Source organism: Grus americana, chromosome 2, assembly GCF_028858705.1.
Source record: "Grus americana isolate bGruAme1 chromosome 2, bGruAme1.mat, whole genome shotgun sequence".
Taxonomy (NCBI): domain Eukaryota; kingdom Metazoa; phylum Chordata; class Aves; order Gruiformes; family Gruidae; genus Grus; species Grus americana.
The window spans coordinates 30,061,797-30,205,125 of record NC_072853.1 but is presented as its reverse complement, the minus strand read 5'-3'; the positions used below and the strand labels follow the sequence as shown (position 1 = coordinate 30,205,125).

At 40.5% G+C, this 143,329-nt stretch overlaps 5 protein-coding genes across 8 annotated transcripts; 3 read left to right on the top strand and 2 right to left on the bottom strand.

Annotated features, from left to right (window-relative positions):
* Nucleotides 1-52,007: 52,007 nt before the first annotated feature.
* Nucleotides 52,008-59,149, bottom strand: SLC7A13 (solute carrier family 7 member 13). 2 transcript variants are annotated; one of them, XM_054816677.1, is made up of 4 exons: nucleotides 58,300-59,149; nucleotides 55,677-55,808; nucleotides 53,637-54,001; nucleotides 52,008-52,890 (listed from the first exon to the last, which is right to left on the bottom strand). In XM_054816677.1, exons 1-4 carry the CDS (start codon nucleotides 59,021-59,023, stop codon nucleotides 52,645-52,647), a joined length of 1,467 nt encoding a protein of 488 aa, XP_054672652.1. In that variant the 5' UTR covers nucleotides 59,024-59,149; the 3' UTR covers nucleotides 52,008-52,644. The 2 variants fall into 2 exon arrangements, with proteins under 2 accessions (XP_054672652.1, XP_054672653.1); XM_054816678.1 differs by lacking the exon at nucleotides 55,677-55,808.
* Nucleotides 59,150-64,093: 4,944 nt separating this feature from the next.
* LRRCC1 (leucine rich repeat and coiled-coil centrosomal protein 1) lies at nucleotides 64,094-86,935 on the top strand. Its single transcript, XM_054817205.1, has 19 exons — nucleotides 64,094-64,288; nucleotides 64,453-64,658; nucleotides 64,988-65,053; nucleotides 65,912-66,079; nucleotides 67,694-67,863; nucleotides 67,964-68,173; nucleotides 68,642-68,844; nucleotides 69,847-70,033; nucleotides 70,369-70,517; nucleotides 71,641-71,845; nucleotides 77,548-77,687; nucleotides 79,006-79,207; nucleotides 80,245-80,430; nucleotides 81,643-81,817; nucleotides 82,549-82,712; nucleotides 83,567-83,775; nucleotides 83,973-84,110; nucleotides 85,944-86,079; nucleotides 86,648-86,935. The coding sequence occupies exons 1-19, from the start codon at nucleotides 64,230-64,232 to the stop codon at nucleotides 86,768-86,770; spliced, it is 3,096 nt and encodes a 1,031-aa protein (XP_054673180.1). The 5' UTR covers nucleotides 64,094-64,229; the 3' UTR covers nucleotides 86,771-86,935.
* A 3,253-nt stretch (nucleotides 86,936-90,188) lies between these two features.
* Nucleotides 90,189-105,833, top strand: E2F5 (E2F transcription factor 5). The gene is made up of 9 exons (XM_054817456.1): nucleotides 90,189-90,431; nucleotides 96,566-96,675; nucleotides 97,331-97,494; nucleotides 98,754-98,795; nucleotides 100,252-100,316; nucleotides 102,743-103,010; nucleotides 103,704-103,904; nucleotides 104,335-104,379; nucleotides 105,695-105,833. The coding sequence occupies exons 1-9, from the start codon at nucleotides 90,303-90,305 to the stop codon at nucleotides 105,802-105,804; spliced, it is 1,134 nt and encodes a 377-aa protein (XP_054673431.1). The 5' UTR covers nucleotides 90,189-90,302; the 3' UTR covers nucleotides 105,805-105,833.
* RBIS (ribosomal biogenesis factor) lies at nucleotides 103,923-111,360 on the bottom strand. 2 transcript variants are annotated; one of them, XM_054817457.1, is made up of 4 exons: nucleotides 111,089-111,249; nucleotides 107,917-108,033; nucleotides 106,450-106,548; nucleotides 103,923-105,286 (listed from the first exon to the last, which is right to left on the bottom strand). In XM_054817457.1, the coding sequence occupies exons 1-3, from the start codon at nucleotides 111,206-111,208 to the stop codon at nucleotides 106,480-106,482; spliced, it is 306 nt and encodes a 101-aa protein (XP_054673432.1). In that variant the 5' UTR covers nucleotides 111,209-111,249; the 3' UTR covers nucleotides 103,923-105,286; nucleotides 106,450-106,479. The 2 variants fall into 2 exon arrangements, with proteins under 2 accessions (XP_054673432.1, XP_054673433.1); XM_054817458.1 differs by having other exon boundaries at nucleotides 103,923-106,548; nucleotides 111,089-111,360.
* A 557-nt stretch (nucleotides 111,361-111,917) lies between these two features.
* Nucleotides 111,918-131,958, top strand: LOC129203253 (carbonic anhydrase 13-like). 2 transcript variants are annotated; one of them, XM_054817454.1, is made up of 9 exons: nucleotides 111,961-112,128; nucleotides 118,177-118,374; nucleotides 118,737-118,785; nucleotides 119,486-119,511; nucleotides 121,812-121,930; nucleotides 125,235-125,330; nucleotides 126,473-126,535; nucleotides 127,255-127,410; nucleotides 129,736-131,958. In XM_054817454.1, the coding sequence occupies exons 1-9, from the start codon at nucleotides 112,098-112,100 to the stop codon at nucleotides 129,847-129,849; spliced, it is 852 nt and encodes a 283-aa protein (XP_054673429.1). In that variant the 5' UTR covers nucleotides 111,961-112,097; the 3' UTR covers nucleotides 129,850-131,958. The 2 variants fall into 2 exon arrangements, with proteins under 2 accessions (XP_054673430.1, XP_054673429.1); XM_054817455.1 differs by lacking the exons at nucleotides 118,737-118,785; nucleotides 119,486-119,511 and having other exon boundaries at nucleotides 111,918-112,128.
* Nucleotides 131,959-143,329: the final 11,371 nt, after the last annotated feature.

Here is a 143,329-nt window from a genome sequence, read left to right as displayed (position 1 = left end):
TGAACTACTTGTACCTGCATAAACTCCTTTGCTCCTGTACATTAGCACAGATCCTTTAAGTTCAGTGGCCTTGCTTCAATTATCAAGAGAAGAAGAACAGGGTTTTTTACTTACTAGGCATTGCCCAGAGGCCATATGAGAGGCACTTCTCAGATAAAAACAAATAAATAAAGGGGCTTCTCAGTCAGGAGGCTGAGTGAACAAATTGATCTTGAGTTCCCAGTCAGACAGAAACTCCAGGGTTTCTCTTCTACTGCTGTGTTATTCCTTCGCAGAGTACTTAAGCTGTAGAAACTGAACTTCAACCACACAAATCAAAAGATGGTGAGAACTGACTCATTCTGTATTTATACTTGAGCATTGTCTCCACTACCAGCATTCTGACGAGCCTTGAAAAGACAGAAAAATACTCCTAGAGCTTAGCTGTATGAAGTAAATGCGTGGCGCTGTTCTCCTCTTATCTCAGAGGAAGTGAACTTGCACTTCCAATATTGACAAGTCCATTTTAAGCAAACATTTCCAAGAGCGTTATATCAGCTGGTGTGATGTATGGAGGAGCAAAGGATTCAAAACAAAGATAATGCTGAATCCTCATATACTGTTGCAAAGCTGGATCTGCAAATACAGAGGCAGACCAGCAGCCTGTTTATTTAGCATCTGGTTTCTGTGAGTAGACAGTGCTGGGTATTTCAGAAAAGCTGCTTGTGGATTCAGCTTTTCCTTTTGCCTAGGTAGAGGTATCATTGCTGTGAGTGGGCAAGCTGCCTGTACAGACGCGATGAGATCTATGAATAGTCTTTGACACAGAATATTATTCTTAAAGTTCGATATAAAATCTGGGGGTGGGGAAGTTGGTAAACACATTAGAAATGAGGATAAATTGTTAGATTTTGCAAAAGTTTTATAGTGATACTGAGTAATAAGTGATGTCTGGTACCTAAAACCAACACAGCTACCAATTTTTGACAATGTCACATGGTACTGAGAAACAGGTCTGGGAATATTTTCATCTTGCTTTAAGAACCTGCAAATAGTGAAGCATTTTAAACTCTGAACAGAATACAGAGAGTATCTTTCTGTAGCAAAACCAGACCATATCAGAGTATAAAGTAATCAGAGCCTTTCAATGTATTTGTCTCCCATAATAATTAAGATTTTTTTAAAAAAAATATAAGGAAGACAAAAATGAAAATGTGATTATTTAAAAAAAAGGATAGGTGGCCATATTTTAAAATTAACTGTCTGGTTGAACTATTACTACCTAATTATTAATATCACAACTCTTGACCTTCAGAAGATGCTCAATTTCATCTCAATCCACTTTTTACTTGTACTGCGTTTTGCTTCTTTAAAAAACAATGAAGCTTTCTTATTAAAATCTTTGGGAGTGCATTTGCATCTGCTAAAGGTATTTATAGCATACACTGAAGTACAGATACTAATTTACTTATTTTGAATTATTTGGTCATAGTACTTGATTTTCTCTGAGGAAGGTTAACTATACATCATAAAAACAATCTTCTCTTAAGACCCATCAAGCCCAAATTTCTGTGTGAGGGATATAGCATAGAATGAAAATTATTTAGCCTTACTGCAATTTATGACTTGAACAAGACAAAAAATAAGAGGATAATGGGGATGGTGGGGGTGGATAGGAGTAAATTACCAGTCTCTAATAAATTTTGGAAGTGAAACCTGATTGATTTTCATTAATTTTTTGTCTCAGTATACACTCAGGGAATTCTAGAGAGTTGATCTTTCCTGTGAAAGAAGGGCCAAGCACTGAGTTGACAGAGATACTGCAGAATTGACACAGTTGCTGAAATACAATAGTTGGTGCTACCTTGAGCGATTTGCACTCTACTGTATTCTACAATGCAGTCTTCAGTCTGAAAAATGTTTATGCAGATCTTGTGCCAGTTAGGAAATCACTTTCAGTCAGTGCTGGAAGTGCGCTGTGCAGTGCAGTGCAGAAAAATACTTCCAAATCTTGCTTGGCATGCTAGTTGGACTGCCACATATTTTAAACAGCCATGGAGACATTTGCTCTAGGAATGTATTTTTATCCATGGCATTGCTTCAGATGCTACATAGAGAGATTTTTGTTGAACTCATTTTTAGTCTTGGCTTTGAGCCCGATCCTTAGAAATATTGGTTCTCCTATTGCTTTACACTATCCTCACAGATCTCACAGGAAGAAAGAGACAGTGACTGAAGAGAAACCTCTACTATAAAACACTGATGTTTTACTTTGTCTTTGAGGGATTTAAGTGGAGTGACGCATCACACGAAAGATATACTTTGAAAAAAGAAAAAATTACAAATGTTTAAATTGATGTGAAATGAAGGGGTTGTTTTTCTTCGACCTGTGATCTTTTGGGGATAGACAATGAGTTCCAGAGACAGTGACTGGAAGGAATTGTTCTGATCTGGGCAAGGTTAATCATATGTGTTTACCTCCACCAATAGCAAATTGCTACCTACACACATATTTATAGAACCTAAATACCATTTCTGATTACCCACCTGAGAAAGCAGAGAATATAGAATCATAGAATCATAGAATCAGAATGGTTTGGGTTGGAAAGGCCATCTAGTTCCAACCCACTTGCCATGGACAGGGACACCCTCCACTAGACCATGTTGCCCAAAGCCCCATCCAACCTGGCCTTGAACACTTCCAGGCAGGGGGGCATCCACATCTTCTCTGGGCAACCTGTTCTGGTGTCTCACCACTCTAACAGCAAAGAATTTTTTCCTTATATCTAAATCTAACCTCTGTCAGCTTATAGACATTATCTCTTGTCCTATCACTACATGACCTTGTAAACAGTCCCTCTCCAGATTTCTTGTAGGCCCCTTCAGGTACTGGAAGACTGCTATAAGGTCTCCACACTTCTCTTCTCCAGGCTGAACAACCCCAGCTCTCTCAGCCTGTCTTCATAGGAGAGGCGCTCAAGCCCTCCGATCAGCTTCGTGGCCCTCCTCTGGACTCTCTCCAACAGCTCCATGTCTCTCCTGTACTGGGGCCCCCAGAGCTGGACGCAGTACTCCAGGTGGGGTCTCACAAGAATGGAGTAGAGGGGCAGGATCACCTCCCTCGACCTGCTGGTCACACCTCTTTTGATGCAGCCCAGGACACGGTTGGCTTTCTGGGCTGCAAGCGCACACTGCCGGCTCATGTTGAGCTTCCCATGAATCAATACCCCCAAGTCCTTCTCCTCAGGGCTGCTCTCAATCCATTTCCTGCCCAGCCTGTAGTTGTGCTTGGGATTGCCCTGACCCACGTGCAGGACCTTGCACTTGGCCTTGTTGAACTTCATGCAGTTCGCATAGGCCCACCTCTCCAGCCTGTCAGGGTCCCTCTGTATGGCATCCCTTCCTTCCAGTGTGTTGATTGTTCCCCACAGCTTAGTGTTGTTGGCAAAGTTGCTGAAGATGCATTCAATCTCACTTTCTATGTCACTGATGAAGATGTTACACTGCCAGTCCCAATACCAGCCCCTGAGGAACACCGCTCATCACTGATCTCCACTTGGACACTGGGCCATTGACCGCAACTCTTTGAGTGTAACAATCTAGCCAATTCCTTAACCGTTGAGTGGTCCATCTGTCAAATCCATGCTTCTCCAATTCAGAGACAAGGATGTCATATGGCACAGTGTTAAATGCTTTGCACAAGTCCAGGTAGATGACGTCAGCTGCCCTTCCCTTGTGCATGAACACTGTAACCCCATCATAGAAGGCCACCGAATTTGTCAGGCACTATTTGCCCTTAGTGAAGCCGTGCTGGCTGTCACCAGTCACCTCCTTATTTCCCATGTGCCTGAGCATAGTTTCCAGGAGGATCTGCTCCATGATCTTGCCGAGAACAGAGGTGAGACTGAGAAGCTCGTAGTTCCCTGGATCTTCCATGTTTCCCTTCTTAAAAATGAGGGTTATATGTTTCCCCTTTTCCAGTCAGTGGGAACTTCACAGGACTGCCATGACTTCTCAAATATGATGAAGAGTGGCTTAGTAACTTCATCTGCCAGTTCCTTCAGGACCCATGGATTCATCTCATTAGGTCCCATGGACCTGTGCACCTTCAGGTTCCTTAGATGGTCTCGAACCTGATCTTCTCTTACAGTGGGCAGTTCTTCATTCTCCCAGTCTCTGCCTTTGCCTTCTGTGACCTGGGCAGTGTGGCTCAAGCACTTGCCAGTGAAGACTGAGGCAAAACAGTCATTGAGTACCTCAGCCTTCTCCATATCCCGGGTAACCAGGTCTCTTGTTTCCTTCCGGAGGCGGCCCACATTTCCCCTAGTCTGCCTTTTATCACTGACGTACCTATAGAAGCTTTTCTTGTTGCCCTTGATGTCCCTGGCCAGATTTAATTCTATAGGGTTTTAGCTTTCCTAATGTGATCCCTGGCTGCTGGGACAGTTTCTCTGTATTCCTCCAAGGCGACCTTCCCTTGCTTCCATGCTCTGTAGGCTTCCTTTCTGTGTTTGACTTTGCCCAGGAGCTCCTTGTTCATCCATGCAGGCCTCCTGGAGTTTTTGCCTGACTTCCTCTCTGTTGGGATGCATTGCTCCTGAGCTTGGAGGAGGTCATCCTTTAATATTAACCAGTCTTCTTGGGCCCCTCTTCCTTCCAGGGCTTTATCCCATGCTACTCTATCAAGCAGATCCCTGAAGAGGCCAAAGTCTGTTCTCCTGAAGTTCAAAGTAGTGAGCTTGCTGTGTGCCCTCCTCACTGCCCTGAGGATCCTGAACTCCACCATTTCATGGTCACTGCAGCCAAGGCTGCCCTTGAGCTTCACATTCCCCACCAGCCCCTCCTTGTTGGTGAGAACAAGGTCCAGCATGGCACCTCTCCTCATTGGCTCCTCTATCACTTGGAGAAGGAAGTTATCATCACTGCATTCCAGGAACCTCCTGGATTGTTTATGCCCTGCTGTGTTGTCCCTCCAACAGATATGGGGGTGGTTGAAGTCCCCCATGAGGACCACGGCTTGTGAACATGAGGCTGCTCCTATCTGCCTATAGGGGGCCTCATCGGCTCATCTTCCTGGTTGGGTGGCCTGTAGTAGACCCCCGCTATAGTGTCACCTGTCCCTGGCCTCCCTTTAATCCTGACCCATAAGGTCTCGGTCAGCTCCTCATCCATTCCCAGGTGGAGCTCCATCCACTCCAGCTGGTCATTGACATAGAAGGCGACACCGCCTCCTCATCTTCCCTGCCTGTCCTTCCTAAAGAGTCTGTATCCCAACACTCCAGTCACAGGAGGCATCCCACCATGTCTCTGTGATGCCAATGAGACCATAGCTCTGTAGGCGTGTGCATGTCTCTCCTCTGTTAAACTCCTCTGTTTATTCCCCATGGTACATGCATTTGTATAGAGGCATTGAAGTTGGGCCCCTGATGAAGCTAACTTATCAGCTGGAATTCCTTTGTGCTGCACTTCAGGTGCTCTCCTGCTGATCTGTGATCCTTCCCCTGGCTCTGAACATCTGTTGCTGGCACTGGCATCAGACTCATAGGAATGGGACTGAAAGAGGTTCCCCTCCCCTGACAACTTTAGTTTAAAGCCCTCTTCACTAGCTTGGCAAGCCTATGACCAAAGATGCTCTTCCCCTTCTCTGATAGATGGACTACATCAGCCCCTAGCAGACCAGGTTTCTCATATAGCACAGGTAGTAGTTATTTTACTGCTACGTGACAACATGCCCGTTCCCAGAAAGGTACATTTGAAGGACACTGTTGACCCTATTCCAAAGTTCTTTTGCTACCATGATGTCATTTGATGCTGGATAACCTTATATCTATTTTTTTCTGAAGTAAATAAAATATGAAAAAATTAAGAGAAAAATAGGAATACAATTCAACCATAATGCTTGGTCTTGTAAAAGGCGTCATTTGATTCATGATCATTTGCCTAAAATTTAATTTAGTGGTAGGGATACATATCAAAATTACAAAATTTCCCTGAAATCTATTCCTTTAACTGTACACATGAATCCATGAACTTTACAACAAATGATTAGAAAAGCCTATTGCTCCTTTTTTTCTAATACGTATAATCAACATGTTGCTGTTACTGACCTAATTATACTGCAGGGTCTCCTTTTATAGAGAGGATATTTGGGTTATTTATACATTTCTCTGTGTGGTCAACACAATTATCTGATGGGCTGACTGAATTTACTGTTGTAGGCTACAGATACATCTGTACCTCAGCTCTGCAAGAATAAAAAGCTGTTGTTACAGAACTGAATAAGGTCTTTTGGGAAGTAAAGTTGTTCTGTTCCACATGAACACTTAAAAGGTAAGATGTTTTTTCAGTGTGAAGATAAATTTAATTCCAGTCTTCCAGGTGTATAAAACTGCATAAACCAAGCAGCATTATCATAGCTGGATAACTTATTCTACAATTAATATCAGCTAATGCTTTCCAGTGTACCTGGCTATGTAAATGAACATTTATTAACACCTGATATCTTCCATTATATTGCAGAACACCACATCGTTTGTTTCATCCAACAGATTCCAAGCATTCAAAGTGAAATAGTTTTAAGTGATATTGGAAGTGGACATCCTTGGTGAGAATACTACATCTTTAATTAAAAAACATCAGGACCCATATATTAAATCAGGCACAAAACCTACATGGTAGTATGTTTTAGATGACATGAGTGTAGCTGTTCTGCCAGCACATGCATAACTACACTCTCAGTTTTTGTCTTTCTGTTGTGGTGGACTCAGAACGTTAAAAATGTTGGCTGGAAGGACCTCTGGAGATCATCTAGTCCATCATCCTGCTCAGAGCAAGACTATTCCCACGACTACATCAGGTCAGCTGTGGCCATATCTGGGTCTTGAAAACAGCCAGGAATGGAGGTTTAGTAACCACTCTGGCAAACCTGTTTCAGTGCTGCACTGTTCTGGTGAAAAGATTTTTCCTAGTGTCCAGTCTAAAACCCAAAAGAAGCAATCTCTGGTTACTGCCCCTTTTATATGACTTGTCACTACTGGTTCTGTTACCTTTCTAACCGCGATTCAAGCAGTTGTAGGCCACTATCCTGCTGCCCCTTAGCTCTTCTTTGCCAGACTAAATAAAACCAGATGCTTCATCCTCTCCTTGTAGACTACATGTTCTATGTCTCTGGCCAGTGGTAGTCCCCTTGTTCCTCTCCAGTTTCTCAACATCCCTTTTCAACAGAGAACACTGGACTGCTATCTGGGTTGAAAATTTCTCATTTATCCAGCCTGGATTTCATCAGCTTTACAGTGAGAATGCTGTACTTCTCCTCCTCCTTGCCTGTCTCAAAGAACGGTGTAGTGTTGGCTTTTTTTCCAGTCAGCAAGAACCTCCTCTGATCAACATGAATTTTCTTAGATGATAGATGAGTTTCACCATCCAACTCCATCAGTAGCCTCAGGTGTATCCCATCCAGTCCCATGGATCTGAAGACATTCAGCTACTCTAAATAGTCCCCTAAAGCTTTTGCTCCTCAGCTGTCATCTACATGACTCGTCCCCAACTGTGGTGATAGAAGCAGAGGTCCCAGGAGAGGGCTTTGCCTGTAAGGACTGAGACAAAAAAACATGTTGAGTATTTCAGCTTCCTGATTTGCTCAATGCCATGGTGGCCTCCCTCCAGATGTATGAAAGCCTCCCATGAGGGCAAGAAATGTCTATTTAAGGCTTGTCCACCACCTCCTCTGCCCCAGGTGATGTTACAGACCTCCTCTACAACATACCAAAATGAGTCCCATCTCACCCTGACTTCTCATTTCTTACCAGAGTTTTTCAACATTCAATGGTCCCCGTAACAGAAGGTGCAAGTATCCCTCCTTTTCCTGCCCTCCTGTCTGTGCTGAACAGCCCATCTCATCCATGCCTGTACTCCATTTGTTCATCTCATCCCTATTCCACCTGCGCTCATCCCTTTATAGCACTCATCCTAATTGTAAAAGCTGACATATCTGGCCAACAGATTTCCCCAACAGTACTTATTTCTCCTCTGTTGCCAGGGAATTTGTGCTATATTTTAGGTTAAATAGCTGCCATAAGTCATGAGCTTCCACCCTGGGTGAGTGTCCTCTTGCTGCTCCTGCATTGCCTTCCCACCCTCAAGGTGGCTCCTGCCTCAGCAGAGTCTCTTGAAGATCCATCCTATCAGTGTCTCATCTGCCATCCTTGATACAACAAGGTCTGCTCATTTCTTGGCTAGTATTGTTTTGCTTGTTTTAATGAACTCAAGGACAGCACAAGGCAGCAGACATCTCTGACTTTGGGTTCCCTTGTTTCATTTTTAAGTCTGAACTCCAGCCCTCAGGAACACCTATATCCAGTGTTGATAAAATTTCCTGGCTTGCTTACACAGATGGGAAGTCAGACTAGATGACTTCACAGTTATCTATGTACTTAAAATCTATGGTCTACAATAGTTTCTCCTTCTCTTTAATTATTTGTGAAGCAGAATCCTCTTCCAGCTGTGAAGAACACAGAAGAAGGAGGTGCGCAGGAGGAAATGTCGTTGAAATTCTCCAGTGTAAGTCTAACCTTGTAGAGGAAGAGGGAGCATCACATGTGTAGAGCCCATTTTTTGGAGCTGAAATGCTATCCAGCTGTGCCTGCAAGAGAGGAAAAGCTAATGAGCTGGTGTCCTACTGTGGGAGGGTGTGCTGGGGATCTCTGAAATCTAGCACAGCAGAAGAGATTCTTCTCTCTATTTTGGTGTGAATCATACCTCACAGTGCATGTTTCTCATTTTTAATGTGTTCCAGTGGAGAAACTAAACCGTGTGTATTTGCTGCTGTGAAAGAGTTTCTCTGCTCTAACAGAAATAAATCTTGTGACAAACTGACACACTTCTTCCTCAAAGGCTGCAGAACAGACATGTCTTTTTAAGAACAGAGGCACCTTCAAGTGATCCTTCAGTGTTTCAAGGCAGCCACAAGCTGCTTCAGGGTAGGCTGCTCTGGAATAAAATCCTGATGGAGGCAGTCCATCTGGAGTCTTACCTGCCAATGACTGGTTCACACTTAGAAATATTAGAAAAATTAGAAATATATTTCTAATTCCTCTGCTGTAAGTCTCTAATCTTTTGGAGAGATCTTGCTAAGCTTCCCAATAATGTAAGTTATTGAAGTTAATAATTATTACACAATAACGTAAGTCATGAAAGTTAATAAGTGAAGTTACTGAAGTCTTTCATTAGTTTCTCCTATACAGATTAAATACCTCAAGCATTATCTGTCTTTTCTGGAACAAAACAAAGATTAGCAGCTTATGCTCATTCACTGAGATGAGTACTCCCTGTGTATTTAAAATGTTAGAGGTACATGTGACTCTGAAAGCATTAACAATAAATCATGCTGCTTCTTGGACAGTACAAGAAGTTGATAGAGACTCTTGAATTTTATGGAGCTTCAGACGTCATTCAAACAGTAAACTAGTAAAGCTTACCTTTGTTCTTTAACATATGTATATAGTCCCATGAGTGGGGAATGGAACCAGATCATCCCCAACAGATGTAGGTTGCCCTGGAATCACTGGAATCAAGATGTATGTTGATTTACATCAGCTGAAGTTACAGCCCACAATATTTAAATTGCGTGTAAGTGGCCTATGGCTTGGATTTTTGCATATCCTGATGTAAAATAGTCTGCTTTATCAAGAAACCAAGATACTGATTCATAAAGCACTCTTCTCAAGAGCCATCGACTTGAACATTTAACTAAAAAGAGACAGAGCGATACAGGCTTATTGAATAGTGTACTTTAAAGGAAAAAACCTCTCTATTATAATTCTTCTTTCTCTAAATCCTCCACAGTCTTAACTGTGGCTGAGAGATTTAAAATAGGATTATATCAGGCTTTACCCAGCAAGGCTTCCAATTAGTTTTTAAGGCAATACTCATATTTTTACTGTATGAGGAGAAGCAGCAAAATTTATGGATCATTAGGCCAGTAAAGCTGAGAGGAAAGTAGTTGCAGTTACTTTAGACAAGAAATGAATGCACCTATTTTTCTTAGATTTTTATGTTCTGAGTTTATACTATATGTCACTGCCTCCATAATTCTGAAAACTGCTACTTTTTTATAATTTTATCTTTTTCCAGTGTTAAATCTCTAGCACTGCTTGAAGAGAAGGATTGTTACAAGAGAGATAACAAATAAATTATTATCAAGTTACCTGTCTGGACTGTCTTATTTTGGGATTTATTTGAGGCTTTCTGAAAGCTGCTACTACCTTTTAGGGAAAATTATTATAACACATGCTTTGAAAATGTCTATATGTCTATTACCATAAAGTAATCCCATTTTGTTCAGCATAACATGAAGCTAGAAATCATAACATCAGCTTTGACAGAAATCATTACAATAGCTTAATTAATTTAAAATAGATTAGGAACATTGATTAGTCAAATAAAGGTTCCTAATTATAAATTATTCTGCTTAATATTCTAAAATTATATATATGCTGTATGAAATGCCCCTAGGCTGCTCTACCCCAGATCAATGCCCCACGACCCCCGTATATGCTTCTCCTGGGCCCACCTCTGAGGTCAACACCATTATCCTGAGTAGTCACGTTGCCATCAAGGATGTCAGGCTGAATATGTATACATATGCTTGCACATGTACGCAAGAGTTTTGCAAAACTAAGGCCCTGCTTAGTAATCCCTCGAGACTATCCATTTTCACATGTAGTCTCTCATCTTTCAATTAATAAGAAACTTAGTAAGACATTTTCTAACGAGGTTCATGTACATTCACAAGCCTCCATGAGTAAAGCAGATTGAGGTAGCTACTTAAAAAATCAGATTTCAAATGCCATGATTTCACATTTCCAAATTTTGCATTTTTTTGCATTTAGAACATCAAAATCATATAATTCTTCCTTTTTTTTCAGTCTGACCTTCAGAAGAAGTCAATTTTATTTAAGTCTCTTTCTCTCTTTCTCTGCAGTACTATTTTGACAGCCAGTTTGATCCCTTCAGTGCCAATGCTGCTACCTCCTTCTTTTATCTCAGCAAGTGTTGTCGCCAGTTTTGTAAAGGAATTTCACTTTCACCTCATGGACCCCGACATGAATAATATGAAACACCCCAGACACAATGCTGACAACTGAAACCTCTAGCAATTATTCCAATTACTGAAGAAAGAGAACCAAAAAAACCCCAGCACTTCACTCTGATTATCTATCATTTTGTTGAAATTATATGCATTATAATGACACTTTCAACATAGCGTGTGCATGCCTAATAATTCAGAAGAATTTATTCCCAGAGACCTGACCCATGATTTATCAGGACTGCACGCATTTCCACATAAAAGATTCAAGAGTTTAATTTTAAAACATGCTTTGTATGCGAACCCTGAGCGTGTTACCATTTTCGTTCAAGTGCTTTACTAGATATCCATAAAAAGACCACCCTGCAGATAGCTTCCAGGCAAGCGGCGGTGTGGTGGTACTGCAGCAAGTCTACAAGTAATTTGACTCACCTACAAGTAGTTTGACCCATAGAATTGTAATTTCTCTAGGAAATGCCCTTGGAAGGGAGCAAATTAAGCCAGGTTACAACATACACTCTTCAGTTTACCGACATTTCCCACTCTGTGGGAAACTGAGAAACAAACAGCAAAGCCAAGATCTTTCTCTCTTCTGCCAGCACACACAGGAAAGAGAGTTAGTGAAGTGTCAGATACTGTAGGCCAAAACACTGCTTTCAGAAATGCAGTCTGGTGCAGGGGAAAATGGTTCCTTATGCTTATTTACTCCCTTGCAAATCACGGCCATTGTTTAAATTCTTCATGCTTCTGCCGTCCTTTGATCGCTCTCCCTCTAGTTTGTCATGAATCAGAGAAAAATATATTTTTCTGAGACTTCCCCCTTAGCTTCTCAGAGCACGGGTTAAATAGCAGTTTATTTGTAACCAGGATTAGCATGGCAGCAAAGGTGTCCAGCTGCGTCCAGAGGCATTATGTGACACAGTAAAACTCCAAGAGTCTTATTTCACTGGTGCTCCAGGGAGGGAGCAAATTAAGCCAAGCTACAACTTACACTCTTCAGTAAAACAGCCATAAATAGGCTGCTGGTTCATTTAGGGGTTTTAATATGCTGTTTGACATAGTTCTTCAGTGAATGGCTTAAAATATCAAAAGAAAGCCTACGTGCTGCTGTGTGGATTAGCTGTTCTGTCTTATTGGCTGCTCACTCTTTAAAAGTTGCATAACCGTACAACCTTATTTCCATGACCTGGAGGGATTTCTGAGTTTATCTTTTTGTTCATAAATTACACAGGTAAAAGCAAAAACCAGCTTTACAGCAGAGAACTGTAGTGGCTTTCTATGCACGACACCGCTCACAGCGATACTTCTTACTTTGACTGAATGGTCTTGTAAGTAAAGTTTAAAATACCAGACCCCCCTACGAAGCACACCCACAAGCTGCACTCTCAAGTTCTTCTGAATCTTTTATATCCATATTTTTGCTGGAGTGATTATAGATCATATTCAGAATGAGATATGGGAGAAATAAGTTAGCTTTCACGATGAACTGCACTATGCTGACCACTGGTGAAGCGGTGACGCCCAGCCTCCCTTCTTTGCTGCCCACTTGTTCCCTTAATTATCACGAGACATCTTGTGGGGGCAGTAAAAATCCATTTCAAGATGCATTTGATTCAGTTCTTTTTTCTTATACACTCGCCTCCCCAATTAATTTTGGCAAATAGCAGCAATCATCATTTAGTTTCCTATAAGACTCCAGCTAATTTCATCTCTAATTTATTTTCAAACATTTTTAACCAGCACTGAGGTAGTATAGTCAAATGAACTAAACATACATAAATGTCAAACCATGAAAATAACAGCCCATATATCAATGGCCTTTAATTTCCTATGATAACGAGTTTTTTCTTCTTCCCTGAAATGGGACTGATAGCCTTCTTTGAGAACAGCCAAAAATTTAATTGGATTAAGCTGCATTTTAACATTTATTTTTCTCATTAGTGGATATCCGTAAAACCACTGCTGCATTCAGCAGCAAGTTTTCCTTCACAAGTTGAGATGAATAAGATGTTGAATTTCAAGCTATTTTTGCTTTGAGATAAAATTAGACCATCTAAGCCTTGGTAAATCTGTGAAAATAGTGAGGTGGTTTCTTTTTTTACTTTCCAGCAGATCCAAGAAAACATTTCAAAATTATGGTAAATATAAAGCAACATTTGGGGGAAAGAGAATACTTCTGACTAACTGAAATAATTCTGAACTGATATGTTAGTAGTCATGACATGATCTCTCTAGTTTCCATTTCAGGCTCTTAAAAAGGTTAGTCTAACAAAAACAATGAAAATGCAGAAAGAAAAAGAGGTTTCAGGGGCAAGTGAGTCCCAGGCAGCACTCACAAAAGCAAAGCAACTTTCTACTCTAAACATAGTGGCGTTAATTTTTCACAGAGGGAGACCTGCTCTTCTCCTTCAGGACATGGACCAAGGATCCCAATGCTCAGGAGAGTGCCCGGATTCCTGAGCTCTAGGACTTTTGGAAATGAGGTTCAAGCTCAGGTTCCCCCAGATGCAGAGGACAGAAACAGATTTGTAAGGCACCAGCTGGAGGGTCTTGGTCCATTTTTCCCACAGCCCACAAGAAGGGTATTAATTATTGGGCTGTAAGGTACGAGGCTTCGCATCGTGCTCCAAAGAGCCTCTGCTGAATCACAGTCCTGATAAGTGCAGTGAGCCAGCAAAGGCATTTCAAGCCGGGGGACGGGAAAAAAAAAAAAAAAAAAAAGCTAAGCATCTATTTTAAGCTGCTACATGTAGAAATCTTCTATCTCACATTCATTGGAAATACATCAGGTATTTCTTTGGTCAGTGAGAAGGAAAGGTGTATATATAAATTTATCTTGTATACTTTCAAAGTTCTGATGCTGCAGGAAATGATGCCAGTTATTGAAGGTGAAGGGCAAATAAGGAAGCACCAGCGGTCTGGGAAATTTTACTACCTTGGCCTTTTCAAAGACAGAAAAGAAATAAGGAAGGTGGTTTTTTAAGCAAACTGGAGGCGTAGCAACTTCTAACTAAAATAGGGCACGGGAAGGACTAACTAAAACTGTTTTGTGGCAAAGTCCAAGACTAAAAACCAAAATATTAGAGAAATTAAACCAACGTTCTCATTTAGACAAAGACTATGTTTATGAAACTGGAACTTGAAGACAATTAAAAAGAAGGAGCAGAGATTTGGTGTTTGGGAGTATTCTTTTTATTTGATATAAACTCCTTTCAACTTAGGGTAACACTAAATTTCCTCTTGGTTGATATGTGGGGCTTTTTGCAATTAATCTTTTCAAATGTCTTTTTCCTTACAGATATCAGGTAAAAACCTGTGCAGTCATAGTATCATAATAAAAACTGGTTTATTTTCTTGCAGTTTCGGAAAGATTATGTAATGGCTTCTATTGGCTTTAAAATTATAATAATAAATTTAGGGTGTAATATTTCCTCTTTGGTCATAAAGGAAAAAAGTCTTTGTAACACTGACTACTTTGGCCTTGAAACTTTGATGTCACTCTTCTTAAATATGTGCATTTTAATCATACCATCCAAGGAAACTTCAGCTAGAGTACCTGTACTTGGCAAGACTGCCAGACAGCTTTTTCTGGGTGTAGTGCCACTGACTGCAGTTCAAGGAACCATTCCATGTTGGTAGAATGACTCAAATTAATTTTCAAAAAGTCTATGCATTTTCTAGCTCCATTTACAACTGTTATCACACCCTTTCTCAGATTTCTTCACAAGCTCGTCGGGGGCACAATGTGGCTTTTTGCAGTTCAGCAAGCCCTGCCACCTTTCAGGTCACTTACCTGCTCTTGAAAAGTGAATCGTATATTTTATCAGCTGAAATCTCTGTTGCCCATCACCAAAGTATTCTCCCCCCTGCTCTAAGATGTTAGAAAATATAAGCAAATAATAATAAAATATACTATACACACTGAAGTACAATATACCCCTCGGATCTCATACGTATTTAATCAGAGAATAGCCTCCAAATAAATGATTTATTCATGAAGCCAGTGTATTGACTGCCATCATGCAGGTATTGTAAAATGCAAACATTGAAATGATACAGAAATGGTGATGCAGAAAAGAACATATTTAACTGCGGACAAATCCCAAGACAACACTCTGATAGTTTTAAAGGTATTTGAAGTATTTTATACCACCATAAAAACTGCTGCAGAGCATAAGGTATTTCTCTGGCTACAGTGAACCATGAATAATATTGCAGAAATGCTTAATTTCATTTAATAGCATTGAGATGTGCATTTCATATAGGAGATAGCCTGACTGCTTAGAAAATTTGATTCACAGCAGTCCCCAGTGAAACTAGTCAAATAATCTATTGTGAATAAAACCTATTGTAAATTTGGCCATTTCTCATAGAATAATTACCCATGAATAACTTTTTTCATTATTCAGCCAGCTCTAGACCACAGTATATTTATTTCTGAGGAAGGTACTAAATGATTTGGGAAACTTTTGAGTGGAGAGTTATACAGCTTCACTTAAACTTTGCACTTATTTAGGCATGCTGCTGTGACTGAATATTGAATTGTATCATATATGGTACATATATAAAGTAGAGAAAATCCCGAAAATTTCATCAGACCATTAAAAATAATTATGAAAAGACTTGTGTTTGAAAAATTAACAATAATTAAGTGAATGATATTATAAGTGAAAAGAAATTTTGGGCCAAACTCTATGATGGCAGCTGATAGCCTTCTGTCTACAGCATTGTGTAAACTGTCCAGCCATTAGATGTTGTGCCGTGTCTTTCCCTGTACACTGCTTTTCAAGTTTCATGTATACTTAGTGGTGTAAACAAAAAAGAAGTATTGCGGGAGTAAAAAGTGTTTTCATTCCACATTCAAACGAAATCAAGAAATGCTTTTTGCAGAAGACTGTGAGAGTGGCAGGCACCTTCATCTCTGCTTTCTCTGAGAATAAGCAAAGCTTTACTGCATTCAGAGTAGGAATTATCTAGGTTGACTGGACATGAAGGTTTGACACGATTGCTTATCTGTTTCTCTATCCTGGCATGAAAAAGGGATCTGAGCTTCAGCACTGGATCCTTTGTCAAAGCATATAACCCACTGCAAAGGATATGTCCAGACTTCTATAGCCAACAAAGGCAAATAGGTACATCCAGGAGATGATTCACCCAAGACAGTTATCAGGAAACATTTTTCTCTGTTTAGTAAAGTAGCTGCCTAAATGAAGATTTTATACTTCATTCTTGACTTCTAGTTGGCTGAAAGTAGGTGAGACAACTGCTGTCCCTGGTTTGTATCTTCCCTTTGGGAAAGTGAGCAGAGCAGTGCCCTACTCACCACGATACTGGAGAGGTACTTTTCTCAGCCTCACGTGTTAGAGCTATCCTCTGTTAGAAGAAAGTGCCCGGTAAAGCAGTAAGTAAGTTGAATCTGTGTCTCCTACACCCACACTGAGTGCCATAGCCACCAGACCACCAGGCATTTAGGGACGGTGTCATTTTTGGTGTGTTTAATTTTTTCAGGTTTGTTCCTTTGAAAAACTCGAGCCCACCAAATAGATATTTTCTGACAATCATCAAAAGTAAGAAAGAAATCTGACTCTGGTTACTACTAAATGTCTGGATTTAATTAATAAACTGTGCTTACTAATGCATCCAGTCTTGAATCCCAATTGTCTTTACTGCTTTTTACTAGCAGTATCTTTCCTTTTCATTTGGATCCTCCTGACCACTTGCCATTGCAGTCTCAGGTAAGACCAATCCATCTATACGCCTCTGATTTATACTTCACTGTCTTCTCTTTAGATTACAGATAATGTTCTTAAAATTAGCACAGGGCCAGTACACATAGAAAACCCGGTACTTTTCTGACCTGTGTCCAGATGACTGCCAAGCACCCCTGCACCATATTTCCCTGTCTCTGGAAGCAGCCTTCATAATTCAGGGAATGCCTTTACATATTTTCTTTATTTTTCAGAGCTTCAGAGATAAGTTTACCTTTAAGCAACTTTTACCTCCTTCCAAAGCCATGAAAACCTTTGGGTGCCCTATTTCTAAGAAGCATGGACTACTGGTGCAACGCACTTACCCACAGATTACTGTAAGCACACTTCTTTCATTTGACAAAGGTGTTCGTTTTTTCCCAAGTAAGTCAGCAGCTAGAGCAAAAAGTGATTAGACATGAAAAGAATAAGCAAAAAAACCACATGTATTGATGTCTTAATCTTTTCAAACTACAGTACCAGAGAGCTGGTGATAAATGATAGTTTTCAAACCATAATAAAATTAACATGAATTTCACTTCATAGTAGGTGAACATTCCCCCTGCTGATTTCATAGCAGGAAAACTGGAAAGTCAAATTATTTAGAAACTAAGTGTTTCTAATATAGCAAGAAATAAGCACATTCATATTTATAGAGATAATATTGTTCCTTCAAATGAGGGTGTCAGTTCTCGTCTCTTGATGACAAATGTATTTTATCACAACACTTACAACCGCCACTGAATATTTATTGACATGTTTTATTCCCTTAATTATGTCCACAAGGCACACGTTTATAGGAACAGAAGAATTGGAGAAAACATTTCTTCCTGCATTTATGGGCTTGCAGTTGACACTTTAATTTCTGTAGAATGTTGTCAATACCACACAATGCAACAGGGATCATTAGGACAAAGAAGATGAGATGAACTGACAGAGGGTGGCAAACTGTCCGAAATTTTAACTGAATGCTGCCTAAGCCTATTTGCCAAGTTCACTGAAGCTGTGGGGCTGTCTGCTTTTTTGCACACCACCACATTGCATTGTGTGCACTAAAAAAATTCCGTTCTTCACTAGATAAAACTACTTATATGATCTTTGATGTAATTGATAAAAGGAAACTAATGGTGTGTTGCTTAACTGTGAATTAGGGAATGTAGCTGTTAAATTAACAAGTGTTCACAGACGTGCTGCAGTTTCTCTGGGAAAATGTCACAGGGGTTCCTCCTTTATTCAATAATTTGGTTGCAATATAAACTCCGTTTGAGTATCTGCGTGTATGATGTACTCAACACTTTCTGTGCCCATTAGAAAAAGCTGAAGGAACCTGGGGTTTACTGAAGGAATACAGTCATGCCATGATTCCCCATAAAATACATATGAATAATCTATTTATGCATTTAGTACTTCACGCATACATAGGCTTAATGGAAGGACGCGCTCACTGAGGTGTCTTTGCTCTGTTGTACCTCATACATTGTCAAAAGTTTTTTGGACTTTCTCTGAAATTTGCCTTCAGTTTTTGCAATAGTTTATAATAACTGTGTTCATAAGATTGTTAGTCTTTGGGTTCTTGTGTTTCTTTTTAATGTTTTTTCCTACACAATAATAGAACAAAAAGTTGTTGCTTGGGGTTTGGATTTTCATGTTCCTTTTTTTCTGCTTTTTCTAGATAATGTTTTTCTCCACAACCAGAGAAGAAAAAGTTATTTTATGCTTCATTAGGCTGGGTGACATATTCTTCCAAGATTCAATGGTCAGCAGTATTTTCAGCAAATTCTGTGTTGCACTTCACTGCAGTTTACAGGAAATTATAGAACAAGTAGCTGTAGAATATGACAGGTCTAATTATGAATATATTGATGACCTTTCTCTTCTGTTCACATGCCAGTCATAAACAGACTTGATTTCTGTGTATGTATTGATATTCATAGGTATTCGCCAAATACATCGGATAAATGATATACTGATTTGTCAGTATCTATTTGTCCTGCATGTTTATGATCGATCACCTAAGCCAGAGTATATTATTTCCACTTCCCACTTTGAGAAATGTTTTAACCGATGAACAAAAGCCAGTGCTAGTTCTTGCTCTTGAGTATCTAGTATGTTTTCAAATGGAGTATATATTGTGTATCAAAAAAAAATTTCTCTCTTTTTAATTTTATTGCTGAGCCCATTTCTTACAGCACTTCTCATGTCACCCTACAGTGCAGAATCCTGCTACTAAAACTTTAAATAACAATAAATTATGTCCAATGAGGTAGTAAATATGACAATTTATTAACATCTCTTTCTGAATTTCAAATAAGCTTTTGCATGGCAAAGATGCTTGGTACAATGATTTGCTTTCTAAAAAACAAACTATAACTCTATATAGAGCTCTTTCTTAATTACCGTTTACAATTCTCCTCAGTATGCCTCATAACTGCAAGGAACACTTCTGGTTTGAATGTTTCAAGGAACATTGTCTGGGCGAAAGGCATTAGCTTTATACACCACTCTGTCAGCAAATGTCATTTGCCTTATAGAAATGTTAAAACAATAGCGCCAAAAAGTTTGTGGCAGTTTGGAAAGATTTTGGTTCAATATTGTGATAAATCACCCATGTCCAATTTAAAGAAATTACACTACTGGTTCAGACCAGCTAACTGGCTGGTAGCTGGCAATGATGCAAAGTAGTTTCACTTGTAAGCCTATAAAGCTAGCCCAAGACACTAATGTCTCCAGCCTTCACTGAAATAGTTTAATCTGTCATTTCGAGAAGTCAGTGCTAGAGTTTTCCCTAACATTTTTGCCAAGGCTGTTTCCTCTTTAAGGGTAGTGAAAGCTTTATATTGAAATACAGTTTAAAAACAGGCTGTAAAATGTTCTCAAGTTCTGAACATGGATGAGGCACTTGCAATTTGGCAGATTCATTTTTCCCTCAAGATGAGTGTGCTACATCATTGAGATTAAATATAGTTAAGCTGTCATGGTTCTTAGCTTATTGCTTTGTTTCTCTAAGTTCTCACTTCTACAGGTAGTCTTTAAAAATGAGTTAGCACAGAGGGTCAGTAAGAAATCTGAGTCTACTGGAATCCGTTTTAAAAGATCAGCTCTGACTACTTTCAATTTCATCATCACAACTTAATGATCCATAAAGTGATAAAGAAATAGATTACTCAAATCACAAAAATGCACATAAATAGTCTCCGCTTAGCAAGGATAAAGAAAGCTCTTCTCTGCACCAGAAACAAAACTGATCCCCAGATAAAATTTTTGAAAGTCATCAGAATGCTTACTCTATAGCAGAAAAGCCCAAATAGAAGAGAAATTGTCATCCACCATTAAAGACAAAAGGATTACTTTGACTAAAATGCTCTATATCCTTACTTTAACTTTGAAGACTGACTTTGAAAAAATGACTCTGCAGTTTGCTCATATGTTGGCATAGATGCCTGATTCTGTGTCATGTGCGCATGGATTCTGCAGTTCTGAACAAGCAAATGTTCCTAGTTAGCATGAGACGTGGCTGACTTCTAAAACCTAAAGGCCAATGGACAGCAACCTCTTAAGAAGTAATTTGAGCTCCACAAAATAATTCCACTACTGGACAACTATATTTTTTTCATTTCAAAATTCTTCATTCTTTTTATTGACCTGTAAAGCCTGTTCTGACTTGGTTTTATGTGTGTTTTTCCTTGGGCATCCACAGTTGCCCCGTTTCTGACATAAGCATGGCCCCTGAGCTGTGGGGAGTGTGAGCAACCACTCAAGGCTCTCACCAGCACAGGCAATCAGCCAAGACGCCGGCTGTGAGCTTTGCGTCCACCTGGTTCTCGCTGCACAGTTGTGAGACATCTCTGTTCATCTCTGTTGAGATCTCCAAGCTGAAGACCTGCACAGTGGTTAGCAGACAGTGAAGTATTCAGCTGTGTTGATGCCACAGTGTGCATTACGAAGCTGTGGTCAACTGCTGGCTCTGGGAAGGAACAAAAGGGACAGGGACCTTCCTAGCCAAGAGTGGCACATTTCTGGAGGAACCAGCTCAGATTCATGGCCAAGCGTTGGGTGAGTTCTGCTCCCTTCAGGATCTGTGCAGTCCCTCAGTGATCAACCTCATGCCCAGTGTGGACCCCCATGTGAGGGGGATCATGCCACTGTGGACCCCTGTGTGAGAGACCTCAGCATGAAAATCAGAAAACTAAGTTCTGTTCTTTATAAAGCTTCTCCTAATCACACTAATCTCCATGACATGTGAGCAGCTCTCAGAAGAAGACTAGGCAATCTGTTTCTCACCTTTTACATGTCTGCTCTGTAATCTTCCTGGGTGAAAAGTGCAGCCAAGAGTAGAAGATGGGATGATTTTGATAAGCCTTAATTCATGGCCTTTGGGTAGACACTGAGCAAGGAAAGTCCTGGTTATCTGAGAATGTGACATGGGATAGCGTGAGATGCAGTAAGACACAAAAGCAGAGGGGTGAGGGAGATACTCTTTTGAGCAGTTAATAATAATGCAGTTAAGCAGTTAAAAATGTCTACATTTGAATGGACATGGGAAGAGAAAGAAGTTATTATGAGATGCAAGAAGAGGTCAACCTTAAATATTCATAAGCAGGCCTGCTGCTTAATACTCATGAAAAATAAATGCATGTGGACATGCATGTGAACACTGCATTTTGTTTTCTATTTGGGGTTGTTCAGAGATTTTTGATGTGTACTCTGGTCACAAATTTCAAGTGTTGCTCTATAACCTTGACAGTTAGAGGTATGTCTTAAAAAAGGGAAGGAAAAATGAGCAAAGGCAGGAAGAGAAGGGGAGAGAGAGGGGAGAGATGAGCAGGGGGAGAGGGAAGATTCCTTTTCTCTGGAAACTGGGGCTTTCCATCAAACATTAAGTAATAGTTTCAGTAAAACCTTAAGTCTTCATGACACTTTATGAGTGAAAGCAATAACATAAAAATAGCTGCATTAAACTGACAAAAGTCTTGTTTCAGTATTTTATATTACAGATACTCAAGCATTCAGTTGTAGCCATAATGATTAAACAGTCTTGTTGGATGGAGACTCAAAAAGAATAATCTCTAACAGGATGAATCAGTTTTCTTCAAGAAAATCACAGTGAAGTTTGCTTCCCAGTGCTTACAAAGCTTTATTTTTAACAGAACTTCATTTTAGTAATTAGTGTCAAAAGTGCCCATCAGCTGTTGAGTGATTCTGTTTAATTGTCATTCTCTATAATCCAGTTCTGGATAAAGCAGTATTTGCTAGAAGTATTTTAACGAGGACTTTTGAAACTGTTGTTCAAATAAACGCTTGTGTTAACAACAAAAGAATAGAATAAAACAAACATGAAATACAAGCTAGTGAGACTAATATTTTACCCTAAAATGTCCTCTTTAAAAATAAACACTGATATTGCTGTATTCCTGCTTCACTCAGCAGTGGCTAAAGCTTTCTGGAGAAGTCTTATTTTGTTGAAAGTAACGTAATGCCGCAGGCCTAGGTTCTAGTCTGGTTTATTCACAAAAATATTTAATCCATGTTTACTTGAGCAATAAAATAAAACAGATATGAGGCATCTGTGGGGTAAAATCCTGGACACACTGAAGTCAGTGTTGCCCCATTGTTTACTGGCATTTACAAACCTACAATATTTTGCTAAAAGTGTGCAACTTTTATTAAATATTGAATATCTATATTCTGATTTATGATAAAATAGACACAAGTCATTATCAACTAGTTTATCATATGTCTGGCTAATAATATCAGATTATCAATGCTTTTAAAAATTAAACAGTAAATCCCACTAAGAATACCTAGGAAGTTTTGAGAAAGCAAATCGATCATTTTCTTTAAAGTCATATTGGCTGTTTACTCCTAAGAGACTTGAGGAGTTATTCAGTGGTCTGTAGGCTTCTAAAGGAAACCAAAAGTTGATAAAACTACTTCTGCCAGAGTAAATCACATACTGTATTCATTCCCCATACATGAAAGACCATTTATCCAAATGAAGAATCCTTCTGTATCCAAGGGAATAAAGTAGTGAATGTACATAACGTTAGAGCTGAATCTTGTCAAAATTTGAATGCCAAAAGAGTTCTTGTAATTAGGTAATTTTACAAGTCTTTTCTGCTACCATAAGGACTCTTATTGTATATCCTAAAATAGGCCAGTACATTCATCCAGATGCCTAGCTGTTTTGTGAAAGCCATAAAGCACCAGCTAGTGCGCATATCGTGTGTGCCTTTGGGACCAAAGCTTCTGGTCTCTGGCATGGGACAGCATGAGGCCTGATGCTCACCAGGGTCTGGCCTTGACACCGAGTCAGGATTGGGCCAGTATGTGCACTTGGATATAGGCGCTCCGAATTCCCTTATGATCTGCCAGCTGGGATGTAGCCAAAGAACGCCAGGAAGGAAATGGCTAATGAAATGCCCTGCTTGATTCAAAAGAAGAAACCTTACCTTCACCACTATTTTTATAATGATGTAAAAATCCTTGGCTACTACTCCCAGGATTTCCAAAGGTCTCCCAGGATAATAACTTAAGTACATGATGTGGATGTTTCAACTGAGTAGCACCTTACTCCACAAGGGATACCACTGAAGTCAACAGATAATCATGGAGTAAGATGCTACTGTGAGAAACAGCTGTCAGCATCTGGCCTCTGGTCAATATCAACATGTTTTCAAAAATACTTTCATGAGAAGGGGGCTGGTGGGAGAGAATGCTTTAAGTAGAAGATCTGCATTCCTTCCTCAAAAGCTTTGCTCTCAGGGAACAGTGGAGATAGGTGGACAGAGTACGATGTTTCTGCCTCCTTGCAGAGCAGGGAACCAAGGCAAAGAGTCTCCACAATTCCTCCCAAGTGCTCACACAGCCTTTGGAGATGAGGGAGAGGTAACTGAATGTCAAGAGCGATGCAGAGCACCTTAGCCATCCCGTCTAACCAAGGCCACTGTGAGTAATGAAACTTTCAGCTTGCTGTCTTCTGCTTGGCTCTCAAATTCCTGTGACATTCACAGACAGGAATGTAAATTCCCTTTTCTTCCCCCACTTCTACCTGTTTTCTGGTCTGTTATGGAACACAGAGGAAAAACGATATCCTCACTTTGGATTTGTGCCAAAGCTATTGAGATCCAGGAAGAAACAAGTGACCTACTGCTTATGCCAGAAAGAAGAAAACGTAGTTCTTACAATGCCATCAAAAGGCCTCCAACAAAAATCTAAGGCTAGTGTAGAGTGGAAAATGAGCAATGCTTTTTGGACACAACACTAGTGATACCTCTGGGCCCTAAATTTGTCATGTTCACCATAAAATGTGTTGGTTTATGTTTAGAGAATATGACAGCCAGTTTAGGAAGGTTGGAATGATGAATAAATCATTGAATGAAAGAAATACACCTTTCATGTAAGTGGCAGATTGAGTACTTTATTTTCAATTTTTTGATGGAAAAGAGTATTGATGATTTAATACCAAGAATTGGTGATTTAATATTGATGATTTAATACCTGGTATTAAAAACATATGTATCCATAGTAATAAGAGGAAAGCCTTGTGCAGTCATTACCTTGAGCATTGAGTTTTTACACAAACTCTCATCATGGAGCCATAACATTACTGCCAATTATAATTCTTTTTCATTCATTACTCACAGGAAAGTAAAACATGATGTGGACATTTTTAGATTTGTGGAATTATTTGGGAAACAAGAGTCAACAGAGAATCACCCTCCTCAGTGGCTTCATCTGAAGCCAGTTAATTAAGCAAGCAAGCATTGGCTTGATAACTGAATAAGACAAAAGGCTACATGTGCCATAATGGTCTTAGAATTTTGAAAGGAACATTTTAGTGTATTTTTTCTAACTTTTTTTCAGAGGTAACTTGTAGTGCAACTATCTTATTATTTTTTCCTTTATAACTGTTCTGTGGCACAAATATTTTGGAACACTGTACACATTTCAATTGTTATTAACTTCTACTTTCCACAGGTACTTTAACTCATCTAGTCTATTGTGACCAAAGTTGCCCAAACTTGACCGAGTTATAACAGCTAGAACCTTTGAAACTATAATCCTTTGCCGCTCTGTAACATGAAGGTCATTCTGGGCATGTCTCCCACAACTTCAGGTTCCATTCATCCGGTCTTTCCCCATGGTGGCCACTCAGCTGGATTTGAAGGACAGGACCCTGTGCTGTTAGCAATGAATGCTCCATATTGCTGCAAGTCATGTCATAGGCATGGGGAAAATGTGGGCTGTGTGACTTGATGAGCATGCCTGCAGAGAAGCCAGAAAGGGTAGGGACAGCATTTTTCCAAGGGGGTTTCCATTCACCCAGCAAGAGGGCTGAGGGAAGCTGTAGCTCCTTTATTGAAGACTGGGAATGGGAACTTCAGAAAGAACAAGACAATTCTTGGCAAAAGGAGCCCTTAAATGGCAAAAATCAAATCAAGTTTAGGAGAAAAGGAGATGGGCAAAAGTGCAGAAGAGTGGATATGAAGTTCTTTTACCAAAGAGCAACTGAAGTTAAAATCCTGAAGAGCACAACTAAGGCTGAAAGCAATGATGTCCAGAGGGCTGAACTTGGCCTGCAAGAACACTGCATGCAGAGCAGGATTAGAAATGTAAGCTGCATGATGCTTTTGCAAACTGAGCTCATGAAAAAAATATAACAGTACTAAATACAAATCCTGCCAGTCATTGGGAGGTTTGCCATTCATTGCAAAAGCTGATTACACTTCATTATCTCTTCTTTATCAAGTGATGTGGCATACTTTTCAGTCATGAATGCGTGGCTAGATGGGAGCCAAGCTTGGTAATGCAAAACCCCCAGATTTTCCATGCACCAAAATGACAGGATGTAGAGGATCTTTGAAAGCTGTAAAATAGCATTAGTCAGAGATAATAAATACAAATTTTCCTCTGTGTTCATTAATGACATATGGGCATTGGGAATAGTGCTGGCTTTTTCAGAGATGGAGATGGTAAATATAAATCAGATGAATCAAACTACCTTAAAATGCAAAATCTCTTGCCAGATTCCAGAGCTCTTGTGATATCAGGAGAAGAAAACTGACAGACAAGATACCAAGGCACATTTTCATTGCATATTCATTAACCCATGTCATAGATGCACTTCAGTGAATTTTTAATGAATTAATATAAGTTATTCTACATAGCTATTTTGATAATGTAAAAGAAGAGGTAATTATTTAACTGGTAAATTTTTTTGGCAGGCTTTTTTTGTAGCTTTGAGCAACAGTTGACAATAATGGATTTTCAATTTAAAAGAGCAAGAGGGTGTCATGAAACACAGGATCTACAAGGAAGATTTCAGCAGACTGGATATGAGTGAGGAACTCTAGTATAAAGAGCTAAAATTAAAAAAAATTAAAAGAGGAACACTTTAAAAAAACCTCATAACCCAAGCTTATTAAGGCTGCTAATGATATGATTTTCTGCCAACTGTTTCCTGTTTGTTCCTCCACTGAGAAATCTAGAAATAATAATGACAAAGAAACAATTATCTCTCAAAAGCAAATTTTAGAAAAGAACATGCATTTTATTCTACCAAATTAAATTCAGATGTCAATGAAAAATTCTCATTTGCCTTTCAGCAGAAAGATATAATTTTGTACTTTTACAAGAAAGCCATCATCCTTCTCAAAAACAAAGGAAGAATATACCTGAAAGATGGTTCTATATCCAAAAGCTTGTTTGTTATTTTATTGGTTTGATTAAAGGTATTACTCCTCACCTCAGATCCTTCCTCATTTACATGCGTAGAATACCATGGTAGCAAAAACTTAGTCACTAAGAATACACCACACATCTTGAAGACCACTTTTTTCCATGCACAGTTATAATTGACAGCTGTGACATTTTTTTGTAGAAGAAAACTTTATGCCTGGATACATGCCTGGATTTGGCTTTTATTGTAGAGCATAGCTTAAATGGATTTTTCTATCTATAAATTATTTCTATTACAAAAAAAAATCCAATTATTTAGTGCATTTTGTCCATAGCCACTACTGTGCTACTACTGTGTTGATGCAAACCATTCCCAGGTCCTTTAAGTCATGGCCCCAGAGCTAAAACTTTTTGTGACAGAGTGTGAATAGTGAGATTGCGAAGAGACTTGAAGCTTGTGTGACACTGGTATGGGTGCACCTTACTGAAAACTTACTGCTTAGAGTCATGTAACAACATAGAGACATAGCGTTGGCCAATTCTCAAGATCCAACCCCTAAACAGTTATCACCATGTGCCTCCTTCTCCACATCAATCACTTACAGTCAAACATAAACAGCCAGCTGCAAGGCAGGTGTCTGATTTAAACCCAGTACCTAGCCCATCTCCAAGAGAGACCTTGACTTATCCCACAGGTCCTAGTCCCCTGCTTTTGGTGCTCCTGCGTAGGCATCTCTTCTGGAGGAGTGTATTACTCACCACCATTACACAAAGGGCCTACCAATGTATCTCACACTGCCCAGTGATATTTGCCATGTAAAAGTCAGGTGAAATGAACACCACCCCTAGACAGCTGCATACGCTAGGCACACACCACCTGGGGAATCCTGGCAGCAGCTCATCTGGTTTTAGTCACTGTTCACAGAATGAAAAAAGAAAAAAAAAAACCAAAAAACTAACAAACAAACAAAAATCCTATTGGGATCTGTTAGCAAGGGAAGCTTGGCATACACACAGCAAAGTAAATTCTAATAAAGAAAAGGGATGGAAAATACTAGGTGCTTATCTCAAATAGGTGACAAAATTTATTGAATTATTTGAAAACTTTAGGCAAGCTATTTCGGTCATCTCTATTACCACATAAATTACATAAAAAAGAATGCAAATAACCAGCCGGTGCTGCATAGCTGTTAGATTAGTAGAGCAGCTGGATGCAACATTAAAGTCCTCATAAACGAGAAGAATTATTTTTGTTATGCTACAGTATGAGACTTGAATAAGAGTTTAAAAGTAGCTTTCATTTTTTGATTAAAGATTAACAAGGTCAAGTGTTTAATTGGTATCTTAACTGAATAGCAAGGAGAGAAATTCTGCAGTTGGGAGTTGAATGGATTTTATTGAACATGAGAACACAGTTCTTTGTCTAACTTAAAATTAAATAGCTAACTCAAATTGCATTTGTTTAGGAACATACTGGTCTAGATTTAGGGAAATGAGGGGCTCTGATAAAAGTGTATTTAGATTCCTAGGCTTTGTTTCTGTCTCAACTGTTTTTCTGCTTCATAGACAGTAAATCTTGTGTAACTAATCTTAGAAGTTTAATGACCTTTCAAGTTTGGCTCAAAAAGTTAATGATGCTGATATAACATTACGACATCCATGCAATGGTGTCCTCTTAAGAACCCTAAAATATCTCTTTACCTGCCAACACAAGACCTTCTCTCAATGCAGCAACACATTTCTGGACCTACATTTTTCTTCATATAATTTCAAGAATTTCCTTCTCCTGTCTATGATATAGGTTTTATCCCTTTCCACAGACTGCTGCTCCTTTTGTATCTTTTTTTTTAAATAAGGGTTTTTTTCTTCTTTAGCTGTAGTTTCCTCTTCATTTAGGTGTTTCATTTTGCCTTATATCATTTAAAAAAAAAAAAAAACCAAAACAAACAAACCCAACCACAAAAACCACCAAACCCCAAACCTTGTAAAACCTTGTCTATCTCTAAACTGGATGCCTCGCTTCTGGCTTCATTGTTCAGTCTCTTCTAATTTTGCCCTGTTCCATAGTTCAGTTTGTTCATTGTCCTAAGCTGTTTCTGTCACCACCTTTGCTCTTTATATTGGAATGAGACATGAAAGAATTTCTGGTTACATGAGTGGAAAATACAATGGCAGACAGTGATTTTTGAGGAGCAGTTTTTATAACAGCAATGTAAGCATTTCCCTAATTTCACGAATAATTCACACTTTGTATGAATTCATACTTTGTATGAATTATTCCAGATAATTGTCCAGATTGTCATTCCTGTTATCCAAGTAAGATTAGATGAACACAGCTGTTTTCTTCTGACTTAAACAGTTTGTGACTATTTAAACCTGTGAAACATGCTAATATTTAGTATTTGTCAAGAGGCTATTTAATGCTACTGGTTAATAATGTCACTATGTTTGGAGAGGTTGCTGGATTTTAAAACTTTATTGCATAATAAGACTTATTTGAAAGATGAAGCTATGTGATACATGTCATAGTGTATAGCGACTGGATAAAATTCAGCTGTTGCTCTAAAGATGAGCCAAACAAAACTCACTGGCAGCAGTAAGAACCTTCCACTTTTAGCATCAGCATCTGCAGTAGCAGATGTTGAGCAAACAACATCTTAATAACTTGACCATGAAACGTCGTTGGATTCAGACCAGATTCTCTCTCTCAAATCTGTTTAAGGTAGATCCTGCTTGGTGAGCTCAGAGCTCACTTTCAGTAATAATTGGAGCAGAGAGGGCTACTTTCCTTGGGAGAGGTGAATCCAGATCACATTCCCACACTATTTTTGTATATTCAGAGATACCCAGCACAATGCAGACTTTTTCCAGACAAGTCAGGAAAAGACAGTCAAGGGACTTTCTTTATTGAATATATGTATCTCCTTCTGAAGGTTTTTTAGAAGTCCTCAGATTTGCAACAGTAGTACCATCAGCTCCTCTTTAAACAAAATAAAACTATAGGAAGGCAGAGGGAGTAGAATTGTTCAACTTGGGTTTTGACATTGTAGTAGTTTTCAAATGAGTAAGCCTTAGAAAAGTCATTTTAGCAATAGAGAGTGATGACGTACAGAGCAGCGGGAGCTGTGGTGGCGTGCTGACCAGAGCCCCCCTGGGTTGTGAACCCATGCACCAGAGGAAAGGAAATGTCTTTCTACAAAGGGAAATGCGTTACTCCACGTGCTGTGTGTGAGGCACTTCTGTCACATGTGCATAACTGTCATACCTATTCAGACCGGTACACAGGGGGACCAACAGATATAGATAGAGAATCTACCATAATTAAATCTTGTTCAACGTCAATAAAATTGGCTGGCAGCAACTAGGACCATAAAGAGTAAGGACCTGGTGGCTTCAGGTGAAACACTCCTTCAGCTACAAGAAACTGTAGGCACTCTACAAACGTCTTCATAAGCAATGACTGGGATAACATTATGTTATGAAATATTTTTTTAAGACTTACTGAGAAACTGCATGCAGTTGTAATGAATAAACATAAACACAATATTTACAAATCATGATACTTCGCATAGATTCTAAAAGCATCACAATCTGAATTTATTTTCTGTAAAATGTGTTCTATGGAGATCCAGGAAAAAACTCTCCAAGTTGCCCTGATTGTAAATGGAAATTGATACACTTACTTCCCCTTGATCCTTAGTACCTCGTTTATTTTTCTTTGTTGAAGGTGTTTGTGGAATCTCCATTTAATACAAGAAAACTTTCCAGCTCGCTGTTTCAAATGGAAAAGGACTGCTGCTGGGGGGGGGGGTGAAGCCATCCTCTCTATCTCTCTATAAACTTCACCCTGAGCTTCCTGACAGTGTTTCCATTTTCTATTTGCAATATACAAAGAGATAGCTTTGTCTTTTGCATTAAAACTTAGTTTACACTTGGTGCCCTAACTGGATAGGAAGACAGATTTCTCCTTGGATTAGATTTATTTTTTCCCAGATATTGGACATGTACTCTCATCTAGCTACAAATGAATCATAAAATCATAGAATCATAGAATGGTTTGGGTTGGAAGGGACCTTAAAGACCATCTAGCTCCAACCCCCCTGCTGCAGGCAGGGACACCCTCCACTAGACCAGGTTGCCCAAAGCCTCATCCAACCTGGCCTTAAACACTTCCAGGGAGGGGGCATCCTTTGTTGAATTGCAAACTTCAACATGGTCACAATTGTGATAATGGTCATGATATTAATGGTCCTAATCTCCTCTATCACTCTGATGATCAAAGATAATCAAGTTGTCTCCAAGTTAATTATGGGATTTTTTTCTACCTTTTCCAACAGACTGAAAATTGACAAGTATTGTTTTATAGGAATATACTTCTTGGTGGACATCTTTTTCCTGCAAGATCCAACTCTATGAACAAATTGACTAATTCATTCCCCACAACCATCTCATTTAAAACACACTGACAAAAGGCCAGCTGCAAAAGTGACTACACTAAACCGCTTCTTCCCCAACAACACAATAGAGAAACCAGATATTTATTATTCAGATTTGATTGTTCACAGCTGGTGCTTTCAATCAGCCAAGCATAAATATTGGATGTTGGACCCATGCCGCAAAATTCATCTTCAAATTGTAATGCCCCAAAAACAAATTTTGGGAGGGTTCAGCTGTAGATTTTTTTTTCTTAGTATAATAAAAAAAGATGATTTGTAAATTGAGTTCTGGGGTCAAATTCCAGCCTCTCTCAAATCTGTAAGAAATTGGTTATGGTGACTTAATTTGAGCACTTCTGTAATCAGAACACTTACAGACTAATGGTGCAAGAAAGGTTAACCTCATTAACTTGAAGCACTTATTTTTTAAACACAAATCTGGAGCTACTGAGTAACATACTTACACAGTCACCTGCTTTGTCCCTGAAAGAAGCATCTCTCAAAATTTAACCTCTAGCCTGAACCTTTGGGTGTACAGCACAACACACAGAAGCAGCCATAGGGATTTTAAGAAGAAAAGAATATTTCACTTAGGAAACTATAAAAATCTGATTCCTTGTTTAAGTCACACTTCATTGAGGTTAATTATCTCTAGTTCCATTTTTTTTGTGCATGTGAAAGGGCACTGATGTAAAAAACAGTATAGGTCAGAACTCATTTAATCAGCATTTTGGCAAAGGAAAAGGCCATTCTATATTGCAGTGTAGCACTGGCTGTTTGCCTTATGTTATCAATCTTTTCAAACATGGGAATTCAAGCTAAAGCAATAAAATATGAACTTCCAATCTTTTTTATTTTTTTCCAAAAGAATACTGAAAAGGCCACATTAATCAGAAGAAACATTGAATAAACTGAACAGTAGAATGAATATGACTTTCTATGTGTGTGTCGAGATAGGGACTTTAAATATCCTCCTTCCTTTTTTAATTTAAGTTGATAAAAATTTTCAAATTAAACTATATCTGGTCTCATATCAGTTTGGATAATCTCCAGAGATGTATTCTGTTATGTACAAGCTCTAGTCAGCTGTACCTTTGAGCTGGTCACATCAAAAAGTAGTATTTATCCAGACCAGCAAATATATTACTTACAGTGTAACACTTTCATAATGAAAGATCCCCTACTGCTTTTACAAACTCTGTGTCTACTCATGTTTAGTCACATTATTTTTCAGTGAAACACATCCACTGTTTTGATGGATCACAGCATCAATTTAAGAGCACAGTGACAACACAGCAGCAGAGGATGGGAACTGAAGTGTTCTGGATTCGCATTAAATGACAGAAAGATTAAAGTAGATTCACTACATATTGAGAAAGTGGGTACTAGCTGAAAGAACACTGTCAATCTTGCTAACCACCCAAAAAAATTGCTCTGATTAAAGAAGCTGAGATGTTGAGAAGAGTACATTCAATCTTTAATACTTAATCATGTTTATAATTACAGTTATTTCTGGCTGTTGTGCGCAACTCATCATTGATCTGGATGATGTGAGCATTCATGAGACGACTAAAACATTATAGCAATGTCTTTAAACACTAAAGGCAACCTACACTGTTGCACATAACCAGGACCAGTTCTTGTCTCTGAGAACAACCACCATTTCTTTTGGTGAGACAACTCAGACAAGAGCAAGTTGGGAGCTTTCTAGGCATGGCAGACTGGCATCTATAATGCACCAGCAAGTATGTTCACAAAACACATGGAATTTTTTTTTTTTTTGCTGCAGTATAAGACTTGAAATAAGGACCAAAGATTTGGGGTTTGTCTAAAATATCAGCCAGGAGCTTCCTCTGGAGGATCTGAGTGATGTTCACCTGTACTGCATGTTTCACATCAATTTCACACTGACACCTGTTAGAAGAGAGGCTACCAGAGTGAACAAATTAGAATAAAAAATATTTTTTTTTTCCTTGTCATTGTTATCCTTCTTGTGAATCAGTGAATTTTGAGGAATTCACTGATTTTCAGCATGGAATATGTCTAATAAACACATAAACTTTTTCTTCAGATGTATCTACATTAACAGCTTTAAAATATTTAAGTTAGTTTTAAACTGAAATCATGATCTGATATTATGAATGAAATTCACCTAGAAAAAGGAAGTTATATATGTGATGCAAAACTGAATTTAGCTGTTATGAATAATGAAATGTAAACATGTGTTGGGTTTTTAAATTATGACCACAGTTTTATCATCTTTTAACTTTAATTTGGGAAGTATTTAGTCCTTACTTGAAGAGGTTTAGAGCTAAAGAATATGTATGTATACATAAGCAAATTCTTTGGATTTGATTGATGTGATGTTATAAATACAATAGCTTTGATTTCTTGCCATGTAAAACAGTTGATACAATTGGCTTTCATTTATTTCTGGAGTTTGAGACTGAATTTACCAAATCTTTTACTCTTCCTATTATAATTCTACCAAACCAAATGTATCTATCTTTCCTTGGTGTCATTTTACTGGGAAAAACTTCCTTGACTTACAACCAAGAAATATCTGAAGTCCAGGAGTCAACATCATCACAAGTGAAATAATAATCTGGCCAAAGTCATGAAAAGAAAATCACATAATCTGCTGCTTCTATCATATTCACATTTTCACATGAATTCCACCCCAAGCCCACAATCTTTTTTAACACTTATGTTTGCTGAATCCAGTCTTTTGCTCTGGATAATGATACTGTAGATGAATCCAAGAAAAGCACTGCAATTACAGTTATTCTTGCAAAAAAGATTAGAACCACTTAGGTATGAAATAGACAATTTGAGAGCAGAAAGTCTTTATAATTGCAAACAGAAGTAGATGGGGTTGGTGGCTGCCGAGGAAATTCAAAAGGCTGAGGAGGGCAGGGTGTCTGCTGCCTGCACAGCCTCTGCTACTGCCCGCCCTGGGTGCAGGGGCTACTTTGGGAGAGAACGAAGGGCAGCTCCCAGCCCTGCCCTCACCTTGCAGTGCGGGGAATGAGCTGCGTGCAGCCAAGGGCTGGGAGGAGACACCCGCTCAGCAGAGCAGGTAACGCATATTAGGGAGGGGAGACACACAGACCTTCTCCCTCCCTGCAGCTCTGTGAGTACAGCCCACCTCCGTGCTCTGCCACTTTATGGTTGTCACCTACCACCCCCTGAAATCTCCTCTTGCCATCCCCTCCTCCCTCCGGCAGCACCTCCCGGGATTCACTCTCTGCCCCCACGCCCTGAACACTGCTATCCGCAGAGGTGAAGGACAAGGTCACTAACACCATCATCTTGGGGCAGAACTTCCATTTCATCTGTACCACTACAAAATTGTGAGCTGGCTCTGGGGAGAAAGTCCACTTTGAAGTTGAAATAACTTTGAGCACCGTCGTCTTTAATGGCCCACCTTGGCCAGCTTTTCCTCTTGCTTAAACTTACTGTAAATTTAAATGAATCCTGATTAAATTGCAGTGACACAAGTGAATGATAAATCAAACTTCATGAATCCCTATTTGAAGTTGTTTCTGAAGATGTTTCACAGTGCATCATCAAGAGGCAAATCTTTTCTATTTGGGGAGTATTTGTGTTAAACAAACAATGCCGAATGGTATCCTATGCAAGCCTCAGACCTTGGGAATTTACTAGCAGTAGTGAAAGCAAAGGAGGAACAGGAACTTTCAGACTAAAGCGATAAAATTCTAGGCGTGTATACATTATCTAGCTTGAATTACTGCAGCTCTGCATTTTGAACATGAACTGCAGTACTATGGAATTAGACTAGAAAATAAATCCAAGACTCAAAGTTTTCATTTACATGAAAGAAACGGCGTTACCAAGAATAAAGTTATTATTTCTTCCTTTGTCATTGCTGGCACTGTGCAACATGGTTTACTAACACACGTTTCAGAGGGGCACAGTGCGTATGGCATACTTAGAGTCTCTGTACTTACTTTGAACTCAGGAGTATGAACCTACCATTCCTCAGCTCCTTTAACCTATGTCCAGGTTGGGAAACATTCTCTTCTTCTACTTCTTCTCTGAAGGAGGCATCTGAGACAGAAGTAAGCTGTGCATTTGCACTGCAAAACCTGACCACGATTTTGCCAACCGTATAGTACCGAAATATGTTTTCTTCTTAGGAAGTCAATAATTGGTAGGAAATGCACAGGACTCCAAATATACTAATTCCACATCCTCCTAATTTATCTCTGAAAACATTCGAAGCAGTTTTCTCTTGTGCCTAGTAATAGAAATTCATTGTCTCTCTGAGAATTCTGCCTTTCTTCAGATAGTCCTATCAAGAGTCAGAAGGTTCTCCGAAACTGGTTATGTATTCACAGTTTTATAATGAGAGAAATTGCTTTTGGTTGTTCTGTCTTCTTATTAAGGTCAGAGATTATATAAGAGATTACATATTTATCCCCAAAGAGAAAGTGATTTATAGCCTTTGCCAGAGAGGTGTAAAAAATTGGAATATATGTTCTTTCTTCTTTCCAATGCAAAGTATTAGAGGAAAGCTTTAAAAAGTTATATTGAATGTGTGGACGTGAACAATATTTAAGCATTAACAACAATACAATAATATTACTACACTACAGACCTTCTCCATGATAGGTTCAGCTTTGCACAGCTGAAATGCCTTTTTTGCTTTTCTTTGGGTTTTCTCTTTTTTCTTTTTTCTTTTTTTTTTAAAAATGGTAGTTTTAAGAGCCCAGAATTTCATTTTTAAGACAAAACATTTATTCTTGAAGTAGTTATGGATAGGTTGCTATCTATTTATTTCTTTAAATTCTAACACTTTTCCAAAGTCCGTGTTGCAGGGTAACAGCACTGAGCAAGCACACGTGCGAGCATCTCCAGTGGGGAGGGCATGGTCCGGACGCAGACTGCTAGCCGATGAGCGAGTACAAGCTGTAGAAGGATAACTGACCCATCCATACGAACAACCCCTTGAAGATCTAAGAGATGGCTATAACTACCATCTGTCAGGGAAGGGACAAGAGCACGAGCAGACCTGCCTGGTTCTGTCCGGACAGACACCCATGTGCAGCGGCACCGTCAGCCACGACATGATGCTCAGTGCTGGCACCAGAGCCGTGATGTGATGCTTGATTTCACCCCATGGCCTGGCAGCACAAGGTCTGGACTGACTCAGCCATGATGCTGAGCATGGGTTGTTCCAGGCATGTTAACTGCTGGCTTTAGATGGCTCTGGTCGCCCAGGAGGCACAAAGTCATGGTAGTTCCTGGCTGCCTTGGAAGCCAAATACATGAAATTAAGATGCTCACATTAACAAAAAGGTTAAACTGCCTGCAGGAAAAGTATGCCCATGGGAGAGCAAGAGCCATGAACACCTCTATGCAGGACAGAAGCTGCAAAACAGGCTAAAAGGGCATTTCACAGTTGCCACAGGGATTAATCTCATCCCACAATTAGTTTGGATACAAAGCCATTTGACGTCAAATAGAAAGTTTCTCAAAAACTTCACTGTCTTTTGATCCTCACCAGAGAGGAAAAAGCTGTGGGAGTCTCTAAATCCTGATTCAGCTTTTGTTTAGTACGCTCTAAGAGTATGGCTTCATACGTTCAAGTTAATTGAAAGCACAGTGTTTGCATAACGTCTTCAAGTCGCCTTTTGAAATTGGCTCTGCTACTTTTATTTAGTTTTCACTGAAAAGCAAAGGGAAAAGTCTTGCTGTTGTATTGATAGCACAAAAGAAATCGCTTTCATAGTATTGAAGGGGACTATAGCTGATGTAAAAACTGAAGCATGTACTGACCTTAGGAAGAACACAGTGTCCCCAAAAAATTCTTTTCCAGCCCCAGAAAAGCTGTCACCAGCTATTCTGAAGCCTTGCCTCTAAGTTAATAGAGCTCATAAGCTAAAAGTCTGTACATAGAAGGGGAAACTTTTGCTAACTCAGAACAACAAAACTCATAATATAGCAAAAAAGCCTAGAAAGCTTTTTTTTTTTTAAATTTTACTTCCCTACAGGAGAGGTTTCAGGGGGATTAAGATATGACAAATATTTGACAGTATGTTGAGTTCCTATTCCAAATTGCCTGTTTCTCACTTAGCATATCCCCACTGGACTTTATAATAAAGTCAGCTCACATCTTTCTATTCACACCACTGGATTTATGAGGTGGACTGGTGTTAACAGGACAGAGGTGCTCTTTCTGTGGAGGATTTAGAAATCCATGTATCATAGTCTTTCGGATTTAAATTCAGGAGAAAAAAAAATATGAATATTTTATATAAGATTTTCATAAGAACACATCTATATCAGACAGCTGGACTGGATCACCAAAGGATATTTTAGCTCCTAATGTCCAACTTCCAATGATGGCCAGTGGCAAATGCTTAATAAAAATTATGAAAAGGAGAGGAAGCATGCTATGAATATTTTTCCAAGGTACTTTCTTAGCCTCTAGCAATCTGTAGCACTGGCATTTACTAAGATAAAGATACAACTTCTAATAATCCACAATGGATTTCCCTTTGTTGTTTTGTCCAGGTGTTTTTTTGAATCCTGGTAAAATTCCAGCATTCACAACATCCAGTGGTAAGAAATTCCACAGATTAACTATTCATTGTGTGAAAAATACCTTCCTTTTTGCTTTTGCTGCCAAGTGATAATATAATTTGATATCTACTAATTATTGTATCGAAAAATAAAGAGGAAAAAAATGTTCCCTGTCCACTTTGTCTATGCCATTCATAAATTTACAGACTCTTTTTGAATTTTTCATTTCCATTCAATCGCCTCTTTTGCAGGCTTAGTATCTATGACTAGTAAGGAGTCATTCTTTGCCTTTGTTTACCCTTGCAACCCATGGATCTTCTCTGGTTTTACTATGTCCTTCTCAAATAGGACTGAAATTGCACATACTGTTTTTAACTCACAAAAATGGCACGGTGCTGTGCTCTGTTTTGTCCTCTATTCCTTTTCTGTAGCACAGTATTTGCTTCATTCTTCTACTGCTGCTGGGCTTGGAGCTGATATTTTCATCAAGAGGACCGACTTTAACCTCGAGGTCACTTTCTGAAGCCTGCTTATATCCCAATGTTTCCCAACATTTTAAAATAAGGATCATTTTTTCCCAGTGTGCACCATTTTATTATTCTCATTGTATATAAGGCAAACTATGTACTGGACTCCTTTACAAAGACTGTGGCCAGAAGCTCAAGGAAAGTTGCTGCGCTTGTCTTCTCAGCGCTGGGTTCCAGTTTGGGGTTCCCCAGTTTGCAAGGGCTGAGAAAGGAGCAAGGCAGGGGATGGCTGCCAAGGGGCCGGCCGTGAGAAGGGGCTGCAGGAGCTGGGCAGAGAGGAGGCACTGCAAGAGCAACCTGCAGCTACTTGAAGGGGAGTTGCAAAGGTGACAAAGCCAACAGTTCCTCAGTAGTGGCAAACGATATAACAAGGGGCCACACACCGCAGCGAGGCAGATTGGCGTCGGACTTCAGGAAAAACTTTTTCACGGGGAATGCAGTGCAGGTTTTCCCTGAAAGGCTGTGAAATCTCCATCCTTGGAAGCTTTCAAGATTCATGCCTAGACGTTGGCACAGCTGACTGGTGTTGGTGACAGTCCCGCTTTGAGCAGCAGATTGGACTTGATGACTGCCAGAGGTTCTCCCCGGCAACGTTGCTGTGAGTCTGTGACTGAATGACTTTACAGTTTTTACACTGGATATGATATTCGTTGATCTGTTTCTTGAGTTAATGGTGTAGGAAAGGTATCCGAATATCTTAATGCGTATTCAGCTTAATTATATGTCTGTAGTTGTGCTTTCTGGTTTTAAAAAGACAAATCCCTGAGCTTTAGAGTATGATAGAAGCAGCTGTGAAAAATTCCAGTGAAATACCATACTATTTCATAGAGCTTGTATAGTTGCAGTAAAAATTTGTTTGAACTGGCAGTGACTCATTCTTAAGATTTTACATCTTTTAAAAAATATTCATGTAAGAGTATTTGTGTCTTTGCATCTTCAAAAAGAAGAGAGAGCTCTTAAAAGGAAGTGTGTCTTCAGCACTTAACCTCTGGGATTGATCAGCTTAACTCATACAATGTGATTCAGGCAACCAGCCAGGCAGACGGAGGCATCCCAATCCCCTGCGTTGGCCAACTCAGTGCGTTACAGGCACGGGAGACACTGAAGACTCTGAAACCTTCAGAGAGAGATGAAACAGGAGTAAGCAGGTCTCAAAAGTTTTAAACATTAGAATTTTTCTGTCAGCTCTTTCCCAAGAGTTCATATTGCATTTAATAAGGTTCATGGACTCATGATTTAAAAATACCTGTCTTCCCTCAATATTAAAGAAAAGAGGCAGTAATATATCAGGTTTATTTCTGGTAATCAAATTTCACAATCAATTTTATTCTGTCTTATTCACAATATAAAATTTACTTTTCTGTCTTCTCCTTGCAGCTTTTATTCTAATTCCCACTGCAGCGAAGAGGTGACTAGAAAAGCATTTCTAACATAAATTCAAGTGTGAATACAAAAAATCCTTGTTCTGGTTTATATTAGAGGAAAACAACTTCTCCAAACATTGATATGAAGAAAGCAAATTTTATAGAAAATACTGCAATGTGTATGTTTGAAGATAACTACATTTACGTTTCTAAGACACACTTAACATGTGCAACTTTACAAATATACAACTTAAAATGTTTTATAAGTATAAAACTGTTCATGTTATGTTAGGAAAATGTAAAGATTATTATACTGACCAGGACAGGTAAATATTTTTCAAGAAAAATATCCATAATATAGGCTATGTGCCTGGCTGCATTGAATAGCACTTCACTCCTAGGAACATAATTCATTGTCAATAATGCAGTGACTAAGTTTTGTTTTCTTACTGTCTGAATTTTTTCTGCTCCTTTCCTGGCTTCTTTTTCCACACTAGTTTCCAAATTTTTTACAAATATTGCTCTTTAACTCACTCTTCAGAAAGAGAAAAAAATTGATCATACTACTGCTTGCACTGAGCACAGAATATTTCATTGCCTGACTTGATTATGATACCTTTAAAATTAGGTTCATGGTGTGAACAGAAGCAGTAGGAAATAGAAAATTCATTTATTAAATGAATCTATTAAACACTGCAATGTTAGCTTAAAATTAGCTGCATACCAGACAGTTCACTTGCCAGATACATATGAGAAATGCAAAAGGAATGCAGATAGGAATGAGACAAGATAATTTTAAAATGAAAGTGAAAACATATGATGCTATTCTGTTGCAACCTTGGACTCACGGACTTCTTTCAGATAAAAGCAAATACTTCAGCAAGTGCATAATAAGTGGCACTGACAAGAATAAAAACTTTACTGGCATGCTATGTTTTCATACTTTTGCAAAATGGAGGACACATTTTGCAAAATGATGCATCTAAATCATAAATTCTACCATTTCTCAGGTAATAAGGGCTGAAATGGCCCTCAACATAATTTCACCAGTTTAAGTTTTACTCGAACTGTGCTATCTATCTCCCATAGCGGTGAGATGATGTGGAAGCCCATGGCGGCACACCTTGGCAGCCAATGACTCGATTAAGGAGGGGGAAACACTTTTCTATCTCTACACGCATTGAAAGAGAAAAGAGCGACTCCTTGCTTTGTTTCTTGTCAAGTCGATGAGCCAGAAATGTGGGGATTTAACAGGCCAGTCATGTCACCCAGAGTCCTTGGAAGAGGTCCCTTCTCCACCTCCTCCACCCCTTAAAAAAACATTCTGGTAGGAGACATCAGTTAGCAGCGACACAAATCAAGCCTGGCCCCTTTTAGAGGACAGTATTACATCTTCAGAGGTGACACTTATGATGGAGACGGAGACAAAGGCTAGGAAAGCCTTGGCAAACGTGCTGCAAGTGTTTCTGGAACAGAGAACTCAGGGCAGAACAGCGGGTGCAGGCTGGAAGACGAGGCACCGTAAACAGAGAGCTCCCGTGCCAGACACTCCCAGGGCAGCAGCCTGCGGACCGACCTCGGAGCGTGCACGGGGCCACACCGGCACTTTCTGCTCCACTCTGTCCTCCAAAACACCCTGTACCAGAGACAGGGAGTGGATGATGCAAAACTAGCAAAGTCAGCTTTTTCACCAGAGGCTCCTTGTATGTCAGCAGAAGTGGCATCTCCCTTAACAGCAGATTTCCAGCTGGCTTCCAGCAACCAAGTGGTGCAATGCCCCTGCAATGGGGGCTTGAGGGACTAAAGGGACACCAAATTCTGGGAGAAAGGAAAGCTCGGGTAAAGCTGCTGCTCTGACTTCAGCATGGGGAAAAAAAACGGGCTCATTCCCGCTTTTCAGTTGTATTGATCGGTGTGTTTGTGTCACAGGCTTTCAGTTTGTCCTTCTGAGAATCCTACACCATCATGCAGTCCCCTTGTTTTGGGAACACATGCAGAGTGTTTGAAAACTCCCATTGTTTTTCTAGAAGAGCAGATTACAGCAGCTACTGATTGCAAGAGGATGTGCAAGAACAGTGGTGGAGTACTAAACACTGCAGCAGTTACTGTGGATCTTCAGTGCACAAAGGGACAGAAAAGAGGAGATGTTACATGCAAATACGGTAAGAGAAAAAAAGCTGAAAAGCCTCAAAAAAATACACTAAGGAAAAATTTCAAGAGACAAATTCTGGTGTCAAAAGAGACCACTGCAATAGATTAATTTTAAACAATGTCATTTGGATTACTACCGTATGAAGGGACAAATGCTCCTTTTTAATATGTGAAAATGTTCTAAAAGAGATGCATTTTAATAAATTTAATGAGAATGTTTCAGAAGATTAAGAAAAACACCCTCAAAAGATCTTCAAGGAGTTAAAACATAGGCAGGGTGTTCTTAAACGCATTAACATTTATGTGGAATGAAAGTTCAAACAAGACCCTTCCATCCTATATATGATTCAAGCCAATAAAGAAATAAACCCTGCTGTGTTAATGGGAGCCTATCCATTGGTTTCATTGGGATTTCACTCCAGAAAACCTCAGATATAGTCCTGCTTTAATTTAAAGTTGGATTTGCAAACTCATATCAGTACTTTTTATTTGAGGAAGATTTCTTAAACTGTTCTGAAACCCAGCAGACAGAGATAAATGCTGCTTTCCTGCTCGTCTCCCCGTTTCTCCCTTTTTATGTGCTTCAGATCAGCTCCCAGCCAGCTGCTCGCTGATCGGCATCACTCTGCGGTTCCCAACAGGTTTATTTCCGCCTGTTCCTCTGCCAGATCCCTGATCTCTGTTCTGTACTGTCAGCCTATACTAAATTCACCTTACCCCAGCTTGGGTCCGGAGCAGAAAAGCCTTCTGGCTCCGAGGAAATTAACCTTTCATTTGTCAACGGGTTTGACCACCTCAGCTGGTGTTAGATCACAAGCAGGGAAACTGCACTTCTTATAATAAAGGCACGGAGGATGGGGTCAGACACTGCGGCGGTGGTGAGGTACCTAGGGCTGCTGGTTCCTGACACTTCCATGGGTCCCAGGAAAGCTCCTCTCAGAGGGCTTCACTGCCGCGTCAGTGCAAAGGCTGCCTGGCCCTCACACAAAGTCCCAGACAGGGCAGATGCAAGTACCAGTACCCACCCGGTCTTCAGCTGAAGGGTTCAGAAAGGTATAGGAGGTTGGAGAAGTCGTAAATTTGTCCTTTACACCTATATTGAGTAAATCATTTGCTTGAAAGATATATATATATATGTGTGTTTTTCTAGATTACTGTCTAAAACACTTGGAAAGCACAGCTAAAGGCTGCAAGACTAATATATAAATCAGTGAGCTTTCCAACCAGTCCAGTAAGGGATCCGAGAGGAAGAGGGGCTTCTGTCTCCAGTGCTGCTTAAAAGGAAGAGTGACTTTCTCTTCCACCCTCACCCTGCTGTTGATTGATTTATCCGATGAAAGACCTTCAGCATTTAATTGAGGACTGTGACATTAACCATGGGTGAAGGGAGATGCTTCCACCAGACCAGACACAAAGGGAACTGAGATCTGAGACATGCCTTTGTCTTTAAGGGTTGCTGCTGACACCTCCTACCTGCATGTGTTGGTTAAGGCGGCTCTCAGTTGAAGGTGACTACATTGCACCATTGACCATGCAGAAATCATGGTGGCAGGTCATTTAAAACTTTTTCAGACATCTCCACGTGATGCTGAGATCTCAACATACCTTTCCGAAAACCTACCCCCAGGTCCGCATTACTAGATCAAGATTTTCAGAAGAAATATTGTGACATGATCGAGGACTAGATGCACTTCAGCTAGGTTCCAGTTACGGTTATGAACCTGATACCAGCTTTTTAGTGGCTCTGCCACTTACCTGAGCATACAAAATGTTTTGTATAACTTACTGAAATATCTGGCCAGTATTGTTATGCACGCAAGTTCTGAAAAAAAAAAATCAAAACCAAAATGAGTCCTTAATTTAGACCTCAAATTATATGTCTGATTTAGAATAGTCAAGTAAGAACCACGTTTTGCCAAGCATTTCAGGAAATGAGGATTTGTGAGACTAAAAGATCAATTAAAAAACTGATCTTTAGGTTCTTTCTTTTTCCTTAAGGAAAAGCCTTGTCTCTAGGGGTTAATGTTGATTATTTATAAAATCCAAAAGATTAAGTATGCTCATAGCGATGATGCCCTAAATATTGATTCTTCCAACTGTGCAGTTTTTTAAAAGCTCTAAGGCTGAAGTTAGTACTAAGCAGGGAATGTGTCAGTGGGTCTCAGCTCCAGAGAACACAGTGTTTCCTCCAACTAAAACATAGGCATTACCTTGATTACAGGAAGAAGGCTAAAAAAGGCCCATATCAAAATATCTGGATGACACTAGGAGAATCGAGAAGCAGCAGATTTTTTCTCCGAAATACATAAAGTCATAGAATCATAGAATGGCCTGGGTTGGAAGGGACCTTACCGCAGACACCATGTCTTCTTCTATTGCACTGGGAAAGTGATTATGAACTATGTATGGGACCCCCAACTTAAATGTAATAATGACAATGCAACAAGGTTATATTTTTTATTTTTTAACTACCACACCATATGATAAATGCATTAAAAGCCAGTAAATCACAAAATGTAATTGTGACCAAGAATGCATTCGCCAACAGTTGCATTCCAAGTGGAGTCCCTCATGTATCACCTTTTGGCCTCAGGCTCCTTAAAATATTTTATCTAACCTTGAGAAAAACCACAAAGCTATCTCTGACATACTTTGGGTCTGACAAAGCTGAGGAAAATCACAGGTTATGAAACAGCAAGCTGCTGCTACAAGGCATGCTGAATAATCTGGACACGGACACTGAAATATGAACTTCTGTATCACCCATCCAAAACAAGGAATACAAGTCATGTTTCCAGGACGTGGGAGCCTCTCTGGGGAATCACTGCTTCGGAGCAGGTGTTAGAAGCCTTGGCAAATAACTAGCTAACAGGAACTCCTTCGAGTGACACTGTGGCCAGACTTGGAATATAATTTATGCAGTCCAAGTAAAAATTCCTCTGTTTCACCCTACAAAAAGTCTACATTACATCATTGGTGAGACTGCTTCTCGGATACTAAGCCCAGTTTTAGTGTCCACAGAGGATGCTAATCAAGCTCACTTAAGAGAAAATGAAGAAAGAATCACATAATCAATCTCATTAAATAAACTGTGGGAAAAAAACCCTGATTTTAGTGAAGATTTCCTCTTATGAACAGGGAAAGCTCTGTAATGACTTGGTCAGTCTAATAAAATCTATATGGTGAACAGAAATTCAATAACAGCAAACAAAGAAAGAGCTAAAACCAAATCAGAAAGTCAAAGGAGACAAATTCAGAAGGGAAATACTTTTAGCAATGCATTTTTTTTACACATCAGAACAATCATCCAGGCTTGAGTATTAGTGGAAACAAAAACTTAATCAACCAGCAAGTGTAAGATAACAGGCAGTAAACCTGCACGGCAGCGAACGCACAGAGGAGATGTCATTTCTGACAGCAAATTTAAAAACTTCTTATGCTGAAGACAAAGCTGATGACCACAATTCAGTGTCCTGAATGTTTTCACGTTTGGGTGACTTTTTGAGTATTTCACACGCACTTGCTGCAGCAGTTCTGCCAAACTAGTCCAACCACCGTCTGCAACTAGGATAAGGTGCAGATCAGAAAGGCATCTTTTACAAAGACTGAAATACATATGATCAACCTCAACTGACATGTTTTGGCAGATGTCGTGTTTATCCTCAGCAGCTTTTGGAAGTAAATTCAAAATGATGCCATAACCTTTATGGCTTAGAATGAGCTCAAGATCACAAAGTGAAATGATTAGACTATTTGGGGAAAAAAAATAGAGCTATCAAAATGTGCTGCATAAGAGAAACTTTTAAACATTGATAGGAATGGCTTTGACAGAAATTTCTGCTGGAAAGTATGTCAAAGGCTGCAACTTACTTGCTGTAAAAAGGGATTAAGAAGAAATGGAAGAAATAAAAGTTTTTCTCATGTTTCCTGAACATATTTTTATTTTTAACAAGGTCTGAATTAATATATTGAGCCTAGCAAAATAATGTATATATGTACTTCAAATTTAGTTGGAATTGCTTCAACTTCCAGGTCCACGATCTTGCTGTATCTTTATCTGCTAAATTAAAAAGCCTATTAATTATATTTTGCTCTGCATCAAGTCAAACAAATTCCATTTGGCTAAGCAAAACAATCCAAGTTCCAGCTATCGTTCATGGTTGGTTTTGTGTCATTAACCGTCTGTCACTGGAAAGGATTCAGGGAGAAATCACAGCGACTTCTCCCATTGCAGAGATGGAACTGGAGCCGGTTCTTCAGAGGAGGTCTAAGCGTTGCTGCCAGTGCAATACGGAGAAGCAGGATCTCACCGAAGCTCAGTTCAGTTGACCTCTCATGATGACTGTGGAACCCTTCTCATAGTCACTGGCAACAAAACTGATCTAATAGTGTGCTGCCCCTAGAAAGGGCACAGTGCTTCTGGTTATTACACATATGAACATAAATCTAGCAATGCACTTTGCTTCTTCCCAGCTGATCACAGACCCCTGATTTTTTTGGCTCTTGTGCTCTGTCATCTCAGGGTTGGGGGGTTTTTTTGCCGTTTTCCATTTCAGTCATGTGTATAAACTTTTTCAGCAATAGCTCCATTTCCACAGACCACTGACAGGCACATGAAAGAGGGTAGGATCAAGGTCTGATCTCTGTGGGGATGCTTTGGAGACTCCTTTTCACAGGTTGAACTGAGATCTCATTTGCCAGTTTCTGAAGCATTTAATGTGTGTCATGTTGATTTTGTCATCTTCCAGATATTTCATAAGACTCTTCTCATCTCGTTTCAAGTAAGGAAGTCTGAGTATTATACATCAACATTATTATCCTTTAATCAACCAAAATCACAGAAAATATAATGTGAAGCTGGTTTGATAGGATTACTTTCCATAAACACAAATGAACTTGCATTAATTATGCTACTCTTTTAATTCTTTATTAATTCAGTTTTGTATTAGCTGTTCCATTATTTTTCCAAGGATTTATGTCACACTGACAGCCTATAATTACTTGGGTCATCTCATTTATTGTTTTTCAATATTGGCACGTTAACTTTCTTTTGCTGTCCCAAAACTTCCCCTGTGTTGCAAGAATTATTGAAAATCAACATTAATAGTCAAGTTCCTCAACGGTGCCTTTAAACCTGTCGGATACACGTTATCCGAACCTGCTAATTTGAAAATGTTTAATTTCCTGTTCGAAAGCAGAACAAAAACAGCTTCCAAGTTCCTGAAGCACATATAGCTCTTACCCCTACAAATCAAGTTGGTAAGAACTGGGAATGTTCAGGGTTCCCCATCCCTTGGAATATGTCATAGAGGGCAATGACAAGAATAATTTCTGACCACGATCCAGAAGAGAAGGTGACAAGTGAATACTCTTTGACCTGTGAGTTGTTAAAACACGATTGTTTCGGTTTTAGTAGATGTGGAAACTGAGATGTGGAGAACCTTAGCAACACCCACAGTGGCATATATCAAACTTAAGATTAGAAGTCAGAAGGTCTGAGCCCCTACACGCCTACCAGCTATAGGCAGCTCCTCGCACATCCTCTGTGTAAACCAGAAGTTCCAACCAAAAATCACCACATCAAAGCATCGAAAAAAAATGTACAACTGTTTATTACTAGTTGATTATCTTTTGATTGGAATCACAGTTAACAATAAATATGAAAAGGGAAGTAAATAAATTAATTGCTGATTTATTTTTTTTTATGTTTCTTCTGTACAATTGCTGGGTTTTGCCTCAGAGTGAAATTTTTTTGTGAAGCAGTCAGCACACGTGGAGTTAGCATGATGTATAACTGCAAGTCATTTTTAACACAAAACTGATTACCATTTGGGTTTTTATGTTGTCTTTTTATGGAGATAATGGCAAAATAAAAGTAATGCAGACACACATACAAATATTGTGTTAGGTACCTAGAAAAAGAGCTAGGGATGTTACATGCCATACTGGGCCACTACAATATTGAAAAACAAATATCCACATTTTAAGTTTATTTGTTGTAAGGTTGAACTTCTGTAACATGCAAGTATGCACAAGCTTAAAAGAATTATGAAGTCAAAGGTAAAAAAATAAATTAAAAACTTTAAATAAATGTCTGATACAGTCTAGTACTAAACCACTCACACTTCTGTATAGCATTTTCTGAGATATGTTCAAGTAGGAAAGCAGCTGAGACCAACTAGTGTCACTGAAAACAAGCTATAATGTTAAAATATTGAATTGCTCTTGGCCAGAGTAGCTAATATGAGTTATAAATTTGAATTCTTTTCCTTTATGCTTAGTGCTTGGATATGTAGAATGATCCAGCAACAATAAAAAATCTATATGAATTGAATACCGTATTTGCTTCTTTGTGATTTAGCATTCTAAAACACTCAGGCAAAAGAAAGGCTGCATTAAGAGAACATCAAGAGACTCATATTCAGAAAATAGGAAATACTGTATCTGAGATTGCTTTTATAATGTTAATTCAGCTCAGCTGTGTGAGTCCCTTTCCAAACAGCAGGTCATTTAATAAGAGAATTTTTTTTCAGAAGACCTCTATCTCGCTCATGATCTGGGAATAACAGTTTGTGTTGAAGAAGATGCTAAATTTGAGGTAGCCAATCCTTCATTTGCTGTAGAAACAGAATTCAATGTAGTGAATGAGGTGACATTTGCAGAAGGGTTGCTGGATTAAGGAATTTGAATATTGCCCAGAAGAATTCAAACTTCTATTTCCCCATAGAATTCCAAGGTCATACTGGAATCATTTAAACCAAAATTTTTTTAAATTGTCATTAATTCTGTTTTCTTCATTTTATATACCCCATCTTAAATCCTCACAGTTTTATTTGGTGGAATTTTGAAGTCTCATAGTTGTAATTTGACATTTCATAGACTGTATAATGTCTTAAGGAAATTGCAGCTACCCAACAGTTAGTCAGAGGTTGAGTTATAAGTTACCTGCTACTCATCTAAACCAAAGTGACTGTGATAATTTGTCCTTCTTTCCTTTTTTGGTATTCTTGGAACTTAATTCCAGGAGACTATATGCACTCTGAACGTATCATTATGAAAAATCAGGTGCAAGGTACCTCAGCTTAGGAATCCAACATTACTGAACAATTTTGGCCACACTTTGTTTCCACCTAAAAGAAGTGGAAGAACTAAAATCTGTATATAGTGGCTGAATATCCATACAAAGTAAGTTCGCACCAACTCCTTTTCCTCCCCACCTCTTTGCCCTGCTTCCTAAGGCAAAGAAACATTCATAGTTGGACCTGAATCTCCATCAGTGCTTCTCCATTGAGGTGCTTGATCTGAACTGAAGGATCTCAGGGAAGGTCACAAAATGCACTTGTTGTGCAACCCACACATCAGTTCGATTCACTTTCCCCAAAACAAAGATGATACCACTACTTCAGCTCATGAGAGTAAAGACAAATTAGTGGTTGTTTGTGAAGTGCTCAGATGCTGTCAAAAGGAACACCATAGAAAAGTCTGTAAGAAATTAATAACGTGTATCAAGAACAGCATCTGAGCAGAGAGTGATAAATAAAGTGCAAGGTCACACACTGAAAAATGGAAAGAAAATAATAGTGAATTATCTGGGCACCATCCATTTTATCCAATAAATGAGGTAAGGGTACACTGAAAGAATAGTTTATGATCTAACAGTCAAAGGCCATTGCAAGGTGCCTCCACAGAGGGGGCAGATTAAGTTTGCATGGGCAGTTCAAATTCTGACCTGGTTCTACTGTTCTCGTCTTTGCTGATTCTTTGGCAATAATCATTGAAAATTGGGGGGGGGGGGGGGGGGGGGGGGGGGGGGGGGGGGGTGTGGATGCATGCCTGTTTGTATCCCATTTCCCAGTTTTTTGTTAACAGAAAAACCATCTATTTCATATTACAAAAAGATACATAGATGTAATCTATTTAATATTACATTTCATTGGGACTTTTGAGTTCCCCAATTTGTTGAAACTGCTAAACCCCTAAATTCAAGACTTGTATCATTAACAGATACATGCTCCAATTATCCAGACGTACCCTGACATATGTATTCACTAGGTACTCAAGTCATTATGGAATGCAAGTGTATAAACAAGTTCAAGTAGATCTACTGACAGGAAATTACACATCCAATTGAGCAACATCCCCTCGATATCTGCTTTTTCTAACCATGTGGTCTTCAATACAATATTATTGTCCCATGCACTTTTTTTTTTCTTATGAATCCCATTTCTAATTACTGATTAAAACCTGGGTTTAAATAGGTGACTTGATCAAGATCAGTTGAAAACCAGTGGCACTGTCAGGCACCACACCTGCATTTGCAAATCCCTGGTCGGGGCTTTAGTCACAGTAAAATCCTCCCCTCCTTTTAATACTCACTAGAAATCAGTTCTTAAAATATTATTCCAATAAAATTTTGTCTAGTCTTGTGATTTTTTTTAAATTTATATGGCAAGAGAAATGTTTTTTTTCCGATAGCAATATTGAGCTGTCGTGATTTCAGCAGGATCCAGTCTCCAGCTCAGCTGTATTCCTTTCACTCCTCACTTGCATGGACTTTTCTTACTATGGCATTTTAAAAGGTCTGATTTTTACTTCAAATTTTCATTCTGTGTGCATTACCAGCTGTGAGAAAAACTACTTTCTTCATGCACTTGTTTTCATTTGGGGGCTTGTCCCAGTGCAAAGTCTAATCCTCCTAAACCTTCAGCTGGTTCCCCACATTACTGATGGGCACCCTATACTTTGGGTAGCTATGTATAAAGTTTTTATTTCTGACCTCTACATTTTTGATATATCAGAGAATTGAATCTTCTAGTAAGGATTTTTTTCATGCTACTGTAAGTGTTATAATGCAACACTCTGTAAAACTATTTCTCTCACTGATACAACATCCAGCAACCCAGAACATCTCAGTGTAAGACAGATGTTAGTCTGGAGCCATCTACTGGTTGTATCGCTGAGCCTTATACAGGCACATCTGAAAAAAAGAAAAAACAAACAAACAAACAAACAAACAAAACCCCAACCCAAAAGCAAACCACTTTACAGACTTAATTCTGTTGTAATTCTAAAAACAACAGCATATATTCAGTGACTACTAGGTGGACTTAACATGGCTCAATTGACAAAATAGAAGACGTCAAGAACTTACTTATCTTGCTTTCATAACAAAACAAAAATGGAGGGAAACTCTTATTTCTCTGTTTACACCGAGAAGGAACTAAGAACAAGATAATATTAATGCTTCCTAAGATTTAAAAAATTTAGTAAAGTATTGTGGTGGGTTGACCCTGGCTGGGGGCCAGGTGCCCACCAGAGCCGCTCTCTCACTCCCCTCATTCACCAAACAGGGGAGAAAAGGCATAACGAAATGCTTGTAGGTCGAGATAAGGACAGGGGGAGATCACTCACTGATTATCGTCACGAGCAAAACAGACCAAACTTAGAGAGGGAATTCATCTAATTGATTACTAGGCAAAACAGAGTAGGGGAATGAGAAAATAAAATCAACTCTTAAAACACCTCCCCCCACCCCTCCCATCTTCCCGGGCTCAACTTCACTCCTGGCTTCAACCTTCCCCCCCTCAGCGGCACAGGGGGACGGGGAATGGGGGTTACGGTCAGTTCACCTCACGGTGTTTCTGCCGCTTCTTCATCCTCAGGGGGAGGACTCCTCTCATCGTTCCCCTGCTCCAGCATGGAGTCCCTCTCACGGGGTGCAGACCTTCAGGAGCAAACTGCTCCAGCGTGGGATCCCCCACGGGGTCACAAGTCCTGCCAGCAAACCTGCCCTGGCGTGGGCTCCCCTCTTCATGGGTCCACAGGTCCTGCCAGGAACTTGCTCCAGCGTGGGCTTCCCACGGGCCACAGCCTCCTTCAGGTGCCTCCACCTGCTCCAGCGTGGGGTCCTCCACGGGCTGCAGGTGGAATCTCTACACCCCCTCATCCTTCCTCCATGGGCTGCAGGGGGACAGCCTGCTTCACCATGGTCTTCACCACGGGCTGCAGGGGGATCTCTGCTCCGGTGCCTGGAGCACCTCCTCCCCCTCCTTCTTCACTGACCTTGGTGTCTGCAGAGTTTCTTACATCTTCTCACTCCTCTCTCCGGCTGCAAAAGCTCTCTCTCTCTAAGTGTTTTTCTTCTTCTTAAATATGTTATCACAGAGGCGCTGATTGGCTTGGCCTTGGCCAGCGGCGGGCCCGTCTTGGAGCCGGCTGGCATTGGCTCTATCAGACACAGGGGAAGCTTCTAGCAGCTTCTCACAGAAGCCACCCCTGTAGCCCCCCCGCTACCAAAACCTTGCCATGCAAACCCAACACAAGTATTTCAGATAATCTTGAGTTTTATCACTTCAACAAACAGGATAAATACTTCTTATTGCTTTATTTTATGCGTAGCAAGATTTCATCCTGCATTTGTATGTGTTGTTCTGAAATGGTTAAGGCACACCATGTACGGGTTTCTTGGGATTAAAAAAGGTCTCAGTCAATTTTATGACGTCCTTCAAAGGTTTTTATTAAAAACAAATTCAGACAAAAAAGGTAGCAGATGAACAGAAGTATAAAGCCTTTAAAACCAGCTACTGTGAACTAAAATCAATCCAGACAACTTAGTTGGGAGACCAGAAGTATGTTATATAATGAATCTGATAAGTATGCATATACTCATTTATTATATGATAATGTTGATAAGAATTAGTGCTGTCAGTTCTATTATTGCAAGTGTATATGCAAGTTAACTGAGTCTTCAGGAGCAAGAGGGAGCATTTTACAGATTTTACCAGTTCAAGAGAGATTATTTGCACCTATTAAATATGTATACATATACATCTATGTATATGTATGTATACACACAGAAACACAAAAATATATACATATTAATTCATGAAGGTGTCTATACCTACATATGCATATATGTATATATGCATATATGTGCACACATGTATATGCATGTAGATATATACACGTTTATATGTATGCAATATATGAATATTAATCTATATACGTATATACATATACATGCAAGCACATGCATGCACACCTATATATCACACCCAACATTCTACAATCTCAGTTAAAGAAAATCCTCTGTTGGTTGTTAGTTGTACTGGGATTAAACACTTGCCATTATTCACATTTGCTCTCAGCAGATCCATCAGCAGGAGCAACTTCCAACAGGAGCTGTAAGTGGCAAGTAATTTTATCAAGAAAAGCAAAATGCAATTTAAAATGTATAAAAGGCAGATAAACAATAAGACTTCCCAGCATAAACAGGAAGGCATAAACATATTGCAGGTTTGGAGACCAGACTATAGGAGCTAAAACTAGGAAGAAAGACATTGCCACCATCACAAATGGAACTGGTAGAAACACCTGCAAGAGAAAGAAAAAAACTCTTTCAGGAAATAAACTCACCGACTGTGATTTTATGTATCATTTGTAAAAGCGATAATGCGTTCTTTGCCACATGCAAGTACCATTTCACATGTTGGTGCAATCTCACCCAGGATCTGACCTCAAATTCCCTACAAGATAGGCAACTTTTCTAAAATACATGTTCAGGCTCCTTCTATTGCAAGGGGGAGGGGTAGGCAGGCCCTGGAAACCATTCATCCACATATGACATTAGTGGCACCTAAAAGAAACTCGGGGTTGGCTGCCTACAAAAAGCCTTGACAATAAGCATACACTTCCAACCCATGTTTCTGACAGCTAGATTGAGATTAAATCTATCCTTAACGCCTGTGGTTGTGTCAGGAAAGATGAGAGTAGATCAAGGTTTAATTAACCGTGAATGGCCACTTTGGATCCCCCACTCTTCTGGTTACTGCTCCACACTGGTATGGTTTCCCGTTTCACACTGTTTGCACATCTCACCCATTCTGCATATATCCATTCCTTGCTGTCAAGTGCAAGCTCTCTGGGGCAGATACCATCTGGGTTATTTTTTTCCTTTCCTTCTACAGTGTGAAGAAAAGTTGTTGAATAAGTCACATATTGTGACTATAATTTGTGTTTTTGTAGCGACTATCCACTTTTGTCTTGCACTTGTTCTGTAACTTTTGCACGCTACCCAAAAAAGAATCTGTAAAAATATTTTATAACACATTTCCATTTACTTTGTATGGTCGATGAAGGTGAGGTTCCCGGTATCGAAGTACAATCAGGCTTGCACAAGTCAATCCAATCATAAGCCAGGCAGAAAATCCAAAGTAATTTGTTAACGTAATAAGGTCAGAGGGGATTATAAAAATGGATGCAATGGTGGTTGAAAAAATCATGGCTGGTGCTGGAGTACAGGAGTGGACATTAAGCATGGATATTAAAACAGGTAAATGTCCTGACTGACTTCCAGCATAGCTCAATCGACCTAGTGTGAACATGCTGCTGTTGAGGGCACCAAATATTGAGACAGCAACAGAGACAGGAATGATCCAGGCAACAGAGGGGATCACTCGATCAGCCCAAGTGACTGCCACAGCAACTGCAAGAAAGCAAAGCATTAGCATTGTGTAAGTACCATGTTCTCAATTACTGACTCAAGAGAAAAGAAACTTAAAATACGTGAAAGGCTCATTATTTACCAGCAATGCCTTTTTTTTGTTACAGTAGTCAAACGTGACTAATCTAATCCTAAAGGTATTTAATTCAGGAGCTAAAAATACAGCAAGAAGGAGCGCTGCCTGCCAGAGCCAGGCAGGTAAACCTGCTGGGGCCGGAGGGGCAGGTAAACCTGCTGCCCAGCCAGAGCAGGCTGCACCTCACCGCCGTGAATCACAAACACACACGCACGGGCAAGGCCACACGGGGAAACAAAATGAACGCATTAGTCCCCGGCGTGACCACAGTGCTGACGCGATCTATGGTTTGAGGAAACTGCCAACATGAGCGCATACAGGTGCAGAGGTGGGTCAGCGAGTGTGTTATTAATGAGGTTTTACTTTAGGTGGAACTGGGAAATGTGAACGATTATTTCTGAACAAGAGATATCTAATATTACTTGGAAATTAGCTATAGAACATATTGTAGCGAGGAGCAATATTTAGTGGGTCTATAACCAACTGCCACAAGGTATATAGGTCTTGCAGTGATCTGCACAGCATAGGAAATTACTACAGTAGGGCAAAACAAACCCCAAAAAAATATGAAGTGTAGCAAACAAACAAGAACTGCAGCAATGCACAGCAATGTTTAAACCACGGCTATAATTTTAAGGCTATCTCCTCAGCTGACATAGATAAACACAGCTCCCCCGGCACGTTTGGAGCTGCTCATGCCAGCTGGGCAGCTGCTATTCATGGATACTCTGGTACTCGTTGCCTCTTTTTTTGTAGGATGGATCTGCAAATGTATGAATCTCTCCCAGCAGAGAGCCTGACAATGGGTGAGCGATAATACAGGTTGCTGAGTGACAGCTACGCTGCTCCCATTTATGTTATTGAGCTGTTCTCACACGAAAAAAAATAATTGATCCATCCAAATGGCGTATGTTTTTTGTCACTCCCCGAGGCAAGCTCTGACAGCTCAGTCTCATTAGAATGGTATTTAAAAGGTGTTGTTTGGACAATCAAGGAGAAATACAGCTACTCTTGGACCTTTTCATGGACAACTTACTGGTGTAGGATCTGAGAGAGGCTTTATATACATTGGATTTTCACATAGACTCTTCTAAGGAACCACAACAATTTATCATGAATAACCCACACACCCAAAATGGCTACATTTTTGTGTCCACAGTCTTTTCTATATTACTTATCACGTCCACCTCCTAAACAGGATTGGCTTTAGCATGAGACACCATGAGGTAGGGAAGGAAGGACAAGAGAGGATTAAAACCACAGAAAAACAAAGGCCCTCTCAATACTCAACAGAGACCTGATCTCCACCTCATTTTCCAGGTTTTAATATACTTTTGATTTCTTTTTAGACAGTGCAGGTATAAGCCAACATTTTCAACACGTAACAACATCTCTCTGCATTCAGTCCAACTTGTGTCATACAGTAAAATTAAACAAGAATTCTCTGTTAAAACTTAGAAAGAAACCCACACTTCCTGACTGTGAAGTTAGATGAGCAGCAGTAACCCAGTGAATTGACATCAGATGGGCATGCTAATGGACCACACCTTTTTAATTAAAAAAAAAAAATCAAATCCATACCTGAAGAGACAATTTCCTTAGGTGTGAGGACAATCAGATACGAGATATTCACCAGTAAATAAAAAACGATTACTGCAGGAACAGCAGTCATCACAGTTAAGGGGATATTTCTGCTAGGGTTTTTCATCTCTTCTGAAAAATACAATTTAAAAAGACTAATAAAGCAAGCAGTGTAGTTTCTGCAAGTGTTTCAGTAGCAAAGCTGTGCAGAGCTTGACAAGACTGACACCAAAGTTCTGACCCAACTCCTAATCACTGCTGCTAAGCTACATTGCTTGTGAGGTCCTACAGTGGTTCTCAAATAGTTTATAATTGGAGAAGCCTAAACAATTTTTTCTCTTTTTTAATTTTTTTTCTTGTTTAGCCATTTTTAACTATCTTGGAAGAAGAGATGGATGGAGGTCTGATAGACTGATGACAAAAATGACAAAAGGACTGGTAACTTTAATTTGATTCAACACATATTTGACTGACAATAGAAAATTGATTTGGTAAGAAATTTTCAAGTAGCCATACTTTTAAATCACTAACTTAAATGTGAGACTCTAAAGTCAGATTATTTATTCTTACATCACCTGATGAGTTCTGATCTGAAACCTTCTCAGTGTTATCTTCCTATTCCTGCACAAAATCTTTCTCTTTGCCCTTATATCAGGAAATACTGAAAAAGTAACAGGAGAGACCGAAGGTATTGACAGAAGAGCAGTAATTCAGTGCATTTAAAAGGGGTCATTCCCAGCTGGATTCTGCTGTTGATTATCTTTTCCACGGCAAAGCTGGCGGAGGAAAACTGTTTAGTGCTAAGCCTGGCATCTTAGCTTAAAACTACTCATACCAAGTAAGAAAAAAACTCCCAACTTTGCAGCTGAACAACTGAGGCACTTGCACACATTCCTGACCATGTGATAGACCCAGCAAAAGATGGAGATGTTTCCAGAATTCTAATAATTCATCCTCTTTCACTCCCTTACCCCTTCCCTCTCACTCCCTTTCCCCTTCCTACTTCCCTCTGGAGTTACCAAAGACTTCCTCAGTATTACCAACCAATAACTCACAAGGGGAAGAAGTGAAAAATCATATGTGGAGCTTACTTAATCGCTTTCTAGGAGACAGACTTCCTTTTCCTCCCTCAAATATAACTTCTGTCTCCTGCCCAGAACATCAGCTTTGAGTCTGCCCCAGCGCCGGCTGTAGTGCGGAGAGCCAGAGGGACTGAATGAGCACAACAGTGAAATTCAGATACAGACTATCAAAGATTTTGGGATTTATTTCAAATGGAAGAAATACATTTGGTAATTTTGAGCCCAAAAGGGGACAATCATCAAAACTGCCAATTTAAATTTGTCTTTCTATTTGTTTTGTTGCTTGTTACAGTCCTGTCATCCATTTGGCACCTGATGCTTTAGATGAAGCTCACAGGCACAAAGTTATTTTTGAAGAATAGGAAATTCACTTCAGAACAGGACTATTGCATAGGTTGCATCTGTCTAAACAGCTGTGCTGCCCAATGTATGGCATTTATTACTACTGCTAACTGATCAGAAAATAAATTAATATTTTACCGATAACTTTGTATATTTTCTTGGGCTTACAAAATTAAGTGCTTGCCTTTAAGGAAATCCTAAGATTTCAAAATTATACTTTGCTGATTTATATCACCTTTTTTATTACAGCACATTGTTAACACTGGAATAGCTGGATTGTAATAGTTACAGTCATTTTTTTAAACATTAACCCAATTTTCACACTGTTCTCACCACTGAACTTTGTGTTATGCATTTCACACATTCAGTTTATTTAACGTTTTACATGTGATAGAGGTCAATGGATAAACAGGGCTAAAAGCAACATCCGTTTGCTTACAATTTAATTCTATAAATCTGATACTATAAAACACTATTCATTTAACTCATGACATGCATAACTACCATTATGAACATTATCTCTGCAGCTTTCATGAAAAACTGCTCTATTTATTACTGCCACATGGGTAATCAGATACAGAACAGGATAAGGAAATGGATATTCAAAAAGGTTTTGAATGTTTAAAATTGAGCACAAGTTACATTAAAGGATTTATACCACTTTCCTTAGATTCTTCATCACCTTCTGTGCAAGACTCTATTTTCCCAAGGAAGTGACTACTGACCATCCTATATACTATATTTTAATTCAATTCAAAATGAAGTTTTCCATGTACAAACTAGCTCCATAACCTCAGAGAAGGTACAGATATTTAAATACCAATTGATCCATTATCTTTTTTGATTTGGTCTTTACTGTGCACGTAGTTTGGCATGGATATCTTAATCCTTTTCTAAAAAGTGCACTGACACTGAGAAAGACAAAATGTAACTTTTTAAGGTATGCAAAAATCTGTGCATGAGATTTTAAATGAACTATCTTGATTTCTCTTGTACTCCTTTGGAAATGCCAGTCTGATTCTGGAGACTGCACAAGAAGCAAGAAACTTCCCTAGAGAGGAGCACCACCTCTTCTACCAGCCCCAACAAACACAGGACTTGCATAAAATGTGAGAGAGAGACCCAGTTCTGCTAAGATGAGTTGAGGAATGTAAGAAGGGCGACTGCAGCACAAAATGTAAAGAAGAGGAGTGAGATACCTGCCATATAATTGAGGGACCACCAACCACCATACGCATACAGTCCTTGGAAGAAGGCTTCGGCAACCTGTGACGCGCTGGGGATCTCTGAGCTGAACGCGTCCTCAAACCTGGCCAGACTCTCCTTTCTCCCACCAGCGAGGAGAACTATGCCACCAACAGCGATTACGGACAAGGCCATCATCTTCAGCAGAGTGAAAACCGTCTGCACCCAGGCAGCCATTTTGACGCTGCAGCCATTCAAAATCCCCAGGGACCAGAGAACAGCCAAGGCCAAGCATTTCTTCAGCGCTTCTGGTGCGGGGCAAATACCGTAGAAGGGCTGGGTGGCATATTCAGCAAACAGCAAGGCTCGAGCAGCGTTTGATGCTGGCTTGGTAAATGTTGATGTCCAGATAAAGACAAAGGCAGGCAGGGATCCAAGGCCTCTTTTAATGTGGCTGTATTCTCCTCCGGAGAAGGGCAGAGCGGTTCCCAGCTCCGCATAGCAGAGGGAACCCATCAGAGAAACCAGTCCAGATGCAGTCCAGATCGTTAGTGCGATGCCGACGTTGAGTAAGGAATGCTTTAACACCCCTGTGGGAGACACAAAGATCCCTGCCCCAACAATTGATCCTATAATAAAACTTACCCCATCAAAATAACCTATATTTCTTTTGAGTTGCATCTTGGCATTTTCTTTGCTTTTCACATCTCTGGGATCGATGCTCTTCCCTTTTCCCATTTTTTTTCTGTTTTTTCACAGCAGATTACGTGACTTCAGAGGCTGGATTACATGTATTTCCCTCTCTACTTTGTGGTTAGCAGGCTGTCACAGCCCTACTTGCTAGTGAAATGTTATGGGAAGCCTGGCTTAATCATTCAGAAAGGAGAGCATACTTTGGGTTTTGATGTCTTGTGTGTGAAGATGATTAACCAAATACTTCAAGAAATGCTGGCAAATCATGTACATGTTGGTTTAATATATACTTCAGAAATTATTAAGGTCTGGGGATATTTTTTTAAAAAACGGCATAACAAATAATGCAAATAAATGCCCATTTCTCAGCTGATTTTCATCAACAGACTCCAATTTTTTTTTTAATGTATGTCTTCAGAGACAAGTGTGCGGGGTAGGTAAATGGGACCTCTGCACCAGACCTAGGGAAAGGGGAAGGGTATGCCAGCATGAAGAAAGAAATCAGCCCTCCTTGTGTTATTGACAGTCACACAGGCATTAGTTGAACAGTCTGGTACTATTTTTCCTCCGTCAATACATAAAATGGACAGTAATCACCAGTGAACACCAGTACGTTTTGCCAAATCCCCATCAGTCGCTGGGTATAGTGGAGCTTGTTTATCCTTCACTCATTAAACACTGCCCTAGAAAGAAAACTATCACTTTATTCCTGGTTTGTCTTGAGCACTCATCATTATAGTAGTACGCAAGCGCTTCCTAAGCAGGTACTAATCTTCGGACACTGCTGCGAGGGAAAGGGGCCGTATCATCCTCCCCATTGTCCGTATGGGGCTGTGGAACTGAAAGATCAAAGTTCCCACCAGTTTGGTGTCTGCCTCTTAAGGCGTGGCCACTGATTTTCCTACTTTTTTAACAGTCTGTGGTATATTGTATGTTCAAAATATGGAAAAGGAGCTTCTCTTCAATCAGATGTGGATATATCATTGCCATAGACATTTGCCCCAAGAAAAAGGTATTTATTCTTTTTAAAAGATGTAGAGAAAAATGGGCAGAAAGCAGGAAACTAACTCAAAGAGATGTTCAGCATATACCTTAAGGGTTGCTAAGCCCCCAGAGTAGTAGCTGTGAAGTTCTTACTTTCTGCCAGTCAAGTTGAGGAACCAGTTTTGTCCCAAAGGTCAAAGCTCAGTAACGCAGCAAACAAAACTCACGGCTTTTACAGGGCCCATCTTGAGAGACAGTCGTTCAGATCAGTCCTGAACAGCTGGATTTTCACTCAAGAACAAAATAAATTAGTCTTAAAAATTAGGTTCATGTAATATGCCATCATGTAAAAGACCTGTAGTTAAACTAGGCATGTGCACAGACGATTATTTTTTAATTTAATCAATGACTTGGTTAAAGTGGGTGTCCATCACCACACAGAAACTATACGACACAGTCAGTGACAGAATTCACTGCTCCAGAATAACATTTAACCGTAAGACAATTCTTCCGTCTTCTGCAATCACTCAGCACTCACTATATACCTTCACCTCCAAAAAACATCAAGTCCTACAGACTACAAAAGTTTTAGTTATACATGAAACACAACTTTATTTATAAAACTTTGCATGCATTGCGAATTGCATTTACTCACTTTAGAAACTGCAATATGCATTTAAGTTCAAGTATGCATTTACCATTTATTATGAGTAATTCATAACAACTCAAAGTATTTCTTTACCAGTATTCATGAATTGGAAATTAAGTGTGGCAAATCTTTTAAATGGCAAACTATGTAATTTTCTGTTTTATTTCAGTGCCTTTTCTGAGTTTCCTTCTCTATGAATCCATACACATTTTTTGATATCTTCCAACTCTTTATTTTGGGTGTTCTGCCATGTACAGCTGGATTTTGATTACTATTTTTAAAACAAATAAATATTACACTAAATGGTAGCTTAAGGTACAGATGCAACTGATTTTATTATGCTGTTCATCCTAAAGTACATTGATTTCTAGTGTAACAGAGGCATTTCCAAAATCTCCCAGCAGATTAATAAAGATTTTTTTACTTCTCACAAAGCTGCCTGATTTCAGGAAACCCTAGTGAGATTATTACTTTCTTGTGTGTGCTTTCTACCTACCTCAGATAAGTGTCTCTAGACTTTAAGTGCAATGCTTTTGCGATTTAGGCAAAGTATGTTTTTCATTTTGGTGTGTTGTTGCCAGAGTAGGAGGAAGTAAGTAAGAGCAGAGACAATGACAACATTCCTACAAATCCAGTAAAACCTGACGTTCTGGAAGCAGTACACTAACATGAGCATTACAGGGGCAGAACTCAGTAAAACACAGCTGGTTACACAACAACAGGTAGTTTTCAGCCAAGCTGCTTTCTTTTTGTGTAATATACCCAGCTTCTCTCTCTGGCTGAGAGGATAAATCTCCACAGTCTATATGATTATCTCAAGGTCACAGATGTCAGTGTCTCCTGTCTCATACCCAACTATATACTCAATATCTGGTCACATTTACTTTGATGGCATTATCCAGAGACTCAGCTGTTGAATATAGGCAAAGATAAATGATTAAAATAACCCAGACGCATTTGTAAGACAAGCCTAAAATTCCCGATACGTGGAGTAGACTGAAAGGTTATATCATCATCAAAGTAAAATGCCAAAATACTGCAATTTTTATAGTCAACAGGGAACGACAACATTTCTTCTGAGTGCCAACTACTGAGTTCTCTTTGACAGTAAAATGAGGTCAAGAGAGTGCTATATAACAGCTACGGTTCAAAGCTGAAACTTCAGCCGATCACTTCTAGTTCTCCTAGCATTTAGGATTTTCCCTTTTAATTTTCTGAATTTAAAAATTCTTTTAGCCTTCAATATCAAGTTTTTCACTGTCAACTATCGAATGCTTATCATGGCTGATATCTTCAATCACTATAGTTTCCCTAGATTTAAGAGAAAAACTAATACAGAAAAGTAATGGAAGAATATTTTTGTTGGCTAAAATGGATATGTATTATCTCCTCATTGTAATTAACTGAATTTCAATGTACTTGGATAAGGACTCTCAATTTCATTCTTCTAAGAATTTCCTGTGTGTACTCACAAGGTCTTTCCTATGATCCACTCACTGATTAGATGGACTAGAAAGAAGCCCATTTGCCTAAACAATGTCAGATTTTAAAATATTTGTTTAGTTCCCTTTCAATTAACTACACAGTGTTTCAAGCATGGTATTGACTTCTCTCTGCATCATCCCAAATCCTTTAATGGGAGAAGATATAGCAAAAATTAGAACCTAATTTGTCTTGCAGAGTTTTAATCAACATTCTTCTATGTTTTCTATAAAGCAGCTTGCTGCTGCTGCTTACATTCGGCAAGGATAAAGAGGCAGAGGAACTATGCAAAACCTGAAGAGACCCTCTAGAAAAAAAAGCAGTCATAGTTAATCTTCCCTGGCATATGTCAAGGGACAGATTGTATTTAATATGACTATAAATTTTATTTATAATCCTCCTTTTTTTTCTCCTCTTCTTTAGCTCACCTTTTGTGGGGAATATGACATTTCAAAGTAGTTTTCTTTGTCTTGCTTTCAGAAAGGAGCTCAACAGCTATTCAAGGATTTCCACAAGTCCCATTAGGTAGAAGCCAGTTTACCATCTGCCACACTGGACCCCACAATGTATTCACAAACACTAGAAAATGAGTCTGCACATAGAGGCACGTGACAATCTACTGCCTTGGTAATATCCTTTTTTCCTGGTACTCTGCCAAGCTTACTATACAACTGCCTTTTACTAAAAGACTTAAGGATCTGTTCGTCTCCTGGCAGATACATCACTACTTTTATTACTAACCAAGAAAGAGAACCCACATCGTAGTCAGCTAATGGCAAACCAAAACATACAGAGAAAGCCACCATTTCATGACATGGTACAGTGTTTGCACTTGCATCCTATACAGCTGTTCCTACTAGCCAGAGAGTTTACTTAAGTATTTGTCTTTGATAAAATATCCATGTAACTGTGTTTGCATGAGCTGCTGTATACATTCTTTGTTGGGCTGTAACTACACTGTAAAGAAAAGTGATGGATTTTTTGCGGTAACAGATATTAGTAGTAAGTAGCTGGTAAGCATGTCCAACAATAGCACTCGTCTGTGTAAATGCAGACATTTAATGACTAGGTGTCTAGACTTCGTTAGGCTTCCCCTGTAGTAAATAGCAAGAAATGGGTTGAGACTCATCCAATCCCAGCAATAGCTGTATGAAACGCTGACTGGAAATGACTCTATTTCTCCTTTTAGATGGTTAGATGAATCTAACCTATCACTCACCCCACGGGGATGGGCCTGCATTTTCTACGTCAAATGCTCAGGGTTGTACTGTAAGCTTATATAGCAGTTATAGTGACCTGAAGAATAAAATAATTATTGAAGAAATGTCAACATGGTATTGCAAAGGGGTACTACAATAGCACTGATACTATAAAGCATGTACAGTGCCTAGCCCAAGTAAGAAATCTATTAGAACATTCAGTCCAGATTTCAGCACACTGACCTGAGCAGACAGGTCCATGGGCAAGTACTGAACCAACGCTCGAAGTGCTGCCAGGGCTTCAGCCCGTTACAAATCTGCTTTGGGCAACCTGCTCTAGCAGAAGGTGTCCCTGCCCATGGCAGGGGGTTGGAACTAGGTGATCTCTGAGGTCCCTTCCAGCCCAAACCATTCTGTGATTCTATGATTCCTCTTACAGAGAGAATCTGTGGCGCCAGATTCTCGCTCAGCCTGAGCGAGCGGAGAGCTCTGAGCCATGACTGGAGTAAACTCTTAATACGGTATCAGCCCTAAAAAAAGTCAAAGCCCCTAAACACCTCCCTGAGGAGAGCTCAAAGCCGCCCCGTTTACAAACCCACCCTCCTCGCCAGGCGCTGCCGGGCGGCAGGGAGGGCCTGGCCCCGCACCGGCAGCACGTCACCCGCCTCCACGGCTGCCCAGCGACGGGCAGGGGGCGGCCTCGCCTGCGGCTGTGCGCATGCTCCCGGGTGCCCCGCCTCCCCTTCTGCGCGTGCGCTGTGCCCGCAGCGGAGACGGCGGGGAGAGGGAGGTGGGAGGAGCAGTGGAGAGGTGCTGTTTTGCGGCAGGGTTTGTTGTGAGGGTGTTGTGTGTCAGCCGTAAAGCACGGAGCGTCGCCGTTGGGAGGCGAGGGAAGTTTGAAGTGTAGTGGCGGTTGGCGCGGTGAGGAGACGGCGATATGGCGGGGGGCCGCGCTATCCCCGGCGAGCTCAGCCTCATGGATAAGGGTGTTAAGAGGTAAGGAGCGTGCCGAGGGGGGCAGGGCGGGTGCCCCGCCGTCAGCCGGCGCGGGAAGCTGGACCTTTGGGGTGAGGGGAGACCGAGGCGGGGAAGGGGGTGACTGGGTAGGGTGGCCCGGGAGTGAAGCTGCCCGGCTGATGGCGAGTACCGTTCCTTCGCAGCTTGCTGGAGGTTTCCCTGAGCTCGGACCTGCACACGCTCAACATGCACTGTAACCGCATCGCCAGAATCGAAGGGCTCAGCCACCTCCGGAATCTGCAGCATTTAGATCTGTCATCAAACCAAATCCGCCGGATTGAGGGGCTAAGTTCCCTGGCTAACCTGTGCACCCTAAGCTTATCCTGTAACCTGATAACGAAAGTGGAGGGTCTGCAACAGTTATTTCTGTCCATTTAGCTACTTATGAAGCTTTTCTAGGAGTTGTGGTAAAGCTTGCTTCTGGAAAGTGTGAATATAATTAAGGTTACGTGAAGTTAATGTGAGCTACTAGCCATATTGTTATGTAAATTTTTAAAAGAATATATATTCTGTGAGCTTTATCATAGCAAAATGCCTTAATTTAAAAGGAAAAAATAGTATTATAATTTATTATAATTAGTAGTAATTATTTTAAAAGGCTTTGCAAGTTTTGATTTGATGAAAACAGAGCATTCTTCTGAAAATCTTACTGTCACTTTTCCCCCTCATTTTGTTTAGGACTGGAAAAACTCTTTAATTTAACTATATTGAATTTGTCGTATAATCACATACATGATCTCTCTGGTAAGTGACTTTGGCCTTTGCAGTGCAATAAAAAGCATTTACCTCACTTTAATTTTAAAAAACTTGACCAAATGTATTTTAGAAGTTTCTGGTAGTTCTGCCAATTGACTGAGTAATGCTATGAAAGGTGGTGGCAGTGCTTGCTACTCTCAGCTTTCAAGCTTCTAACACAAGCTTGAAATGAACATAAGCTCAATGGTTGGACTTGATGATCTTAGAGGTCTTTTCCAACCTTAAAGATTCTATGATAATGGGTTGTTCTGAACTGGAATTTATTTTGTGTTTAGCAAGGCTGAGCTTTCTCACAAAGTAGTACAGTAAACGTTTCAAACTTCTTTCCAAAGTGAAAAATGCAATAGTCTCGGAAGATATTTCCAAAAGATTCCCATCTTTCCTTTTTATAGGACAAAAATGCGGCTTTGGATATGATGCGGAAGTTCTCTTCTAAATCTATTTGTTGAAATGGTCAATGGTTGCTTCTAAGATTTTAAGCTCCAGAATCAAGGGAGTTTGTAATAGAAAATTAAAAAGAACATTGGTAACAATTTTGTTAATGAACTGAGTTATAAAAAGGAACTTCAAGCAAAATGTTTATTTTTACATGTGTCTTAACAGTTAGAAACTAATTGTTTCTTTAAAGTTAGGTCTCATAACTAGCTTAAGTGTTGTACTGTGTGGTAGTGTACCATAGATAATTAATATACGTAGACAGGGATATGGAGCACAAGTTGTTACATCATTTCCAGTTATTACGTATTATTTACTAAATATTTTTCAACAAGATGCCATTTGTTCTAAACTCTGTAGTCTAGGATTGTAGCGGAAATCACTGTTTTGTGGGTTTTCTCAAATTTTCAGGATTTAAGTGCCTTCATGGAACCAGTCATAAGATTAGTCATATTGACCTTCACAGCAACTGTGTAAACAATATTGATCACTTACTCCAGTGCACAAAGGGGCTGCGTTGTTTGACAAATCTGACCCTGGAAAAAAAGGGAAAAGCCAATCCAGTTTGTCACACAGCAGGTATGGATCTTGTGTTATGTAGGTACTTTGCACTCCTTAGGTCAGGGACTTCCCTTAAGCTGTGAGCCAGGTTATGGAGCTTGCAAATTCATTTATAAACTGGTCAGCCTGCAGAAGTCTAAATTCTGTCAAAATGAGTTTGTTTTCCATAGAGAAAACTCCTTCCCACCTCCCCCCAGGCATATTCTAAAAATTGTAACTTGTTCTATGCTTTGATAAGGTTCAACTTTTCACATGTTATTTTAGGTTAAGGCAGGAGATGGACAGAGAGTGACAGGAAGATAAAGTATTGCAGAAATAGGAAGAAGGGAGTATTAATATTATAAGGTTGGAGAGTGGAGAATCTGAAGAATGTACACAAAGATGCTGTATTGTACAGAAAGAGGGCAGGCATGGTCGTTCCTCTACTGATAGAGAGCACAAGAGGAAGATCAGTAATATGGACTATCAGCCTTTCCTCCTTTTCCCCCAGCTTCAGTAAGCAGTGACAGACTATAAGATGCTCTGCAGTGATTCTGCCCAGTGGAAAAGGACCTGTGGGTGTTGGTCGACAACCGGCTGAATATGAGCCAGCAGTGTGCCCAGGTGGCCAAGGCGGCCAGCAGCATCCTGGCTTGTATTAGAAATCATGTTGCCAGCAGGACTAGGGAAGCGATTGTTCCCCTGTACTCGGCACTGGTGAGACCACACCTCAAGTACTGTGTTCAGTTTTGGGCCCCTCACCACAAGAAAGACATTGAGGTGCTGGAGTGTGTCCAGAGAAGAACAACAATGCTGATGAAGAGTTTAGAGAGCAAGTCTTATGAGGAGCGGCTGAGGGAACTGGGGTTGTTTAGCCTGGAGAAAAGGAGGCTGAGGGGGGACCTTATTGCTCTCTACAACTACCTGAAAGGAGGTTGTAGCTGGGGGAGTGTCGGTCTCTCCTCCCAAGTAAAAAGCGATAGGACAAAAGGAAATGGCCTCAAGTTGCACCAGGTGAGGTTTAGATTGGATATTAGGAACAATTTCTTCACGGAAAGGGTTGTCAAGCATTGGAACAGGCTGCCCAGGGAAATGGTTGAGTCACCATCCTACAGAAGCAGTAACAGGACTATTAAAGTTATCTGGATAACTTAGAAAATTCCACTAGCTTTCTTCTGTAAGTGTTTACATACCTCTTCAAATCTCTCTTTGGTGGCACTTTCAACAAAGTTTAGGAGCCCAAATTCTATTAAAGAAGTTTAACTTCAATGCCTTGCAGTTTCATGATGCCTTATTTAGTTCACTGGAAGAGGATGAAGTTACCTCAGCCCTTTCAGAACTTGCCTTCCCATTATGTTTGTCTATCCTTGCACTTGATAACAACGGTTCTGGTGCAGTAGGCTGATACTAAAAGACTGTGCAACTGCAGTGTGCTGATGGTGGTGGGGAAATCCCTGTGTAGAGCAGGACTAGGCAGGCAGCTTCCCAGTTTGCCTTGTGATGTCTGTTGAAAGCCTTATGGGTGGGGAAAGGTGAGACACTTGAAGATAACTCTAAAACTACAATGAATAATTTAAGATGACAGGGTACCTAAAATACACTAGAAGTCTCTTTTGGAGATTAATTTCAATTAAATGTGGTCTTTTCCACAAGGTTATAGAGAAACTGTTCTTCAGACGTTGCCCCAGCTAACAACTCTAGATGGAAGAAGTATTTCTGGTGAACCAGTGGACCCAGCAGAAGACGACTGTTCAGATTTGCAGTGTTTAGAAGACATTTGGGGCTGTTTGGTTTCATCTGGGTGCCCCTCATCCAGAGATCAGGTGCCATAGGTTTTGTGTACTGATTTTAAAATTGATACGTTTTATTTTTGTATCACATGCAACTCATTAATGTTACAAGGGTTGTCTTTGCTTTTAATAGAACTATGTTACCTTACCAGTGGTAACACCACATATTGACCAGGCATTAGCTCATTTTCGTCAACGTACAAGAATACAAGTACAAAGTGCCATCAGCTCCTCTACAGAGCTTGTCTCATCTTCAGAACCAGAGAAGGCCGAACTTGATAAAATATACAGTGAGATAAGAATTAAAAAAATAGAAGATCAAATTTCACAGATACTTCAAAAGGTAATTTTTTTTTTCTCCTGTGATTGTACAGAAAGTTTTGTTTGTAAAATAAGGTGTACCTCTTGGTAATGTAAGAGTTTGCTGGGACAGAGTTAGTCTGAAACATTTGTCAGATACATTTTTGTAACAGTTTATGGTGTACCTTGCATTTTCAGAGCTTTTTTGATTTTAAGTGCTGTATTTGTTTTACATTTTGCACCAACCTTCTATGCCTAAGGATTTTAAATGTTTCAGAAAGATATAACTAAATGTTGTCAAAAGTGCTGTTCAGTTAGGTTTATTTTATCTTTAAAACAACAAAATGTTTTAGCAAGGAGGGAGGGGGTAGTTTGGAAGCAATTATTTACTTCTCTATCAAAATTATTTTGTAACTATTAACTTTTTAAAAAGTTAACACCTGAATAAGTGTTAGAAATTAGCCAATTAGAAATTGTAACATTTACAGATAAAACTCGTATCTGTTGTTAGGTGTCTGATACCTCAAGAAGGGAAGCTCCTCCAAATGCTCTCAAAGCTAAGAGAGACACAGATCCAACTTCTGAGAGCGAAAATGAGAGTGGGAAAGAGAACAACAGAAAGGTTGTGAAAAGAAGCAAGATCCCTACTTACCGTAGAACTACCTTATCTACTAGGTGTCATATGAATCATCTTAAGAACAAAATAACTGATAGGTATGCCAATGTTTGCCACATAAAGCCAAAGTGAATTAAGCTGAATATTGTCAGAGTGAACGTAGTTTGACTTGAAACATTTTGTTGAAAGTGGTAGATTGGGTAAATTAGCTCTGTTTAATAACGGTCTAAAAATTATTAGCTACTGAGTCTTCATAATAAATCTGTTGATTAGAAATACCATTGTGTCAAACTTTTGAAGTGTTCCACCCACCCCAAAGACAATGAGATAGTCGTCAGCTGTCTATGCTCATAGATGTCTAATATACAAGCCCCTCTTTTCTTAATCTGACTCTTTATATATAAATGTTTTGCATCCTTGGTTTTTATATTAGTCCTTTATGTATTATTACATATTATTTGAAACTTTTTGAAGTTCACTCTGCACTCAGTCATTTCCCTATATGAGTATTTTCTGTCTTTAGGTGAAAAGGAACTGAAGATTCCAAAATAAACACTTTCAGAATTCTAACAGCTTGTGTTTTCGTCTTTGTTTTAAATTGTGGAGACAAGAATTCTCCACACACACAATAATTGAGTCATATTAAAAAATGAAAATAAGACTCATGGTATCAGAACCATGGTCGAGAATATAACTGTCCATATTTTGTGATGAAACTGACGATGCCGTAGTAATTTGATTTATATAGTAAACATCAGAAGTGATGAATGGAAGATGATATACATTGGAATATATTAGTCAGCCATTGCAGCCCTACAGCTACTCTGCTTCTCTAAAATTGTTTCATATCTATGTGATGATAAAATGGTTTTCAGATAGCATCTACTAGTACTACATATTTTTTTTTACAACTGAAGATTTGTATTTAGCTGTTTGTTTTATGATCTGCTTGCAAATTATTTTCTATGTGGTTTTGAACGCTGTACAATTCAGCTTCTATACAGAACTGTAAAATTTTGTCCTATGAAAGTGTCTGAATTCCCTGTTGCTGTTTAAACTCTGCATATTCTTAACTGTACCTTGATATCCTGCTATTATAGGGAAGAGAAGAAGAGTTCCTCAAAGTGTCCACGGTCCAGTCAGAGAGACTCTCATATCAAGTCATCGTCGGATACTCGAGACTTGGAAGTAGTGGGAAGAAAAGCTGAAATATTAACTGGAAGACAGAGCAATATAGAAAAAGTGGAAGAAATTAATTCAAACGCCACAGAAGAGTCAACATACCGAGTATGTTTTGCATCCTTTCAAGATAAATATGAGTGTGTCTTCCCCTGAAGCCAACCATATGTCTCCTGGTGAAACTTTAAAATTGGAGGTGACAAAAATAATTGCATGTGGATAGCATCAAAAAATAGTGGAGTTCTCGTAGTGTCAGCTGGAAGAGAATTTATTTTATTTCACTATTATGGGGGTTTTTGGCCTGGTCACGTGCACTTTCCTCTGTCACCCATGAATTTCAGAACAACAAAAAATCTTGTTCTATAGTTATGAATATTGTTTGTCATTTTTGGCTACGTTTGAATGTTTTATAGTAAGTTGATGCTTACCACATTCTTGCTAAGGCGCTGATTCAAGAACTGGATCAGGAGAAAGAAAGGAGGTGGAAAGCAGAGCAAGCAGAGAAGAAATTAATAGAGCATGTCAGAGAGCTACAGAAGCATGCAAAAGAAGAAAAGAATATTCAGAGTATGGCTGTATACACTACAGACAGGTAGGGAAACAGAGCACTGTAGCATAAGTTTGTTTTGGGTTTTATAATTCAAGACAATTCAATTTATAGGCTTAGAAAACGAGAACAGCTTTAAACAATATACTTGGAAAATAATGCATCAAGAAGTAGTGCTAGAATTTCTCTCGGTATTACCTAACAAAATTACTTTCTGCAGTTTTCTTCCTGTTCCTGTCTCAAAACAGTATCAGTATGTCAGTTACCTCCATTTCTAGCCATTACTTTCCACGCAATCTGTATCATAATTGTACTTTCAGCTCAAGCTCTAGTAGCTGTCTCATGCTTTCAGCTTCCAATTCTCAGTCTCCCTTTTCCCCTATACATACATTTTCTTCACCTGCACAGTACACTTGAACAAAGATATTTCTGGCAGGCCAGAGCTGGCCAATAGGCAATATGTTGGGCAGGTCGGGTCTAGTGCATCTTCATATAGGCTGCTGTCATCATCCTAAGTTCTGAGCAACATCTTCTCTTCTTTTCTCTCTCTCTCTCTTCTTTTCTCTCTCTCTTTACAAAGCATTGTTTGTTGTCAGCTATGATTTGGAGATGTCTACTCTATTTTTCTTAACTGCACTGTATTTATCAAAGACACATTTCCTTTGTTGTAAGGAAGAAACAAGCCAAGCGCTTCCTGAGTTACCATCCAGGACTGGCTGTGATTATTTTAGGTTCACTTCCCACCTTTATTTATTATCACCTTGGACAAGAGGCTTATTTTGTTCCTTTTCTTTTGAGATAGATCTTATATAAAAAAATCATTAGAATATTTAAGGATATTTAAAGTTTTCTGAAGAAAATTATCAAATTGATACTAGATGTTTGACTTCTGTATAAAGTAAAATTATACTGGAAAGTCATTTGATTAAAGGCTCAGATGTGAGGTGGTCTCCAGCTTAGTTTCCTTTAAAATGAAGCTCCATATAGTACTGCTACAGATGATATTAGTAATATTTTACATATTTTTAAACAGTTTTACATGACACTGCTGTAAACAGTAAAACAGTAAAACTCAGTGCTAAAATACTAATGTCTTTTTCTCGAGGTATTAGGCATCAAACTAAGTACTAAGATGTTTCTAAAACAACTTTCTTGCATTTATTCTCAGGTTAAAGGAATTGATATTCAAAGAGAGAGATGTTAAAGCAAGACTGCAAGCAGATGTCCAACAGTTGAAAGGTGAAACTGAAAGACTTACTAATGAGTTAAATCAGGCAAGAAATAAAGAAGTAGAACGTCAGAAGGCTATGGAAGCTTTAGAAGAAACACTATCCAAGATGGAGACACAGAGATTGCAGCAACGAACAATAGAGGTAAATATTTTTTACAAGTAAATAATACGATGGCAACGAGATGGCTACTATAGTCCTAGATATTAAGAAACACTAGATTTTTCAAGCCTTAAGTCTGAGTTTTCCACAATAAAAACTGCTATTTTTTTCTACATAGTAGTAGTCAATAACAAGTATCCATCTTAATTATCAATTAATGTCTTTTATAAATAGAAATACATGATGTGGTCTTAAGAAGAACAAGTCCTATGTACTTAAAACTGAGAGTTGATATTTTCTGAAGATATTCAGTAACAAAGACAAGTTTTTTTTAAAATGTTGCTGAAATCAATGAAGATCTTATTAGTGGGATGGAAATCTGGTGGTTTTGTTTGTTTTGCTGATGTAAAGAATTAGATGCTTCTAATTGCAACCAGAAGAAAACAGTAATTGCTGAGAACTTAATTTAAAGTTTCTGATTATTTGGGGGTTGTTTGTTTGGGATTTTTTTTCATTTTGTTTTTACAGCTGGAGAAGATAGTGATGCTTTTGTTGTCAGAGGCACTTTGTTCAGTACACACATAGATTAAGATCAAGATGCTGGACCAGATGCTGCCGCTATTTCTGACTGAATAATTCATTGGTGACTTTTCAGTCACCAAATGCTGTGTCCTCCAATATTTATTCCTATTGTTTAATTATTTTCCAATATCAGCCCATTCCTATGTCACTGAACACATCCACTTACAGAGATTAAATCCTAATATATCCATCCTGAAAAGTCTCTGAACTGCTAGTATGGCACTCTAGGACACGTCGCTCAGGTACTGTGAAAGGAAACAGAATTGGGGTATGTGCTGACAGCCAAACTGCAAGTGCCATTCAAGTTATGGTTAGCCTCCCTCCACTGCAGGCTCCTGTTTAGGCACCTGAGTAGCTCTTCCATTGTCTTCCTTGCCTGTAAATACCATGGAGCAATTATGGATCTAGAAGTGACCGTCGGTTTAGATCACGTATCTGCCTGTCACTTTGAAAAGTACTAAATTTAGTAATTTAGACTAGAGGGGGTTTTTTATTGTTGTTTGAGATTTCCCCCCCCCCCCCCATAAGAAAGGAAATACCTTATTAGTGTGTGAGGTTTTTATTTTTCCTTTGAGCTTATGGAAATAAGTCATCTCTTTTGATAGTAGTAGCATGGTTTTTATTAACTGCAAAACGTTAATAAGGGAAGATCTTTGTTCCTGTCTTTAAGATCCTGTAGCCAACCGAGAGCCTATGGGTCCGGATTAAAGGGAGGGCTGGGGCAGGGGACATCATAGCGGGGGTCTGCTACAGGCCACCTGACCAGGGGGACTGAGCAGATGAAGCCCTCTATAGGCAGATAGGAGCAGCCTCACGCTCACAAGCCCTGGTCCTTATGGGGGACTTCAACCACCCCGACATCTGCTGGAGGGACAACTCAGCTGAGCGCAAGCAATCCAGGAAGTTCCTGGAATGTGTATATGACAACATTCTCCTCCAAGTGATAGAGGAGCCCACAAGGAGAGGTGCCATGCTGGACCTTGTTCTCACCAATAAGGAGGGCCTGGTAGGGGATGTCAAGCTCAAGGGCAGCCTTGGCTGCAGTGACCACAGAATGGTGGAATTCAGGATCCTCAGGGCAGCGAGGAGGGCGCACAGCAAGCAAGAAGTCCCTGGGCTTCAGCAGAGCAGACTTTGGCCTCTTCAGAGATCTGCTTGGTAGAATACCATGGGACAAAGCCCTGGAAGGAAGAGGGGCCCAAGACAGCTGGCTAATATTCAAGGGTCACCTCCTCCAAGCTCAGGAGCGATGCATCCCAACCAAGAGGAAGTCAAGCAAAAACACCAAGAGGCCCCCATGGATGAACAAGGAGCTCCTGGACAAAGTCAAACAAAAAAAGGAAGCCTGCAGAGAGTGGAAGCAAGGGCAGGTAGCCTGGGAAGAATACAGAGAAACTGTCCGAGCAGCCAGGGCTCAGGTTAGGAAAGCCAAAGCCCTGATAGAAATTAGTCTGGCCAGGGATGTTAAAGACAACAAGAAAAGCTTCTATAGGTATGTTAGCAATAAAACAAGGACGAGGGAAAATGTGGGTCCCCTCCGGAATGAAACGGGTGACCTGGTTACCCAGGATATGGAGAAGGCTGAGGTACTCAATGACTTCTTTGCCTCAGTCTTCACTGGCAAATGCTTGAGCCACACTGCCCAGGTCGCAGAAGGCAGGGACTGGGAGAATGCAGAACCACCCAGTGTAGGAGAAGATCAGGTTCGAGACCATCTAAGGAACCTGAAGGTGCACAAGTCCACGGGACCTGATGAGTTGCATCCGCAGGTCTTGAGGGAACTGGCGGATGAAGTGGCCAGGCCACTCGCCATCATATTTGACAAGTCCTGGCAGTCCGGGGAAGTTCCCGCCGACTGGAAGAGGGGGAACATAACCTCCATTTTTAAGAAGGGTAAAAAGGAAGACCCAGGGAACTAGAGGCCAGTCAGTCTCACCTCTGTGCCTGGCAAGATCATGGGGCGGTGGAGACTATGCTCAGGCACATGGAAAATAAGGAGGTGATTGGTGACAGCCAGCACGGCTTCACTAAGGGCAAATCGTGCCTGACAAACTTGGTGACCTTCTATGATGGGGTTACAGCATTGGTGGATAAGGGAAGGGCAGCTGACATCATCTACCTGGACTTGTGCAAGGCATTTGACACTGTCCCACACGACATTCTTGTCTCTAAATTGGAGATACATGGATTCGATGGATGGACCACGCGGTGGATAAGGAATTGGTGGATGGCCGCACTCAAAGAGTTGTGATCAACGGCTCAATGTCCAAGTGGAGAATGGTGACAAGTGGCCTCCCTCAGGGGTTGGTACTGGGACCGGCACTGTTCAACATCTTTGTCAGCGACATGGACAGTGGGATCGAGCGCACCCTCAGCAAGTTTGCCAATGATACCAAGCTGTGTGGTGTGGTTGACACACTGGAGGGAAGGGATGCCATCCAGAGGGACCTTGACAGGCTGGAGAGGTGGGCCCGTGTGAACCGCATGAAGTTCAACAAGGCCAAGTGCAAGTTCCTGCACGTGGGTCGGCGCAATCCCAAGCATGCCTATAGGCTGGGCGAGGAATGGATTGAAAGCAGCCCCGAGGAGAAGGGTATTGCTTGGGGATGTTGATTGATGAGAAGCTCAACATGAGCCGACAGTGTGCGCTTGCAGCCCAGAAAGCCAACCGTGTCCTGGGCTGCATCAAAAGAGGTGTGACCAGCAGGTCGAGGGAGGTGATCCTGCCCCTCTGCTCGGCTCTTGTGAGACCCCACCTGGAGTACTGCGTCCAGCTCTGGGGGCCCCAGTACAGGAGAGACATGGAGCTGTTGGAGCAAGTCCAGAGGAGGGCCACGAAGCTGATCAGAGGGCTGGAGCACCTCTCCTGTGAGGACAGGCTGAGAGAGTTGGGATTGTTCAGCCTGGAGAAGAGAAGGCTCCCGGGAGATCTAATTGCGGCTTACCAGTATCTGAAGGGGGCCTGCAGGAAAGCTGGAGAGGGACTGTTTATCAGGGGGTGTAGTGACAGGACAAGGGGGAATGGGTTCAAGCTGAAGGAGGGTCGATTTAGATTAGATGTTAGAAAGAAATTCTTTACTGTGAGGGTGGTAAGGTACTGGAACAGGTCACCCAGAGAGGTTGTGGATGCCCCATCCCTGGAAGTGTTTAAGACCAGGTTGGATGAGGCTTTGGGCAACCTGGTCTAGTGGAGGGTGTCCCTGCCCATGGCAGGGGGGTTGGAACTAGATGATCTTTAATGTCCCTTCCAACCCAAACCATTCTATGATTCTATAAATACTCATTATGTTTCAAAGAATAGTCATGATGCTGTAGAAACTAAATTCTCTTTTTGAATGTTCAGATTTAATATACCTTTGGCCTATTTTATCAACTCTAAGATTAACAAGTTCTAGAATATTTTATAGAACTTTCTCATAGTGCACATTGGCAGTTAGCTTCAGTGGTAAATTATGGTTACTCTAGGTAGTCACTATTAATGATTTCAGTCAACGTTATTAGATTACTTTTTTTAAAGGATTCAAGATAAATAAGTTACTGTGCATCTAAATGTGTAACCTATTTTCTGGCGGTATTTTGCATATGTTCTCACCTGAAATTTAAGTTCTTCAGTTTAGGAGAGAATTGTTTCACTTCTTCCACAAAACAACAGGATTACAGTGAGGTGTGTCTAAGCGTTACTCGTGAAGAGGCTTAACATGTTGAATATGAGGACTTGGCTTCATGCTCAAACCTCATGATACTTTTCATACAACTGAAGTTACTGTATGAACTTTAGGTACCTCTGGCATTCTCAAGCTGGAACTCATAACATGCAGCAGCACTTACATATCTTAAGGGGCGTTGTTTTCAATGTTTATCATCTCCTGCAATGTTTTATTTGTCAGTGCAGGACATTCCATACAGCTGTTCATTAACTTTTTATTTTTCATTTTGATTGATGGCTCAAAAATCAAGTTGACAGGACAGTTGTAATGGAGTTCTGAAAGAAAACAGTTTTGGGATTTTTTTCTTTGTTTTTTTTTTTGTTTTGTGGAGATTGGGGGTTTTTTGTTTTTCTTGTAGGAGCTGGAAAGTAAACTGGGTTGTCTCTGCATTCTAGCTCTGGCATTAGATAACTGACAGAGTAATTTTGAATAGTCTATTAACCATTCACAGATTTGATATTCTGGAAAGCAAATAGTTTAGAATTGTGTAAGTACAGAATGTGGAGACCCTTTGCTTAGGAGGACAGGTTGACAAGGTAAGTTGTTATTGCTCACTGCTTGAGCACAAAAAGATTGAGATGAATGCTACAAGTAATGATTAGGAGTAAGAATATCTCCATTAACGTCACCTCTGCTGTTTCTCTTGCATGTTCTAACTTGTAGCCTTCTGAAGTGTCTTGATTCTGAATTACCATTTCATAAGTAATTAAAACCTTTTTTTATAACTCTTTTCCTATCTTTTTTTTCTCCTATGTGTTGATTCAGAAAAGACAGCTTTGTATGTAAAAGGCTTAAGATTATAAAATGGATTTTTTCATAAAAGCTTGCATCAAATGGAAAAAGTGGAGTATGCCATCTGGTGTTTGTACTGATTTTCTATTTTTTTCTAAATTCATTAGAAAGCAACTCCGTTCAGCAATTTTAAACTGTAAAACTCAGAAAGATGCAGATTTTTGTAACTGGAGTGTTTAAAAAAAAAAAGTTATATTGAATACATCTAAAAATGTTTTGCTTGAAACTAATACAAGTTTCTAATACGAGAATTTGTAATTGAGGAAATCATTCTGCAGGACACTTTCAAGTTTTTTTTATAAATTAAATAAACGTCCTTGGTTCTTCATGAAAGTTGCTTTTTCTGTGTTGTAGTAAATGAAGCTAAGATTTAATTTTAAACATCTTGTCTTACATTTCTGCAAGTGTAACAAAATTATATTAAGGGGAAAAAAAAACCCAAAAAAACCCCCTTTCTTTGTCTTAGACTAGGTAACACAATAAAATTCCATAACACTTTGTGAAAAATACTGACAGTTGTGGAGCATGCTGTAAACATAATGTCCCAGGTGGACGTGTAGAACCTTAATAAAGCACATGTTCCTTTGTATTCTAGTATAAGACATGAAGAGCAGATAACAGTTTTAAGAAAATCTTGTTCCTCTCTTTATGAATTCTACACAGATGAAACAGGTGAAAGAAGCAGAGCTTAAAGCATCAGCAAATGAAAGAGAAGTACAGTTACTTCGAATATCCTTTCGACAACAGAAGGAGAAGGTAAAACAACTACATGAACTTCTTATATTAAGAGAGCAAGAGCAAAGGTATGTGGTCTTCTGTTTTCTTTCTACAAGTTAATAGATGCTAATGTTGCAAACATGTTTTGTTTAAATGCATTCTGCAAAGTGTGGGTGTGGTTTTGGTTTTTTGTTTTTCTTTTAATGGGATAGATGGCGTTTGTAAAAATGTAGATGTCTTCCCACTCATTTTATTGCTCATTTAAGAATATGTTCATATCTTGTAGATTCCTGACTCCTAAGTCCGTGTAGGCAACTGTGTTCTTCCAGCCTTTCGTTTGATAGCTTCTTGCTTATTATATGGCTGAAGTTTTTATTATAAATACTTGATCTTTAATCCAGGAAATAATCAGATAAAAATAAAATCATATCTGAATTATTGTCTGAAGATCTGCATATACTACAATACCATAGTGTTCAAAAAAAAGTCAGCTTCTACAATATCTTGCTTTAGGGTGAGTGGGTGGCTTGCCTGGCTGTTTTCCTCTTTCTTCTCAACTTCCTTTTTTTTGGAGAATGCTTGAACATAATTTCTATACTGTTTAGCTAATACAATCAATTTTCTGTACAAACTAAAGCAACAAGTGGTGTGTGGTATACTAGTATGTGAGGGAGCCTATTAACAAAATAAGCTGGTTACACTAGCTAAATTTTACAAGGAGAAATGTATTCAGATACCAAGATAACCACAAGTTTAGATGCAAAGAATCCGATAGTAGTATTTTGAGAACTTCCAATTATTCTCTCACAGATCTCCAAAAGATGTAATGTGAAGGACAGCAGATATGTTCTGTGTTTGTGCTTTAAAGCAGATTGAACAGAATATTCTTAAAATACAGGGTACTTTTGCTTCAACATTCTCCTCTAGGGATGCTTCCAGACAGGAAGGAGGCTCATCCTGGAACCCTTTAGGTCGCTGTTCCTGCTGCTTTTCAGATTTTTGGTCTGAGTGAGAAGTAACAGTTGTGGGTGAGGGTGAAGAAAATGGCTGCAAAAGAGTGTATCTGGCTGTGCAGTGCTTTTCCCTGATTCCAATGTCTCTTCCAGAGCTTTGTTAACAGCAAAGCAAACAAATGCTAATTAATGGCAAAAGAGCAATTGAATAATTTCTACAAAAGTTTGGATTAAAAAGTAAGGTTATTCCTTTGGGTGTTTTAACAGTAGTCAACACGCTTTTCCCCAGGGCCTTTGCCATAGAAAACCGAAGTCTGTCTGTGAAACTAAGGAATTTATCCCATTTATTCTATAATTTATTATCCTTTTTAAGAAATGCTAAGGAAATGAATTGAAACAGCATTGTGAGATACTGCGGTTTTTGTTTCAAGTATATGTTTGGTAACTTCAGGAAAGAACTTGAAACACGAGTTGCTTTAAATGGACCTGAATTTCAAGATGCTTTGTCAAAAGAACTGGCTAAGGAAGAGCAGAGGCATGAACAGCATGTTAAAGAACTTCAGGAGAAGATTAATATGTTAAACCAGAAGTACAAAGAGTTAGAAGATGAATTTCGTTTAGCTTTAACTATTGAAGCAAAAAGGTTTAAAGAGGTAAGACTAAGAGAACATTTCATCTGAAAGTAGGTGGAGTTATAGTTCTCCTAAATGTGTTGGTTTTGGTGGTGTGTTTTGGTTTGGTTTGGTTGGGGTTTTTTTGATCCTTAAGACCTTTACTCCAAGGATTCATCTAAAAATACTGGTAGTAAGCTTTGAAATATCAGTGATTAGAACACAGAACCAAATGCAGAGTCAGCGCTCAAAACCTAATATTTTCGTTTGTAAGTAGAAGTTAATCAAAAGAAATTAGAAGAAATTCTACCTGGCAGTATTCATTTCTTTTAAAAGATGTTGACCTTCTATTACAATATATTCCATTATTGTAAAAACCCTCATGGCGTTTTGATATGGTTATGGTTACATGTATACTAGTGTATTAAACAATAGGGAACTTTAATAATAAACTCTTCAAAATTGAAGATACGCATTTTGAAATTCAAATTCAAAACTTGCTTACTGAATTCCTTAGATAACTTATTTCTATGGCTAATGGTCACATTTATTTCACTTAACAAATTTTAAATGCTTCACCTTCACTTAAAGTTGGATTTCTTCATTTTAAATCAGTCAGATACATGGGAGAAGAGGGGAAAGAAAAGACTGTTTTTTCACATTTCAAATCTTTCTCTTGCAAGGAAGAAAAAAATAGAATTAATTCAAATTCTTCTTTCCAGACTTTAATGTTAATCTTAACAATGAGATTGAATCAAGGCATTGTTTTCATTTCCCAAGCTATGTTTTTTCTGCTCTGCTTCCCATCCACCCATGAATATTTTTTTTCAGGTTTTTTTGTTTGTTTTGGGGTGTTTTTTCCTACAAATTTGTAGCCAAGCAGAACCAGTTTTCTGAGTTGGAAGTATCACCAACAAACTGGTAAAAAAACAGTTTCAGATATTCACTGATTTCACATACTGTTGATGAACTTCTATTTCTTCCTTTATTTGAAAGTCAGATGTCATTTGTGTGTGTGTATGCATACACAGTTTTTTGAAATGTTAGTATTTTTCAAGTCTTATCTTATAAAACTTTAGGTAAAAGAGAATTTTGAAAATGTTACTGCCGATCTAGTTGAACATAAACGAGCCCTCTTTGAGTTTGAACAAAAGGATAAAGAGATGGCAAGTCTGATCCAAGACCTGACAAGTATAGTGAAAGAACAGAAAGCAAAGATTGCAGAATTAACCAAATCAAATGAAGAAGCTACAGCAAACCTAAAGGTACTTGTTTCAAAACACTTCAACTACATATATGATTTTTGGGGAGTAATATTTTTATCTATAAAAGTAACAATTCCATACAAGATAGATTGAAAGACACGTGTTTCCTGCTGCACTAAAACCTAGTACTCCACATCAGCCTTTATTCCTGCATCTTGCACTTCTCTTTCTCACAAACAATGCTCCTCATCTAGCAAAATCTAGACCCATTTGTGCCTTCAGAAGTGCACTCCTTGCCTTGTGAGCGCTAGTAGTTTGTATATAATCAAGTGGTCACTCTAAACTGAGATTTCAAAACCTACATTAATAGTCCTGACCCTTTGTAAATTCAAAGCAATGGAATATGGTTCTGCAGTGGTCACCGTACGTGAAATAAAATTGAAATTGAACAAATAATCAAGTGTAGTTATTAGCAGCTTAATATCTCTGAGAGCTGTATAGAATTAGCAATGTTAGTCATTATTTACTAATTGTCTAATTTTAATAAATGCTGTGGGCACAGTTGCTTTATCTTACACTACTGATCACTGTATGGTAACACTATATAGTACTACAGACAGCTATAGTTGTCTGTAAATAATTCTTAAAAATCTAGGAACATAACCCAACATGACCCAGCCACCTTTGTTAGAACTCCTGTGCAGTACAACCGCTGCACAGTTGTTTCTAATCTCCTTCCTACATGTTGCTGTTGGGTGTCCAGACATTGTGTTGCTCTAGAGAATAGGATTCTGCCAGTCAGTGATGCTGCTAAAAACAGAATTTAAAAATAGCTATATTAAACAGCTGTAATCTGTAAAGAGAAAGGGGCCTGCATAACTGCAGATAAATCTTTATCACGGGAAGTGGAAGTCCATCCTAGCTTCTGTCTTTTTTTCTCGTTATTTGCTTTTTAGTATCTTAACTTGACTTTCTCTTTTTTACTTATGCATTTATAATTCTAAACAGGGTTTTTATAATGGCTTGATAATTTAAGGTGGCTATTTAGAAATCAGCTTTACAGTTTTCTGGGATTGAATTATGTCTATTTGAAGCAAACATTTGTGTTTCATTACTGGGAGGAGATGCAGATAGAACCCTGTATGCAAGCAGAATATTCCTCAGTTAATTTGCTGTATATAAGTATTACTTTCCTAGCAGCTTAGGATTTATTTGAAATTTTGAATACTGGTTTTAAGGATCTTACTGTCTTTTTCCAATGTTCATTCATAGTGTCGAACTGGAGAACTTGAAACTGTGACTGAGGAGGACAAACAGAAGGCTGTTCAAGTTGAACTTCTGAAAAAGGAAAATGGAAAACTTATTTCTCAGCTGACAGCCCAGGAATCTGTGATTGATGGGTTAAAAATGGAAAGAAAAATATGGGGGCAGGAGCTGGCACAACAGGGTAAAGTAATAGTGTATTTTTTTCCTTTCACAGAAAAAATGGTGATGTTCAATGTTATACCTTTCAAATAAATACTCCAATATAATGTAATCATACAAGGTCTCTGGATGCCTTGTTGATCTTATCCAGTTGTAAAGATGGTGTGCAAAAATAGATCTTCTGTAGTACACAGGCAATTATAGGAACTATAACAGCAGTTCCGGGAGTTAGTAGTGAATACAGTTTATCTATTTCACCAAAATGTCAAAATACCATTATGTTATACAAAGAACTCTTAAATATGAAACTAGGAAAACAAGGATTTGTAAATAGTGTTACATAATGCTACTTGTCTATCAGACAAGTCTAATGTGAAAATTTCAGTATGTATCTTAAAAAAAAAGTTAACTACTGGGTGAAAAAGAGCTTGGGCTTTTTTCATTTCTCCCTGATTGATGTGACTCAGCACCACCTTGTGGGCTCTTTGAGATTGCCTGGGTCTGTAAGAATTGCTGTTGATTTTTATCAGAGAAGTTTTCAAAGGATAAAATACAGACCTTCAGTTCTACATTTCCTCTTAAGTGTTACCTACCTACAGATTAAAGCGTTACAGTGTTTCCAGTGGGAATGGAATGGTCATGTGTGGTTTTTAAGGTGGGTCTTACCTTCGCCTCCCTCTGTCCCCCAACATTATACATCTTGAAGTTATCTGTAAAATGAGTGCTGCAGTGTGAATATTCTGTTTTATCTAGGAGCTCATCTTGCTCAAGATCGGGGGAAACTGGAGGCAAAAATTGAAGTTTTAACAAATGAGATTGAGATGTTAAAAAAGCAAAAGGAACAGGACAGTGATACTATAAGAATTAAAAACAAAATAGTGGACGATCAGACAGAAACAATTAGGAGATTAAAAGAAGTAAGTGCCATGTCTGACAATTTGCATGCTTAGCTAAAATTAAGACTCGCAGTGAAAGTTACTGTAAAGGCTGAAGTGAAAGCTGGCTCTGCACTCCTGGTTTACCAACTCAGAAAGCACAATCAGGCTGTCAGTGGCAACTGATCTCACTGAGAGCAGAAGAGGGCCTTGTATTAACTTGACATACAGAGATGCTACTTTAAAGCCCTCATTGAACCATATATATATAAAGACTTTTTTCTCTTTGCCTTGCTTCATTATTCTTGATAATGATTTTGAGAGCGCAAAAACTAGGATAGCATAATTCTTCCTGTGTGTTTAAAACAAAAGGAGAAAAAAAATTAAAGCTTGCTTCAGGCTTATTTTACAATGTAAATATTTTTTCTTTATTCTGTTCTTGTAAATTTATTTCATCAGTAGAGCTACTATGCTTTGTTCTATTAATTCCATTCATCTAATTTGGAGACTTAAGCTTATTAATTGGAGCAAAGGTTTATAGCATGTTATGTCAGCCAAGGTTAGATGCATTACTCAAACGATATGGTCATGTAACAGAATTTGAGCTCAGTCATTTGTGTGTTGTTGTATTAGAGTTTTAAATTACTTTTTTCTTAACTTGCTTTCAATTTCAGATTTATGTTTTGTGGTTTTGGATTTTTTTAGTTCTGACTTCTTTCAGAAGATGATTATTTATCTGGCTATCACTTTTTAGTAAAGTATTTATGTAATATGTTTACAAGAGTAAACTTGCACATTTTTGTCTGCTTTATTCTAGCATAGACTAAACAGATACTCTTAAAGGGTAACAATTAAAATTAAGGGAGTTTGTGTTCTAAAATATTTATCTTCTAAAGGGCTTACAGGAAAAAGATAAACAAATCAGAAAACAGCACGAAGAAAATCTGGAATCTCAGAAATTTTTTCAAGTACGGTTGGATGAAAAAGCTGCTGAATTTGAAGATCTAATGGAAAAATTAGAAAGGCAAAATGAAAGAAAAGAGGAATTAAAGCAACTGCTAGAAGAAAAAGAAGTAGAACTTGATGACATTAAGAAAGCGCACAGGTGATACAAGTGGCAGTAATTCTTTGGGATCATAATAGCATGCAACACTGCTCTGAAGTTATTATATGTTCAGAGAGTACTTGCTTGCTATTAAAACCCACAGAAATGTGGAAAAATGGAAGCATGGAAAACTTTTTTTCTGCCCTCCTAAGAAATGGTATCTACATTCACTGTAAATATATGCATTTTATTTTCAGTGCACTGAAAAAGAAGTGGCAAGGTAAAGGAGAGCTATTAAGCCAGCTGGAGGTGCAGGTTAAACAAATGAAGGAGAGCTTTGATATCAAAGAGAAAAAGCTGACTGAAGAGAGAAATAAAAGTCTTCAAACTCAGAGGTGAACACTGTAATAGCTTATTTTGTGACTGCTCAGTTAGGATAGAGTTGCACTCCTAATAAATATAAAAAAAAGTTTGAAAGAATGCGTAATACCTTTTTAAGTACTTAGTGAGCCCAGTTGCTGTAAATTCTGCATGCGTAGCAGTAATTCTTGCTATCCAGGTGACTGACTTGGTGGAACTAGCATTCGGTTACAGCATTCGTCCTGTAAACTTCCTAGCTATGTTCCCATTTTCTTTGAAAATAATTGAAGCGTACACCCATTCCTTTCTAGTATGCCCATTCCACCACAGTGCTTTTGGTTTACCTCTGTGAGGAAACTCATTGTCATGCTTTACATGATAGGGATTCTTACACAGTCGTCACACATGCTGGCTGGAGTCTTGCAGTGAACATGCGTGTGCCTCACGTGAGGTGCAGTCTCACACTCTGTGGCAGAGTTTCTTTTGAGCACAAACCTGTCAACCTTCTGGCTTGTGACCAGGATGCAAGGGACAAATCGGTTGCAAATCACAGGTCGAGCCAAGCAACTGTGGCTGCCATTTGGGCTTACGAGAGAGGCCACAGTGCTTCACTAATGTCTGTGCAGGATGATGCAATATCTTGTGTGCTGTGTAGGAAACTGAGGACAGATCCGTAATACTTACCACAACAATACTGATAAATATTTCAGTCTGTGACAAACAGTCTGTAAGTTACCTGTCATTCTCTTCCCATACAAATAGCAACAGGTTTTTAATTCCTTTTTTTTTTTCCTCTTGTACTGTCAATTTTTTTGAGCAGTTAATAGTAAATATGAGATGATACAGAAACAAATACTCATAACCCAGGAAATAGTCAGGGACATAGATGATGCTCAGTTATTTCAAATGGTTCTGGCATTATGGAGACTGCTGCATGCAATAAGCTCAGATTGTTCGTATGATTTTTTCCTTTATTCTTTGGCTCCTTTCTCTTATTTTTCTTCCTTCCTCCCAACTATTCTTAAGAAAAGATTATCTAGTTAATAAGACCACAGTGATATCTAGCAGTGATAACCACACTGTTACTGAAGGGATAAGCTAGTATGAATAAGGGTTTTGCTTTACATTTTTAAATTAAACACTTTGATTAATCACACTTTTGCTATTATTTTAAGGAAGGTCATCTGATTAAGAAATGGAAAAACAAAAACACCGTGATGATCAAGTTTGATTAAAAAAAATAAAACAAAACCCAACAACCTCAAATAGTCAATAGTACTAGGTTTTGGAATTGGTGGAAGATCAGTAGTGAAACTGAAATTTTGTCCCAAATAATTCTGTTTTGTTTCAAAATTTTGGTGTAAATTAATTGTATAGTGGAATAATTTGCCTTGCTTTCTGTTGCGGCATATTTTAGAATTATCCCCTAAGAGCAGAATTTGCTTGGAGTCAAGGAAATGCATCACTATTGTGAAGCAATGCTTTTCTGTTTCTGTGAGACACAGGCTTACAGGCCGTTTACAGGATTGCATAGTTCAGTCATTGACTTCTCAGGAAGCAAAAGCATGATAAGTAGATGTTTGAAAACAGGTGGAGTTCTTATCCACGTTGACAGTCACAAGCCTGAATCTTCGTATTCTTTGCTAGTGATTAAATGCTTCTGCTAAGAGGAATGCCAGAAGGCATAAACATGGTGCATAAAACTAAACATGTACTTGAGAAAACAGGACATCTTCTGATGCTAGATATTGAAATAATTGTCTTTGTGCCTCTGTTATTAAAACCTTATCGAAGGCAGAATTGGGTAAAACAAAATACTTCAGTTGTTTGCACGAGTGTGATTTTTTTTTTTATTTATCATTTTTTAGGATTGCTGTGGAAAAGCTTCATGAAATGGATGATGCTTTTAGAAAACAACTTGAATCAATGTTGGCAGCTCATCAGGAAGAACTATTGCAGCTGGCAAATGAAAAGGAAAAACAAATTGAAGCAGCAAATGAAAAAGTAATTTTAATACTAAATTTATGTTTTGTATTTGCATTTTTATTCTACAGTTGCTATCACAGTGGTGCTTGGAAATCACCTGTTTGTATCTGTCTGGTTGATCTCTGGTTCAGTACTCAGTCTTTGCACAGCAAGAAAATCTCTAGAACTGTATGTACCATCATGAGGTTCTGTATTCAAAGTTCCATGTAGCTATGTAGCTGTTATGAGCTGATAGCTAAACACTTCTTTACCTATACAGGTGAGAATAATGATGATTATGCCAGACAATCCATTTAACTCACGTACGCCAGTGTTAACGGTCACTGTTCCTGTCATATATTGCATTCTTCCTTAGTGGGACAACTGGTGCTGTTTCTGTGTAGTAGGTATTTTGGTTTTGGTACATTGCTTGGTATCCCTTAGCAAATTACACTTTTTAAAGAAAAATTATGCTACTGCATCCACTGTCAAAAGTAGTGCATTGCTGATTTAAACATAAGAATACAAGTCAGTGTTAAAACTTGCCAAGATTATATGGGTTTAGGTATATTAAGGGAAAGCATTTGATGTTTATATGCTCTTCCAGGTTTACTATGTTGAAGAAGAAATGCGGCAGCTTCTCCAGGAAACAGCAAACAATAAAAAAGCCATGGAAAATAAAATAAGACGACTTACACATGCACTGAATGATATTCAACAAGATCTTTGAAGATTATTAATATATACACTAAAAAACATTCAACAAACTTAAGCAAATTCACATACCACAATGCACTTTTCCTTGATTTCTAGAGAATAAATTTTTTGTAATATATTTTCATGGTTCATGTATCAGACAAATATTTTTACATTATTTTTGTAATAAAGTTATTTCTAACCTTTGGGATTTTTTAGACTGTTTTTTTCAAAATGGGTCAAAACACAAATATAGATAAAAGCATCATATGAAAACCCATAAAGATGAAAAGTGTCATATTAAATTAGGAAGTAGCATGTTTAATAAGAGAGAAGAAGGTAGGGCCTTTGCTTCTCAGACAAGAGGTTGCAGCTTTGCTTCACTGGCGTAAAGATTCTTCTGAGCAATCCAAGAATTTACCTGAAACTACATTTAATCTGCCACTATTGATGAAGAATGCATTACTTGTGTTATGCATTATATTAGCTTTTTTTGGTAGGGTATTTTGGTTCTCTATAGCAATACGTTTCCTCCCAGGCTTTTGAAAAATAGGAGATAATAAACTAACAGCTTCTTATGGAAGCTACTCATAAGCCTTATGTTAAGATGATTGTTATATTACTTTCATGATGGAGACTTGACCATCTCCACTGTACTCGGGCATTTATTTCCTTTGCTTGTTCTCCGAAGATCCTAAACTGTGCTGGTACTTCACCATACTCTGAAGTGTTTAATGCTGCACTAGTTAAGTAAAACAGTAAGTAGTAAAATCGGTTATTTGTTGGTACACCAGGTGGAGCTATTCCTTCCCCCTTGCACCTTGCAGTAGCTACAGCAGTGTCCTGTTGCTCCCGTGAGGACAGAGGCCACAAAGCGGAGTCTGCTGTCACCTTGTTCAGAACCAGGGCGTAAGCACCGTGGCGTGTTGTAACTGTGTGTGCGTTTCTGTGCCCAGCAGCCCTGTGAAAGTACTAGCGCTAGTGAAAGGCCCCTGGCCTTTGGCTAACTCTGCGAGCCTGTCGGGCTTACCAACTTGTTATGAGAACTTGCTGTGCAAACCAGAGCTTGATACCAGCTGCCGCTTGTTATGAGGTGCTGCTTAAATGTGGGATGTAACAGAGGCCTTGGAAACACAGGCACGAGTTGAAAGCAGAGGCCACAGCAGCAAAAACAACTCACAGATGGTCAGTGACTGGTCTTTTGGCAAAGCATAGCCTTGAGAGCTGGGAACAGACTGCTTTCGCTTTAAGCAAGCAAGCAGCAGCAAAGCAAAATAAAAAACCAGCCCAACAGCTGAATAAGGCACCTGCAGTGGCCTGGGAAAGCAGCTAGAGATTGCACTGTCTTATAAAAGGGCAAGATCCCAGCTCTGTGGGAGGGGGCAGAAAGTAGATTGTCTGCTTTGGCTCTGGCTCCCTGCAGCAGAGTTCCTGCACCTGGCCCTGGAGACACCGAGGAGTGGAGCCATCAGCGCCAAAGAGGAGCCATCACTCCATGGTACTGTGTACTCTCAGCTAAGGTGGGATATAGCTGTAAGGACTGACTCCTTTGAATCTGTGCTAACCGTTGGTAATATGTAAAAATGAATACATGGAAGTAATGGTTAGCAAGGTGTAAGAACCAACTCTTAGCACAATAGGGTTAATGAATGCCAGTCTAGTAAATTTTGCTGTGAAGTTTAAAATTAGCCTAATTTATTGGTCTACTAGCATCCCAGTGATCTCTTGATTCCCTGATACAAATACATCAATGTTACCGAAGTGCAGAAGAAAATGACTTTTCATTCTCACCTTGTGCTCTGCATGCTCCTGCTTCTTCAGAAGCCACCTTACATGAGGAAATACTCACCTGAAAAGCTGTTCTATGGTATTTCAACAGATGTCGCTGATGCAGAGAGGTTGCAGCACTTTGCAGTGCTTTTCTGTCATGTTTATCAAGTGTTTCCTTGGCACTTTTTTCTTTGCTTACTATTTAACCAAGCTACACTTTGGGTGCAGTAATTGAATACCTGGAATGCACCAGGAATGTAAAAGAACTTACCCTGATTCAAATTATTAATATTGGCTAAGAGATTTTCCTCCAAAATTTCATTCTGAAACTGTTTTCTGATTTCATCATAGGAAGTTGTTACTGTTTTAAACATAAGTTCTTTCTAATCCTTGCTCTTGGCTGAGAAATCTCATACTGTGGTACTTGGGTACACGCACGCGTTAGTAGTGTTTGGATAGTTTGTTTTTCTTGCGGCTAATGCTACCTTTGGCATCATTTCCCTCTTTATGCTTCCTTGGTTTCCTTAGAGCTTTTAAATGGATATTTAAATGACTTCTACCTTCAAAATGATAAAATACTAAAAATATTGTCTAGGTCACAGCTGTGCCAAATTTCCCTATTCACAAGGATAAATTTCAGCCTGATGTTACTGAAAGGTATAAAATAATAATTTAAAAAAAAGAAATGCAGACCCTGACCTTGTCAGGCATAAGGCATGTTCTCCTGCATTAATCATGACAATTTTAAACCAATTCCATTATTAGATTGTTTCATTTTCATTTCTAGACAAGATAATGGATCTACTTAAATCAATATTGAACGTGCAATCAGTCAGGAAATTCCTGTGTTACCCGAGACCAGGAGGAACATGATTCAAGGTCCAGAGAAAGCGCATACCGGCTTGCTCCCATGCGTGCATTGCCCTGAACACGCCATTACCTATGAAGGCACGGCTCCTACGTGACACGGCACTGAATGTCACTGAATGTGCCATGGCCCTTCATAATGCGCTCCCCTGCCTGTGCGTGGTGTATCCCAGGGTCTTTTCTCTTACGCTATGAGGACTTTAATGCTTCTCTACTTTAATCTGATGGTAACTGAAGGAAAGCAGCGTAGTTGAATGGAGGTGAAGGCCGAGTATATTTGGACACCAGTGCAAGGGACGGGGTAAGCTTCTGAAATTCTCAGTACCTCTCACCAGACCATCAGTGTGTCCGGCGTCTGGCCTCGGGAGATGCGAGAACATAGCTTATAATTAATCTAATTGTTTTTATATCAAACGCAAACGGTCAAACGAGCGACAAGGAGCTATCGTGTAGGGGAAAGGCAAGCTTGCCGGAGCCCATCAAGCCCTCAGGTCGCGGGCCGACGCCCCAGCCGTCCCCTCCTGAGGCGGCCGCTGGCCTGCGCCACCCGCACTGGGGAAGCCCGAGCAAAAGCCGGGGCCGGCCGCGCCAGCCCAGCGTAACTCCTCTCCCGCTCGCCGCGGGGCCGCCCGTCCCGCCGCGGCTCTGGCGGCCGCAGCGCAGAGGAGCGCCACCCCGCCGGCCTCCCCCGGGGGACGGGCCCTCGACCGGACCCGTCCCCTGCCCCGAGGGGCGGGCACGGCCCGTTCTCCGCGGGCAGCTCCTCGCCCCCCGCAGCCGAAACATGCCGGTGTCCAAGCAACGGCGGCGGCGTCACTTCCTGCGGCGCCGCCCCTCCCGCCGCAGCCGTCGGGCCGGGGCTCCGTTCCGGGCTCGGGCCGTTGCAGCGGTCGCGACACGTGGCGCGGCGGGGCGGCCCCGCTGGCGGCATGGCCGCGGCGGCCGAGGCGGCCGGCGGCGGCGGCAGCAGCCGCCACGAGAAGAGCCTGGGGCTGCTGACCACCAAGTTCGTGTCGCTGCTGCAGGAGGCCAAGGACGGCGTGCTGGACCTCAAAGCGGTGCGAGGGCGGGGCGGGGTGGCGGCGCCATGGCGGCGGCCTGCCCGCGGAGCGGGGGGGGGGATGGCGCCTGCGGCACTGCCGGGCCTCGCCGGCGCGCACAGCCCCACCGCGCTGCAGGGAGGGCGGCGCAGCGCAGGGGCCGGGCCGGGCCGCCCGCTCCCTCCCTCCCATCCTCCCCGAGCGGCGGGGGGTGCCCCGGCCGCTGACGGGCCGCGGCTGCCCGGTGATGGGTGACAGCCGCCGCGGCCGGCTAAAATACGCGTCCCGACTCTTGTTTTTTAAGAGGTTAGAATGGTTACCGTGCACAAACTGCAGCTCAGTGGGTTGGGTTTTTTTCCTATATATTTTTTGTTCTCTGCACTGACTCAGTGTACAGGCCATTATTTAAAACTGTTTCTCACCCATCCCCCTCGATGTCCCTTTAGCAAAGGGAAGACGACGTTGAAACACAGACCGTCGCCTTTTTAGTACTTTTTTATATGTATGAAAGATGCTTAATTGGTGGAGTGGGTGGCGAACCATCTTCACTCACTCCTGCAGCCTGCCACCGCCTCTGAGGCGTGAAGGCGTTGGATGGCGGCCGCGGGAGGACTCCGCCGGCGAAGCCCCAGGATGAGCCCACCTGGCGCCAGGTGGTCACGCCGGGAGGTTGCTCTGTTTCAGGAGGGACTCTTGGTGCAGTGTCCTGCTCGCCGGTTCCCTGGAGCGCGCTGGCCGAGGGGCTGGGGCTCTGCTCAGCTGTCGGGGTGCGCGGTGCGTCGAGGCGAAAGCGTGTTTTACGTGGCTGGTCAAGGCCCTCAGCAAACTGCGGAGCAAAGCAAAGTGCTGTAAGAGGCTGGCTGGGCTCTTTGGTTACTTGAGTCCTTTCTGGAGAACTGACTTTATTTGTTGATTATTCTTAGTGGGCTGTGGGAGGTGAGCGGTGTTCTCACAGCTTTTTTGTGCGTCCCTGCCCAGAGAGCAAGCACTTGAGTGGTGGTACAGTGGCTAGAGAAACTTCAGGGTCACCTAGGAAGGACACTGGATAGGTTTTATACTCCCCCTTTAGTTACGTTGCGGTCTGTACAGATTGATTAACTTCTTTGTATTTAACTGCCTCTTTCTTTAGTAAAATGGAACTAAGCGGCCCGTATCTTGGGGATTGTTGTGCAGCTTACGTTATTACCTGTCATGTGCTGTGACATCTTCCAGGTCAGTTTGAGAAGCAAAGCATACTCAGTTTGTAAGACATCAGGCCAAAAAGCTTGGCTTAAAGAGCCAAAGAGGATGGATTTGAACAGTAAAGTTGGGCTGTGTAGAGGGATAGGGTGACATTTCTCATTCCCTTTTGTGAGGAGGGTATCTACCCAGAGGGAGCGGAAGGGTTGATAGCGAGGGAAAAGTAAGCGGGCATTGCAACAAGTCATAGACGTTTCTGCTCCACACTATTGGAGACTGGTTTCTGAATTACAAGATACCGTTTGTTGGAAGTAAATACTAACCAAAGTGAATAAATCGTTGGTACTTTCATAAACAATGAGTCAGAAAGCACATTTCTGTAACTGGTATTTCTCATAAATAAGCCACATATCTAAGGAAAAATGAAAACCAGCATGTGCATTATGTCGGTGCGCTCAGGGAACTGAAGAACAGGACAGTCTTGAAACAGAATAGAGAGTTCCAAGAAATGATTCATGCAGTGAACATCTTCAGGTGTCTCCCTGCTGACAGGTATTGACCATCTGATGTCATGCCGCTGATTAGTATTTCTGTAGCAAAACCAGCAGCGCACTATGAAGAAAATACAATTTGGAAACATTAAGTGTACACCTGGCTTTGTGATTTAGCAATTGAGAGTGAAAAGCTGTTCTTTAGGACGTTTCCTGGTGATTTTTGGATACATCTATGATTATGGTTATAGTTAAGCAGTCTGTAAGAGGATACTTTGGGACGCATGTGCTGAGCCATCGTGAAGCAGTAGTGATGCATTGTCCTGTGTGTGGTCACTGTTGCCACGAGTTCTGTGTGCTGAACTTTTTTTGGAAATGTTTTAGCGCTGGACACTTCACTAACATCTAACAACTCGTGAGAGTAGAAGTGACGATTTTCTTTACTTGGAATTTGAATTCTGCAGTGCTCGCTTCAAAATCAAAGAGCTATTCTCGAATAATTGCATAACTGTCCCTGAATAACCCTGTATAAACAAATCTAGCTATAGAAATAAGCCTAAAACATTAACGGATGAGATGAAAAGGAAAGGAAACAAAGTTCCTATATGCAGCAACCCACAAATTGCAAGGAAGAGAGAAAAAGAGCAAGATGAGTGAATATGGGGTAAGCCACTGAAATGACTCCCAAAACATGGTGTATTCTTTCTCTTCAGTAGCATACAGTTGCTTCTGCCTGGATTTCTTAAATGGGCTTGGTTTATAGCAGAATGCTGTCCCTGCTGTACTGACAGTTAAGTAGCGTTTCTGATCATCAGTGCAAAACATCAGGTACTCTGAAATCTACCTGTTTGCTACTAACTTTAGAAATGTATTGATCGGGAGCAAATAGCAACTGCCTTATGTTTGCCCTATTCCACAGAAGAAGAAAAACGTATCTATTAAGTTTTACATTCCCATAACCTTTATGGACGCAGGGATATTCAGCAGTTTTACGTACAGGTTCCCAAGCACGCTGTTCAGTTTAAAATTCCCACTGACAGTCCTCTGGGGAGAAGGTGTTGTCGTCTGTTGTCCCAAGCACGCTGTTCAGTTTAAAATTCCCACTGACAGTCCTCTGGGGAGAAGGTGTTGTCGTCTGTTACAGGCTCAGTCTGGAAGGTGCAGGACCTCTTTCCTTTGATACATGGAGAGCAAGCAAGCATTGCTGGCCCTTCTGTGTTGCTAAACTGCTCAGTTATGACCCTGCCACGGTGCTCTAGCGAATTCCTCTGCTCTTCAGTGCTAATGCGGTGAATGTGCAGCTGATAATTCCCACTGCCTTTTGTCAGCTCACAGGGAGCAAAGAAGTAGTTGCGTGAGAATGCACCCGAGCTCTTCATTATCCTTTTTGTGGTTGTCTCTTTTTTTTTTTTTTTTTTTTTTTTATTTCTGGGCAGAGTTCTGTGTGTGTATGCATACCTGCAACTGAAACCGCGCTGAGCAGCACGTTTTCTATATTCCAGAAATTGCACAATCTGAATGCACCAGAAGCGAAGCACTGTGCTTAGGCGTTTTTATTCCAATTCAGAACCTGTCTGTGTGACAGTGCTTTTCTTGGATACGTGCATATTCAAAGTATGAGGAGATACTAGACGGTATGACTAGAGTGTAGCAGTTTTACATTAAAAAGATTTTATGAAGGAACTCCAAATACAAATGTTTCAGAGGAAGGAATGTGGAAGCTACATCCAACCATCTTACCTTTCTTGTGCTGCCTGGATCTGCTTCGACCATTTGACATAGGCTGAGAAGTGATGAGTTTTAAGAGTGTTTTTGACAACAGGAGATTTATTTAAAAGTCTCAGGAGGCTCTTCTAATTATTGAAGTCATTAGGGCATGGTTTGTGTGGAGGAACCAAATGCCTGAATTTAAATTCTGAGACACGTGCCTACCAGAAGGTGTTACACTGGTAACTGTTAGAGTGTTGGGGAGGAACTTTTCAATTGTTTTTTAAAATATCTGTGAAACACCCCATAAAATTTTGAGAAGATAATTAGGTTATAAGACCAGCACCAGAAGGTAAGTGAATGTCTGGATTAAACTTCCCAGACCGGCCCCAGTTTGATTTCATTGTTGGAATTCTTGTTCTAAGTAGTGGGACTTTGTAGCTGTGATTGAATTATAAACAGTGCTAGTCAAGCCAAATACGTATGTAACTGTGTCCTTCATTTTCTCAGTCCCTAACCTGGGGTTCTGGAGCCTGGTTTGCAGTAGTAGTGAATCTCCATTGCTGGTGTTAACGGGAGCTCTGCTTTGAGCATACGAAATGCAATAGAATTTAGAGTACTGAGACCACTCCAGCTTTGAAACATCTGAAGGTGGGCACTCAAAATTAGTGACTTTTTTTTAGTCTTTAACTTTTGGTTTGAAAATACATTAAGATTAGTAAAGCTTTTATATATTGTACAGACAGGAATTTTTGAAAATCTAATGAGGTAATGAAATCTGTCTCCAGACCAGTTTCTTCATCATTCAAACCATGAGTGGTAGACTAAGGCCTAGGTCCATGTGTTGAGTAATGTCAAAGAAGCAGAAAGTAATTAATCAGAATAACAGCTGATTAAGTGTGTGCTGTGCATTCCTTGCACTGAATAATGTAGAGACCTCGTAGAAATTGTGCCTCTGGAGACTGTGAGATACACAGGGTGTTGATTAAATGTTGCGCAGGTGGCATCAACTTTGTCACTTCCTAGCTTTGGAAGGCTTCTCTTGCAATCGTTGTAAGCAGTGTGTATGCATGTGGCAAAACTAGCAGGCTAAGGTAGCTGGTGTGTACCTGGTGATACAAGTGATTGAAAAGCTTGTTGCCTTGGAGAGAGCTAAAGTGTGCACTTTCTGTGTATTTGTATGTATTTTGTTTTGTTAGGTAGGAACAGATTTTAACAGAGTGCTACGGAAAACCATGCAAAAGATAAATGTTGGTAACAGTATCAGTAGAAATGCTGTTTAGTAGGTACATCACTGTCAAAGAGAGCAGTGTTTATACTTCATGGTAGTAAGAGTTGGGTTTTTTATCTCCATTCTTCTTTCATTTCTTCCAGTAATTTTACTTCACTAGCAAAACATTAACCAGTATAAATTGGACTACTATGTCCTAGTAATTAACTTTCTAATAGGAAAGTGTCATTTCCTTGGAAGATTAGTGAGGTTGTTTATGGTTCAGAAAATACTGTAAAAGGAGTTATATGGACTTTGCTATAAAATGGATTTGGTTAGCCTTCCTGTTTGTGGTTGTCACGGGTTGTACTCTTCATATAGGCTACTTCACTAAAAGCGTTAATTTAATAGATTGTTGGACAAACTGAAATAAATCATTATGTGCCAGTACTGGAAGTTAGTTGGCTTTATGCATTAGTTGAAATTTGGGATGCAGAAGTCTTTGCCAGCTATCCTTCTCTTTACCTTTCTTCCTTTTTTTTTTTTTTTTTTATTCTTTCAATCTGTTTAATACATATAATCCCTTGTAATCATTGTATCTGAGTGTACCGAGTAGTTAGTCACACTCCTCTTTGCTTTCTCTCCTTTTGGCTACTATTCTTCGAACTTGAGCCACTTTACAGCATCAAAGAGAGGAGGGTGTGGAAGGCATGACTAGCTCAAGTTTGCTTTATTTTATGTTAAGTCTTTGCATCAGGTACATAAAAGCCACCATGGTGAGAATTATGGCATGAAGCAGACTGTTTCCTCTGCCTGACACTCTGCTTTGCTTTGAGTGACAAGCTGTGACAGCACGCAGACACGCAGCCTAGCTACCTGTAACGTAAAAGTGATAGTGTGACAGTGGCGAGCATCCCTATGAGCCGTGCCAAGGTCCTGGGGGCTGTGACATGGCTCTTAGTGCTCAGTGTGGCAGATTGAGCGAGCCCAGGTAGGCTGCAAGGTGAATTCTCGCAGTGAAATGTTAGAGGACAATGTTGGCTTGAAGTATTGCAGCTTTCCTTCAGCCACTTGGTGAAATCACAGCCCTGTCGTTTCGTATCCCAGCACAGTTTAATCCAAACAAAGGCTGCAATACCTCGAGTGTCAGCGGAAGGGATGATAAACTTAATACGTCGTTGGCTTCAGAGGCTTGCAGCACTGCAGGGTGTTGCTGTCTGCCTTCCTCACTTTTTCCTACCTTCCAAAAAGAGCATTGCAGGCTCTTCCATGCAGTTGAATAGCAGGTGCTCCAAATGCCGAACACGGTCTATGGAACACACGTGAACTCTCCTCTCTGACGGGGGTAGACCTGCTGGCCTTCAGAGATGTGACTGCTCTCAGCGTGCTTGGTAGTTCTACATGCAGGTGCTGAACTTTTTAATTCATGATTGAACATCTGGCTCTTGAAGAGCTGAACCTTCTCCCTTCAGAATGATGCTAGTTGGCATTTTTCCAACGGAACAGCTTAACTGTCTTTTGCCCTCAGCATTGCAAGTTGCTGATACTTGTTCGTCTCTTGACAGGCTGCTGATACCCTTGCTGTGAGGCAGAAGAGAAGGATCTATGATATCACCAACGTTTTGGAGGGGATTGATCTCATTGAGAAGAAGTCAAAAAACAGCATTCAGTGGAAGTAAGCCATGTCAATTCTGCAGATGTTTACGTGCTCAACAAAAATTGCCTCTTTCGACTTCTCCTGACTAGATATGACACCATAAAATTAATGTTATGCTCATCAGTGAGCAATATGACATTTTGGAATTAAAGTTGCAAATGAACGTTGTCTTTCCTTTAACTTGCATCTTTGATACATAAAATCAAGTTTAAAGCATACAGGAGAGACACTTGGGGAAAACTTGTATTGCTACTTTATAACTAGCACTTGTAGTTGAAAAATTTACTCTAGATGAATCTGGGAAGGGTATTGGGAAACTGTCTCCACCTACCTACCCTCCTGTAGTCCATGCCTATTGTCTCTTGGGTCATTGAAGGTGAAAGCTCGAACTGAGAGTTAGAGGGGAAGGAGAAAGGGCCTACAAGCCAGCTCCAATGCAGAAAAAGCTGCATTCCAAAAGAAAATAGGTAAAGGTGAATTTGAAATTTGATTTGAAGTTAAGAATTTTCATTTTTCTGTTAAAAACACTGCTGGGAGGATAAACATTCGTTTCCTTCATATTGAATATTAGTAGATTTTCAAAATGTTGAAAGTAGTCTTAGGAAATTATCTTTGCGTGTTTGCTTCAGATTTTCACTTCTGGTTGTTTCATGAACCCTTATGCCTTTTTAAGAGGTGTAGGTGCTGGCTGCAATACAAAAGAAGTCATAGACAGGCTGAGGTATCTGGAAGCTGAAATTGAAGATCTAGAGCTAAAAGAAAAAGAATTGGATCAGCAGAAACTGTGGCTTCAGCAAAGCATCAAGAATGTAATGGATGATTCTACAAACCACCAATATCCTTTTAAATGAATTGTGTGCATCTTGGAACTAGAATTAAAACAACAGTTAAAGTGTAGGTAATAGGTAAAGCATAATGTAGTCCATTTTATCCAGAAGTAAAGAAAGGCTAATATTTTTTTTCTGGCTTAGGTTCAAAAAGAAAGAAAATGTAAATCTTTTTACATGACTTTTTAACCTCTGTGACTGTATGATTGGTAACCTGAAAATAATGTAGCATATATATATATATATATGGCAGTAATTTTTAAGTCCATGGTATAATCCCGGTGTCTTATTTTAAATGAATTGTATTGCTTTCCAGTGCTTGAATTTATACTTACTTAGCAGTGCTTTACATGAGTCTTTTTTTTTTTTTTTTTTTTCTTTTGTTGCTTCCTGCTCTTGAAAAGATAAAGCTATCACCCAAGGACAAATTGAGTTGGTAAAGTTCTGAAGCTTGTTGGGTTTGGACCTAGAAAAACATCCTGTGTGTAAATACCCCATGAGCAGGGAGTTCCTGCTACACTTCTTGTAACCATGTGTTTCGCTGTCTTGCAAGATACTGAGCAAAATAGCTGAGATTTGGAGCAGAAAAGTGCCCTTCTTATCTATAGTACCAGTGATAAGTACTTAAAAATTGCTTGCAGTTGTGCTACAGAAACTGTTGCTGTAAAATGGATTTTGTAAAAAGGAAATTGAAGTTAGACATTAGGAGAAGCTTTCCTTTGGGAGAGCTAGCACTGGAACTGACCCCCCAAGGAGGTGGTGGAACATCCATCACTGGAGGTTTTCTGGAGGGCAGACAAACGTCTGCCTGGAATGTCTTAACAGTTGATTCTACCTTGCGGCAGAGGAATGGGATGGCAGATGAACTCTCAAGTCCCCTCTGGCAGTATTTTTGTGTGATTCTGGGAAGTCCTGATACGTAGTTGAGTTCTGTACTGTCAAGTTGGTGAGGTAAATGGTATACTTCAAACCAAGATTTTACATGCTCTCTTTTTTAGAAGAATCTCTTCTCATTCTAGCTATGCAACTTTTTCCTTTTTGTATTTTCTTCACAGATATAGATATTTTCTGGTTTTTTTCTTTAAAAGACAGAACTCTCTTTATTCTTAACTAGCCATCCTGAAAGCCAAAAAACATGCCTTGATTACACCTCTGAGTAGCAGCAATAAGTTTATAGTTTAGGCTGAGTTTGGACAAACTTCTTTTAAAGGGCAACAAATATCAGTTTTGTGTTGCTTTAAGAAAAATCTTCCTTGACATAAATTACATTTTCATATGTCACTCATGAAGATATCTGCAACTGCTTCAATGGTAAGTTGCTGCTAGGCTGTATTTCTTAAAGTGAGGGATTTCCTGATCTTCCTCTTGAACGCTAACTTGCTAACTAACCTGCTTTTTCCCCTTTAAGTATTTTGAATTTAGAAGTATTCAGTAGTGATCAGTAGTAAGTAGATGTTTCTCGTAATGTTAGTGACCAGCAAGTTCTGGCATTTTCTAGTTGTAGTCACAGACTGTATGGAATGGAAGCTCAGCTGTTTTCGGAGGACTGTTTTTGGATGTCTCTTTCTGTATTCATACTTTGCAGCAGCTTGCCTCGGGCTGTTAATGGAACCAGGGACAGGGCCTGTTGGTCCAGCCCACCAGAAAGACCAGGCAGGTCCGAATTTCCTAAAATTTTCTGGCAGCAGCTTTGGCCAGAGGGAGCTCCTGATGATGCTGTATAAGTAGAGCCAACTGAAGTTCAATGATGGGGCATTGCTGCTACATCAAAAGGATTCCTTCTGTACAGGAGGTTTGAAGAAATTGCCAAGAATTCCTGGCAGAAGTTACTTCCCTTGACATCCTCTCTTGATCCTGGGGCACCCAAGGGAAGATTGTTGTTCAGTCTCCATTTAGGTCTAGAACCATCCCTTCTTTGCCACAAGGAAGGTTGGGTTTGTTTTTGAATAAAAATGCAAGATTAGACAACTACTGCAGAGTTTAACAAAAAAAAGCTGTGATTAAAAAAAGTTAGACGTTACAAAATGTGGAGGCACTTAGTATGCCAGTCACATAGTACTTCATGTAAGTATCTCTTAGGAAGGAGAGAAAGAAAAGCATTACTCCAAGTTATGGACAAAGGGGAAATGATGTGCAGGTAGGTGAGTGACCCGCAGTGTAAGGCAGGTTGTGCCAGTGCTGTTGATGTAATTGTGATTTCCTGATTTTAACCAATACATTTTAGTGTGCGTAGTAAGCTACAGGTGAGTTTGATAGCCATCTGTTATGTCCCAGTTGTACATGCTGCAGAAGCTGTGAGCTTAGACACTGGGAAGTGCTGGCACTGAAGATGATCATTAGGACCTTTTCTTCCTTCTGTTAAATCTCTCTACTACCACCATTCCTCAGAGGCATAAAGTGAGCTGGACCAGAGAACTGTGTTAGCTGAAAAAGAAACTAGTTAAATATTTTCACCTCACGTTACATATACAACTAGGAGATCTGGGGACAGTAACAAACAGGTAAAGGAAGTGGTAAATCTTGTACTGCTGCAAGAAAAGGTTCTTGCAGCTGTTGTCTAAGATTTGAATTCTGTGATTTATATTATAGGATATACTTGGATCTTATAGGGACTATGCAAGTCCCACCCCAAGTTTATTTATGCTAGAACTATGCAGTATTTTAAGTGACACTAGAGAATTACCGTATCTCATTTGAGTGGATACCATGTAAGACTTAAGAAAAATATGCACACTTAACACTTTTTTAAAAATTGCTATTTCACCAGGAGACACACTTCTAGCAATTCAAGCACCTTGTGGTACACAGTTAGAAGTACCTATACCTGAAATGGTATGTACTGGTTTCTTGTTTACCTAAGTGTTCTAGAGGGATAGTGGAAAAGAAGAGCTATGTTAGAGTGGAGGATTTATCTCTGTCTGTGTGCAAGACGGGAAAAAAATTAAGAATTAAGATGGCTTCAGCTGAGAAGGGAGAGGCTGGGTGGGAAAAAGTAGGTTTTGTACACCTAGATAGACTAATGGTAACTCTGTCCTCTATTAAAAACAAGATGTAATAGTGGGTTTCTTTGCCCTCTCTTCTTCTCTCTTGCTTTTAAATGTTGCAACTTTCCAAATTAGGCATAATTGTCATGAATTCTCCTGAGAATGTATCAGCAGTGAGTTCTATGTGTCAGATTTCTCTGTGATTTGTTAAAACAGATCTCTTACAAAAAAGCCTTTTAGATTTGTGTGCGCTTGCAGCCCAGAAAGCCAACTGTATCCTGAGCCGCATCAAAAGAAGCGGGACCAGCAGGTCAAGGGAGGTGATTCTGCCCCTCTACTCTGCTCTCATGAGACCCCACCTGGAGTACTGCATCCAGCTCTGGGGGGCCCAACATAAGAAGGACATGGAGCTGTTGGAGCAAGTCCAGAGGAGGGCCAGGAAGATGATCAGAGGGCTGGAGCACCTCTTCTACAAAGACAGCCTGGGAGACTTGGGGTTGTTCAGCCTGGAGAAGAGAAGGTTCCAGGGAGACCTTATAGCAGCCTTCCAGTACCTGAAGGGGGCCTACAGGAAAGCTGGAGTGGGACTGTTTACAAGGGCATGGAGTGACAGGACAAGGGGGAATGGCTTTAAGCTGAAAGAGGGTAGATTTAGATCAGATATGAGGAAAAAATTCTTCACTGTGAGGGTGGTGGGGCATTGGCACAGGTTGCCCAGAGATGTTGTGGATGCCCCATCCCCAGAAGTGTTCAAGGCCAGGTTGGATGGGGCTTTGGGCAACGTGGTGTAGTGGAGGGTGTCCCTGCCCATGGCAGGGGGGTTGGAGCTAGATGATCTTTAAGGCCCCTTCCAACCCAGACCATTCTGTGGTTCCATTCTGTGGTTCCATTCTGTGGTTCCATTCTGTGGTTCCATTCTGTGGTTCCATTCTGTGGTTCCATTCTGTGGTTCCATTCTGTGGTTCCATTCTGTGGTTCCATTCTGTGGTTCCATTCTGTGGTTTAGTTGTAGATTTAGCCTTATAGTACTAGACTGGGTAGAGAAACAAACTGCAGTCTTGCTTTAGCCAAAAGACTTAAATGGGCAAGATTAAAGTAGAAGGCCAAATTACTTACCTCTGTCCATCTTTAATATTTTTTTTATTGCAGTGCTCTGTTTTAAATAGGGTTTACATAGTTGGGAGAGAGCATTGTATGAAGCATGATAGCCACTATGCTTGTAGAAGGCTCAAATTCACCTAAGAAATTTCACAAGCTATTTTTAGTGAGGATAAGCACAGTCTGTTATCATAAGAGCATCCAAAGCTAGAACCATGAAGCTGATCAGTGGTACTATCTTTGTCCATGTCTGCTGAAATCAGCTCAGGCAATGGTAAGGGTCTCTGTGGGACCAAAGTTAGCAGCTGGGATGTTGGGGTTTGGGGTTTTTTTGGCTTTTTGTTGAGGACTGAACCAGCTGATCTTATTCTTCATCACCAAGTTCAAATTGGATGTTTTTGCTTTGGTTCCCCTTCCCCAAGGCTCCTGTCCCACTTTTCTCATCCTCATTTTTTCTAGAACATACTTGCTGAAAACCTGTTGCTGAATTAGCCACTGTGCGGTCAGCGGTCTCATTGAGACTGTGCTAGAGACAGCTAGGACTAGCTGTATTGCTGAAGTCACATGCCAGAAGGTGGCCTGGCAAATCATAGAAGAAATTGTTTCTACAGACTGGTGATGCTCTGTTCACTCAGTCTGGGTGAGATATCCAACTGGTTTAGGATACTTGGTCCCAACCAGGATCATTCTGAAGCTCCATTTAAAAGGAAGAAACGTAAATGTACAGAAATCATTATTTATCATTGTTATTGATAAGATATAGCCCTGCTATAAGTCTCATGTAACTTCAATTCAAGGTTTAGTTAAGCACCTCAAAGAATTGTCTATTTAGAATTGTGTATTTGTGCCCTCTGTAACGGTGTCGTGGTCAGGTAAATACACTACAGGTTTGCAATCTGGTTTGGGTTGGTTTTTTTAATTATTAGATCACATGTATTAAATATTTTTTCCTGAGTATGATTTGCTAAGTTTGTGCCAACTATCAGCTCTTCCTAGTGATCTAACTAGAAGAGCGCTGTATTTATCTTCTGGGAGGTAAAAAGTGCATCAGTGAGAATTCTGTTCAAACATCTTCATTACTTTCTGTTGGAAATAACTATTCAGTTACTGTTACATTTTGTAACGTTCCAAGTTCTCAAGGAATGGTAACTTTTTCATAATATACCACCTTTACAGGGACAGAACGGACAGAAGAAATACCAGATCAATCTTAAAAGTAGTTCAGGACCTATCCATGTGCTGCTTATAAATAAAGAATCAAGCTCCTCCAAGCCCATGGTGTTTCCAGTTCCTCCGCCTGATGACCTCGCACAGCCTCCATCTCAACCTGCAGCTCCAGTGACTCCCCTTAAACCTGCTACAGCTCCTCAAAACCCACCAGAACAGCACGATCTGAACGAAGGACAGGAGTTACCGCAAACATCAGCTGTGGACACGCCATCAGGTGGGTCCAGGGTTTTTCCTACCTCAGATGGGTGGGGGAAGAAGGGAACTGGAGGGAAAGGAGAAACTGTTAGAAAAGGTGGTAGATAAAGGCAAGATCAAGAATTTGCATAGCGTAGCAGCTGTCTGTTAAGAAACTACCCCAAGGGCTTACTAACAGCTCTCAGGAGGTTACAGAGAAGCCTTTTCCTCTTCTGTCTGGTGAAACAGATTCTTCCCTTGTAGCTTATCATCTTATACCGAACAGGTTTTGGATGTGATCCTGTTAATTATTCTGAGGTGCTTCTCCAGAATGCAGTATGGAATGAAATTGCCAACCTCTGAAGGAGTGTATGATTTGAACATGTACCTTTTAATGAGACAGATAATACAGGCGCCAGTTCCAGCTTTTGTGCCACAAGGCCACTTATCTTCTTCCACATAGCCACAGTGAGAGACTGCCTGAATATCAGGTATTTTTTTCATAATAATAGTAGGGTAATATGAAAAGACTCAAGAAAATGCTGTCAGTGTTACAGACTGCATTTCTGAGGGACCCTGATGATATTATGCCTGTAACTTTGGAAGGGGGAGACTCCTCTAACCTCATCCCAGACATTGGCCGTGCTCTCCTCAAAAGACAAAGCCGGGTGCAGGCCTTTTATCTTCCCTTTTACCGTCACAGACTTTATAACGTGCCTTTCTGTCTTTGTAGACGGCAGCGTGCAGCAGAACAGCACAACCCCAGCAGCTCCTTACTCCAGCCTTACAGAGCCGGTGTTGTACCCCAGCCTTTCAGGAGATGTTGCCCAAGCTACTGCTAGCTCAAATGACTACCAGGGCTTGCTGCCCCTGGACGTTAACTGTATTCTCAAGCCAAACTCATTTGACATAGCAAAGATGGAGGAGCCCGCAGGTAGGAAGAAGCAGTTACTGTTTAAATGTTTTTATTAATTTCCTGAGCCATCCTTTGTGACCAAGCTACCGCTAAGTTACACAGAGGGAAAGATGAGCACTTTTCCCACAGAGGAAATGACCGGCCTTTATTCGTCTCCTAATGAAGCAACTGTGCCAGCTCTCAGTAGCAAACTCATTTTGAGCAAAATACCTTTCTCTGCCACCAAATAAGCTTCATATTATACGTGGCTCTAGGGTTGTAAGGGATCAGTGGGAGAAATGTATCAAGAAAAACTGAGGGATACAAAGCTGAATATATTTTATGTATACATGGCGTGCTATCTCCATAGCTCCTACACTGCACGTGAGCCGTAATGTACTTTGCAATTCAGTGTTTTAATGCAGAGAATGTGTTGACTTCCATAAACACATGCTCCTGTCTTTCACAGGAAATATCAGCGGGGATATTATTGATGAACTCATGTCTTCTGACGGTAAGTATTTAGCATCTTTACTTGTCTAATAATCACAAGTAGCAGCACGGGTTTTGTGCGAGCAGCACTCTTGGTAGGTGTCTGTTAAATCTGATGCCAAGAGTCAGTATGAAACTACTTCCTTCCCCTGTACTGCCTCCTCTCTGTCATTCTTGTCTTTGCTCCCCTTTCCATTCCCTGCAACAATTTTATTTAACAATCAAAATACAAAAGCCTTAATCCAGCAAGCACTTACATGCATGAATAACCCACCAGTCCTTAATTCAGGAAGAAAGAACAGGCTGATGACTAGAGTGCTCCCTTAAAAAATCTGGTTTAATTCTGTTCTGCCTCAGGCTTCCTGCAGGAGCTTTGAGTAAACATTTCAGAACATACTTACATGCCTGCACGCTGACTGATACATGGCCAGCTGTGGCACGCTCACAGAACAAATGTCACACATTTCTGCTCTTGCACCTTGGTGGCCACACAAGTGCAGAACTGAACCACAGATACTGAGTTCACATGGTCCCTGCCTGTCTGCTCTGTCTCATGAAGGTGCCAGGCAAAGAGGAGAACTCAGCTGCTGTTCTTCCTCTTGCCCTCTAAATATGTTGCTGTGAATAGCCTCTACTAATATCTGCCCTTCAAGCAGACAACCTCAGGGCTTATCCAGAAAGAACCATGTAACTATAAGATCCGAGGGGCAACATGGGATTATGTGAATGTGCCAATACATTGCTTAAATGGAAACAGTCTCCACTTTTAGAGCAGGTACAGCATGCCCAGCTCATCTGCACGAGGTTAGCATTCCTGAGGCGCAGCACGAGGGCTGAGGCATCTCTTCTTGCGTTCTCTCCCCAAAGACAGCTTCAAGTCCATGCTTGAAATGCAGTGCACAGGGAAACTGCTAGCCTCCATTTTTCATCTGTAAAATAGGGATAATGGTAACTTCCTTACTTAAAATGATAAATATTTGAAGGCTGATGTATGCTATACTGTAACAAGACAAAGGAATATAAATATAATTGATGGCTCGCTGATGAAAGTTTCAAAAGCTGCTCAGGAGCTCCTTTGCAGAAGGAGAGATTAAGTCCATATTCCACAGCTATTGCTCCATTCCAGCAAATTCACTGAAATAGGGATGTCACTGCCTTAGTTTGAAGGCAGTATAGGTGTTCACAATATGTACTCTAGCATGCTTGTCAGATTATCAAGACTATTTTAATTATTAAGACTAACCCTGATACTGGTGATGACAAACATACTGAATTATGAGATAGGGCTAATATTCCACAAGTGTTTTAATTTAAACTAAACTATTCCTGCTTTACAGTTTTTCCTCTCTTACGACTCTCTCCTACTCCCGGAGATGACTACAACTTTAACCTGGATGATAATGAAGGAGTCTGTGATCTCTTTGATGTGCAGATACTAAATTATTAGATATTGTGTCAACCAGACTACTTATCTACCTCTAACTATAACATTCTAGACTTCTTCATAACCTAAGTATTTGAATAATGAATGTATAACAACTTAGTTCACTGACTCTGGGAGTATATTTCCTTTTGCTTCCTTTAATGACTTCACAAAACAAATTCAACAACCAGAAAAAAGGGCTTTTATCAAAAATTCTGGCACGTTTTTTCACCTGAGTGTCCTCTGTGTAATCCAATTATTTGGAGTTTTCTTTAGTAAGAAAAGTGAAAATGCTTTATAGCCGTTTGATCATTTTTTTAAAAAAATGATTAGGCTTCTTGCTCACAGTTAACAGCATTTTCTCTGAAGCTTTACTGCCAAGAAGCTTTCTATTTTTTTTTAACCTTTCAATCAATTTTGAAGCTTTCACTGCCAAGCTGTAAAGTGAAGGATATCAACTTGAGTTATGCTAAATTGTTTCAGTGAACCAATTTTGTGAAGTGCCTTCTGTTTTAGCACTTTAAGTTTCTCACACTGACTTCTGACATTCCACTTTCCTAGATGATAGGAAAGGTCTGTTTGTAGTTTGTATTAAAGTGTGCCAATACTTGTATATTAACAAGATTTTTTTAATAAAATTGTACAAACAAAGCCATCAGGGTTCTTGACCTTCATTTCTTGCGATCCTTTCATTGTCCATTACAACTGAGATAATAGGCTTGTGGCAGCATCCACATTTGCTGGTTCCTCTTCCATATGTTTGGAAACCTGAAAAAAATGAGTTAACAGTTTGAAGTAGAAAGCAGTATCTTTTAGTTTAGGGTTTATTTTCAAGCAGAGTAAATAAATACCTGTTGTCTGGAAAATTAGTTTGTCTTTATGTATTTAATTTAGGCTAATTTTGCAGTCATAATTCAATAATTTGGGGGAGTAACAGGATTCACTAAACTTGACAGATAAGTAGTCAATACTTTATGCTTCAGGAGAAGAACGAAGGATCATGCCAGTAACATAACATACATGGCCCACTGGAAGTAGGCTCAGCTTTTAGTTCAGGAAATGCTCTTGACAGCATGATTTTGCAGCTTCGAAGAAAATACTATTACAGCCTGAGTGATTAAATTCAACATTACGTCATGTATAGCCCTACCAGCACATGAGCAGTGGTATAGTCCAAATTCCTGGCTGTGTGCAATAGCAAACCAGCAGGGACAGGGCCACTGGCACCAACTGCCTTGAAACCCTTGCTCAGCCTCATCCTGTGCTGGCAGCACCATCGCCTACGTTTCATTTTTCCCTCAGCCTCTCCTGAAGGTATTTGACGCTCATTCTGTCGCTCCCAGCCATACAGAAACTTGATGACCCCAGGCACAGTAAATAAAACTCAACTCATGTCCATTTCCCCCAACAGCCAGGATAGATTCATCTGTACTTCATCCTGGCTCACTGCTTTCTCTCCATCCCCAAACCATGCCCAGTACATCAGGAAGAGTCAGCATAAAGAGTTTTTACGGAGGAGCTTGTCTGCAATTAAATTCTGTGAATTATTTCTTGCTCAAGACTGCAGGTAGCCCTGTTTAATATGTAGACGAAGACAAGTGAAACGCTGTCTTGAACCTTAAGTGCTACAGGCAAGAGCTCAAGTACAGAAATTGCTGTTTCAGGTGTTGGTACTTCTGATGAGGGAACATGAAGGCTCAGGAATCAGGAACAGAAAGAGACAGCTGTTTAGTTCAAAGCACTATCAAGTGCTTCAGGTAGGGAACTGCAAGGTTCAGCCTTACTTTCTGTGTCTACTCATGTTGAGGCATAAGTCTCAAATCAAGGGGCTGGAGCTAGAATTAACTTTAAAAAAAAATCAATTAAAAACCAGCTAGAACATAATGTAAAAATATGTTTTGGAAGCATGCTCCAGCTTGGCTGCCCACCCTCTTCTCTCTTGACTTTAGTAGTTATATAGCACTTGAATATGCTAACCAGATTTCAACATTACCACACAACTGAAATTAATAAAGCTGGGTTTATAGCTTTAAAGCAACTGCATGAATTGCCTGCAGTCTTAGAGTCTGAATATAATGCTTTGAACACGCATTTTCCTTTCATTTACCTCCTCAGATTTTTACAAAGGGAAATTACCTGATGGCTTTTCTGAGGTTCTGCTGCAGTGCCTTTTGATAGCTGCTGTACTTCTTTTTGAACTTCAGCGAATGCTTTATTTATTGTGTTAACTTTCTCAGCATTTCTAATGTTTATCTGGGAGGGGAAAAAAATACACACATTGGTATTTTCAACTGAAATTCCACTGGCATGTGAAATTGCATCATTTTTGTACAACTATTACACAGGCAGTGTTATATGCATACCTACTAAAAAGCAATTTTGGAAGATATGTTTTTAAGCTTGAGTTTATCTATTACTTAATTATATCATCTAGTCATGTACTACTAATGTTCTAATAAACTGAAAGTTATGAAAGCAGTTAAGCTTGTTCTATTGGAAAGGGAGCCCACAGTGATCCAGAAACAGAACACAGGGAAAACAAAAGCCAGGCTGTGGATGGGCCCTGCTATGCCGCCCCCAGCTCCTCTTAGCTGGAGTGGAATTCCAGGGAGGGCTCCTTTCTTCATTTGTAAATGATCTTACCATTTTGAATTTCTTCCTATAGTTTGCCTTTCAGCATCCCACCTTGCATTCCTACTTCTTCATATGGTAGGTCTGGCCAACGACGTCTATCAGATTTTGCTATGTTATTTAATGAAACTTCTGTGGCTGTAGCCCTGGACACATCAGCCTCACTTACTAGCCCAAGTCTGCCTTTGTAAATTATTTCAGCAAAGATGCTTGCTTTCAAAGGGGAAGAGCTAAGATACGGACGTGTGCTGTGCTCTGTCGCAGCGGAGCAGGGTGGATGTGTGGGGCTATCAACTCTTTCACCACTGCATCAAATTAAAGTTCAGCTGATCTCAGCCCTAGCACCTATTGCTTCTGAAGCACCAAGCTTGGAACAGGATTGTAGCCAGATAATGGCCTATTACATTGCAAATGTTCCAGAAGCACGCTCATACTTCTTCAGGCAACCCCAAATTTCAGGATACCTACTGCTGTTCCAAAGGCTACCCCTGTAATTTACCTCTCGGCAATTTACATAGGCAGAAGCAAATTGTGAGCTGTTACACGTATTCATTTTCCTTTTAAAGCTTCCATAATTTCAGAGCATGTGTACATTAACAATAATTCCATTTATTCTAAGTGAGTAACCAAGAGAACCAGCAGTAAGAAAGCAGTGGCAAGAGGCTGATAAAACAAGCCTATTCAGATTAGCAGTTTAATTCATAAAACCGGGATGGTGACTCGGGCAATACGGACTCAGCTCCTAGCTCAAATCAGAGTGGGTGGGACAGTGGGCAATGCAATTTACAAAGAGCTTAGGTTTCCCATTGGGGCTTGTTACTGTTTTCCAGCTTCAGAGGGGTGTTGAAAGGATCCAGTCAGTTTTAATAGCTGATATCCTCAGCTACTCTGGCAGGACTCCTCTGTAGAAAGAGGCTCTGTAGCTAGCATGTGTACCTATATCAAAAGTTGTTTTAATAATTATAATGGGCTTTTATCTATTAAAGAATAAACCTATTTTAACAAATTTTCTGAGCATTTTCCTATACTGCTTAATGATAAATAAATCTCCAAAGGCTTAATGAATTAAAGAATACAGCTTCAAACACACAGAATAAAATTTTACTCCTAATAAGCTACTGACTTTTCATGAATATGTTTTTAAACCTGTTTCTCCCTTTATTATACAGAACTCTCTCGACTAAGTGGAGATGCAACACCAGCAATATGAAATTGTTTGGGGGCTCCCTGTTTATTTCCAAAGTTTGTTACGTTCCTGTCTATGAGATTAACTTGTCAAGTGGCTTTAGCTTCCAGGAGAAAATCTGAAAGGGCCTTTTATTAGAGCTGCTGTTTAACTCTGTTTGCCCAGCAGACTGCAGCTAAATCTAATGGGAACAATAAGCCACTAACTTTCTGCTTTTATTATCAGACACCCTTCTAGAGGGACCAGCTCAGCAGATCACACAGCTCAGGCTGGAGGCAGGGTTTGAGGAGAAGTTGCTGTATAATGACTTGCTGCTATCAAGAGGAAAACTCTTGCTTAGATCACCCCCAACCCTCTTCCCCTCCATCGCTCCCAGCCACAGGACCCACTCTCTCCTTCCTCTGGGCTGTGGTGCTCTCCAGACATGAAAATGGCAGATTATTTTTGCTTGTTTACTTTTCCATTGCTTTAGTGTGTTAAATCAGCTCACAGAAGGGTCTGCGGAGCTTCTCAGTCCATCTATGGCGTCAGAAGGGGAAAAAGAGGAATTAAGAGTAAAACATATGCTAGTGTGTGCTCTTAGATCTGTTCAGTGCATCTCACTGACACAGTTTTACTCTACAACTGAGACAAATAAGCAGCTTCTGGATCAGAAAAGGTTCCAACCTTTCTGATTCTTCCCCCCCGCCCCAATGTTTCTCTTTGCACTGATTCATAATTAAGTTTGTTCAACTCATCAACCCAGCAAAGAAAAATGCAACATGCATTTTTAATTGCTTTTGCTGCTGGTTTAGCAAGTTGAATCGCCTAGTACGCAATGAGTTCCCAAGCCAGCATCAAGGCAAGCTGTGGGAACAGAGCCCAGAGCCTGGTAAGGGAGGCTGGGGTCAGGAACGTGACCGGGAGGAGCAGGACTTCCCCTTGCAGTATCTCTGCCTGGTGGTTTGGATCAAGCCATTTGGTTAAACTGTACCCTGAATTACACCATCGGTGACGCTGCAAGCGTAAACATAACTATATAAGTAAATGTAAGCTCATTAAATAACTGATGTCTTTAGCACCAGGCTCCCCAGGACATACTGAGATGCTATCAGATTCTAAATGACACCCCGCAAGCAGAACAACTTGAAGTCTTATGTGTCAGATGCTTGCAGGAGATAAGTCAAATAAACTGTTTGTGCTTCTCTTTCTGAAGATGATGACATCAACATATAAGCCACATTTTCAGGTGGAAATTGTGTACTTTGCAATTTCGTAACACTGTCCATAAAACAGCCCTATTCGGTCAGTCACGACCGCTCCCCGCGCCCCGCAGAAGAGGCCTAAGAGGAGGAAAGGCCGCACCAGCCCGGAGCGGAGCCAACCCCGCCGAAGCGGCCGCGGGGCCTACGGGCGACCCGGCGGGACCGAGGCCTTCCGGTGGAATGCTACCACGCCGCTCCCCGGGCAAGCCTCCTCCCGCCCGGCGCCCCCCTCCCCCGCGCCACTCACTTGCTTCAGCCCGGAGGTGACGGGCCGCGCCTTGCCCTTGGCCTTGGCCTTGACGGCGCCGCTGCGAGCGATGCGGAACACACTCGCCGCCTTCGCCGCTCGCGACCGGCTCTTCCCCATGGCGGCTGCTCCGCGCCGACGGCCGCCCGACTGACGTCACCCCCGCGCGCCGGCGAAGCCTTCAATCCCCCCCTCCCCCCCCCAGCGCTGTCATTGGGCGGCGGAGCCGCCAGGGGGCGCTGTGCCCCCTCCCCCGCCCGCCTCTGCCCCGGTCCCGCGGCGGGGAGCGGCACCGGCACCGGCACCGGCGGGGCGACGTCCCCGTCCCCACCCCTGTCCGGTTCCCCGCCTGCCGCGCCTGCTCCTCCCCCCGCCCCCAACCAGCTCCCAGCACGGGAAAGCTGAGCTTTCTGCGCGTGTCGCTGCTGGCCACGGTGCCAAAGCACGTGCGGGCCGGTCCCTGAAACACAGGGGTTTAAAACCAAAAAACATCTTTGTACGGCCGGTTGCGAAGGGAATTGGTTTCAGTCGCCTCGGGCCGGGGCGGGAGGGGAACACAGGGGACGCAGCAGGGCTGGGCAGCGCGGCCGGGCAGCCGTGGTCACGTCGGTGTACATTGGGGGGAATAGGGGGGAGTAACGGCAGGAAGAGACAGGTACTTCCCCGTCTTTCCTTGCCGCACAACTCACGGCACTTGCGGGAAGGTGGCTGACGGAGGGATAACAGCTTTACTCTGTTGGAGCAGTCCCTTCCGAGGCGGCACCGCTGCCCCCGGGCCGCCCCGACGGCGCTGCGCGGACGCTGGGCGGCGGGGAGCTGGGGGCGAGAACCGGTACGGATGGGCCGGGGCCGGGCTGCGCGGGCGCGGAGCGCTGCAGGCTCCTTATCGGCGCCCGAGCATCGGGGCGTCGCCGCCCGTCGCCTTCAAAGCGGGCGGCGGTGACGGCGCGGCCGCCTCTCCCGTCCCAGCCCGTCCCGTCCCGTCCCGTCCCGGCAGGAGACCAGAGCCATGCTGCACTGGGGATACGACGAGCACAACGGTAGGGCGGCAGCGGGGGGCGGAGGGCGGTGGGCCGGGGGCGGCCACGGTGCTGCCCGCGGGGCCGTCGAGGCGGCCGCTCCCGCCGCGGCCAGCGGGGTACCCCCGAGGGCACCTCCCGCAGCTGGCTTCGGCAGCTCCCGAGCCCACGAGAACGCTGAGTTAACCGAAACTCTGTCGAGGCTTGGCAACGTGAGAGCGAGCAGATTTTTGTTTCGGAGTGATGCAAGGCTGGCTGCTGAGAGAGGAGTTTCACGCGTGCAGCATCGCCTGCGAGAGTCGGGTCGGGGGTTGGCTCTGAGTTGGAAAATTGGACTGTGTCGTTCCCCGTAAGGGTTTCATTTGCTCGTCTAGTTGAATAGTTGCATGCACGTATCTGCAATTTATTAGACGGTCACACCGATCAGAGCTGCTGTATCGGCAGTGCCTTTCTGACTTCGGCTATGTTCTGCTTCTGTTATATGGTGGGAAAGACTAGGTACTAGAATTGGTCATTTGAATGTATAACTATGCACCTTAGAGGAGATGCTTTTGGATTTTGGTTGTTTCATGGTTTCCTTAATCTTGTCAGTCTTTGAAGTCCCAAGATGTGCTCATCAGCAGGCTTAAAGACTTTCCTCTGGTTTGCATTGTAAGTCATGCAAACACTGCTCCTGTGTACAGACCGGCTCACAAGTCATGCCAGTAGAAATGAAAAGTGCTTTTGTGAATTGGAGACTCGGCTCTGATAAAGTAAATGGAATAACTTACATTGTCTGTTATAATACACAGAGAAATAAAACAGCATTATAGTAAAAGGAGAAAGCTATGTGTTTGCATATACTAATGCCTATAGGAGTATGCTTCATTTATATTATTACTTGGAGTTTGGAATACTGTTTGTGCAAGTACTACCTTTCCTTCCTGGTCCTTTTGTTCAATCTTTTCTGGAGGAATATACTTTTCCTGAAAAACTGGGTGGTGGTGGATCGCAGCGATGTTGCAATGATTAGGTGTGTTATCTACTGTTGTGCAGTCTACTCTACCCCTCCCCTGAAGACGTAAATGGGTCTTGTTTTTCAAATTTGTTTCTCCATATGTTTTCCAAGAGTGCTGTGGACTTCACCTGCACAGTTCAGATAAGAAGCCCACTTTCCCTCCCTTATCCTATCCCTCCTCCTTTGCTATCCTCAACTTCTAGGAAGGGGAGGGCACCAGAATTTCTATCGGGGCAGCCCTGGACTTTTTTTGAGGCCCCATTTCTCCTATAAAACTCTGTTTACTGGCTGATAACATATTTGGGGTGGAGTTTGACTTTCTTGCTCTCCTCCTCTCCTGGAGCCCCAGCAGCTGAGGTAGGTAGTTCTTCATCAGTACATCCCCTTTCCCCCGCCTCTCACAGGAGACTAAAGGAGAGAAGCGTGGATATCCAACACTTCACTGCTCTTCCCCAGCATCACTTTTATTTCTCAGCTTTTTCTCTTTTTATGCATTTATTTTATTGGTTTTGCTTGTTGCTTGTTTTGCTGGACAACAAATGCAGATTGCTCTGATTCTTGAAAAAATTTGTTGCCCTGCATGGCCCTGAATAGTTTCCCTGAGACTAAGATTAGCTTTTGCAACTAAGGAGGTAGCAACAAAGTGAAATAAATTAAATTTGGTGCAGTCATATGTTCAAGTTGATTTCCTGAAGAGTTAGAAAGATATCTGCATTCCCTCTGAGTTCTGCATATGTTACTTGCAGTGATAAAAGCACTGTTTTTATAAACTAGGGGGAAAAAAATTGCCCCTTAGCAATAGTAACCACAACACAAATCATTCTGCGCATAAACTGTCAAATATTACACATACATGTCTGCATATGTGGTATATCTGTGTATAAGGATATGGTGTGACTGGTATACACAGAACTAAATGTTCTCCCCTACTTTGATGCACATGTTTCTGAAATGCAGAGAGGCATTATTTTATTTCTATGCAAACCTTGGCCTTTGCTTTCTTGCCACTGTTCTTGCCTCACAGTTTTGATGGTGCTTATGTATGGAGGTGTAATACTGAGATCTTGAAAACTGGCTTCAGTGTGGCATCCATCATGCATCCTTTTCTTAGCTCATCAGGGTTCCTGTGAAGAGGAGAATGTTCTCGCCCCTTCACAGAAACAGTCCTCTTAGTTAACAGGGGAACTGCCTTAGTTAAAAGACAAATCAAGAACCAATTGCCTTCAGTTTACTATTTGTTTAATAAAATATATGGAAAGTACTTACATGTGTTTTACTGCAATAATGTGTCTTGGTATAGTTACAACTATAACACTGAGGTGTTTTATAAATCAAAAGGGTTATGAAATCCTTATTTTTTCTCCTCTCTGGGAATAATTACATAATTTTGATGTCTGCTTTAAAAAACAGCACTTAATTTTACCCGTTATGAATTTCCAATTCTTTTTATTAGATCTAATCTTACTGTAACTTAATGTGCAAGTAAATTACTTGCAAACCTAACCTTATAAATTTAAGCATTTTGTGTATGATAAACTGGGCAGTGAATTTTCTCCACGAATAAACGAGGTTGTGATCCTGCAAAGGTCAGACCATACCAAACTAATAAACTTTCTGCATATAATAGCAAACTGTCCAAAAAAAAAATTCACTTTTACATATGTACTCTATTTATGCAAGTATAGAGGCTCACTGCAACTGAACCGTATTCCGTGATGTCTCCGTGAGGCTTGTTTGAAGTTAGTCTAGCCTTTTGATGAAAATCATCCCTTTTAACTCCAGCTGGGTAAAAAAGCTCTTGCTGTTAGGCGCTATAGCGAGCTGTGTTTCCTGACAAACTCATAACTGCCCTTCCTTATATCTAGTTCATGAGTTGAATGTGTGCAATGCTGGTGGGTACCATAAGCAGCAATAGTCTAATCTAAAAGTGACAGCGGTGTGTATCACGTTTGGTAACTGCATGTCCAAAATCTTCAGAGCAGATGGTTCAGGGTTTTTTGTCCTAAATCTTGGTCACAGCAGCTTTGATTGTTAAGAGCTACTAGGTAATCTCCTCTAATAAAAGAACATTTTCCCATCAGCAGGAGGGAATTTCCTAAGTTCAAAAATTGGTATATTTAATCAAGTCCCTTCAGTAAATTAAAAAAATGAAAGGAGGTGAATCAGTGTTACACATTCCTGGGTATGTCTTAAGTATCTAGAAAATTAAATTGTACATTATGTTCGGACAGAGGCATGTAATTCAGGTCCAAATTCAGAAGACATTTTCACCCTGGAGATCCCACTGGCTTAAATCAGATTGTATGACATGCATTTGAGCATTGTGTCCATGTTCTTCCAACTGTAAGGTGTTATTTTCCAGCAGTCATAGATAATGTTTGCTTTGGGATGGGGTCCATAGTGATGCATTGAGCCACAGTTTTCCTAGACTGGCAACAGTATGATAATTGTATTAGATTGCTGGTTGATAATCCAGTAAGGAATACCTCTTGATATAACCAAGTAGTAGAAAATGAGCTGAAATTTCTTGATATTTTCCTGTATATTTTGAAGGTCAGATTTCTGGCAGTCTTGTGTTACTGACAGATGTTTAATCACCAAAGTAAAAGATTATTTTGGTCATCTGAGCTAAGGACAAGTACAAAAGCAGGTACAATGTCTTTTCAGAACTGAAGTTTATGGTTGAATAATTAGCTAACACCAGAATCACAGCCTTGGGTCCTCTTTTTGGCACATTCATATTGTTTGTGAATGCAAATAATTCATATTATTTACTGTACGATAACTATACTTATTGCTGAGATAGAGCAATAGGACCAAGTAGTTAAGCACATAAATATATTTTGCCTTTCCTCAGCTTAGGAATATCCTAAGCATTAAAATGAAGTAGCAATAAGCTTTTTCTAAGCATCTTAAATCACAGCAGTTACTTAGGTATAAATGATGGAGTGGTGCTTCTTCAATTAATAAAATTGTACATTGCATCTCTAACTACAAGGTACTAGGTTCTAAACACAATTAAAATTCTATCATATGCTAAACTGCATGTAATTAAAACATTGAATAGCTTTGATGACCATTTGTGAAGTGAGAAGAGTTAAGTTTAAACAGCTTTATATTTCAAAACAGTAGGATTTTTATCTTCTGCCTTAGACGTGGATTGCTTACTGAGTTTCGCTAATGAAGTCATTAACAAAAGGACTTTTAAAAAAACCCTCAAGACTGAAGGCCCTTGCCTTTGTTCTACCAGAGATTTAAGTCTTAGGCTGGTCTTTACAAGCTACTCCTTCCCTCTTCCATTTTTTGGTGCTGCTCAGAGGAGAGCCAGGCTCTGCCGGGGTGGCTGTGCAGGCGGCTTCCCCACGGCGCCGTGGGACCCTTCCCTCCCCGATTTACTGCTGGGGCACTTGGGTGGTTTTGGCACCTGTGAGTTTCTGAGCTGCGCTCACTTCTGTTGAAGTTCAGGAAACAAAACTGACAACTTTTGATGTTAGACTATTAATCACAGCATAATAATATATTTTAATGCTTTTCTGTCGTCCTGTTTATTTAAGTGCTAAACTATCCAGAAATAACAAGCTGATTTTTAGACTGAGATCAGTTACCTTCAATATAGGGAGTTATGAGGATTTGCAGTCATGCAGATTTTACAAGATCAGGTTCTGATGCTCAGTTTTTCTTATATCCAGTCTCTCTTAGCTGATTTATTATGCTTCTTACCCATGATAAGCCTGGAGGAAAAGTGCTATGCTCTTTATAATACTGAAAGATCATTAGCCCTGAAGACATTTCCCTTTCCCCTTTCCCCTTTCCCCTTTCCCCTCTCCCTTACCCTCTTTTCCACCCTAAACCTGGTTTGCTGTCTTTACCTTATAGCAACTTACTGTTCCTATTTTTCTTCTTTGGCCTCTTTCCGCATTGTTTATTATTAAAATATGGTTCAACAATGGCACATATATTCTTATGGGGTCTCTCTGATGTTTAGTAGATAAGAACAGATATCTCACACGTCTCATCAATGAAGCTTTTCTTACTATTTTGGAATTACATTTGCCATTTTTCTCATATCCATATTGTTGATTTACTGAGACAATGCTTTTCAGCTGCCTTTTGGCTTAGCTTGCATGGAGAGGGAGGTTAACTCGAGACCACTCGTACTGATTAACAGCTTCTTTAGTCTTTTAATTTCTAGCTAATTCTTTTGAATGGTGGTGCAAGTCTGTGTCTGGAAGATCTACTGTTATTTATCAGCAGGAGGTGGTAGAAATCCAAACCTCGTGCAGGAACCGCTCTCCTGAGTGTTCCTGTTCTTTACTGGTTTTGTCAGCACTATACTAGCGCGTGTGTGCATGTGTGTGTGTCTGCGTGTGCATAGACTTTATGGTTAGTCTAGATTAACCGTAGTCTCTTTCTTGTGTTGTGACAGCTGGTTTGCAGGGTTGGTGGGTTGGGAGGAGGCGGTGGGTTGTGCAGCGATGCCTAGGTTACAGGCACTGCCATCAGGCCCCAGGAGAGTCCATGCACCGCTCAGCCTTTTTATCTTTTTATCATCTCCGCATCTCATTCAGCGTAGTCAGTAGAAGATGCATTCTCAGGTCTTTTGCAGCCAGTGACTAAGGTATAAATAAACCCTTAAAGCAGGGATTTTGGATAGGTAAGAGGTAATACCTTAAGACATAACGAGATGTGATATTAGGCAAAAATGGCATGTTAGGAATTTATTGGGGCACAGTGCCTGTTGGATACAGCATGCTTGATCTGAACAGGCATTTGTTGGATATGTCTTGTGCATAGTTGAGTCTTAACAGTGAATAAATAAATATCTACCTACTGCACGCAGCCTTGTTCAAAGGTGAAATACAGTTATATACACCATGCAAGGTAGATAAAGGGGTCCTGAGAGCTGCTGTTGCAATGTGGTGCAGCAGAAGGAGCTGAATATTTTGATCTGTGTTTTTCTGATGCATCTTTTTGAATTTAAAAGATGCAAACAAGAACAATTCAAGCAGAGTCTTCTTTCGTACAAGCAGGGCACTGCCATCAGTTTAGACTTCTCCTCCAATGCATTGCAGGGCCTGCCCACTGGAAGGAGGTTTTTCCTGTCGCTAATGGAGACCGTCAGTCACCCATCGACATCAAAACTGAGGAAACCAAGTATGATCCCTCTCTCCGTCCTCTAAATCCCAATTACGATCCGGCTTCTGCTAAAATCATCCTTAACAACGGGCACTCCACCAGTGTTGAGTTCGATGACACCGTCAACAAATCAGGTTTGTTCCTTCCCTGTTGCACTGTGTCTTCTTCCACCATTTCCTGAGTAGACTGTACATATACAGCCTGGGCATGTCTCACTGCCAGGTATGAACTCCTCGTAAACAGTAAGGCTTTGCTCCTCCGAATGAGAGATTCCTTTTTTCCCTGACTTTCAGCATGATACAATGTGGGAACATATTTGGACACGAGTTCAAGGTTGCATTTCTCAGAAAGTGCTAGGATTCCCTTTTCACAGGGATGGTTTGATCCACCCCAAACAGCTAAATAGTGCCGGCCCCCCTGTTTGAACAGTGTTGTGTACAATTTTTCAAATGCTGCTCTCTCTCACTGCAGATGAATCCTTTGTGTCTCATTACAGGTTCATTCCAATCGAATCGCTCAAGTCTCTTATCTGACTTTAGCTGCAGGTTTGGTTACATATTTTCTCCCTTTTTTACCATCCATACCTGGACTTCTTGTGTCAGGAAAGAGCCAATACAGAACAAATGAAATATATCCCATGTGATCCTTTTTCTTCTCTGAAAAGAGTTATTGTCCCAGTCTTTTCTAGGAGTATGTAGCTTCCCTTTTTGAAAGCAATAATCCTTATTTAGAAGTTCTTATTTAGTCTTTTTAATGTTAGTGCCTTCATCTTTAAAACCTTCTCTTGGATGGTAGGCAAGCTAGCACACCTTGCCTTGAAACTGTAGAAGTGCAGTTTCTACGAGCAATAAAATCCTCTTGTGGTTGCGTGAGGCTTAGCTGAGGATCCAAGCCCATATGGTACATTGACAAGGGTCAAAGCCAGAGGTGGACTACTTTGTCATCACCTTGTCCATTAGTCCTGAGGAACTACTGGCTTATAGTGGGAGAGACCTAGATGGAGACAACATCATACTTTGCTTTCCCAGACAGTCTTAGTTTAATTCTTAAATTTCCTGTTAATACAAGTAACATTGGATGTTGCCTGAAAGCCATCCGCTGACCATCAGTGATCTGGTCTGACCTCGTGTGTGTCAGATGCCATGGGACTTCCCAGAATTAATCTCTGCTTCAAGCCTAGTAGGCGTGGGTGAACTAAAGCACATCTCTTAGAAAAACATACAATCTTGATTTCAAAATTTCCAGCGATGACGAACCTACCACAGCCTTTGGTAAGTTGTTCTAATTGTTAATTACCCTCACAATTTAAAAAAAAATTGAAATCACACTTTATTTATAGTGTGAGTTAGATCAACTCAGCCTTTAAACTCTTTTTTTTTTTTTAAAGTAATAAATATGAATGAATACACCAAGAACCTCTTCCACTTTCTAACTCCATCCATGAAGTGACAGGGCCTGGACACAGTATTTCTGTAGGCTTACACTGGTACTAAAGCAGTGGTAACGTGATCCTCTTACTGCTTTCCTCAGGCCATATCTCCAAGGATATAGTTCATGTCATGGCAAAGCACTGACCGATTTTGATCAGATAATTAACAAATGTAATACCCAGTTTCCTTCAGGAGACTCCATGTCTTCTATGTATGGACTAGATTCTTCAGTCCACATACGTGGCTTTACATTTTGGTTTACTCCTTCCTTATCAAAGAATTCAAATCCTTCTGTATCCATAAACTGAGTTATTCAATATTTTCCCTAATATTTGCCACTGACAAACTTTATCAGTAATGTTTTTGTTTTCTTTCAGGTCATTGATCAAAAAATACTGAATTTTCTAGGGCCAAAATTTGGCCTCTGGGGCACCCCTGTGAAGTAAGCACTCCTGCCATATGGTGGTTTTCTGGAAAAAAAAAATCAAACTAATTGGTACTAAATACACTAGCATATTTTAATAAATTATTAACTGACTTCCATATGAACTATTTCTTCACTTTGGCCAGCATTGAAACTGGGCTGTCAAGTCTGTAACTGTTTGTGTAATTCTGTTTATCTTTGGTACCATATTAGCTCCATTCTCTGAAATTGGTCTAGTGATGTTTCAAAGACCTCTTCTTCCAGCTCTTTTCAAACATTGAGATACTGATATTTGCCTTAAATAGCTTCTGACTAACCTCTTCCTGAATTACTGTTGGAATGGAAGGGTTTTACCATCACTGTATGATGTGGTACAAATACATCATCAGGCCATTTTCCACATTTTTCAGCAGAAGTATTTCATTGAATGCCGATGCATTTCTACGTAATTGTTTTCCCTTGGCCAGTTAGAACACTGATCTTTACACATGTCTAGGATCATTTGCCTCCAAGTTTTCAGTCCTTGAAAGAAGGAGTTTGTTTTAGGAGTGCCACTTCCCCAGCCCCTTTGTTCACTTGGTTTGTAGGCTCTGTAAAAGCATGGTTTTGAGTTGAAGTTGCAAGGAGGTCAAATGTTTTTCCCCACAGATAAACAGTTCCAGTTCCTTTTCATTAGCCAGGCTACTTGTGTTAGCAAATAGGCAACTTAAGAAATTCTTCTTTTGTCTTTATTTGGTGGTATTTTGTTCCTAACAAAGTTTAGGTTTTGGACTAAACCTAGAAGAGAGAAAAAAATTTACTATTGTCCTCCCCAGTGCTCTTAATTGAAAAGCCATCCAGTTAAAGCTCCCATCCTTTCCCCTTAAAATCTCTATAATGAGCCAGTAAACCAGCCCAGCCTAATTCCCAAACCCTGAGAGGAGATACAGAGATGGGAGAGTGGGGCGATTTGTTTTGCTGCGAATAAGGAATCTTTCTGAATGTGATTCACGTTCAAGTCTCTGTGCAGAGATGTTTTGGTTCCAACTCTGATCAGCAAAAGACAAGCACCTGCAAAAACAAAACAATGAAAAGCCCACCCATATGCCTGTTAACCTGAAATAAATGGCCAGTTAAGTGTCAGTAATATTGCAGTAGTACAATGCATATGTAGTGTTGGGGTTTTTTTATTTATGTTAATATATGCTCCTTTTTCTCAGACTTCAATCTGATGTAACTGGTTCTAGTTTCAAATGAAGGAAAAAGCCTTGAAAAATTTTTTTAAGCACCAGCTACTTTCCTCCAGATTTCAAAGAGAGAAATTCTCTTCACATTGTATTTCTCTGATCCTCCCCTGTATTCACAAAACCTGTATTTTAAGGTTAATTTCTCAATGATTCTTTTAAATACATTCAGGAGAGGGAACCACTTGCAAAATAGAAGTATTTGCCCATCTTCTGAGAAACATCCAGCCCATAGCAAAACAAACCTGGTGATAGCAACATACCCTTTAGTGGGCCGTAACCCACTAAATCTACACATAAATGCAATTTTGAAAGTCATATCCTGGACAAGTGAGGGTTTCTGTAGAACTTCAAAGAAACGGGAAGCCATCTGAGACAGCTTTTGAGAAGGAGTAGGGGACTGTCAGAAGACCGAAGCCTGGTGTGAGGTTAGAGGATGTGGGTAGCAGCTCCCGTTCCCGCAGTGAAGCCTTTCCCTCTGCTTGGGTTTCCAGTGCTGACCGGGGGGCCGCTCAGCGGGACCTACAGGCTGCGACAGATTCACTTCCATTGGGGGTCCAACGACGAAGCCGGCTCCGAGCACGCAGTGGATGGGATGAAGTACGCGGCAGAGGTAAGGCTTTACATGGAGTCATCTGTTCCTCTAAGCTTGTGACTAGTTTTCCGTTGTAAGAATGATGTTGCCCCTCCTCTTCCCGCTTTTCATTCTCCCCTCATTTTACCGAAAGACAAGAGGTCTTCCTGAACTGTTGCATGTTTGGTCCTTTCTCAAAAGAGGACGTATTTGAAAGCTTTGGAGAGGATTAAAAAAGGAGTACAGAAGACAAGAGCTTGATAAGAGCAAGATTTAATATTCAAGAGTTATTTTAAACTGTCTTTCACTGTCTCTTCCTTGGAGAATATTTTCAAAGTCAGCTTCAGTCGCAAACCACAGAACTATTTGATTTGGGGCCTGTGCAGTGTAGAATTTATGCAAGACTTAGGAGTGTTGCATTTTGTGGTGCGTTTAGCAATGTGACGGTTATGACTTTCTTTGGGAACCGCACCTTAATATGTGTGGGGTGCCTGCTGTCTGTGGAGGTACTGCGTTTCAGAGGAGGCGGCGTGCTGCAGGGAGAAGGGCATCGTCTGCCCTGGCACGGAGAGTTCGCTCCTGCTCTGTCTCCTTCGGTGCGTTCCGAGTAGTCTACAGTAAAAAAGTATGCAGTATCTGATTCCTCTTTGCAAATGGAAGTAACGTGGAGTATATTGATGAGACGGAGATCTTTAACAACAAATAGTTCAGTGAAGAGGTTTCTGGGGTGAAAAAAGAAGTTAAAAGTATAAAAATAAATGGTAATGGACAAATAAAAGACATAATACTAAAGAAGAAAAAAAATTAAATGTATGCACAGTGGTGAGATCGGATTTTACTGGAAATGCTATAAGAGATAGTGGTCAGAAAAAAAAAAAACAGTTTTCTAACACTAATGGGGAAAAGTGACATTTGCAGTGTTTAAAGGCTTATGTTTTCCACAGGAACCAGGTGAGATGGAATATAAAGAATTAATAGAGGTGCTTTAAAACCATTAAGTACCAAAACCAAATTTCTAGCTGAGAAAATATATATATGTTTCCCATCTAAGAAACCAAATGGAAGGAGAAAATATCTCTGAATTTCTAGCCAGTCTAAAAACCTTTCCGTTACCTGTTGGTTGGGTAACCCTCCACAAGAAGCTCTCTAGATGGCATTTTGGCTTTGAGATAAGAAATCCCGAATTAAGATCAAAGCTTCTGAGCACTGTTCACATGAAAGAAAGTACTTCAGAAGGAGACGTGAAGATGGTTTCAGTGCTCACCTTCATAAGGAAGATGTGTCAGTTTTAAAGAAAAAGCATCGACCAAGTCGAAGAAAGAATTAGTGTACAGGTAAAGAAGACTGCAAAGTTCAGCCCCCTTAATCCCACCGGGAAGCAGAAGGGATCCATGGCTCCATTGTTTCTGACATCGTATGGTCTGATCAAGGTCGCTTCACAAGCTGCAGTGACAGAGCGGTGGTAAGACGGGATATATTCCTTAAAGAGAAGTCACAAGCCGTTGAGAATGGGGCTGTACCCAAAAGTGTTTCACAGCTCTGTTTGTTTGGGGGTTTTGGTTTTTAGGGAGGTTGGTTTGGGTTGTGGTTTTTTTTTTTTCCTTTGGCAAAGCTATGAGGGAGTGGGAGTGGGCTTTATTTAGCTGTGGGAATTTTGCTTTTTGTTCTTTGTTGGTTTTTTGCCTTTTTTAAAATCCACAATAAAAGTCAATTCTGACTGAGAGTATCTGTTTCCTTTTTGTGTATGTAAAACTGTATTCGTTTAAAAGTTGTTCAATGTAGCTTCTGTGAACTTATAATAGTGAGTGGTGTAGGCGCTATGAGCTCCAGGATACTAATGGATCTGAGAATGGTTTAGTGGACTGTGTTTTCCTCCCGGTTTAATTTATAATATTTTTAGCAACTTTCCTTCAAGGATCTCTGAAGCTGTGAGCCAGCATGTGTTTCATCGTCAGCATACATGTATTATTACTGATTTCAGTGGGATTCCTGGAAGTAATGTTTTGGCACTTTAGAGTCCAAGTGCTTAACAAACATTAATTATACCCTGTAACACCAAGTAACAGCTCTGTTTTGCAGATATGGAAAATTAAAACTCATAGAGGTTAGGCAAAGATTGAGCTTTAGAGTCAAAATCTTCACACTCCTAGATTCATATTTCAACCACACAGCTATGTTGTTTCCCATAGAAAGCCTTTAAAGCAAGTTCCAGCTCTCCTAAGTTGCTCTTACATTAGCGGTCTTGAAGTGCTGTCTTCCAGAAGCAAGCCTTTTTTTTTCAGGGGTTCATCCCAGTTTAAGTTACTTGGTGGAGCTGCTTTTCAGCCCTCAAAATCTGAAAAGATGGTCACCAGTTTTAGAAAAGCCAGTCCCATGCCCTGTCTCTGACCCTGTCTTTCCTTGTCTAAAAACTATGGGTAGTAAGATGTACTAATCCACTGAGGACTTCCGAGAGTAATCAATGTTTGTGAAGTACTTAGTCTTAAGCGCTGTGTGAGTGTTTGTGCTCTCTCCAGTTTGGCAGTCGGACCTTTGCTCAAGGCTGGGACGTCCTGGTGCTTCCCGGGAACCAGCAGCTCCCGCTGCAGAGCATGGCCAGGATTTAGGAAACCTGGCTTAGCAGGAGGGACAGAGGTGGTATGGTGGTAGACATCACAAGCTTTTCCTTTCCCCACCTGGCTAGGTGGTGTCTTTAAGCTGTTTAAGCAACTACCACAGGACAGGGCCAGAATAATGCATGCTGGAAATGCAAATGCTCAAACTTGAGATATTCAAGCTGCTTGTAATCATAGAAAATGACATTTGGAAAGTATCAAAAATGAAATTTTGATGTTCAGCTTAAACTAAACGAGAGAAAAGGGGTCAGTGCAAGTTTAACGTGTTCCTTTGCCTGTTTTCTAGCTATTTATGTGGCTGATTAATGTTACTGAAAGCTTGACTAAGGAAAAAGAGGAGCGAAAGACTAATGACATCCTCATGATTTTCAATTACTTTTTAAAATCAGCTGTACTAAAAATGGATTTAAAAGCTTTAGTTATATAACCATGGGATATCTTGTCTTAGCTTCTCTCTTCAAAATCTGGGGACCCAACAGCAGTTTGCTAGGCACTGTGGTGTGCTGATTGCTGCTAAATTTTGAATAATCCCAGCCACTGGAAATGCTTTTGCCATTTGTATGAACTACGTATTTACCAGTTTCATAAAATATTTGCATTTAGGAAACCGAATGCCTCTGAATACAAAAGAGTGAAGTTGATTATCAAAACCAGTAAAGTTGTAGTATTAATTTGTGATTATTTGAGTTCAGCGGGAGTTGATGCTGTCCGTGTCTCTTGCTTTTCAGCTTCATGTGGTCCACTGGAACTCAGAAAAGTATTCCAGTTTTGTTGAGGCAGCTCGTCAGTCAGATGGATTAGCAGTCATGGCTGTATTTCTGAAGGTAAGAAAAGAATGCCTCAGCCCTCCTAGTAAGTCTGCATTATGAGCTCGAAGGGTTAGTGGTGATGGTATCATTATTGGTAAAGAGATAGTCATTTTATATGGGCATGAAATTATACTGTTTCCTCATACTGTTTGCTTTCCAGTTTAGAAAGCTGTGCTTCCTTGAAGATTAAAAATATCGGAATAACAGATTTTCAAGACAGTGAGATTCTTTAGTTTGCCTAGTCTGCACTCCTGTACAACGTAAGATGTGGAACTTAATTCAGCTGCCCCTATATGGATCCCAATAACTTGTGCTTGACTAATGGATTTCTTTAGGAGGGTGATCTGATTTGGCTCAAATGCTTCTTTAACAGTTTGTTTCTGAGCTGACAGTTTCTTCTGAAAACTCAAAAAAACCCCCCAAACCCACCCCAGAATCTGGAGGACTGCCTTGTAATTGTTACACACTTCTTTGCCTCCTGCACGTATCCTGAGATGAAATGCAACTCTTGCAACAGCTTCATTGAATTCTGTACGGAGAAGCGAATGGAGAATTCGCACAATCTGTGACAAAGGATAGGGCTTTGGTCAAATCTGTAGTTTCTGCCTGGCTGCCACAGCTTCCTGGGCACAGCTGGTGCTGGCGCAGTCAGTAAGCTATTACATGCAGCAGCTGCAAAGAACTGCTTCAGTAATTCTGTCTCTCCGGTTTACATTATAATGATGGCAAGGAAAGTTTCACTGGATTTCTTAGCACACAGATTCTGCTTGGACTACATGAGAGTGATGTTTTCACTGCTTTAAGCAATTTACATTTCAGATGTAAGCCTGAAAATTTTAATATCCTGCATATAAAACATGAAAAATAAATTGCTTTTATTTCCCTGCAATGTAAAGCTGTGGGTCTTTTGTAGCTGAAATAATTACTGTGAGTAGCCAGAAAAATACTGTGAGCAAGGGAGTGGATGTTCTTTACAACCAGTACTATTTCTAAGGACCAGCTAGTCACAGGCTCGTACTCACAAAATCCATCAGTTCTCACAGTCACTTAGGTAAAGTTATATAAAAACGATTTCATTATTCATTTGCTTTTTGATGATTTATCATTGCTGTTTTTCTCTGGACCTCAAGTATTTGGTTTTTCTCTGCTGTTAATAGATTGGTGAATGCAACCCTCAGCTGAAGAAGATTACTGACCGCTTGGACACCATCAGAATCAAGGTGAATGAATGTTTCTAGAAGAATACTAATACAGGTGGTTGCTTTTGTTGTTTTGGGTTTTTTGGTAACCTGGCTGCTGCTGCCTTCACCTTCATGTTCCCTAGTCCCTAGTTCCATAGCTATCCATATCTAAGTCTCATTTGGGACAGTTCAGGAGCATTCTTGTTAGGTAAAGTTGAAAACTAAGCAGACGAAGAATAATTTTTATACAATAAGAGATCAGAGGAGAAAGCCAATTCCTCACAGAACTTGACAAATCTGGTGCTATGAGAATATTAACAGGAGAAGAACATACTTTGTGGAAAGCTGTGAAAAAGATGAGGGACAGGTTTCCTCCCGTTTTGCTGAGGTATAGGGTGAGAAATAAGCTATTGTTAGAGAGAGATCAGCCACGGCCATTTGTAACTATGGGGAGCCCATGCTATCACGATGCCTGTGATGGCGTCCTTGCTAGCAGCAAAGCTGTCACAGAGGTAAGACCTCATCAGAAGGGCACTGGCTCACCTGCTGTGATCATCCAGGATGTTGCCAGCCCAGCTCATAGTGGAACAAGCCCTGCCTCCTTCGGCGTGATTTATCTTGGCCTCTTGCTTTTAAATAATACTGCCCCATTTTTTTTCTTCTTTTTAACTTTGTGTAAGAAATAATTTTCTAAATATGTTTAATCTAGAACCACCATGAGCTTTTTTTTTTTTTTTTTTTTTTTACCTTCTTTGCAGGGTAAAAGAGCACTATTTACAAACTTCGACCCTAGCTGTCTGCTTCCCAAGTCCCTGGATTACTGGACTTACTTTGGCTCCCTCACTGTTCCACCTCTTCTTGAGAGTGTCATCTGGATTGTTCTGAGAGAGCCCATAAGTGTTTGTTCTGAACAGGTATTTTTTTGATTTTTCACTGCTGTAGAAATGTTGCTTTTGTAAGACTTGAAATTGTAAATGCCACTAAAAAAATGTATTTTTTTGCAGACCACGGCATTGCATACCTTTTCAAATTTTCAAAGCACAAAATGTGTCTGTCAAATTTATCCTGACTTCTTGTTGCCTTTCTTTGTGTAACAGCTATTTATTGTCCATTTTTAAAAAAAGAATCTGCATACTCTAAAAGTTAACAGTCAAAAATTATCCACAAGGAACTTACAGAAAAAAGGTTCTGGTGACACTTAGAAATCCTGAAATTCCACTTGATTTGATTATTTGCATATCCTGCTCAAACCTCTTTTCTAGCATTTTTATTTGATAGATCAATAGTAAATTTATTCTTGCATTCCAGATGTGTAAAACTTGTTGAATTTACTAGCATAATGAAAAGCAAGTACAACTGTAATAAGTTGGGGTTTATGTTAGGCTATCTTAGGAAAAGTGTGAAACCATATAAAGAGTCTACTGCCATTTCTTGTTCAATTAAGCTTCATGCTATATGTTAATGTTGTAACAGTGACACCCAGTGGGCTGATCATCTTAGGTATAAAGAGTTTTTCCCACTGCAGACACTGAAGTATGTGAGATCATAGCTTCTAATATTGGATGTTGATAAGTACGTCACCTGCAATAGGTTCAACTGTAACCCTTAAGATTTTTGTACGACAGCTTTTGTCTCATTCCTGCTCAACATTACAAATACCTCAGAAAATTCAATACCCTAGGCCACATACTCAGCAGAAGTGGTCACTTCAGTCTTTGTGCAAAATGTTAAAACAGTACACCGAATGGGATGTTTGTTAGTCAGGAGACCTCAAATTCTGTTTGTGACTGATTTGAAGTCGTGTATTTCCTCAGCGTGTGCATTTTTCCACCTGTATCTCTTCCCCACTTCCCTCTATCTGGCTTTGTAAGACTCGCTGCAGTGTGGATGGATCCAGGACTGAAAATTTGTGTTAAGACATCAACTTCCCAAAGACAAGGCATTGTTCAGGTTCAAAGGTTCTTATTTGGGCTAATCTGTAATTAATACATTCTAAAATGTGAAATGCTGTATGCAAACACAGGTGTTTGTATACAGTTTGTATGTCTAACAGGTTCAGAGGACATGGTCTGGGAAACAATGTCAAATACAGTGATTCTTTACGAGTCATTTTTCACAGACTGAAGCTGTATCTTATGTATTAAAGTATAAATGGGCTATGTTCTTATAAATATAAGCATGCATGTAGCTAAAAGTGTTTGCTTCCAGTAATGTCCACCATTGTAATTGATCAATCATCACCATGACTGATACTGTTTTGCCATTTAATTTTATTCCTCCAGTTTGTATTTCTTCGGAGCTTTACAGTATACTACTTACTTCTTCGTGCGTTTTTCAGGTTGAAAAAAATTAAAAATAAAACTCACAGGGAGCCTGAATTACAAATGTTAGCTTTAAAATGGAGTGAAGTGAGATAGTATTGACTTTTTTTGCTCTTAATGCGATTAAGATGCAATGTGCTGTACAACTAAATGTTCTATTATAATGGAAAGATTTTGGTGCTGTCCTACCTTTGCTAACCTAGGAGAAAAATAAGGTGGTATATAGAAATAGTAAATATTGGAAATATTAGAAATTAGACAAAATACTAAACTTCAGGTCAGAAATCAGACTTGGATTTCCCAAGGTTTAGACATGGAGCTTTTATCTGGGTTTCTGCTGAGATCAGCTTAATCTGAGCAGTTTATGCTGAGGTATGAATAACTGCTTGTTCTGTGTCTTCACAAGGGAAAAAATTTTAATCTCTCTTGGTTTGAGTACATGTTTAATATATGAAAAGTGCTAATTACAGAAGCTTTCTATAGCACCACACCTACTATTCCAGGTTAATTGTGAATATACTCTTCGAACAAGAAGATGTACACAGGTGCACATAAGAAATCTAATTTTTGGCATGAAACATTCCAGAATCTCCAAACTATAAAATCAAACTAAAAAATACAAAAAATCCTGGTTTAGATCAGGTTATGGAAGACAAAGTGTGAATTTAGGAAAGAAGTAATCCTTATGCGCAGTTTCATTCTGACACGTGTCTTGGGAGATTTTCTCAGTAGTCGCCGTTTTTCATTTGCAAGGACAGAAATGGTGAAATTGCCATTCCCCACATGCCATAGAAAAATACAATTCCATTCTTCCTGGCGGAAAAAAGGTGACAAGTATCTTTAATATTTACTGCATGCTTTCTCATTAGCATGAGCGTGAGGGTCTTTTGCTGAACCTTATGTCTCTTTTGATTGCAGCTAGCCAAATTCCGCAGCCTCCTGAGCACTGCTGAGGACGAGGTCGCCTGCTGCTTGCTGAGAAACTACCGGCCTCCCCAGCCTTTAAAGGGACGAGAAGTCAGAAGGAATTAAAGGAGTAAAGCCAGAGTAGTCTCCCTCTGAAACAAAAGTCTGAATTTATTTTAATAGTTGATATACTTTGTGATTTTTAATTTTTTTTTTTTGTGAGTTGTTTTAACAAATAGGTGTTGTTTTATTACTGGTTACCGTACAGTCATTTCTCACAGACAAGTATGTCCTGAGTTGTTGCAGGTTCATCAATGTTAACAGGTCTGACTGTGTGTGAGTGCGTTGGTGTGGGAGCATTGAGGCGTGAGCATTGCACGTACAGCAGGCTGTGCTAATCGTAGGGGTCAGATGGGGTGCAGGAGTTGCCCAGAATTTGCCACCAAATTACTGAACAGGTTCCCTGCTATTAATGGCAGTAAAGGATGTTCTGGGATTATTCTTATGGTCTCTAACATAACATTTAGCTTCTATATAAGACTTCACACTGTAATTCTCAAGAAAATAATATTTCAAGGCTGATATAATTTCATTGCTGACTTCTGCAATGCTATGCTTACCTTCCTACAAAAAGCAGTAATGACTAACAGCATTTAAATAAAACAGAGATTAATATCATCCTGTTATTCTGACTGCTTCATAGCAGTAATGATGTACTGATTGTATTTTGGGGTTTTTTTTAAAGCAAATAGTAAGGATTTTGTATATTGCAGGATCACGTCAGGTGGATTAGGTATTCCTGAATTCCACCACGTACAGTGATGAAGTTGTCCTGAAACCTGAAAACTGCAAGGTGGAAGGGCACAGAGGGAACTGTTTGTTCCTAAATCCAGTCTGTTGCATTTGGTGAGCAGTAAGGGACTGTAACACTATCTCCGTGTAGCATCAGACTCCTACCACTTAAAATCAGGAGGCAGGGGTAGCTGTTGCTCCAGACAGTCTCATACTAGGCACGTTGCACGCTGCGGTGTGAAACACATGCTGCCTACCTCACATCTTGCAGTGGAGCACAGCACTACTCAGGTATGTAATGTCTCCTAGGTACTGGCTGAAGTTCTGCTGTCATAGCTGAACGTGAGTGGTTGCACTTACATTCCAAGACCAAAGATAGCAGTTAGAGCAAGCCAAAGAAATCAGAATCAAGTAAATATCTAATAAAAGATCAGCCCTCAATAGCAATGTGTTGAAATGCCTGTCTTTATGAATTGACTCGAGCCTGTGTTTCTCTCAGGAGCTTTTGTTATCTGAATATACTTCTTTGTTTTACGCCAAATTTGTTATTTTTAATGAACTTGCCATAGGATGTAGCTTAGTATAGGATTAGATTTACCCTCAGACTGTGAGAACTACATAGTGAAAACCACCTGAAAGAGGCAGCTAGAGATTTCATGGGCAGCACCTACCACAAATCTCTGTAGTACTTCTGACCAACTCATCTTCCATGCCTGCTCTCCATGAATTTGGGGTTTTTTTATAGGTTTTATAGGCTGTGCCTTTTACCTCAACAGGTCTTTTGATCTTAGATGGAGAAACATGAGGGAAATCGCAGTCAGGATTGACTTTATATACCTTCTTATAACTGAATAAATTAGACATAGAGACATAGGTATTTTAGCTTAGTTTATGATAGGTGGATTTTTTTGTTTTCTCCCCCCAGAATATAGCTAATATAGCTGCAAGGCCTCTCAATGCCTTCTGAATGTTTTCTGAAGGAAAGAACACAAGTAGACCATGAGAGAAATAAAAGGCATTTGGCAGCGACAGCAGGTACAAGTATTAACCAAAGGGGAAAAACCTGAAGGCACTTTTTTTTTTCTGGCGTAGGGAGAAGAATGCAGCTGAAAAGATCTCAGGTTGGTTCTTTCTGAATGAGGATGTCTGGAAAGTGTGCATGGAGAGAGCAGGAGTGTGTTGCGTGTTTTCACACCCTTTTTTAGACTTAGTGTTGGATCTGATATGTTTCCCTGTCATGTGAGTAGCTGCAGAACATGAACAAAATGTTTACAAATTACAGGAAGGCTATAAAGTTTGTTTGCCTCAGAAGAGAAAGTAATAAGGCTACTGCTTCATAACAGAAACAAAAGTTTTACATGTTTTTTACACATTGAAAACAGTGGAGTTGATCCAGTGCTTTGATATTTATAAGGATTTTATCAAAATAAAAAATGGATTTTATGAATGTGTCTTGTATTTTCTATTGACGAGATTAAAGTTTTACAGAGAAGGCTGCAGTTTTATAACTAGTGCCTGCAGCTCTAGTTTTGGAAAAAATTGTCACCCCTCATTTGAAGTCTGTCTTTGGGCGGTGTAGTATTAGGTATCTTTTTTTACGTCTTTGGCAGTGGTAAGACATGCAATCAATTGTGCATAAAGTTTCTCATTGCACTTTTTTGAACTATTGACTATTTTTAGAGTTATGCACATACGTTTTTGAAGAAGACGTCATTCACGGTAATTGTCCTAATGTGGAGATGCCACGTTCACGTTAGATTGACATAGCATGCTACTGCATCTGGGCCGAAAGCTAGTGGTGGTGGCATCTGAATAAGACTAGAAATGCTCAGTTGCCCGAAATCCTTTGGGAACAGCTTCCCAGGTTATCCATCTGCTGCAACTGTAAGGTGAGATCATGGACCCAGCCTCAGCTCTGAGCACTTGGTTCTATCCTCAGTCACTAATTTACTCTATGCCAAAGATGCGCTCAATCTCAGCCAGATTACATGACGTGCTCCTAGGGAATTAAAGCTCAAATGTGGGCTCCGTGCCGTACTAAGATGACTGTAGAGCAAACAAGGCTAAAATACATCATCACCCCCCCCAGCTACAAGGTCTCTTTGATCAACCGTGCACCCTCTGACATGCTTGGAGCCTTTATACTAAGAAGAATGAAATGCTCAGTGACCAAAAAACACGTAGGGTACTTGCTGAAAATAGTAGCTGTCAAGAATTGTATATGGCTGGATGGTTGGTCACCCATAAACTTATTCTCAGAATTAAATAAACTGCAGTAGAGCCTAGGGGTCAGCTCTGCTGTTTTTGGCACACGAGGGAAGCAGCGTGCTCTGTTGTGTTTATAGCCTTTGCAAGTCATGCTCATGATGTCTTTCATGTCGCAAAGAGAGGTTAACATCAGCTGGGAATTTTCTTTACATCAAAGAAAAAACCTGGGAAGTAGCTGTCCTTCCTTGTGGAGTACAGTGGGCTGCAGATCAGGCAGACATCTGCCATACAGCCACTTGCTTGTGCTTTCCCTGCCCCTTCAGAGATTTGTCTCTCTGTTGCTTCAGACAGGACTTTGCTGGCCTTCCAGACACGAACTGGGAGCTAAAAAAATTCAAGAAATCAATTCCAGGAAAAAACCACCACCACCAAGTCTTCCAAATAATCAATTTGAAAGTAACTTTAAGGCAAAAAAATGGAATATGGTATATGAATAAAGTAACATCATGGAAAGAAATATGTAATAATTTTTTAATAAACTTAATGGAAAGGAAATTTGGTATTTAGATTCTTGTAGCTTTAGGTAGGCAAGGAGCAGATTGCTATAGATGAATCCTGCCTAGCCTTCAGACGTTAAAAGTTGCAACTAATTGAGAGGCTTAGAGCACCTTCAGGTTGCAGCCTCAGCATGACAGTACAAACGCCAGAGGAATGCTGCTCTAGAGATGTTTTTTTCTTTCTTTGTCTATTAAGTAGTACAAAAAAGCATTGTGACAATCTCCTGTATCACTCTGCTGCTAGACAGATGACATCTAACTTCTGACCTCACTGCTATATTTTTGTTGTTCCCCCCACAGTCTGAACTTGCTTTGTGGTTTTAGCCGTGGATAAAGAGTTTGTTCCATTTTTGTTTTTAATTACCATTGCTTGCCTCTGCTCATTTTTCTTTGATTCTTCTTCTCTGGCATCTCTTTAGGACTTAGGATAAAAATCTTAACCTATAAATCATCCTACAAAAATACAGTAGTGTTGTATTTCCACCAATGTTCTGTACATATAGATAGCCTGCTTGGTTTTCATATTAAGTCTTGCTATTGTTTGTTTGTACAGATCTAGCCTGATAGAGATCTGCTCCGTGACTTTATCTCTTAGATACTGTTATTTCCATACCTTTTATCCATGAAATACCTACTCTATGGACAGATGGCATTTTCTGGGTGACTGCTGTCTTCATGAGACAGAAAATAATGCTGAAGTGCTTAAACAAAAATGTTTTTCAACTAATGGGATTTTTTTTTCTGTTTTTGTCAACCGCACCATCATTCATGCCGAGTACAAGTTTTCACTGTGGTGAAACATTTGCATGTGTGATCTGTGTTGAGTTCTCTTGTGCAGCAGAATTTGAGGACAGGGAATGTCTGTGGCAGGAGAGGCCTGGACTGTCATGTGAAAACACAGATTCTCTGTCTCCGCTTAACAAAACTGATGTGCTGCACAGTCCGTTCCTGTGTCACTTCTATATTATCAAATTTCACCCACATACCTGGGTACAAAAATTTTAATAATTTTTATATGCTCCTGACAGTTTTGTTTTTCAGATGTTGCATACAGGTCGCATGCAACAGATGATCGACGAAATGTATTTTTTATTAAGATCTAATTTTTTTTCTGTCTCTGATTTGAAAATATTTTGAATAAAGCATCAGCCATTTAAATGTCAACATTTTGCTTCCAGTTCTTCTCTTTTCTACAGCTGTATGAACACCAGACAGAAATGTGCTCTCAATAAAATAAATTTTTTAAAAAAACAGCACTTCAGTGGTTTTGAGGTAAAAAAGGAACACAGTCATCCCTGGTGTTTTTCAGAGAATTTGTTCGTGATTTCTGTTTTCACTTTGCCCTGTTTAAACTCCAGATTCTTACGTAGTTTGTGATTTCATGAATGAACTGTTTACCTGGAAATCACTAAGAATCTCAGCATCCAAACTTATATTCCAAAGTTGTTTTAAAATTCTCATGGTTACACAAAAAGCATAGGAACCTATGTATGAATACCTGAAAGAACGCTGTGTCCTCCAGTCTGCAGATGGCAGCAGCAATCCAAAAATTGCCGAAGATTATTTAAATAGTGTTTGTTACCTATTTCACTGCAAATACAGTTATAAGGAAGAGCAATATCTTACTGTTGTATTAAACTAAATAATACAGGAGTCGTGGTACCGTGTTATTCAACAACATATTAATTTTGAAGTCTGTTAAAAATGCCTGCAGAGACTAGCCAAAGAACTTCCAGCCTGTTGGCCCAATGCCCAAAAGAAACCTTGAATCTCTCAGAATAGTTTAGCTCATCTTCATGACTGGTTCAGGGGACCTTCGTAAGAAGAACAAAGCCAGAAGCAAAGCCCAGAACAAAACCCTTCATGAATGTCTATTGCAGCCAATCTGTTTGACTGAATTAGTTTTGAACAGGCTGATACATAGCAATAACTATATATGGCAAAATAAAAGCAAACCATTATTTATTAATTAACATTATTTGAGTAGGTGTAACACGGTGTGTAGTATTTTCAGCAGGTATCCTGAGCAAATCCTTGAAATATTCTCTTCCGTACTCACAGTCTGATGGTGTTAATGTAATTACTGTTCCTACATATTTTTCCTAAAATGTTTAGCAACTATACTAAACTACTTATATTCTCTCTGTATATATGTTTATCAGTAGATACACAATATACTATATACATGTTATGTATGTGTGTATATATATGTGTGTGTGTACATATACATGTATACACTGTAGAATATACCAGAAGAGCTGGCGGAAGACTCTAGAGCACAGCAGATTCTGTTGAGTACTATGGAATTGAGCTGACACTGGACTCCACCAGCCTCCTGAAGTCTGCAGACAAGGTCCCGTGCCCAGAGACGCTTCACTCTTGGTGTGTGGATGGTTCAGTGATAGCTACGTTCAGTAAGTAGGTATGTGGGAATGCTAAATATACAATGTTGAGATGAAGGTACCTCAGCAGAAGCTGTGTCTCCTGGATGCTGGAGATGCCCAGCACTCTGACAGGCACCACCAAACAGTGCTGGTCATACAAAAATCTTCCTCTGTTTTGACATATACTCTGGAGATAGATGGATGATTGATTGAGGACAGGGATATTGGGTTTGAAAATATGATAATAGACTAAACTATATTCAATAATCTAAAACACTGAGCAGACTGTGAACAACTGAGCGGTGAGATGAGAAGAAGATGGGGAAAAATGCCAAAGGTAGGAGGCATGAATGCCGAAAAAAACCTAACAGAAAAAGAGGCCCTTTGCAGATTGCTTTTGCCGGTAGATGTCACCGTAAATAAGGCAATGCTCTGGGTGTCACCTTCACACTGACACAACAACGTGAATAACAGCCATGGTGTCCTGAAGTCTCTCAGTGTGTGGAAGAGGAGTATGCAATATAACTCAGGTATTAAGGATTTGCTGTGGATTGTGATTTACTCCCTTTTTTAGAAGTGAAACAAGGATGATGAAAAAAAGGATTACTTTCAGATACATAACAAAAGATGTTCAGATTTAAAAGATCATATTTGGGTGAATCTGTGCATTTAAACACTCCCATTTGCCATAAGCAAGTACTATCACATAGTTCCACACATGCCTAAAAGTCACATGCCAGAAACAACCACTATAGAAGCAAGGTAAATTTTTCTGTGTTTTCTTCTAGCTGGAAGTTTCACCAGGCATTAAAAAAAAAAAAAGAAAAGTACCTAAGTCATTTGTGTACAGGGACCGTGGACATTGCATGTCTGTGTCAGTGCTACCAAGCAGGCTTTGTAGGTCCAGCATGTTCTGGCTTAGCTGGACTTCCCTGCGCATGGGGAAAGTCCCAGGGCAGGGCACGGGCAGCAGGTCAGACTCTGCCAGCGCTTGAAGCTCTGGGAACAAGCTCCGTGGAAGGACAAATTCACATGTGCCGTAAATACAACTGAGCGGAGGTAATCATCACTGAGCAGTTTTTTTGCAAAGTGAACAGTAAAGATTCATATAGAAAATCTGACCAGTTATTTGAAACTAGTTTCTGCTCCAGTTTGGTTGAGATGAGTTGTGGTGCTCACTTCAGCCCTGGCACCACGCTCACCTCACTCGTCGCGTGAGGTTCCAGAATGCATTTGCCTACCTGTCTCTCTGTTATGAGATATCTAAGTATCACTGCTAGGACTCAAGGCAGGCTTCTCGGTTCACACAAGCTCACAGTAAATGTGTGTTAACTGGAAAAAGATCTTTGTGATTACAGAAAGATGCGAGTTGTAATTATGGACAGGAAAATGCACTACCAAAATGTTATTTTCTGGCCTGATGCTTTTTTTCCTTTCTTTTTAATTTATTGGATAACTGTCATATTTACTGGTCTGGATTTCACCCTCTGCATCAGTGTACAGAGGGTATATACAATCTATACTGCCCCCACCTCTGGGTTACGGCAATCAGGAAGTAACGTAGTAATCTGGCCCTGCAGCGCGGCCATCTAATAGCGAAGTGGGAACACCCAGGATATCAGAGCTGAACAGCACTTGGCTATACACACTGCTTAGGTGTGATACTGCTTAAATAATACAGAAGTCTCATGATTGTGCTTCACTTTTCCCTAGTGACTGGTGTATTGCGTCATGACAATGTGTTCAGGGGTGTTTGTAGAGTCATTTGCACTAAGCTCTTACTAAACTGGGTTGAGATTTAAAAAAAAAGATTAAAATAAAGAATTTTATCTTGCATCTAGTAATTCCTGCAAGAGGAAAATGTGACTGACTGAACTGCTTGGTATTGAAATAGAGAAACTTGTTTTATTTTCTGAAAAGTGTGTCTTGCTGTTTAGTTGAGCTTTACACGCTGTTACTTATGTGTCTGTACTGTACCTCTTTTCTCTTATGGCTTAAGGTTATACTCAGCCTCTTTAGAGTCAGTAGTTGTCCCAGTCTGGGCACTGGGTCAACTATTCAGCACGTAGGTCTTTGAGTGCTAAGATGTGCTTCACATCTAGTACTTAGCACTCTTGCGTTGGTAGGCACTGTACAAACATTAGCTAATGCTTCTTACTGGCACTAAGAGTTACCTTTCTCATTTGGCAGGGAAAAAGCTACCCAGCCAAGGTATAAAACCACTAACCAAATGAATGGCTAGAGAGCTAAAAAGAAATAATTTAGCTACATATTCTTGCTATCACTTTATTTTCTGAGTCTACAGAGAGGCATATCACACCCACAATGTAAATCCTACCCAGTTCCAGCAGTGAAGAGTCCATGTTAAAAACCAGCGTAGCTGCTTCAAAGCCTGCCCATCAGGGCACTTGCAGAGGCAACAGGGATCGCCTGGGCTCAGCAGGGAAAAGCCACTGACTTATTGAATGAGTGTTTTAAGTGCCAACATCCCTGCTTTTCCAGAGGGAAATCGAGCATATCTGCTGTGCAGTGAACTTAATACCTATCTTGGTAAATAAAACAAGCTAAGGCCCGCTTTCTGGACCTGGAACAAGTGCTGTAACATGTCCTGAGTCTGTACAGCTGAACTTCCTGCGTACATTCCTCCATACGGTCTATTGGGAACCACCATTTCACCTGGTCTGGGCCCAATTGCAGAGAACTCTTGCTGATGTTTGCCAATACCACGCTGGGGAGCTTCCACTTGACCATGACTAAGTCCTGTGTCTCTCCAGTTGCTCGTACGGGCACGGCTAACACTTGTGGGGTGTGCTAGGAGTGCCATGTGTGGCAGTGTGACCCAGGGCTTCACCAGCACCTCTCTCCTTTCTGAATCCCACTGGAGCAGCTGTGTGACACCTTGTCCCCACTCGGTCTGGACACTTAAGTCTCCATAAGCTGGCTGCTGCGTGGGCACCACTGCGTGCGGCATTCCTGCGTGACAGTGGTATTTAGATGTCTCGTAAATGAGAGAGGCAGGCTGGCATCCGCTTTCTGGAGTTCTCTACTGAATTTAGCCACTGGCATTCACCCTAAGGTTCATTATAGGTGCCAAAATGCATCTTCTGAACCCTATTGTAAGCCTTTCTTGTGCCTCTCCTCATTTGCAAAACGGGTGCATTAATGCTTGTTCTGTTCATTCGTCTGTTGTCTTTCAGCAGAAATTCAATGTTTTTGTGACTTTTGTGTCACAGAAGCCAGCACATAAGTGAATGCTGATGTAACTATGGAAACAGCCACCATCTTTATTAGGTGCGTGGTCAAACTAGAACCAACAGGTCCTGTGGTCAAAGCCAGGAGCATGCGGGTGAGATTAAGGAGGATAGAGGCAATTAGAAATTGACCCCCCTCTTCTTTCTCTATAAGAAAAGAGGACCCTTCTGGTTTGCAGCCTGGAAAACTGGATGTGTAGAAGGACTTGACTTTAGGCCAGGGGCAGGACACGTATCTGTCTCAGGGAGAGCGGTGTGAGGTGGTTTTGGAAAGCTGTGTTTTAACGGTAGGTCTGCTCTAGGGGACTGAGCCACCTCTAGCTTGGGAGCCCTGCACAGCAACTCTGTTCTTTTCCTAACTTTGCACCACTGGTTTTGCAGTAGTCACATCATGTCAGTATTTTCAAACTGGTACTTAACTCCTTGTTTAGCCATTTAAAAAGAAGCTTTTAATTTCCTTGAAGTACTGACTACCTAAGAGATCTCCTAGTTAATGGAAGCTCCAGCCCTGTGGCAAGCTGGGTCACTTCTGTTGTGATGTTTAGAGATTTCAAAGCAGAACCTTTGGGAACAAGGGCTCGGGAGTAGCTGCTGAATCTTATCATTACGCTAACCATCCCATTGGAATAACTATATCCCTGTATGCTTGTAGATCTACAGAAGAACACGTGTATGAACGCTGTGTATGTCAGCCTTGAACACAATTAGATTTCAATATAGACTCCTTTATACTTACAATACTGTTCTGTTGAATCATTTATTTTAATTCAGGCTATGCTCCTTTCACAACTGGCCCAACTTGCTGTAGTATAAGAGAAATGAGATTTCAGAAACAGGTCTAGAGCTTGATCTCCGGTACATAAGTATCTGGTTTTGCCAGTGCTTGAGCCAAATATCTGTTCTCCACCTCCCTCTCATCAATCAGATATGCTCAAATGAGTTAAAATGTCACTTGAAGAAAGAAATATGCATACAACAAATACTTGGAAGGAGGGCTAAAGGATCACAGGATAGGTCAGCAGTGTTCATACCAGGGAAACCTAGGAGGCCAGAAGCAGGGTACAATGAGTGAAATAGGAAACAATTCTGTAGGTCTTGCCAGAACTTTCTTTTGCAATAATTATCTAAAGCTGTTTGGACGCTTTTCCTAGAGCCTTTCTCTCCTTTGGCCCAATATCAGAAGAATCCATGTTACAAATTTTGCTGTGGAATGTGTAATGGAAATGCAAAATGCAACTTCGTTAGCTGGCAGCCTTGTAAAATCCTGCCTAATGTTAATCCTGCAGGACTTGTTCAAGGGCTGAAAGCACTCTGCATAGTTGGAGTGTGACCGTTTCAGGCATTCCTTTTGCATATGTACATTTTCACAGACAGAAGACATAATGGCTCCATTGGACCATGCCTCCAAAGTATGTTGCCATTGCAGAAACGGCCTGTATGGTTCCATGAATATAATTAAGAAATAAGATTCTGTGGTAGGATATTAGACCACACTTCACAACAGTGGGAATCAATGGAAGAGCGCACAGTTTAGTGAGGGAAGGAGGGGGACGTCCAGATCTGGCCTCCCCCAGAGGACTGCAGGGAAGCCCAATCACTTGCACAGAAGCGGCTGTGGATGTCCCCCTCCTTGCTCTTCTTGATGGGGAACCTCCCGATAAGACAAGGGTGGTTCTATTGCATCAGTTGCTGACAGCTTTTTGTGCCACTACTACCAAATCTGCCCTAACACATTTTTCAAGGGTAAATCTAAACGTTTCCTGATGGCACGTTGTTGGTGTGCCAAGGGTTAATGTCTCCTTATCGTGAGGAAGCAGTTTGGTTTCAAGGGGCGTCCCAGATGACCAGATTGCCCCAGCCCTCGGCTCTCTCCTGATTAACACCCCTCCAGCTGAGTTTACAGCGGGGCAGGAGAGGGTATGTTCATTTACAAAAGTATTGGCAGTGCATGACTTGGTCTTTTATATTGATTCACACTATTACATTGCTCTGGTAACTGAATGTCCCAGATAGAGATGAGGTTTTGCTGCTTTAGATTTTGACATGCCAGACACTCTTTTTTTCCATTCTTTCAGTCTCATTTACTGCTTTATCCTGTTCAACTTCAGTCGACGGGCAGTTTGCTAAAGATTTCAGTGAGAATAAGAGCAGGCCAAATCATCACCACAAATCAAATTTCTGGTGTCTCAAAAAAATGCATCCTTGTGCCACCAGGATTTCTGTGCAGATCTGATGTTTTTGTGACCAAAAGGTCAAAAATGCTGCTTAGGAAACTGTTTTACCCAATGCTGACAAAGTCAGCGCTTGTCCACGCAGGGGTGAGTGTGGAGGCCAGCGGGCTCAGCCGGGGCTGAATTCAGTGATGCGGCTGCAGCCGGAGGCCTGCTCCCCGGCCGTGCCATGTTGGCAGCATTTCGGCAGACACAGGCTGCCCCCCGCCCCGCCGTATCTGGTTACTGAGGAGTCGTCCCGGCAGCCATCGTCCCGCTGAGCGACACGCGCCAAGAGCCGCCGGGTGTGCGACACGCTGGGTCGCCCCTCGGCCATCCTCGGGTTTCTCTTGCTTGGGCAGGATAGATTTAAGCTCATGGGTGTCCTGAGGAGGGGTAAGAGCTGTTCAACAGGTATGTGAGGAATGAAGCTGATTTCACCCCCAGGTGGGAAGAGAGAGGGAAGCTTGGGGCTTTCCCCAGCTCGCTCTTAAACTTCCACCCTGGAGTCTGTGTGTGTATTTATGAGAAAATTAAGCAGAGGCTACACATTGCCTGATACAGTGAATATCAGGGATAAGATATTCCAGCCTCTCGATTTCACAGATTTATCCAAATGTGAGCAGTAGCTCTCCACAGACAAAATAGGCAGTGATCGTAATGGATATCTAAAAGGGGATCATCAGGTGGTGATAGTTTGGCGATGAGGGAAGTGCTCGTTTCGGGCTGCGGGAACAGAAAGTGCTGCTGCTGTCACTGCTCCCAAAACGGCACGGCTCGGTCCTGCATCCGCTCGGGCTCTGCGGAGCCTGGCAGGCCGGTGCCCCGCGGCAGCACCAGCCTTTGCCCGTCTGCTGGAAGCCACCAGGACGCCCTGGGGACAAAGGGGACTTGGTCCTCGGGGAAGCAGGTGCCTCGTTGTCACCCAGGCTCCTTTAGCACCCTTCTGAGAGGAACCCTACACCTCTGGCTGACTTAGTGCTGCAACGGATAGCCCTTACAGAAATTAGTCACGGTATGCTGTACTGGCGTGAAGACAATCTCACAGGTGCATTTTTTCCTACGCTACGGTGAACTTTGTGGCACAATTTAGTTTGTTGATTTAAAAGTTTTTATGGTGTGAGTTCTTGGCTACCTCAGAGCATTGCAAAAGACTTAATGGCTTAAGCAGTCAAAATTAAATGCATTTTATTTGAGCTCTGTGTTAATGCAGAAAAACTTGAATAAGGCATGCAAGGAAGCTATTATGCATTACCATAACATAGGCAGCAAAATCTTGGTGGAATTTTTTCAGCAGTTTTTTTCTTTTCTTTTCTTTGATAAATAATGCAACAAGAAATTTAGAATAGCTAGTTAATGTGTTGATTTTGACAAGCAGTTTTGCTTGAAAAACAATTTTTAAAGTTTCAAGATGTAGTATTACACCTGGAGATTTTCTAAATGGTCTGCTGTGACTGACTTCAGTTTTGAGTGGTTTCTTCCACTGCCCAGTGTCATTGCTCCTTCCAAGTCCCGCATTTTCCATCCTGTGCCACTGGGCTTGCTCAGCACTGCAGCCCTGCATTGCTGCGCGTATTATAGACGGGATCAAAGATGTAGAGGACTCCCAGAAAGTCCTACAAAAGAAGTGAGACTTCTTGTACAAGGTCCTTCCTTTTCCAAAAGATCTAGAGACCCTACAGTGAGATCCCTAAGCTGTATCAGGAGCTATTAACTAGGCCTCATCTCATCTACAAGACTTTACCTGGGCATTCTCAAAGCACACTTATCAGATGACACGTTTGTGTTTATAACAGTACACTTCTTCCCTCAACATGAGGGAAAAGTTGAATTAGGATTTTCGAAAGAAAAAATGAAGGTGGAACATTAACCAACCCAATTTTGTCTTATCACTCCAACGGAGGAGTCCTAGTTAACGTGCCCAGCGGAGATCAAGATGGAAGGGGTTGCTGGAGCCTGACCTGAAGCCCATTCCGCTGATCAGATGCTAAATGCTAAGTGTTAACTACTTTTTCACAGCTGTAGAGCTACACAAGGGAACTTTATTTTAGCAGAGATACTTTGTTTTGAACGTCTTTGCAAGGTGAGAAGCAGCTTAGCAGAAGTTCTTTAGATGTGTCTGTGGTAACTTGCATTTGCCAATTTCTCTGTCTTTTGGGACTAGAGGTGATTTATTGTGGGGTTTGGCTATTGATGCACAGCAC

What these genes read in the sequence shown, in the direction of transcription:
- LOC129203253 (XM_054817454.1), top strand. Translation starts at nt 112,098, where the DNA reads ATGCTGCACTGGGGATACGACGAGCACAACG. An exon ending in TCATGGCTGTATTTCTGAAG is followed by an intron (nt 125,331 to 126,472) that starts GTAAGAAAAGAA and finishes TGCTGTTAATAG; the next exon opens with ATTGGTGAATGCAACCCTCA. An exon ending in TGGACACCATCAGAATCAAG is followed by an intron (nt 126,536 to 127,254) that starts GTGAATGAATGT and finishes CCTTCTTTGCAG; the next exon opens with GGTAAAAGAGCACTATTTAC.
- E2F5 (XM_054817456.1), top strand. Translation starts at nt 90,303, where the DNA reads ATGGCCGCGGCGGCCGAGGCGGCCGGCGGCGGCGGCAGCAGCCGCCAC. An exon ending in GCGTGCTGGACCTCAAAGCG is followed by an intron (nt 90,432 to 96,565) that starts GTGCGAGGGCGG and finishes GTCTCTTGACAG; the next exon opens with GCTGCTGATACCCTTGCTGT. An exon ending in AAGTACCTATACCTGAAATG is followed by an intron (nt 100,317 to 102,742) that starts GTATGTACTGGT and finishes CCACCTTTACAG; the next exon opens with GGACAGAACGGACAGAAGAA.
- LRRCC1 (XM_054817205.1), top strand. Translation starts at nt 64,230, where the DNA reads ATGGCGGGGGGCCGCGCTATCCCCGGCGAGCTCAGCCTCATGGATAAG. An exon ending in CCTGATAACGAAAGTGGAGG is followed by an intron (nt 64,659 to 64,987) that starts GTCTGCAACAGT and finishes CATTTTGTTTAG; the next exon opens with GACTGGAAAAACTCTTTAAT. An exon ending in GCAGGAGCTGGCACAACAGG is followed by an intron (nt 81,818 to 82,548) that starts GTAAAGTAATAG and finishes TGTTTTATCTAG; the next exon opens with GAGCTCATCTTGCTCAAGAT.
- SLC7A13 (XM_054816677.1), bottom strand. Translation starts at nt 59,023, where the DNA reads ATGGGAAAAGGGAAGAGCATCGATCCCAGAGATGTGAAAAGCAAAGAA. An exon ending in GTCCCTCAATTATATGGCAG is followed by an intron (nt 55,809 to 58,299) that starts GTATCTCACTCC and finishes TGTATTTTTCAG; the next exon opens with AAGAGATGAAAAACCCTAGC. An exon ending in TAAGGAAATTGTCTCTTCAG is followed by an intron (nt 54,002 to 55,676) that starts GTATGGATTTGA and finishes GCTTTCTTGCAG; the next exon opens with TTGCTGTGGCAGTCACTTGG.
- RBIS (XM_054817458.1), bottom strand. Translation starts at nt 111,208, where the DNA reads ATGGGGAAGAGCCGGTCGCGAGCGGCGAAGGCGGCGAGTGTGTTCCGC. An exon ending in TCACCTCCGGGCTGAAGCAA is followed by an intron (nt 108,034 to 111,088) that starts GTGAGTGGCGCG and finishes TTCCCCTCCCAG; the next exon opens with ATAAACATTAGAAATGCTGA. An exon ending in AACCTCAGAAAAGCCATCAG is followed by an intron (nt 106,549 to 107,916) that starts GTAATTTCCCTT and finishes CATTTTTTTCAG; the next exon opens with GTTTCCAAACATATGGAAGA.